The 144,179-nt window shown below is 38.8% G+C and overlaps 3 long non-coding RNA genes across 3 annotated transcripts; 2 read left to right on the forward strand and 1 right to left on the reverse strand.

Moving 5' to 3' along the window:
- Positions 1-38,259: 38,259 nt before the first annotated feature.
- On the reverse strand, positions 38,260-80,503 carry LOC107760787 (uncharacterized). Its single transcript, XR_012698888.1, has 5 exons — positions 80,232-80,503; positions 80,017-80,063; positions 79,060-79,141; positions 44,009-44,061; positions 38,260-38,509 (listed from the first exon to the last, which is right to left on the reverse strand). It is a non-coding gene; the product is annotated as an uncharacterized LOC107760787 (long non-coding RNA).
- A 25,089-nt stretch (positions 80,504-105,592) lies between these two features.
- On the forward strand, positions 105,593-111,524 carry LOC142169147 (uncharacterized). The gene is made up of 4 exons (XR_012698889.1): positions 105,593-105,923; positions 106,744-106,849; positions 111,007-111,097; positions 111,270-111,524. It is a non-coding gene; the product is annotated as an uncharacterized LOC142169147 (long non-coding RNA).
- A 68-nt stretch (positions 111,525-111,592) lies between these two features.
- LOC107760779 (uncharacterized) lies at positions 111,593-114,907 on the forward strand. Its single transcript, XR_012698890.1, has 5 exons — positions 111,593-111,641; positions 111,732-111,853; positions 111,940-112,224; positions 113,566-113,633; positions 114,681-114,907. It is a non-coding gene; the product is annotated as an uncharacterized LOC107760779 (long non-coding RNA).
- Positions 114,908-144,179: the final 29,272 nt, after the last annotated feature.

The following is a 144,179-nucleotide window of genomic DNA, read 5'->3' on the forward strand; positions in this document are numbered from 1 at the left end:
TGTTTCGTTTTCAGCATGATTTTGTTTAGCTATGTTCTAGCCTTTCTTCTTGATCTTTTAAGATTTGTTCAAGGAAAATTTCAGCATGTATTGTAGATTTGTATTGAATTCAATTCCATATGTGATGTATGCAAGAAACTAGTTTAGGTCAGAACTTCAAAATGCAACAAAAACAAAAAGGGTGAATCGCCCATTTGGCCTATGTCATCCGGACTTCCGTTTGTTTCGTTCCTTTGATGTTTTTATGTATACCTAGCCCCAAAATTATCCTAATATCTTCATTTATGATTATATAAGCTTATGTATCATGTGTTGATGCTTAGATTATTTCTAAATCATATTTACACTTTCATGTCACAAGTTAGCCACTATGAGCCGACATTACATTCATAATTTCATTTTGTCGATCGTTTGACACTATGGTATATAACTTGATATCATTTAGTTTGATTTTATAATGTTGTCCGGGTATCCATTCTCATTTATATTGTGGTGCTTGCCGTTTCTTTTTTGGGGATCATCCAGTTTTAGGGTTAACTCTGCCAAAATTTTTGGAAATTCGAAGAGTTGGACAAATTTTGAGTTCCTTGGTTCTAAATTTATTTTAGAGAGATAATAATGATTTAATTAGCCTTAGTATCTCATTTACATACTTAGTTTCTCCCTAAAATGGGGATAGGCTCCTCCGCCCAACTTATGGACGACGAGCGTCCGATTATGTTTGTGATTCCGTTTATGGTTTCCTTCATGATCTCTTGAGTCCCTATGACGTTTCCACATGTGTCATGCCTCATACATGCTTACATTGATTATGATGGGGGGATATAGCCCATAACACTAGCGAGGCCTATTGATTATATGCTGGGGGAAGATAGCTTATAACACTAGCCGGGCCCGTTGATTATATATTTACCTGCTGGGTTGATATAGCCCATAACGACAGTCAATCATGTTATATACACATATATACCTATAATTTGCATTGCATGGCTATAGATGAGGCTAGTTTATATATACAATTACGTAATTGGAGGGATATATCCCATAACGCCAGATAGGTACCAGTTTAGATAGTAGTTCAGTTTCAGCATAACTTCATCTTAAACTTCGGTTCAGTTCCAAATCTGTTGCTAGTTAAGAATCTTGTTTAGCTTTTAGCTTATATTCAGATTTCCAGCTTACAGTCATACTTTAGTATGCTTGACATATGCTTTCCACCCTACATACTTTGTACATATCGCACCGATGTCACTTTCGGGGCGCTGCATTTCGTGCTGCGCAAGTACATATAGATTAGTGCTTGAGTCACATTAGTAGACCATCCACCAGCTATTGGAGTCACTCAGTTTACTCCTAGAGTTATTTATCCTTTGGTATGTGTACAGTCAGCTAGTTTGGGTATAGCGGGGCCCTGTTCCGTCCAGTACTTGTTCAGTTCAGCACTCCTAGAGTCCTGTAGATATGCACTTGTGCAGTTAGTATAACTTTATATGTTAGCTTGTGTTAGCCTTGTTGGCTTTCCATATTGTACAGTTCTTAGCAGCTATGATTATGCTTGTTCAGTTTATTAGTTTATATTCATGATTAGTAGATTATCAGTAGGTTTAGTGATGATCGACACTTAGTGACAGCTATCCGTCGCTGCCCTAAGCTGGGTCGTGACAAACATGGTATCAGAGCAGTTCTCTAGGGTGTCTACAAGCCGTGTTTAGTAGAGCCTTTTTAGGAGTTTCTCGCGCAATGCTTATGAATAGGAGGCTACACAACATTATAGGATGGTTGTTCTTCCTTCTTCTCTAGATCGTGCGATAGAGCTATGTTATAAGAATTCACCCTTCTAACAAAATGTTTTATATGTAGTGATGCCGCCGAAGAGACTCCACAGCTTCCCAGAAGGGCAAAGTCGTTGCTTGCCAGGGTACTAGCAGAGTACCCCCTGAGTGAGATGAGCATGAGGAGTCCAGACATGATGTTCCGTCTGGAGCTTCACAGACTCCATTCAAAATAAGGGTTTCACTCGGTTGCTTAAAAGTGGAGTCGCTTCTTTGGGAATTTTGTGTGTTAATGGGGCACATGTTGTTCAGCTGGTTTGGGCGATACATTGGAGATCAGAGTAGAGTGAATGACTCTCAAGAAGATTCTAATGAGTTCATGAACTATATTTCAATTGGGAAACTTCTATATCATTAGTGAGATTTGCATTGGAGGGTGCTTAGACTTGCGATACTTCTATATCATTAGTGAATCTATATTTCAATATCAGAGGGGTTAAAGAAACAACTTTATATTTATATAAGGTCTCTTAAGAGTGGGCATTTCGGTTGCAGTGCTATTGGGTGCTTAACAAGGAATACAATGGTTTATGGGAATTAAGACGATGTGGTTTCATGCTAGGATCTCTTGTGATGAGCCTTGGTTAAGGATCATAGAGTACTGGTAAGGAGAAGTGTTAACTTGAAGGCAAGCCGAGTGGGACTCAAAGAAATGGGATATATTGTGATCTGAAGTAGCAATATTTGTGACGGAGGAGGAAGAAGTACATTGTTGGACATGTTTCATGGTGTTTGAATTGTCATCAGTTTAAGTATGAGCATCAGAGACCGGGTGGTTTGGTAATGTTTGGCTATAATTCTTTATTTTTAGTACATTACTTACCTTATATTTTGGTTCTTAACGATATAATGTGCGATGTTTGAGCTTTATTAAGTTGTGTTTATGTGTAGGATCATTGGAATGTGAAAAGAAATGATGATTGCACAAAGATATTTTGGTGTTGAATGATAAATTATGTGACATTTGAGCTTAATTAAGTTGTTTTTATGTATAAGGTCATTGGAATGTAAAACAGAATGAAGGTTTCATAAAGGGATGTTGAAGCCACAATAAACGAGCACGAGAAGATGAAAATCGGAACTAGGCTTGGAGCCTCACGGCAGACCAGGCGTCGCCTATCTCCTAGCGAGGAAGAGCTCGTGCTAGGCCTCACATCACGAGGTCCCAGGTGCGCTGTAACACTCCATAAATCTAAATTAGTTGTGGAGGCATTAAATGAGTATTAATGTGACCTTTTAACATGTGAAGTCCTATCGGGATGAGTATGGGTGGAAACAATTGTTTTGGAATCAAGATAGAGAGTGAGGTGCATAAAATTCGATAGAATTGACTAAGTTTATAGGAGGTTCTTCTTCTAGCCTTAGACAGTGCAAGGCCATGAAAATTCACATAGTACAAGGCCATGAAAACTCATGGACATAGACAGTGCAAGGCACTGTCCAGGGCATTAACCTTAGCGCCCCTAACAATGCAAGGCACTGTACTTTTGGCACCTCTGATGGCGCCTTGCATTGTTATTTTGGTGCCCCTGATGATGCCTAGCGCCAAAGATGTTTATCCGAGCTACTTTTATTTCCTCCACAATTTTGGGACATGTTCACATATTTAAAATCCCTACCTCGCCCCCCATACTCCAAACACAAAAACCTACTCTAGAAAGGGAAGCTCTCAAGAACCTAACTTCCCCAAGGTCCCTCCATTATCCAAGGTAAATTCTAACGATGATTTTAAGTTAATTTCAATTCTCCAACACCTTATTAACATGGGTAAATCCTTCCAATCATTAGATATTCGATCGAAACACAATTGTTTAGAAAAGAAACACTAGAACTCGAATCCAAGAGGTTTGAACTTCAAAAGGGTAATGCTTCTACTCCCTAATCATTTATAACTATGAATTGATGAGTTTTTGGGAGAATAGTAGATAGGTTTGATAAAGGGAATCAAATGAACTATGCTAGTAGAGAGAGAATTGGGTGAAAAAAACACTATTAATGAGGGCTGTGAGGCTTTACCCCCCAAAATATGTTTGATAAAATTCATAAGTTACCAAAACATGAGCCTTAGCGCTAATATTGATCCCTCTTGATATATATTGCCATATATTATTGTGAAAGAGATGACGAACGTCGTGATAATCTTAAAAAGGGCTAGAGTTAAGGTATGTGAGGCTAACTCTCTTTACGTTTGGGAATGTTTTTATGATTCTCCCTACGTCCCATTCATTATGACTATTACAAGTTTCCTCAGAAAGTAATTAACCTTGAATAGTCATAGAACTTAGATTCTCTAGATGGCATAATTTCATAATCATTCAATATCCTATGAGTTTCAGTTATGACAAATCAATTTATTATGAATGCATATCTTAGTCTAGTTCTATTCAGCATTCCAGTATCATGTAACTCAGTATGGTTCAATATTTCAATATAATGTATTGTAGTAAAATTCTCAGTTCCTGATTCTAAAATCCTGAATGTTGAATACTTGTATTTGGGCCTGAGGCCATAGTTTATACTTTATGCATTTTTGGGCCTGAGGCCATAGTTTATGCTTTATACATCGTTGGGCCTAAGGCCATAGTTATGTATACGTATACTTGGGCCCGAGGTTGTAGCTTGTGCACATATATATTGGGCCTGAGGCCGTAGTTTATTTATTCAAATAAATAGGTGGTTCATCATTCAGAAGAGGGAGTATTCATATCATTACTTCCTATGTATATTTCAGTTATCAGTTCAGTTTCAGTTTCAGTATTTACAGTTCTTTCTTTAAGTTGTTTTACATACCAGTGCAATTCAACTATACTGACGTAACTTTTTGCCCGGGGCCTGCATCTCGCGATGCAGGTAATGATTTACAGGTTGACGATTCTGCTTGCTAGGACATCTCATATCAGCTATTGGTGAGCCCTAGTCTTTCTGGGCATTATCCCTTTTTTCAGTCTTTATAGTATTTCAGTTAGTAAGGTATGCTGGGAACCTTGTCCTGGTAAACAACTAGCATTTCAGTATTATTATAGGCTTCGTAGACTATAGTCCAGTCAGTCAGATGTTAGCAGGCTTCTATGTGTTAGCCTTGTCGGCTACTCGTTTACACTTGCAAACTTTTCAGTAATTTCCGCATTTATGATATATCAGTTAGACTCTTTAGTAGATCACCATGTTGCATATTTATATCTAGCTTACAGTTATACCACATGTTGATCCAGCAATCAAGTTGGCTCGCTCAGTCACATGCAGTTAGGCACCGAGTGCCGTGTTACACCTAAGACATGGTTCGGGGCATGACAAAGCTTGGTATCAAAGCTTAGGTTCAAGAGTCCTAGGGATTCTATGAAGTCGTGTCCAGTGGGGTCACTTTTATGTGTGTGTACACGCCACACGTGTAAACAGTTGACCACCAAGACATTTTGTATTGTTTTATTTATTTCATACTTTAGATCGTGCAGTTAGAGCTATGCTTTCAGGAATCCTTCTAACTCGTCTGAATTACGTATTTCATAAAATGCCTGCAAAAAGAAAATACACCACGAGGGCCTCAGCTACTACCCAGGGGGATACGGTTAATGGTGCTCAGGAGGAGGTCACTCCGGCCCAGGGAGTTGCATCGGGCTCAGTGCCCAATGCTTCAGACATGGATGTTAGGGGAGCTATCCAGTTGCTCACACAAATTATTGCTACTGAGGCTCAAAGGTAGGGAACAAGTGTTGTTGATGAGACGGGTAGTTCCAGGTCCAGGGAATTCCTCAACAGAGTCCAAAAGGATGAGGATCTGCAAAACATCATTGATGATGTTCAGAAGTTATATCGAGTGATTCATGCTACAGACACTGAGATAGAAGATCTTGCTGCATACCAGCTGAAGGATATTGCTAACACTTGTTATGAAACATGGGAAGAGTCCCGAGGAGAGAATGCGGCTCCTACGACTTGGAAGGAGTTTGCAGATGCGTTTCTTGAGCATTTTCTACCCATTATGGTCTTCGAAGCTAAGGATTTAGAGTTTGAGAGACTCAAACATAATTGGATGAGTGTAAATGAGTACTACCTCAAGTTCGTCTCTCTGGCCAAGTATGCTCCGAAAATGGTGCGTGATATGAGGGCCAGAGTTAGGTGGTTTGTGTTGGGGCTTTCAGATGACTTGTTTGCTGATGCTAATATAGCTGCTCAGAACAATGACATGACCATTACTAAGATGATTGCCTTTGTTGAAGGGAACGAAGACAGGCTGAAGGAAGAAGAGCAGCTACAGAGAGAGAAGGACAGGGAATTCTGCAAGAGAGCTAAGTCTGCAGGAAATTTCAGCACTGGGTGATCTCAAGGAGGTGGTAATCGTTAGTTCTTCATGAAACCAAAATTAGGACGTGCTCCATCTTTAGCTAGTGCACTAGTTCAAAGGTCCAAGTATAATAAGAAATGTCAGAATTTTAGAGCAGCGAGCTCACAGTCATATACTAGTGTGTGCTATAGAGGCCTTCAGTACCCTACTTGCAACACGTGTGGTAAGAAGCACCTAGGGGCGTGTTCAACAGGGCCACTTCTTGAGGGATTGTCCATCAGCAAAGTAGAAAAATGGAGGCAATGTAGCTCAGTCCACTAATTCAGTAGCCCCTCATAACTCTCAGGCCCAACAAGGGCATGGTACAGCAAAGTCCGGTAATGCAGGCGGTGGTCGGAACCGCTTGTATGTGTTGGCAGGCCATCAGGATACAAAGGCTCATGGAGATGTTGTCATAGGTATGCTAACAGTACTGACCTTTGATGTTTACACTCTTATGAATCCGGGATCCACCCTATCTTTTTTAACCTCATATATTGCTAAGAAATTCGAGATAGAACCAAAAAAGTTGTGTGAACCCTTTGAAGTGTCCACTCTAGTTGGAGAATTAGTTATAGCTTGACATATCTATAGGGGGTGTCAAGTTAAAGTGTATCATCGCCTTATTGTAGAAGACTTAGTAGAATTGGAGATGGTAGACTTCGATGTAATCATGGGCATGGATTGGTTAGAGTCCTATTATGCCACAGTGGGTTGTAGAACCAAAATAGTAAGTTTCGAATTTCCTAGTGAACCAGTCTTAGAATGGAAGGGTGATTCAGTAGCACCTAGGGGTAGGTTTATTTTCTATCTTAAAACCAGAAAGATGATCTCTAAAGGGTATATCTATCACCTGGTTTGAGTTAGGGATGCAAATGCTCAGATTCCCACTCTCCAGCGAGTACCAATTGTAAACGAGTTCCCAGAAGTGTTTCCTGAAGAATTTCCCGGAGTCCCTCCCAATAGAGAGATTGACATTGGTATTGATCTATTCCCCGACACTAAGCCGACAGCTATTCCATCTTATAGAATGGCTCCAAAAGAATTGAAAGAGCTAAAAGTCCAGTTGAAAGATCTTCTAGATAAGGGATTTATAAGGCCAAGTGTCTCACCTTAGGGCGTACCGGTCTTGTTTATCTGAAAGAAGGATGTGTCTTTGCGCATGTGCATCGACTATCATAAGTTGAATAAAGTCACCATCAAGAACAAGTACCCTCTTCCTAGAATAGATGATTATAATTTGATCAACTTTAGGCTGCCCGGTGTTATTCCACGATTGACCTTAGATCGAGGTACTATCAGTTGAAAGTTAAGGAAGGTGATGTTCCTAAAACATCTTTCAGGACTCATTAAGGGCATTTTGAATTTTTGGTAATGTCGTTTGGTTTAACGAATGCACCAGGAACTTTCATGGACCTTATGAATATGGTCTTCAAGACTTATCTTTATTTGTTTGTTATTGTGTTCATTGATGGTATCTTGATTTATTCCCGTAGCGAGACGGACCATGCAAAACATCTAAGAATTGTGTTGCAGACACTACGGGATCATAAGTTATATGCAAAATTTTCTAAGTGTGAATTTTGGTTGAAATCAAAAGCATTTTTGGGCCATGTCATCTCAGGCGAAGGCGTGAAGGTGAATCTTCAGAAAATAGAGGCAGTGAAGAATTGGCCTAGACCCACCTCAGTATCTGATATAAGAATTTTCTTGGGTCTAGCAGGCTATTACAGGCGTTTCATAGAGGGATTTTCCTCTATCTCATCCCCTTTGACTAGACTGACTCAAAACAAGGTCAAGTTTCAGTGGTCAGATGCTTACATGAAAAGTTTTGAGGAGTTGAAGAAGAGGTTGACTTCAGCTCCAGTCTTGACACTACCGGAAGGAATAGAAGGGTTCGTTGTTTATTGTGATGCTTCAGGGGTTGGTCTTGGATGCATGTTAATGCAGCAAGGCAAAGTCATAGCCTACGCATCAAGACAACGCAGGGTTCATAGGAAGAATTATCTGACTCATGATCTTGAGTTAGCTGCGGTGATATTTGCGCTAAAGATTTGGCGCCATTATTTGTATGGAGTGAATGTTGATATTTTCACAGATCACAAGAGTATGCAGTACATCTTCAAGCAAAGAGAATTGAATCTTCATCGGAGAAGGTGGCTCAAATTGCTCAAGGATTATGATGTTGATATCCTCTATCATCCCGGAAAAGCAAATGTTATAGCCGATGCTCTCAGTCGGAGTTCTATGGGAAGCTTAGCTCATGTTGAAGCAGACAAGAGAACTATGACGAAGGAAGTCCACCACGACTTTTGGACTCCGAAGATGGTGGCGTTGTTCTTTAGAACAGGGCTGAATCCTCCTTAGTAGCCGAAGTGAAGGAAAAGCAGTTCAGTGATCCCTGCTTATTGCTGCTAAGGAATGGAATTCACACACACAAGACTACAGATTTTGAGAAAGGGGGAGATGATGGTCTTTTGAGATATAGAGGCAGACTATGCGTTCCAGACAGATGGGCTTAGAGAGCGGATTATGTCAGAAGCCCACCACTCCAGGTATTCTTTTCACCCAGGTTCCAAAAAGATGTATCATGATCTTAAGGCGATCTATTGGTGCAACGGCATGAAACAGAACGTAGCAGATTTTGTGGCTAAGTGTCCAAATTGTCAGCAGGTGAAAGTCGAACACCAGAGGCCTAGTGGTTTGGCTCAAAGCATAGAAATTCCCGTTTGGAAATGGGAGATGATAAACATGGACTTCATAATAGGCTTACCTCGCTTGTTTCGGAAGCATGATTTGATTTGGGTGATTATAGACCGACTTGCCAAGTCAGCTCACTTCTTGCCAGTGAAGACTACAGATGCAGTAGAGGATTATGCCAAGTTGTATATCCAGGAAATTGTTCGATTGCATGGGACTCCTTTGTCCATCATCTCAGATCATGGTGCTGAGTTCACAACAAACTTTTGGAAATCCTTTCAGAAAGGATTGGGCACAAGGGTCAACCTTTGCACAACTTTTCATCCTCAGACAGATGGCCAGGCAGAGCGCACCATTCAGACTCTTGAGGATATGTTGAGGGCGTGTGTTATCGCTTTTAAAGGTAATTGGGATGATCATCTACCCCTCATTGAGTTTGCTTATAATAACAGCTATCACTCTAGTATCAAGATGGCACCGTACGAAGCTCTGTATGGGCGAAGGTGTAGATCACCAATTGGTTGATTCAAAGTTGGTGAAGCGAATTTGTTAGGACCCTATTTGGTCTATTAGGCTATGGAGAAAGTCAAGTTAATTCAAGATCATTTGAAGATGGCTCATAGTCGCCAAAAGTCCTATTCGGACGTGTGGCGTAGAGACTTAAAGTTTCAAGTTGATTATTGGGTGTTTCTGAATGTTTCGCCTCTGAAAGGCGTTATATGATTTGGGAAGAAGGGGAAGCTTAGTCCCCGCTATATTGGGCCATATAGAATCCTATGAAGGATCGGGCAAGTGGCTTATGAGTTAGAATTGCCACAAGAATTAGCTGTTGTACACCTAGTGTTTCATGTGTCTGTGTTGAATAAATTCATGGGAGACCATTCTCTTGTGGTTCCTACAGAGATTATAGGGGTTAAGGATATTCTAACTTACGAAGAAATTCCAGTGGCTATCCTTGATCGTCAAATTCGCAAGCTCTAAACTAAGGAAATTGCTTCAGTGAAAGTGCATTGGATGAATAAAAAGGTTGAAGAGGCTACGTGGGAAGCTGAAGAGGACATGAAGTCTAGATATCCCCATCTCTTTGAAGAGCAAGCGGAAAATGTAAAAGGTAACTAACCTTCTCATTCAGACCGTATATTATAATCTCCATGTCTTTCAGTATTCAGTCAGTTTAGTAGCCATTTAGTTTAGTAGCCATTCATTTTAGTACCCATTTAGTTCAGTATCTCAACAGTTCAGTAATCGTGTATTCATTCAGTTTAGTATGACGTGTTCATGATATTTTAGCGTTCACATGTTTCCATCAGTCTTTTTTAAGGTCAAGAGTTTGTCATAGTTACAATCAGGACAATCATTTGAGGACGAATGATCCCAAGGGGGAGAAAATGTAACACTCCGTAAATCTAAATTAGATATGGAGGCATTAAATGAGTATTAATATGACCTTTTAACATGTGAAGTCCTATCGGGATGAATATGGGTGGAAAAAATTATTTTGGAATCAAGACTGAGAGTGAGGTACATAAAATTCGATAGAATCGACTAATTTTGTGGGAGGTCCATCTTATAGCCTTCGACAGTGCAAGGCCATGAAAATTCACAGCTAGGGCATTAACCTTAGAACCCCTGACAATGCAAGGCATTGTAGTTTTGGCGCCTCTGATGGCGCCTTGCACAGTTATTTTGGCGCCCCTGATGATGCCGCGCGCCGACGATGTTTATCCGAGCTACTTTTCTTTCCTCCTCAATTTTTGGACCTGTTCACTTATTTAAAAGTCCTACCTCGTCCCCTACACCCCAAACACGAAAACCTACTCTAGAAAGGGAAGCTCTCAATAACCTAACTTCCCTAAGGTCCCTCTATCATCCAATGTAAGTTCTAATGATGATTCTAAGTTAATTTCAATTCTCCAACACCTAATTTGTAAGGCCCCATAAAATTTCACCTAAAACCCGAGGTTCTGTTGTGGCAAGGTAGGCTAATATGTTTGGTGATGGTAGAAATTCTTTGCGGCGAGCTTGCAAGTCGCGGTGCGGACATGTTGGGTCGAACAAGGCGCTGGAGAGTAAAGAAAAATATTTGGCAGAAGAAGACATTTTTGCTACCCACTATGCGGCTGTAGAATCACTCTGCGGGCCGCTGAATGGTTGCAGAGTAAAGCAGGAAACTGGGCAAGTTTGGATGGAATTGTGCGATCAATTATGCGGTCGCAAAACCCTTTCATGGGCATGAGGCTATAGTTTATGCTTTATGCATATTTGGGGTTGAGGCCGTAGTTTATGCTTTATGCATCTTTGGGCCTGAGGCCATAGTTATGTATACGTATACTTGGGCCCGAAGCCGTAGCTTGTGCACATATATATTGGGACTGAGGCCGTAGTTTATTTATTTAGATAAACAGGTGGTTCATCATTTAGAATAGGGAGTATTCATATCCTTACTTCCTATGTTTAGTTCATTTATCAATTATCAGTTATCAGTTCAGTTTTAGTTTCAGTATTTACAGTTCTTTCTTTCAATTGTTTTACATACCAGTGTAATTCAAATATACCGACGTCCCTTTTTGCCCGGGGACTGCATCTCGTGATACATGTTATGATTTACGGGTTGACGATTCTGCTTGCTAGGACATCTCGTATCAGCTATTGGTGAGCCCCAGTCTTTCGGGGCATTATCCCTTTTTTCAGTCTTTATAGTATTTTAGTTAGTAAGGTATGTCGGGGACCTTGTCCCAATAACAACTAGCATTTCAGTATTTTTAGAGGCTTCGTAGACTATAGTGCAGTCAGTCAAATGTTAGCAAGATTTTATGTGTTAGCCTTGTCAGCTACTCATTTTACACTTGCAGACTTTTCAGTACTTTCCGCATTTATGATATTTTAGTCAGATTCTTTAGTAGATCATCATGTTGTATATTTATATATAGCTTACAATTATACCACATTTTGATCCAGCAATCTAGTTGGTTTACTTGGTCATATGCAGTCAGGCACTGAGTGTCGTGTTACGCCCAGGCCATGGTTCGGGGCGTGACACGCGCTCAAGACCTGGCCTCGCAAAGTGAAGCACCTTGAACCCACCAGTCCGAAAATAATTTGTTTCCCGCTAATATTGTGACTTGGAGACTTCGACCCTAGCCTTTAAATACTTCCTAAACATGTTTAAGGAAGGGTTGGACATATTTTGAAGGCAGAAAGGGCTTAGGAACACTAACGGAGCATGGATTTCATTGATTCTTCCATCCTTGATCTCGTATTTGTAGCTTTTATGATTCAAAATAATATTTTGATTGTTGTCATGAACATAAGTGGCTACAACCCTTTTTGTTCTAGGGTTATGGGTTTTTATTGAATATTGTTGTTTGATGGTAGACGATATTACTTGATTTTATCATATTGATTTGATTATTCAATCTTGTGCTCTATTATTTTACTGTGTAGCTAACAGTACAATAATATCTATGAATTTATAGTTGAACTCAAAAGTGGAAACTATATATTGTATATAAGATTGAATAGATTAATCTCTTGAATCCGAGCATCGGAGAACAGATTCGCGATTAGGATAGGCATATTGTCTTACTTGGTTATTTTTGCAGGATATATACATGTGTTCTTGCTAACTCTGATTCTATAGATGTACAGTACTAGGTTGTCTTGAATAGGCGAGCGAAGTATCAAAAGAACTTCACGAGCATAATAAACCCTGTTAATCAGCAAATAAGATAAATCGAGTAGTTGAAACAACCAAAAAACACAATAGAAGAGAACTTAATCCCATAACCCTGGAATATCTCCATCCTTATTGAATTTGCTCCTAAGTGTTTGTTTGCTCTATTTACATTCTTGTTCTTGTGAATGTTTATTAGTTTCAGTAGTAATTTTAGATAATAAAAATCACATTTATCTTCTTCAAAACCGCTTGAACACTTAACTCAAAAATAGTTTATCTTAGGCAATTGTTGATCATAAATCCTCGCGGGGATGATACTTTTCATCACTTTATTACTTGTCGGTCATGCATTATTGCGTGTGCTTTTAGCCCTAACAATATTTTTGCGTCGTTCCTGATGATTTAGGAATTAGCTACTTGTCTTATATAAGCTTTTATTTGATATCTGTTCGAGGTTTAATGTTTTTGCCGTTTCTGCTTCTATGGGTGTTCACACTGAATTATATGAAGAAGTACCAGCTTGAACGATCTTCCTCCTTATGAACCTGAACCTGAAAGACTCTTTCATAAGTTAAGGAGGGAGGCCAAAGAAAGAACTAGAATTGTAGAGTTGGGCATCGTAGTCCAACCGTAGCCAATAGAGATGGCAGGAAATGATGAGATACCAGTGATTGAGACTGCAAGGCCTAATCTCACGAACATGACTCAAGCGACGTGAAACCTGACATAACTTATCACTTCGAGCTGAAGCAGTACACGGTATAGCTAATTTAGTCCACAAGGCACTTTTGTGGGTCTATCTAATGAAGATCCACAGAGGCACATACAAACGTTTTTGGAGATTACAGATATTTACAACTATCCGAACGTTTCCAAGGATTATGGTAGACTAACTTTGTTTCCCTTTCCCCTATTGGGGGAAGCAAAGGAATGGTTGCAAAAAGAGATGGCGAGAATCTTCGTCAAGCTTGGAAAATATACAAGAAACTACTCTGAGATTGCCCGCATCATTGTCAGACTGATGAGGTGTTAGGTCATACTTTTGTGGATGGGTTAGATGAGGCCTCCAAATTGAATATAGACTCATCTTGTGGAGGAAGTTTCATGCATAAACCGTATAGTGAAATTCAGATCTTTAACGCGGGCAGACATAGCGAAATTGACGAATCAGAAGACTAAGATGGAAATGAGTCAGGCACATCGGATGCATCATGTTCAACAGATGGCTACATGTTGTGAAATTTGTAGAGATGGACACACGAGTTGCCAATGCCCAGTGAATCCCGAATCTATATACTATGTGGGCCAACATTGTTGAGGTCCAATGAACCAGAATGTGCAATATGGGAACACTTATAATCTTAATTAGAGGAATCACCAGAACATCTTATAGGGTGGAAATCAAGGGAATCAAAATCAATACAAACCCTAAGGAAGCTACAATCAACACCATAAACCACCACAATAAGCAAAAGAAAGCACCAACAAATTGTTGAAAAAGTTGTTACATGATAACCAACAGCTTAGGACTGATTTTCAAAGTTTAGAGAGACAGATTGGATAGTTGGCGGAAAATCAAAATATCCAACCCGTGGGAGCTCTTCCAAGTGATACAAAAAATAATCCTCAAGTAAATTCTCTAACTTTGAGAAACGGCAGAGAATTGGAAAAATTCCAAAAACGAAGAAAGAAAAAATCACTCCTGAAGGTGAATTAATGCCTAAGCCTATGCTGGAAGGTGAGAAAAAAATATTGATGATGAGAAGGCACTAGCTGCAAGGTTTCTAACCCCCTTCCCGCAAAGATTGAAGAAAAAGAATGATGATCGAATGTGTAACAAATTTCTTGACATGTTATGCCAAGTCCAATTTAACCAACCCTTGGTTGATGTGCTACGTGAAATTCCAAAATATGCTAAGTATATCAAGTACATCGTGGCAAATAAAAGAAGGTTCATTGATTTTGAAACAATGGCATTTACTTAAGAGTGCACCTCAAGAATTCAAAGGAAGTTGACATAAAAATTGAAGGATCCTGGTAGCTTCACTATTCTTGTGAGAATTGGTGAAGGTGATGTGAGACGAGTATTACGTGATTTGGGGGCAAGCATAAATTTGATGCCTTTATCAGTCTTTAGTCAATTGGGGTTAGGATATCCAAGACCCACTATAGTCATGTTGCAATTAGCTGATATGTCCATTGTCCATCACGAGGGGGGTGATAGATGCTTGAAGGCTTTTGAGGAACTGAAAAAGAGATTGGTGACTACACCCATTATCATAGCCCTAGATTAGAGAGACCCATTTGAGCTAATGTGTGATGCTAATGGCATGGCAATTGGGTTCATTTTGGGCCAAAAGGAAAACTAAAGTGTTCCATTCCATTTACTATGCTAGCAAAACTGTGAACCCAACACAAATAAATTACACAGTTACATAGAAGGAGTTGCCAGCGGTAGTATGGGCATTTGAAAATCTTAGAGCCTACTTGGTAGAAACTAAAGTGAGCGTCTACACGGACCATGACGCCTTCTATAACTTGTTTGAGAAACGGGATGCTAAGCCTATACTAATTTGATGGGCTCTTCTTTTGTAGGAATTTGATGTGGAAATTTGAGATTGAAAGGGGACCAAAACTTAGGTGGCTGATAACTTATCGCACTTGGAAAGTCGCGCTCATGCTGTTGAAAAATGCGAGATTATGAAGAGTTTCCCCGATGAGCAGTTGCCCGCCATAATGGCCGGTGCAGCCCCATGATACGCCGACTAGGTAAACTTCATTGGAAGTGTAGTGACGCCTCCAAAGTTATCACTAGATGGTAAGAGAAGGTTCGTTCATGATGTTAGATTTTATCTATGGGATGAGATGTTTTTGTGTAAGCATTATGCAGATCAGTTGGTGCTTTGATGTGTCCCTGAGGAGGAGATGGAAGACATGTTACCTGACTGTCATGCATCACCATATGGAGGGCACCATAGTGGTTACAAAATGACTGCAAAGATTTTGCATTTAGGATTCTATTGGCCTCCACTTTCAGAGATGCACATGCCTTTGTGAAATGTGTGATAGGTGATAAAGAGCAGGTACAATTTCAAGGAGGCATGAGATGCCTTTGAAGAGCATACTTGAGATTAAGATCTTCGATGTATGGGGAATAGACATCATGGGCCCGCTTTCATCTTCCAATGGTCACAGGTACAACTTGGTAGCAGTTGAATATGTATCCAAGTGGGTAGAGGCTGTGGCTTTGCCTACAAATGATGCTAAAGTTTTGGTGAATTTTATGAAAAAGAAAATCTTCACAAGATTTGGGACTCCACCTAATTTGATTAGTGATGGGGGTACTCACTAAATTGTTGGGAAACCTCTTAGCTAAGTATGGGGTAAAATACTAAGTCTCAACAACTTATCATCCGCAAACTAGTGGCCAAATTGAGGTTTATAATAGAGAGGTGAAGCAAATTCTTAAGAAGACCATGAGTAAAATTAGGAAGGATTGGGCTACCAAACTAGATGACACTCTATGGACGTATTAGACTATATATAAGACTCTAATTGGCTCTTTACCGTATAAGTTGGTTTATGAGAAGGCTTGTAACTTTCCTGCTGAGCTTGCGCACAATTCGTATTGGGCAATCAAGAAGCTCAACTTTGATATGGATCTAGCTGGGGAAAAATAGATGTTCCAAATCAATGAGCTTGGGGAGTTTTTGTTGCACGCATATCAGAATGCAAAGTTGTATAAAAAGAAGACAAAGAGATGGCATGATAGGCCACATTATTCATCTTGAGTTTGAGCCGAGTCAAGTTGTTCTTTTGTTTAATTCGAGGTTGAAGCACTTCCCTGGAAAGCTCAAGTCTAGATGGTCGGGTCCATTTGAAGTATTACGGACTACGAAGCATGGAGATGTAGAACTTTGGGATCCCAAAAACGGTGGCACCTTCTTGGTCAACGGACAAATAGTTAAACATTATTGGGATGGTGACATTCATCATCACAAAACCTCGATAGAATTGGCGGATGCTTGAAGGATCACTTTGCATCGGGCCATGATGTTAAATCAAGTGCTTCATGTGAGGCAACCCATGGTGATGTTTTATCCGTCATGCCATGACGTTAACTAAGGCGATCGTCGGGAGGTAACCCAATTTGTAGAGTTTTTTAGCTTGGTTTGATTTTTGTTTTTGTTTTTTATTTTTGTGCATTGATGAGTTAATCATATGTGAAGTTTGGTTTTTTGAATAGGTACGGGCGCGATAAAATGAAAAGATGTTATCAGGAGAAAAATCGGGAGCTAAGAACACAAAAGGAAGTCAAAACCGGATAAAAACTCACATGTACATGCATTGTACCTCGCCTAACAAGGTCACTGCCTCGACTCAAGCCTGGCATTACCCGGCCAAGCGCGAGCTCAATCTTGGTGAGACCCTCGCGTCGCACCCCTTCCCCCTCCCGTGGAGCCTGGCATCGCCCATCCAAGCGGGCGTTCCTGCACGCATTTCCCTTCGCCTCGTGACTCTTCCTCTTCGCCCCAGCCCTCACATCGCTGGGCCAGGCGCACGATCAGCCTCGCATCCCAGCTTGCGAGGCCAGGTAGGTATTTTTTTCCTTTTTCTTTTAATTCTGACCTAACAAAAATTAAAAAATCCTACCTTCTGCCTAAAACAAAAATCAAAATTCCCTAACCTTTCTGCCACTCAAACAAATGCCCAACTCCTCCACTCTTCACTACAAAACACACACACACACGCATAAAAACTTAAACACAAAAATTCCCTTCACAATCACAAACACCTGTACTACTTCCGTCATCACTCACTCACCAAAAGCAAAGGTATAATCTTCTTCTCTCTCTCTCTCTCTCTCTCTCTCTCTCTCTCTCTCTTTCTCCTCTTGGGTCTATTGAATGTTGAGTTGATTATGCAAGTTTGGTAAAGTTGTTAATGGTGAATTATGCTATAATTGTCCCAACCCCATAAACCCCATAGGAATGTTATTGTTATTGATTAGAGGAGTGTCTACACTCAATTCCCAAGCCTATTTGGGAGGGTGAGGAAACTTCTCACCTACACAAGAGCTCACACATAACTAGTGCGCACCAAGTGTTCACTAAAATTCCTCAAAGGCAAACATTGTCCCAATTGGATCCCGAATCTTGGGGATTTATATACTACTATTATATGATCTTACTTATCATAAAATTATTTTATGTATGGGGTGTCTCACCGGAGCCGGGGTCTAGTGTTAAAGTGGGGTACATACAATGTAGCTATGCGTCAAACTAGTTGACTTGAGGATATGATCATGCTTAATTGCGCAAGGTGAAGTCTGAGTAACCTTGATTTTATTGAAACACCATGTGCTAAAATCTTAAGTGTGGGGTTGTTACGACCACTTTTTGCTATGATTCATCATTCTATAAGTTGACTAATAGTGATGTTTGTAGGTACAAATGGTGCGTATGACTCTAAATGCAAAACCTCCAACCAACACCAAGGGAAAGGCCAAGGCCCCAGCTAAAGGAAAGCAATCTTCTTCCGCACCGCCACTAAAGAAGTGAAATAGAGGTGATGCTACATATAGTATACAAAATATAGGGAGGCAAGTGGTTGAAGCTATGGCATCATTACAAGCAAGGGCTCGAGATGAGCGAGAATATGGGATGAAAAGTGTACCTCCATTAGCAAGAAAGTGATATAAAATATGTTTTCCTAAGAACATGCATCTTGACTTGGCGGTGGAGGAGCACCAGTTGAAATCCAAGAACCCAGAGATTTGGTAGTATATACATGACTTGGTATTGAGCTTTGTGTCAAAATATCCAGGAGATACAATGTAACGATCCGGTCGGTCGTTTTGTGTATTTGAGCCATGTTACCTTATTTGATGCTTTTTGTATGCTTCTTTGTTGTTTTGTGACTTGAGAGGATGGTTGGTTTGGTTTCAGGGAAGTTTTGGAGTGAATTGGAATATTTATTTCCAAGGTTGAAAGCTTAAGTTATAAGAATTGACCGAGGTGTGTCTTTTGTGCAAACGGATCCGGAATGGTGTTTTGATGGTTCCAATAGGTTTGTATGCTAATTTTGGTCTTAGGAATATATCTGGATATAGATTCAGTGGTTCATAGGTTTTTTTGGCTCTAATTAGCAAAAACTGGAAAGTTAAAGGTTTCGAAGGTCCATAGGTTTGACCGAGAGTTGACTTTGAGGCTAACAAGGTCAGATTGTGATTCCGTGACTTAGAACCAGTGTGATTTGTAGTTTTAATGTTAGTTTGTGTTATTTGAGACCTCGAGTAGGTTTGTGTTATATTTTGGGACTGGTGGTGTGGTTGGACAAGGTCCTAGGGTCTTGGGTGATTTTTAGATGGGCTTCGGGTCATTTAAGTTTTAATTGGATGATCAGGTATGGTGTTTTCGCACTTACGAGATTTGGCCCACAAGTTTGGCTTTGGAGAGGCGGACATGTGAGTCACAGATACGAATTTTACTAGGATCAAGGATTTTTGCAGATGCGGCAGTGCTTGCACAAGTGCGCACGCGAAGATGTGCTACAAGAAGCGCAGAAGCGGCTCCACAGAAGCGAAGGGGCAAAGGCTTGAGTTGATTCTGCATTTGAGAGGTATTTTCCATAGATGCGGTGTCATAGAAGCGACATTTGGATTGCAAGAGCGCTAATCTATGGGCAAAACTAATTTAAATGATGGTTTGGCTTATTTATCATATTCTGAGATTGGGAGCTCAGATTGGGGCAAATGTTTAGGCAATTTTCACCGCTTGGATTGGGATAAGTGTACTTGACTCAGATTTGATTCTTATTCATGATTCCATATTTAATTTTGGCATTTGATTGGTGAATCTAAGAGAGAAAAATTGGGGATTTTGATAAAACCCTTCTAAAGTGAAAAATATAGATTTGAACCCCGATTTGAAGTCGGATTTTGATGAAACTTGTATTCGAATGGGTGATCGGGATTTTTGATTGTTGTTGTGTTTTGGGGTGGGTTCCTAGGTTGCGATTTTGGTTGACCTTTTGCAATTTGATAAAGATTGGAGTTTTATTACTTGGAATTGATTTCTATAGCCATGTTTGATGATATTCAGTTGTTTTTTACTAGATTCGAGCCGTTAGGAGGTCGATTCGCATGGGAAGGGATTTTTAGAGTATTGATTCACGTGCTTTGAGGTAAGTAACATGTATAAACTTGGGTTGAGAGTAGTTCCCCCATTGTCTATGATATTTAGGATGTATTGGGGGTGACACACATGCTAGGCGATGTACGTATGTGCGTACACCAAGAGTATTCATGGTCCGCGTAAATCTAAGGCTATTATGTGCGTTGTTTGCTATCATTCCTCGTTTTATTCGTGTTTTCTATTTGTTTATGACTACTTGAGCTATTATTCAAGCTAGAAATCATATCTAGCCCATGTGCTTGTTTGTTTGAGATATGATAGGGCTAACTTTGCTATTTGCCTTAATCGTAGTCATACTCTCTGTCATGATACTATATACGTGTATATATATCACTGTCTTTGTGCCTTCTTTATATGCTATCTCACATGCTATTGATGCCTTTATATGTGTGACATAGTTTGAGTTGAGTACTGTGATATGTGAATATTTGAGACTTGAGTGGTTTATGACTGAGCTTGGTGCCATAGAGCCGATTTGGTATTGACTATGAGGTGACGCATACGCCATGCTCCACATTAGGCTAAATGTATTGATTATAAGGTGACGCATCTTCCAAGCCCCATGTTGGGCTACATGATATTGATCGTTGACTTATATCCGATTAGCCCTTGGGGAAGTACCCGCCTCTCTGGAGTTAGGTAATAACCGTGGGCGTAGGAAGAGGGTCACATAGGTGCTTGGGTGAAGGACTTGTGTCAGGAACCCGTGCAGTGCTAAGTGTTGTTGTTGTTGAGTGCGAGGCCTAAGGGCAATTGTGCCAGGCACGGTATATATGCTGAGATATGTTATACTTGATGTTTTAACTGTGATATTGTTTATTTTAGCATACATACTTGTCATGCAGGCACCACTATGTATCCCTTCTCTAACGGTTATTGGTACTTGATGTCCTTATTTAATGTATTGGACTTGGAGTCATTGTTAAGTTGATGAAACCATGTTTGGATGACTTATGTTAAAGAGTTTATGCCTTAATTGCTATTCTTGAAAAGTATGTCTATATTCCTTCTAATAGTAAAAATATCTAATTTAATATTGCTTGACCTACTTGTCTTTACATTTATTATTCTGCTAATGTTGTAATTGGTTATTGGAGATGAGTATTTGACCTTGCTGAGCTCGTCTCTTCTTTCAGGCCGAGGTTAGACTTGTTACTTATTGAGTCGATTGTACTCATATTACATTCTGTACTTTTACGCTGAGAGAGGTGATCACTAGCAGGTTGCACCTGTACCAGTTCCTTAGAGATTTCGAGGTAGTTGCTGATTTCGTTCGCAGGACTTGAAGTCCTTTCTCCCTTTGTTTATGCTATTACTGTTCTATCTTACAAACAGTTATGTATTTTGGATCAGACTATGCATTTAAAGATTCCGTAGTGCTTATGTACCCAATGACACCAAATCGTAGGATGGTTTTACTTGTATTATTTCTATTGGTTTCCATTATTTGTCACGACCCAAAATCCCCTCTTAGGAGTCGTGATAACATCTAGTCTCTCAACAAGGTAAGCTGATCACTCAACATTATTTTAAATGATGAAACCATGAATTAACAAAAATGAAGTTTAACATAAATGCGAAAATAAGAGTAGTATAGGCCAAAGCGGCAAATACTCAACATAATATCCTAGAACTAGGTGGTACAAAGTCACAAGCTCTAACTGAATACACGAGATCAATATCAAATACAGTATTGTCTAAAATACATAAATAGTAGAAATGAAACAAGAGGGTGACTTCGAGGCCTATGGTCGGATCATGCATGGATACCTTGAAGTCTCTGGTATGTGCAATGCCTCACTACCGATCAGTCAAGTCCGAAGTACCTGGATCTGCACAAAAATATGCAAAAGCATAGTATGAGTACATCACAATCAGTACCCAGTAAGTATCAAGACTAACCTCTGCGGAGTAGTGACGAGGTTCGAGTCATTTGATACTCACTAGACAAATAACCTGTGCAATGAATATATCAAAGAAAATTGATAATTGAACTATAATTGAAAAGAATAATCATAACCCATTTAGAACATGTAATAACAACTCATTGTAGTAAAACCATGTTGATCGCGGACATCAAATAGAGGTATGGCATGTGATGAAATGTCAAATACAACCATAAACACAAGTGCCAAACATAAGCTTTCAAAAACAATTATGAAATAAGAATAAGAACCCCGTCACAACACGAATACAACAACAATGACGACACCCCGAAATATCATATAACATCATCATAATGCCACCTTTATTACGCTGCATGTGCACATGAAAATTATATGACAACCTTCTTTTGCCACATGCGCATATAGCCACCCTTATTTTGCCGGGGGCACCCCGAGATAATGCCAACCTTATTTCTCCCCATGCGCACAGCCATATACAAAGTAATCGCACGGAAAAACCTCATGCTGACACCCCCAATCAATCCTCTCAACATGTCGACAAGTGCCATGATACCATAGAACAACAATGCCAAGTGCCACGATATCAGAACAATAGTACCAAAGTGTCATCAAAGTATAAGTTCACAACTTTCAACAACCGTGCACGAGGACATAACAAATAATCATAGAATCGGAGGAATGTTCAATAGATAAAGCATGTCTATGGCTAAGTCAATGAAATGAACATGATCAAATAGTATTAAGGCATATCAAATAAGCATGATCAAATAGTATGAAATGAGCTAAGTGATTTCACAATTTTCATATAAAGCTCATTATACTATTAAGGCATATTAATAGCCTGCAGTATATTTTGTTCAAATCCACACATAGCGTCCGTATACATGCTCGTCACATCATGTACACGCCACTTAACACATCATAGAAATCAACAATTAGGTCTAGCACCTAAGGGGTATTTTCTTCACACGAGGTTAGCCAAGATACTTATCTCAAACAAGCTTAATCAGTCTACTAATAAGCCCTTCCCATGCAAATCAACCTCCAAACGGCTCGAATCTAGCCAAATTAACTTAATATTACTAATAAAAACATAAGAAACAGTTCCAAATGATAAATCTAAGATCTTTAATCAAACACAAAAAAGTCAACCCCGGGCCTGCACCCTGAAATTCAACCAAACTCATAAATTCTGAACATCCATTCAATTATGAGTCCAACTATACGAATTTCATCCAATTTGAACCTCACATCAAGCTTCAAATCACTAAATCTCACTCTCTAATCACATAGTCTAAAATCCCCAAATTTTACCTTAAATTCACATAAACTATGTGTGCTAATCAATGGGTAATCAATATCTATCATCAAAATTGAATAAACTTCACTTACCTCTTCAATTGCAGCAAAATGTCTCCCAAAAATCGCCATTAGGCGAGCTCCAAAACTTCAAAAAAGCGAAAACAATCAAACCCTTCGAACATATGAAATCTGTCAGTGATTCCGCATCTGCGGTTCCGCATTTGCGGTCTCATGCTTACATATGTGAGTCCCCCCAGCCTCTGACCTTCCGTATTTGTGGGCAGTTGAGCGCATCTGTGCATCCGCATCTGCGGCTCCACCTGGGCATCTGCGGCTCCCTCTCCGCATCTGTGGACCCAGCCTAGCCCACCCTCAATTCGCTTCTGTGATCAATAGGCCACTTCTGCGACCTCGCACCTCTGGCCCATCCCTCATAGGTGTGAATGCATTAGAACTCCAAAACTTCAACAATTCATTAAAGTCTAAAATTGATCCGCCAACAATCCAAAACACACCTGAGGCCCCCGGAACCCTATCCAAACATAGCAACAAGTTTTAAAATATAATACGAACCAACTAGAAGCCTCAAAGCACATAAAACAACACCAAAACCCCGAATTACACACGAATTCATGCCAAATGAACTAATAAACAACCAACTTCCAAAACTCATGCCGAACCATGTCAAATCAACTCCGAATGACCTCAAATTTTGCATGTAAGTTCGAAATTACACAACAGACCTATTCCAACTCTCAGAACCAAAATCCAAACCCGATATTCACAAAGTCAACTCTCGGTCAAACCTATCAACCCTCCAAACCTTTAACATTCTAACTTTTGCCGAGAAGCACCAAACCAACCTACAGACCTCCAAATCCACATACGAACATACACCTAAGTCCAAAATCAACATACGAAACTATTACAATCAAAACACTATTCTAAAATCGTTTACACAAAAGTCAAACTCCGGTCAACTCTTACAACTAAAGCTTCCAACCTTGGGACTAAGTATCCTAATTCACTCCACAACCTGCCCGAAACCAAACCAACCGCCCTCGTAATATCACGTAACCATAAATATACATATGTGAAGCATCAAATAGGGGAACCTGGGCTAAAATACTCAAAACAGCTGGCCGGGTTATTACATTCTTCTCTTCTTAAAATATGTTCGTCCTCAAAGGGATGTAGAATCATACATGGGGTCTCAAAAAGGTGAGGATATCTTCTTCGTATCTTCCACTCGGTCTCCCTAGTAGTGTCACGCCCCAAACCGAGGAACGCGACCGAGCCTCAACCGAGTGAACCCGATCGAGCAATTCTGTTAGATTTCAATCTACCGAAACTCATCCATGAATGGAGATAATACATATTTTCATTAATTAGACAATAAGGTGTTCATGTCTACAATACCAATTCATTTCCAATAGTCTCCCCATTTTAAAACTCTCAAATGGACAAATAATACAACCACAACATAACATATTCTGTCTTTCCCAGCACCAATACACAACCCACACTACGTATACGGAGCCTCTATAGATAAAGAAGAGTACAATGATAATGTCGGCAATAAGGCTCCGGCTATACCTCAAACAGAATACATAAAGTACAAAAGATTCATGACCCCAGGATGAAGTGGGGATCACCAAGACAGCTGGGAAGAAGGTGTACTGCTATCACTGATCAATATCTCATACTGTGGAACCACCTGCATCTATTTAAAGATGCAGCGCCCCAGCAAAAGGGACGTTAGTACTGTCGAATAGCACTAGTATGTATAACTGAACACCCTCTCAATAGAATGACAAATAATACAAACAAGATTATCATAATGTTAATGGAAGCCTTAATCAATCATCAAACCTCAATTTAGGATCAAGATAGTGTTTCAATTAATATCCATATCTCCCATTGGGAGATTTTTAGTATCGATATACCATTGTCCACAATACCATTATTCACAATACCAGTACCATCGTACTCTCAACACAGAGTCCGATCACGACCCGATCGGCTAGGCTATCTCATTAGAGATATTAACTACAATTTCTCTCAATGTCAATACCACCGTCTTTAACACGGAGTCCGATCACGACCCGACCGGCTAGGATATCCATTAAGGACATCAACCACAATTACCATTTCAATTACAATTTCCAGCATAATCACCACCATGTGTGCGGCATGGTGTCCGATCACGACCCGATCGTCTAGGCTGTCTTATTCGAGACATCAACCCTTTTATTTCAATCATCGCATTTCATATTACTTTCACATCTTTTTATCTCATTGGCACTAATGGACATAATTATAAGATAATTCTTGGCACGTTGCCCATATTTAGTATCTCATGCTCACCTTTTTACATTCAAACAACAACATCATCATCACCAACAACAACAGTTCAAATCAAGGTGTGTAATACACATGCGAGCAATTAAAAGTCTAAGGCACATAGAGATATTTCATAAAATTTGGCATAATAGCCTTCGTTTAAACTCGACTTGAAGTCGACACTTTAGTAATGCACAACCCATACTTGAACACATCCTCAATTGGCAACATAACATGAATAAAGCATTTAAGGTACTTATTGAACATATATCTTTCAACACGAACTTACTTGGAACATATATCTTTCAACACAAACCACTCGGGTCTTACACAAATTACATGAATATAGTGGGATTCAATTCTAGGAGAAGAGTTTAGCCAACATACTTAAATTGAGCTTCCTTAAACTCTAGAAGGTTCCAGAATTCTTAGCAACTTCAATCTATTTTAGAAATATAACAAATTGAACCAAAATTAGGAAGATGATCATGGTTCTAGCTAACTTGAGCGTTTTATCAAACACTAGGTGTGCATAACATTCAACTACATCCAGTAATGGTGTTTCTTCCTCCAACAATACCTCCTTACCACCAACAAGAGATACTATAACATCCTTTGTCCACTAACTACCTTCTTAGCAACATTATAATTATCAATGAACTGACATCTACCAAATTTTACTAATTAACTCATTACAAAATCTTTACTACACCCAATAATCTAGTTTAAGTATTTATGGCTTTCAATCACCATCTCATAAGTGCTAGTACTTATTCCTTGCTCATTTATTCACTAACAATCCATGAATGTAGGTTTAAGGGTGAAAGATTACCTCTTGTAGACCAAATCTTGAAAGTCAACTTTGGGGGGTTCTTGAGATTTTGAATAAATCCTATGGAATCCAATACAAAACCTTGTTGTAACTAGTGATTCAGAAGTAAAATCATCATAAAAACACACTTAAAAACTCACCTTAGATGTGTATTTGGAGCCTTGGCCGGATGGGTGGTGGGGAGAAAGTCCAAATCTTGAAGAAATGACTTATCCCTTCTCTATACCCGTCCTTGGGGGTGTTTAATGGGTTCCTACATGCGTGGCTGCGCATTGGCCACGCACATGAGGCAGAAACTCTCAAATATGCGCGGCCGCGCATCTGGGTGCGCATATGACACAGGTCCAGTCAAAATGGCCATAACTTTCTGTATACATATCCAAATGAAAAACGGTTTGATGCGTTGGAAACCATATTCAAAGGGCTTTAATTTGATAGGTAGATCACCACCTAAGACATTATATGTAGGGAGTTCCATTTATTTGAAGTTGGGTCTTGTGTCAATTAAAACACCCTTTCCACTTAATGTATCCAACTTGTTCCACACAAGTTCTTGCCATTCCCAAAACTCCTTAGTATGTTCCAACACACCTTAAACATACATTATCAATTCAACATAATGTGGCTCTACCCATAGGTCTCCTTTAATACTCAAATACGTTATTCCTAGATACCGTTGGCACACTTTAAAAACTTAAATCAATAGGAAATATTTTTACGGGGCCTTACATTCTCCCCAACTTAGGATCATTCATCCTTGAATGAGGAGTAGATTCCGTCCCAAAACACTTAACATAACTCGACTCTTCTTTAAAACATTTCAATCCCCCAAATTTGACTAACTCCAAAACCTTTCAGAAATTTCGCCAGAGTCTCCCTTGTAACTAGGCCTATCCACTTGACAGAGGGCCCCAGAAACACATCCTAACAGCATATACATAATCCAACGACGTAACATAATACAAAATAACACCAACTATGGTCTCACAAGCAGTATACTACCAAAAAGGAACACCTTTAACATAAGTTGTACAAATAATACGCAATTCATAGGGAACTATTTCATAGAACAATTACATAGCTAACACCAAGTCTTGCCACAAAGTCCGCCACATTCCTCTTCATATTATTCCACCAATAGACTTACTTAAGATCATGATACATTTTCGTAGAACCTGGGTGCACGGAATACCTAGAAGTGTGAGCTTCAGTCATAATTCTTTCTCGAAGACCATCCACATTTGGAACACATAATCGCCCTTGGTACCTTAGTGTACCATCAACCATGCCAAGAGAAAAGGCCATGGTCTTATGTTTATGAATCCCCTCTTTCAATTGCACCAACAATGGATCGTTGTATTGCTTCTCTTTGACTTCCACAACAAGCGATGATTCGGCCCTATTTTGCACAATTACCCCTCCTTCACTAGAGTCCGCTAGACGAACTCCCAAACTAGCCAATCGGTGAACTTCTTTTGCCAATGGACTTTTATATGCCTCCCAGTGAGACAAACTACCCATGGATTTACGGCTAAGAGTATTTCCACAACATTGGCCTTTTTCGGATGATATAGAATATCAATGTCGTAGTCCTTCAGTAACTCAAGCCATCTTCTATGCCTCAGATTCAATTCTTTCTGTTTGAAAATATATTGAAGGCTTTTATGGTCCGTGAATATGTCCACATGGACCCCATATAAATAATAACGCCAAATTTTCAATGCAAACACCACCGCCGCAAGTTCTAAATCGTGTGTTGGATATTTTTTTTTCATGATTTTTGAGTTGCCTAGAGGCATAAATGATCATCTTGCCACATTGCATTATTAGTGGAACATCTATATCAGATTTCTCTTTCATATGACCTCCTAGGAATTGATTTCTATAAAACTTTCCTTGATACAATTACAATCTTATTAGTACTTGCAACTTGTTTTTTCCAAATTTCTCAACAAAAGACATTACTAGGTCAGTTTTCTTATGGGACCATCTGTTTCAAATGAATAACATCTACTAGCTTGCGTGCACACCCTGATAATATCAACCTGCATGGCATTGCCTCAATATGTGAAGTAACATCGTGCTCAGATCTTTCTTAGCCACCCTCTTTCCTCATTATAAGTCTTATAGGATTTTAAGAAACCACTCACCCTTGTGAACATTCTCACGATTCCTCTTTACTGCTAAACACTTCCCAAAACACATATCGACACCCTTCATATATATTCAATAAAAAAAATCATTCGCTCGAACATGCCCTTTTTTTGAAACTTGTGATCCTCCTAAATTCTTCAACGACGACTTCTTGTTTTCCTTATAAGTGTAGGATTTAGTCCACCAGATTCTATCCTCGATGAGTAACTCACCTTATTCCCAGTATTGTAGTCACCAATAGTGTTTCCTGGTATTGCAGCCTAAGAGCTATCATGTTAAACATGTTTGGTTTGTAACAAGTGTTCATTCTCTCTCAATCTGTTTCAAACATTTCCCTTTTGGTTTAGAAAATATGTTGGTACTATATTTCCTTTGTGACTGGAGCATTCACTCCCATCCCATTTTTCCCTCAATTCATAGTTGACAACCTTATTGTGCCACACACTTGTTTGCCTCCCATGAACTCGTAGTATCATTGTGCCTGGTTTGTTGAGTTTATCACACCACCACTTTATCACCAGTAGTCTCACTTTTCAATGTAATATGTAGACATGAACTCCCTCTAAATCGTTTAGTTGATATTCAGTGTCACTCAAGTCGGTTGCATTACAGTTGATCCTTTATATCTTCTATTAACACTTGTGCTCTAGGCGAGTCCACAATTTTGATACGAACTATTTTGAGATAACCATGGCCATCTAAATTTTTAGACTTTTCTTCCAATTCTTCTTGCCTCATTCTTCCTAGTTAGTGAATATCCATGCATTCTTCCATACGTTACGTGGTCTTTTCCCTTAGTTGGGAATTCATCCTGCTCGCCTCTCGACACTTGTTGGGATATCCATGGGAAAGTGTGTTCATCCGTGTATCACTTAACACTTCCTTGCTTGTAAGATTCTTAAGAGACTCTCCATAAAGTCCCGATGCACTCTTGGGTTATTATAACATCACATTTATCTCTCCCACTCGTTCTGTCTTTCTTAAAGCCTTGTAACTTTAGCTAAATCGCAAATCTGTGATTAACTCATTCTAAGAACTCGCAAGCCTTTCACAACTGATCTGTAGCACTTCCGTGGGTTCCATTGTCCTTGACTCTCTAACAAGTACAAAACCCTTTTACAAACCCTACTCTTAGTTTCTAGTATCGTTGACCTTGTCATGTATATTGTGACGTACGAAGAATTTATATTTTTTAACCTTCCACATTATTTTTGTACTAGTGGTTTATCATTTACATATCCTCTCAGAGAATCACGTTACCCCTTACCACTTTTATAGACTACACATGTCTTCAACAAAATATCCAACCATCATAGCTACACGGCCCTACTCTCATTTTATTGAACTTAAGTAGCCTCATCATGGCCCTTCCCTCCCCACTTGGGGTGAATGTTTCACATTTCGACACAAGTCTTGACTTTAGCAATTTGAGGGTCACATGTTTCATATCTCTAGTCCTCCTACATATGATTGACTATTAGGGAGATTTAAGTCCCCATGGTATTAACCTCAGAAGTCCTCTACTCTTATTCAGCCACATAGACTTGGGATCCAAATCCCTCGTGTCAATATCCTTTTTGGAGTATAACACCACTTCGCACATTCCTGGGATTTTTATAATATTCATAGTGCTAGGGTCTTCTCATTTTGGGTTCACTTAACTCTCCTTTCATAACTTCTTGTCTCCCGTGAGAGACCTACACATTTATCATTACTCACCAGGCCATGCCTTTCATATATCAGGTGCCTATGTAACAAATTTATATCTTAAAATCATACACATGGTTCCCACACTATCCACATGTACTAGTTAAGCTTAGGTATCATTTATAACGTTGATGCCTCTTTGGAGGAGGTTAATCACTTCTAGCACTCTCCTCATATAAAGTATGCTCATGGTACTATATACTTGTCTCATATGGCCATACCATTCATTCAACATAATATATATGCCATATGTTTAATATTCAGACCTTTACCCATTCGTTATGTCACATGACAACATTACTTGGAATAAATCAAAAGAGCATTTAAATTTACCTTGAACCTCAACGCACGAGTTAGAGGAAGAACAGTTCCATAATGAGTTTCATCGCACGATTCAGAATATCAAAGAAGGGTATTATTCCTAAATGTCCAAGTAGCCTCCAACTTATAGATGTGGTCAACAATACACCGATAAGAAGGACTTTACTAGATACGGCTCCGAGACATCCTAGGACACTTTAAAACCTTAGGCTCTGATACCAAGTTTGTCACGCCCCAAAACCGAGGAGCGCGACCGCCGCTCAACCGAGTGAACCCGACCGAGCAAGCTTGTTAGATTTTATTCTACCCAAACTCATCCACGAATGGAGATAATACATATTTTCATTAATTAGACAAAAAGGTGTTCATGTCTACAATACCAATTTATTTCCAATAGTCTCATCATTTTAAAAGTCTCAAATGGACAAATAATACAACCACAACATAACATATTTTATTTTTTCCAGCACCAATACACAACCCACACTATATCTACGGAGCCTCTATAGATAAAGAAGAGTACAATGATAATGCCGGCAATAAGGCCCCGGCTATACCTCAAACAGAATACACAAAGTACAAAAGATTCATGACCCCGGGATGAAGTGGGGATCACCAAGTCAGCTGGGAAGAAGGTGTACTGCTATCACTGATCAATATCTCATGCTGTGGAACCAGCTGCATCCATTTAAAGATGCAGCGCCCCCGGTAAAAGGGACGTTAGTACTGTCGAATAGCACTAGTATGTATAACTGAACACCCTCTCAATAGAATGACAAATAATACAAACAAGATTATCATAATGTTAATGGAAGCCTTAATCAATCATCAAACCTTAATTTAAGATCAAGAGAGTATTTCAATTAATTTCCGTATCTCACATTGGGAGATTTTTAGTATCGATATACCATTGTCCACAATACCATTATTCACAATACCATTATTCACAATACCAGTACCACCGTACTCTCAGCATGGAGTCTGATCACGACCCGATCGGCTAGGCTATCTCATTAGAGACATCAACCACAATTTCTCTCAATGTCAATACCACTGTCTTTAACACGGAGTCCGATCACGACCCAACCGGCTAGGCTATCCATTAAGGACATAAACCACAATTACCATTTCAATTACAATTTCCAGCACAATTACCACCATGTGTGCGGCATGGTGTCTGATCACGACGCGATCGGCTAGGCTGTCTTATTCGAGAAATCAACCTTTTTATATCAATCATCGCATTTCATATTACTTTCACATCTTTTTATCTCATTGGCACTAATGGCCATAATTATAAGATCATTCTTGGCATGTTGCCCATATTTAGTATCTCATGCCCACCTTTTTACTTTCAAACAACAACATCATCATCACCAACAACACTAGTTCAAATCAAGGTGTGTAGTACACATGTGAGAAATTAAAAGTCTAAGGCACATAGAGATATTTCATAAACTTTTGCATAATAGCCTTCGTTTAAACTCGACTTGAAGTTGACACTTTAGTAATGCACAGCCCATACCTGAACACATCCTCAATTGGCAACATTACATGAATAAAGCATTTAAGGTACTTATTGAACATATATCTTTCAACACGAACTTACTTGTAACATATATCTTTCAACACGAACTTACTTGGAACATATATCTTTCAACACAAACTACTCGGGTCTTACACAAATTACATGAATATCATGGGATTCAATTCTAGGAGAAGAGTTTAGCCAACATACCTCAATTGAGCTTCCTTAAACTCTAGAAGGTTCCGGAATTCTTAGCAACTTCAATCTATTTTAGAAATATAACAAATTGAACCAAAATTTGGAAGATGATCATGGTTCTAGCTAACTTGAGCATTTTATCAAATACTAGGTGTGCATAACATTCAACTACATCCAGTAATGGTGTTTCTTCCTCCAATAATACCTCCTTACCACCAACAAGAGATACTATAACATCCTTTGTCCACTAACTACCTTCTTAGCACCATTATAATTATCAATGAACTCACATCTACCAAATTTTACTAATTAACTCATTACAAAATCTTTACTACACCCAATAATCTAGTTTAAGTATCGATGGCCTCCAATCACCATCTCATAAGTTCTAGTACTTATTCCTTGCTCATTTATTCATTAAGAATCCATGCACGTAGGTTTAAGGGTGAAAGATTACCTCTTGTAGACCAAATCTTGAAAGTCAACTTTTAGGGTGTTCTTGAGATTTTTAATAAATCCTATGGAATCCAATACAAAACCTTGTTGTAACTAGTGATTTAGAAGTGAAACAAGCATAAAAACACACTTAAAAACTCACCTTAGATGTGTATTTGGAGCCTTGGCCAGATGGGTGGTGGAGAGAAAGCCCTAGTCTTGAATAAATGACTTATCCCCTCTCTATACCCGTCCTTGGGGGTATTTAATGGGTTCTTACATGCGCGGCCGTGCATTGGCCGCGCACACGAGGTAGAAACTCTCAAATATGCGCGGCCGCACATCTGGGTGTGCATATGACACAAGTCCAGTCAAAATAGCCATAACCTTCTGTATACATATCCAAATGAAAAACGGTTTGATACGTTGGAAACCATATTCAAAGGTCTTTAATTTGATAGGTAGAAAACCACATAAGACATTATAATGAGGGAGTTCCATTCATTTGAAGTTGGGTCTTGTGTCAATTAAAACATCCTTTCCACTTAATGTATCCAACTTGTTCCACACAAGTTCTTGCCATTCCCAAAACTCCTAAGTATGTTCCAACACACCTTAAACATAAATTATCAATTCAACATGATGTGGCTCTATCCCATAGGTCTCCTTTAATACTCAAATACGTTATTCCCAGATACCGTTGGCTCATTTTAAAAACATAAATCATTAGGAAATATTTTTACGGGGCCTTACAAGTAGACTCCTCGATTAGCTGGCCTCTCCAATGAACCTTCACCGAAGCTATATTCTTCGACATCAACTTTCGAACCTGCCGATCCAAAATGGCCACCGGCTTCACATTATAAGTCAGTTCTCCATCTAACTGTACCGTTGTGAAGTCCAAAATATGTGATGGATCACCATAATACTTCCAAAGTATAGATACATGAAACTCTGGGTGAACTCTTAATAGACTAGGTTGCAAGGCAAGTTTGTAGGCCACCTCTCCAACTCTCTCAAGCACCTCAAAAGGGCCAATATACGGAGGGCTCAACTTGACCTTCCTCCTGAACCTCAGCAAACCCTTCATGGGTAAAACTCTGAGAAGAACCTTCTCACCCACCATATATGCAACATCAAGAACCTTCCTGTTAGCATAACTCTTCTGCCTGGACTCCGTTGTATGTACATTCTCCTAAATCCGCTTCAGTTTCTCCAAATCATCGCGGACCAAATCAGTGCCCAACAACCTAGCCTCCCCAGGCCCAAACCAACCAACCGGAGAACGACAATGCCTCCCATATAAGGCATAATAAGGAGCCATCTAAATGCTCGACTGAAATCTATTATTGTAGCCGAACTCTGCTAACGGATGAAACTGATCCCATGAACCTCCAAAATCAATGACATAGGCACGTTACATGTCCTCCAATATCTAAATAGTGCTCTCAGACTGTCCGTCTGTCTGGGGATAAAATTATATACTTAACTCGACCTGTGTGCCTATTTCTCGCTGGACTGCTCTCAATAAATGTGATGTGAATTAAGTGCCTCGATCCGAAATAATAGACACGGACACACCATGAAAGGGAACAATCTCACGAATGTAAATCCGAGCTAGCTATTCTGAAAAGTAGCTAGTCGCAACTAGAATGAAGTCTACAAACTTTGTTAGTCTGTCCACAATAACACATACTGCATCAAATTTCCTTAAGGTCCTTGGAAGTCCAACTACAAAATCCATCGTGATACACTCCCACTTCCATTCTAGAATATCAAGTCTCTAAAGAAAACCACCAGGTCTCTGATGCTCGTACTTCACCTGCTGACAGTTCTAACACTGAGCCACATACTCAACAATATCTTTCTTCATCCTCCGCTACCAATAGTGCGGCCTCAAATCCTGTTACATCTTTGCGACACCCATATGAATGGAATACCGCGAACTATGGGCCTCCTCAAGTATAAACTCTCGCAACCCATCCATATTTGGAACACAGATCCGACCCTATATCCTCAATACCCCATCATCACCAATAGATACTTCCTTAACATCACCATGTTGCACCATTTTCTTCAGGACAAGCAAGTGGGGATCATCATACAGATGCACCTTGATGCGCTCAAATAAAGAAGATAGTGAAACCACGCAAGTAAGAACTCTACTGGCCTTTGAAATATCCAACCTCATGAACCTATTGGCTAAAGTCTGAACATCCAATGCTAATGGTATCTTTCCAGCTGAAATATAAGCAAGACTCCCCAAGCTCTCCGCCTTCCTACTCAAGGCATAGGCCACCACATTGGCCTTCCCTGGGTGATAAAGAATGGTAATATCATAGTCCTTTAGTAGCTTTAACCACATTCATTGCCTCAGGTTCAGATCCTTTTGCTTAAACAAGTATTGTAGACTCATATGATATGTGAATACCTCACAAGACACGTCGTAGAGATACTGCCTCAAAATTTTCAATGCATGAACAATGGCTGCCAACTCTAAATCATGTACTGGGTAATTTCTCTCATGGGGCTTCAACTGAAGTAAAGCATAAGCAATCACTCTACCCTCCTGCATCAATACACATCCAATGCCAATCCACAAAACATTATAATAAACTATATAAAAACCCAATGCTGAAGGCAAAACCAGAACTGGTGCTCTGGTCAAAGCCGTCTTGACCTTCTGAAAGCTCTCCTCACACTCGTCAGACTACCTGAACGGGGCACCCTTCTGGGTTAATATATTCAAAGGAGATGCAATTGATGACAACCCCTCCACAAAACGGAGATAATACCCAACCAAGCCTAGAATACTCCGAATCTTAGTTGTAGAAGATGGTCTGGGCCAACTCTGAACTGCCTCCACCTTCTTCGGATCCACCTTAATCCCCACACTAGACAACCACATTGCCTAATAATCTTACTAAATCAAACCAAAACTCACACTTGGAGAATTTAGCATATAGTTTCTTCTCCCTCAAGGTCTAGAGCACGATCTTTAAATGATGCTCATGATCATCCCAGTTGTGAGAATACACCAATATGCCGTCAATGAATACAATGACAAATGAATCAAGATACGGCTGGAATCAACCCAAATGACATCACCAAAAACACATAGTGACCATAGCGAGTCCTGAAAGTCGTCTTCTAAATATCTAAATCCTGAATCTTCAACTAATGGTACCTCGATGAGAAATCAATCTTTGAGAATACCCGAGCACCCTAGAGCCGATAAAACAAATCATCAATACACAGTAGTGGGTACTTGTTCTTGACTGTAAGCTTGTTTAGCTGCCTGTAATCAATATACATTCTCATAGAGCCGTCCTTCTTCTACACAAATAAAAATGGAGCACCCCAAGGTGAAACACTCGATCTGATGAAACCCTTATCAAGTAACTCCAGCAATTGTAACTTTAATTCCTTCAACTCCATTGGTGCCATATGATATGGTGGAATAGAAATGGGCTGAGTGTCCGACACCAAGTCAACACCAAACTTTATATCCCTATCGGACATCATGCTCGGTAGGTGTGCTTGAAATAATTCTGGTAAATCTCTCACTACCAAAATTGACTCAACGGTAGTACTATCAACATCGACATCCCTCACAAAGGCTAGATATACTAAACACCTCTTCTCAACCATTGCCCTCGGGAAAGTCACCACCCTGCTATGAACATAGTCCAATGTACCTCTCTACTCCAATCTCAGAAACCCTGGCATAGCTAGTGGCACGGACTTAGCGTGACAATCCGGAATAGCATGATAGAGCGACAACCAATCCATGACCAAAATCACATCAAAGTCCACCATATTGAGTAATAGAAGGTCAACCCTGGTCTTATAATTCTCAATAGTGACCAAACATGATCGATAGACATAGTCTACCATAATAGAATCTCCCACAGGCATAGACACATAAACTGGGGTACTCAAGGAATCATGAGATATATCTAAATATGAAGCAATATAATATGAAACATACGAATACGTGGAACCCAGATTAAATAAAATTGATGCATCCCTATGACAGATAAGAACAATAGTTGTGATGACATCATCTGATGCAACAACCTCAGTCCTACCTGGAAAAGTGTAACAACATTCCTCACCTCCCTCTCTAGGACGACCTCTACCCGCCTATCCTCCACCTTTGCTGGTTGTGCATGTGGAGTAGCTACTAGAGTAGCAACCATAGCCTGTGTACCCTATGGAAGTCCACCCCTCCTGAGTCTTAGACAATCCATCATAATGTGCCTAGTATCACCACACTCGAAGAACCCTCTCAGCGGGCATGGCTGCTGGGACTGAGCCTAGCCCGGACGGCTAGAATTACCACTTTAAGCACCCTGTGCAGGAGGTGCACTGGATGATGGTTGTGCAAAATGAGTACTCTGAGGTCCCTGAATATTAGGGCACTATGAGTAGCCTGAAGTGCAAAATAAACTGGTCGACTGATAAAATCTCTACCATGATGGATCTTGCCCCCAGAATATGAGCCCCCAAATCCTCTAGAACCACGAGGGATCTTGGCCTCCCTATCCTCTCTCTCCTTACCATGAATATGTTCTAACCTCCTAGCAATCTCCACAACCTGTTGGAATGGAGTATCATTCTCCAGCTCTCGTGTCATATTGAATTTAATATCGTAATTGAGCCCCTCGATAAATCTGCAGACTTGCTCTCTAACTGCAGAAACAAAAGTAGGTGCATGGCGGGATAACTCACTAAGCATCATAGCATATTCTGACACCATCATAGTCCCCTCAAGAAACTTCTCAAACTCTGTGGGATAAACTCCCTCAAAAATAGATTAGAAATCTGAGCCTAAGTGAGTGGCATTGTACCAAAAGGCCTACCCTCATCATAAGCCTGCCACCACCTATATGCCAACCTCGTAATCTAAAATATAGTAAAGGCAATCCTGCTCACCTCCATGATTCCCATGGCACGCAAAATATGGTGGCACTGGTCTAGAAAACCTTATGCATCCTCAGAAACCGTGCCACTGAAAGTAGGAGGATCATACTTCTTGAACCTCTCAAGCCTTCTCTGCTCCTCCTCTGATGCCACTGTCCTGACCTCAGGCTGAACTACGATAATAGGGTGTGATGGCATAACATCTGGAACCTAATCAGCATGGACCCGCTGCTCTAGAGTATGGGCAGCGGGAGTCTATGCTCCTACCCCAACCTCAGAAGTAGCTGGTGCAACAAGGATCAATTTCGCATGAGACAAGGTACCAAACATGCTCAGGAACTGAGCCAAAGTATCTTGGAGTCCAGGGCTAGTAGTAGGTGTTTGCTTCCCAATCGGAGTTGTTGGTGGCTCCTCGGTCATTGCTCTGGCAGGTGCTCTAGCGATAGCACTTGCCCATCCTCGACGTCTACATCGGCCCAAGCCTCTCGCGGCTCTAGCAGGGGGCACAAGTTTAGCTCATTTCATCCGATAGTGCATGTATTCACCATATGTGAGAGAATAGAAAGACAAAAGCTCAAGCTCGAAAATCAACAAATCCGCACGAAAAGGAATAAAAGAAGTGAAATTTTCTAATAGTTCTATTGCCTCTCAAAGATAAGTACAGACGTCTCCGTACCGATTCGCTAGACTTTACCAAATCTGCTCGTGACACATAGAACCTATGAACCTAAAGCTCTGATACCAACTTGTCATGACCCAAAATCCCTCCTTATGAGTCATGATAGCACCTAGTCTCCCAACTTGGTAAGCCGGTCACTCAACATTATTTTAAACAATGAAAACATGTATTAACGAAAATGGAGTTTAACATAAATGCGGAAATAAGAGTATTACAGGCCAAAGCAGAAAATATTCAACATAATATCACAGAACTAGGTGGTAAAGAGTCACAAGCTCTAACTAAATATACGAGATCAATCCCAAATACAGTATTGTCTAAAATAAATAAATAGTAGAAATGAAACAAGAATGTGATTCTAAGGCTTGCGGTCGGATCATGGAGGAATATCTTGAAGTCTTCGATGTGTACAATGCTTTACTTTTGATAAGTCCGGTCCAAAGTACCTGGATCTGCACAAAAATATGCAGAAGCGTAGTATGAGTACACCACAATCGGTACCCAGTAAGTATAAAGACTAACCTCCGTAGAGTAGTGATGAGGTTCGAGTCGTTTGATACTTACTAGACAAATAACCTGTGCAATGAATATATCGAAGAAAATTGATAGTTGAAATATAACTGAAAACAACAATCATAACCCCTTTAGAATATGTAATAACAACTCATTGTAGTAAAATCCATTTTGATCACGAATACCAAATAGAGGTAAGCCATGTGATGAAATTCTAAACGTAAGCTTTCAAAAATAATTATGAAATAAGAATAACAGCCCCGTCTCAACACAAACACAACAACAATGAAGACACCCCAAAATATCACATAACATCATCAAAATGCCACCCTTATTTCGTCACATTCGCATATAGCCACCCTAATATTTCCACGTGGGCAGCTCGAGATAATGCCACCATTATTTCGCCCCACGCGCACAATCATAGACAAAGGAATCGCATGGAAAAACCTCATGCTAACACCCCCAATCAATCCACTCAATATGTCCACAAGTGCCAACATGCCACATAACAATAATGCCAAGTGCCACGATATTACAACAATAGTGCCTAAATGTCATCAAACTATAAGTTTACAACTTTCAACAATCATGCACGAGGACATAACAAATAATCATAGAAGCGGATGGATGTTCAATAGATAAAGCATCTATATGGATAAGTCAATGAAATGAGAATGATCAAATAGTCATAAAGTGATTCACAAATTTCATATAAAAGCTCATTATTACATTAAGGCATATTAATAGCCTACGGTCTATTCAAGTCAAAACCACACATAGTGTTCGTATACATGCTCGTCACATCATGTACATGCCACTTAACACATTATATAATTCAACAATTAGGAATAGCACCTAAGGGGTATTTCCCTCACACAAGGTTAGGCAAGATACTTACCTCAAACAAGCTAAATCAGTCCACTAATAACCCTTCCCACACAAATCAACCTCCAAACGGCTCGAATCTAGCCAAAATAACTTAATATTAATAATAATTCATAGCAAAGGGCTTCAAATGATAAAGCTAAGATCTTTAATCAAAATATATTAAAAAAAGTCAACCCCGAACCCGTACTCCATAACTCGACCAAACTCACAAATTCCGAACAAACATTCAATTACGAGTCCAACCACACTAATTTCATCCAATTTCGATCTCCAAATCGACCTTCAAATCACCAAATCTCACTCCCCAATAATATAGTCTAAAATCCCCAAATTCACCTTAAATTCACATAAACTAGGTGTAATAATCAATGGGTAATCAATATCTATCATCAAAATTGAATAAACATCAGTTACTTCTTCAATTGCAGCAAAAAGTCTCCCAAATATCGCCCTTAGTCGAGCTCCAAAACTTCCAAAATGAGAAAACAATAAAACAAATTCAAATATATAAAGTCTGCCAGTGATTTTGCATCTGCGGTCACTTAACCACATATGTGGCTCCGTATTTGCCGTTTCAAGCTCGCATCTGCGAGTCCCTCCCAGCCTCTGACCTTCTGTATTTGCGGACAATTACATGCATTTGTGCATCCGCATATGCGGCTCCCCGTCTGAATCTGCAGACCCAGCCTCAATCCGCTTATGCGATCAACAAGCCGCTTCTGTGACCTCGCACCTGCGGCCAATCCCTCGTAGGTGTGAATGCATCAGAACTCCAAACTTCAGCAATTCATCAAAGTCTAAAAATGATCTACCAAGAATCCGAAACACACCCAAGGCCCCCGGGACACCATCCAAACTTACCAACAACTCTTAAAACACAATACGAACCTACTCGAAGCCTCAAATAACATAAAACAACACCAAAACTCTGAATCTCACCCCAATTCAAGCCTAGTGAACTAAGGAACTTCCAATTTTCAAAACTCATGTCGAACTATTTCAAATCCACTCCGAATGACCTCAAATGTTGCATGCAAGTTCTAAATTACACAACAACCCTATTCCAACTCCCGGAACTGAAATTTGATATCCACATAATCAACTCTCAGTCAAATCTATCAACTCTCCAAACCTTCAACTTTCTATCTTTCGCCGAGAAACACCAAACCATCCTACGAAAATCCATATTTGGATATATGCTTAAGTGCAAAATCACCATAAGAAGCTATTGGAACCATCAAAACTCTATTCCGGAGTCACCTACATAAAAGTCAATCTTCGGTTAACTCTTACAACTTAAGCTTCTAACATTGGGACTAAGCGTCACAATTCACTCCACAACCTCCCTAAAACCAAACCAACCACCTTGGCATGTCATGTAACCACAAATACACATATATAAAGCATCAAATGGGGGAAATGGGGCTAAAATACTCAAAACGACGGGCTAAGTCATTACATTATTTATGATTATTCAGCTATTGAGACAATTTAATTATGTAATTTGAGTTCATTGTTGTTATTTGAATGTTAGATTGCCTAAGAAGTAGTGCTATGCGCGGTCATGGCTTTGGTAGGTTTTGGGGTCGTGATAAGTTGGTTTCAGAGCACTAGGTTGCTTAGTTCTAACGAGTCATGACCAAATCTAGTAGAGTCTTATAGATTGGTAGGGAGACGTCTGTACTTATCTTTGAGAGACTACTTGGCTACTAGGAAACTTCATTTTCTTTTGTTCTCTATAGTGTGGATTTGCCTATCCCTGAGTCTAATTACTTTAATTTTTATTCTCTCACAGATGGTGAGGACAAGATCATCGGGCGCAACTGAGCAGGCACTGGTACCCCAAGCTAGGGTAGTGAGAAGCCGGGGTCGAGGCTGAGGTAGGGGTGGAGCACGCGCCACATCTAGAGCCCCCGCTCGTGCAACTGCTGTTGAGCCAACAGTAGATCCTATTGAGGAGTAGGTGCATGATTATGTGGAGCGGAGGTACTAGCTCAGGTTCCTCATGTCTTATTTGTTTCGCCAGCTATTCCTAATGCCTTGATTTGCATGGTTGGTTTGTTCGAGAGTTTGGCTCAGGCAAGGGCCTTTCCTACTATTCCAACTACTTCCCAGGCATGGGAAGGAGCGCAGACTCCAGCTACCCATACCCAAGAATAGGTGGCCCATGGTTATTAGACTCCTGCAGTGTTGCTAATTGGGGGAGTCCAATGGAGTTGACTTCACCGCCTTTCAGTTGCAGGATTCGGCCAAAAGGTGGTGGGAGGTATATGAGATGGGTCGACCAGAAAGATCACCTTCTATTACGTGGGCTTAGTTCTCCATAGTCTTCTTAGAGCAATTTGGGCCACGCTGAGAAGGCAATTCGAGTACCTACAACTAGGCCAGATGTCAGTTACTGAGTATGAGATGAGGTTTATAGAGATGTCTCGCCAAGCTTCTACTTTGATTCCCCCAGATGAGGAGAGAGTGAGGATATTTTTTTAGGGTCTTTACTATAGTATTTACCTTGCTATGGCTAGAGAGATCGAGACCGTGACTGCATTTCACCAGGTTGTGGAGATAGCGCGTCGTGTTGAGCGCATCCACAGTGAGGCTAGGGAGATCATACAGGGCAGGGACAAGAGGTCCCGATATTCAGGTAGCTTCAGTGATGACTCGTTTGGAGGCCAAGGTCGATTCAAGAGAGGCCATTCTAGTAGACCGGTTTATCATTCACCACCACCCAGCCGAGGAGCTTTACTTTAGTTTTCATTCAGTACACTTCTAGCTCAGAGCTCTTACCGCGCTCCATCTGTTTAGGGTTCATCAATACCGAGTTCTTCTAGTTGTTACTCTGGTTCACAGGGTCCGACTTAGACCCCACAGTCATTTCCAGTAAGAGGTTTCTATGAGTGTGGAGTGTTGGGGCATGTCAAGAAGTAATGTCCCTATCTTCGCAGAGGTCCAGTCAGCAGGGAGGCCAGACTATGATTCTCACACCAGTTGCTACCCCACCGGCTCAGCCAGCTCGAGGTAGAGGTCATTTAAACCATAGTCGTCTTAGAGGGGGAGATCTGTCTATTGGAGGTCAAGCCAGATGCTATGCTTTCCTAGGGAGGACCTAGCATGTTGCTTTAAATGAAGTGATTACAGGTATTGTTTCTGTGTTCCGCAAGGATGCTTTGGTATTGTTTAATCCTTTTTCCATCTATTCATATGTCTTATCATAGTTTGCTTCTTGTCTAGATATGCCTCATGGTTTTCTTGATGTTCCTATGCATGTGTCTACACCTGTTTGTGATTTTATTGTGGTGGATGGTGTTTAACGGTCATGTGTTGTCACTATTTTTGGTTTTGAGACAAGGGCAGACTTTCTATTATTAGATATATTGGATTTTGATTTGATCTTGGGTATGGATTGGTGTCACGGCCCAAACCGCAAGGCCGCAATGGGCACCCGGTACCTTACTCAACCGAGTACCAAAGTAACATGTCTTTCTTATCATTCCATCATGGGTAAGTGGGCCAGAAGGGTCGTCATGAGATAACAAGAATAAAGCATAAGGGAATACTCGACATAGGACCACCCAACATGATATACAAACTTATACATGTGACATACGTGCCTATAGGATCAAAATGATCACTCGTACACTGAACATAAGCCGACAAGTCCATACAATATTTCATATACATGACATATGTCAACAAGCCTCTAAGAGTACATAAACGTCATAAAGTCCGAGACAGGGCCCCGCCATACTAATAAATACATGTCCAAAGCATACTGACCAAATAGGCAACTCTAGAGGAAGTGGGGTGCCACAACACCTTCTGCTAAGACGATAGCCTACTAGAAGGACTGTCAACCTATCTATCGGGACCTGCGGGCATGAAACACAGTGTCCCTAGGCAAAAGGGACGTCAGTACAAATAAAGTACCAAGTATGTAAGGCATGAAAGCAGTATATAAAAGACATGAAAGAAACATGGAGTAAAGAACTCAACTTGTAAGTATGAATAACTTTGTGAATCATGAAACATTTACAATTTCATGCATATGCATATAAATGTCATATCATGCATAGGTATATGCGCACATAACATCATCAAGCCTCTGAGGGCATCCCATCATATCATCTCAGCCTCTGTGGGCAAAATCATCAACGTATACCAGATGATCAGGTGGTGGTGCATATATAATGCCATAACATTTCCCCATACCCTATATACATATAATATACGCGTATATAATGACATCTGGTCATGGGTCAATGTACATATATAAATGAATGCAATGCAATAGAAGTAAGTCAATAAGATGTCTCGGGATGTCATAAGATCAATATGCCTTCGATTAGTATCATGAAATAAACTTTATCAACTTACGTATTTTCTGAGACCCATGAATTGACGATATAATAATAGGACACATGGGGAATCAAGAACATAGGCACCCTTAGTATTTCTAAGAATAGAGTCATTTGTGAAGGTTTCGCGTTTGCTCATTTCATTTGTATCATATGTATCATGCCAAAAGGAAAGAAGGGATAGCCTTAACATACCTTTGCAATCTTCTCTCCAATCGTCAACCATGCTCAATATGATCTTCTTATGTCTACAATGAGTAAACCGACTTCGTCATCATCATATAAGCGTTGTAACTCTCATATTTCAAAACCAATAATTCTTTCAAAAAAATGGACAGCACCGCACGTGTTTTTACTACATCCCATAAATTACTAAAAGTCACCAAACAACCCAAAAAACAACAATATTATTCACAATAAGCTCTCTGATTACTTCAACAACCATTTTGAGCGGCAAGCTCGATTTACAATTAACAAAATATAATTTAATCTAATTCTTTTTCGATGAATCTTTCTACAACATCTATAACATCATACGTATTCTTACTGTATCATTTTCATCCCAAAATAGCATAAGAATAATCTTCAAAAATAGTCCACACGCCTAGAACCTTAACCTTTATCGTCAACCTCTTGTTTTTCATGTTATCTTCTTCAATCAACTGAATTAGCACATGGATAAGCTTAATTATAGCATCCACAACATAATAAAACTATTTATAATAATTTCCAGCCACAACAAACTATTTATATATCCTCAACACAAGCTTAACCACACGCCTGGCAAAGATCATCACAAGTTACATTCATAATGAGCTGAAAATTAGGTCAAGTGTAGTTGAGATTTTCTCCCAATATACTTGGAATTAAGGGATTATTCACATATAATATTTAAGGTCTACAAGTCTAGTTTCTAATGCATTAAACTTTTTTTTTGATACTACGTAGGAGTAGAGGTATATTCGAATTTTTGTAAGATTGCGCAAGCAGATCCCATGGGACCCACTTAGGCGGTGGCTGATTCTCCAACCTTCAAAGATCGGGGAAAAGCTCATTTGGGATCATATTTCGACCCAAATAGACCCTATATGCTCCCAAAACACTCTCAAATCAGTCTCCATGATTTTAGAGTGAAAACCAAAGATAAAAACATGAATACAGCGCTAGAAATCCCCCGGTACTTCCTAGATCGTAGTTCTTCATCTTGTGGCTGCTTTGGAGGATCCTTCAAAGTGATGTAACCTCATATTTAGTGTTGTTCTTGTTGATTAAGGTAATAACCAGTCCCTCCCTCATATATATATTAGAGTTTCAAGGAGAAATACAAGTGTTTACACACCAACTTGAACACAAAAGTTGATTCAAGAACAGAATACAACTCCTATAGTGTTGTGGTGTGATTGAGGGTTGTTGTGAGCTAAACCAGCGGGGTATTACAAGTTTCATCTACTTCATAAGATAAGTAAATCATGTTATTGGTTGTGCTTAAGGTTAATCATGTGTTGGTTGAGTTGTTTGAGTGAAAATCTATAAGATAGTGATTGACATGGAATAAGGAATCGTTATCTTTTTTTTTTGTGGTCTGTGTTGAGTCTATATAAATAGTTTGTTGTGGCTAGAAATTGTTATAAATAGTTTGCTTATGTTTTGGATTCTGTGGTTAAGCTTATCCATGTGCTAATTCAGTTGATTGAAGAAGAAAACATGAAAAACAAGAGGTTGACGATAAAGGTTAAGGTGCTAGTTGTGTGGACTATTTTTGAAGATTATTCTTATGATGTTTTGGGCTGAAAATGATACATTAAGCATACATATGATGTTATAGATGTTGTATGAAGATTCATGGAAAAGGAATTAGATTAAATTATATTTTGTTAATTGTAAATCGAGCTTGCCGCTCAAAATGATTGTTAAAGTAATCAAAGAGCATATTGTGAATTATATTGTTGTTGTTTGGGCTGTTTGGTGACTTTTAGTAAATTATGGGATGTAGTAAAAATAGGGGAGGTGCTGTCCGTTTTCTTGTAAGAATATTAGTTTTGAAATATGAGAGTTACAACGCTGATATGATGACGACGAAGTCGGTTTACTCATTGTAGACATAAGAAGATCATATCGAGCTTGGTTGACAATTGGAGGGAAGATTGCAAAGGTATGTTAAGGCTATACCTTCTTTCCTTTTGGCATGATACATATGATACAAATGAAGCGAGCAAACACGAAACCTTCACAAATGACTCTATTCTTAGAAGTACTAGGGATGCCTATGTTCTTGATTCCCCATGCGTCCTATTATTATATCGTCTATTCATGGGTCTCAGAAAATACGTAAGTTGATAAAGTTTATTTCATGATACTAACCGAAGGCATATTGATCTTATGACATCCCGAGACATCTTATTGACTTACTTCTATTGCATTGCATTCATTTATACATGTACATTGACCCATGACCAGATGGCGTTATATGCGTGTATATTATATGTATATGGGATATGGAGAAATGTTATGGAATTATATATGCACCACCACTTAATCAGCTGGTATACGTTGATGATTTCGCCCACAGAGGCCGAAATGATATGATGGGATGCCCTCAGAGGCTTAATGATGTTATGTAAGAATGTACCTATGCATGATATGACATTTATATGCATATGCATGACACTATAAATGTTTCATGATTCACAAAGCTATTCATACTTACAGTTTGAGTTCTTTACTCCATGTTTCTTTCATGTCTTATATACTGCTTTCATGCCTTACATACTCGGTACTTTATTTGTACTAACGTCCCTCTTGCTTGGGGATGTTGCGCTTCATGCCCGCAGGTCCCGATAGACAGGTTGACAGTCCTCCTAGTAGGCTATCGTCTTAGCAGAAGGTGTTGGGGCACCCCACTTGCTCCAGAGTTGCCTATTTGGTCAGTATGCTTTGGACACATATTGATTGGTATGGAGGGGCCCTCTCCAGGCCTTTATGACATTTATGTACTCTTAGAGTTTTGTTGACATATATCATGTATATGGATGATTGAATGGCCTTGTCGGCCTATGTTTTGAGTATACAAATGATCATTTCGATCCTATAGGCTCGTATGTCACATGTATAAGATTGTATATCATGTTGGGTCGTCCTATATCGAGTATTCCCTTATGTTTTATTATGGTTATCTCATGACGGCCCTTCTGGCCCACTTACCCATGATGGAATGATAAGAAAGATATATTACTTTGGTACTCTGTTGAGTAAGGCACTGAGTGCCCGTCGCGGCCCTGCGATTTGGGTCATGACAAACTTAGAATCAGAGCAGTTCTGTCCTAGGGAGTCTACAAGTCGTGTCTAGTAGAGTCTTGTTTATGGGTATGTTGTGCACCACACTTATAAGCTGGAGGCTACAAGACATTTAGTATTGTCACTCTTTCTTCTTACTCTAGATCGTGTGGTAGATCTCAGCTGTAAGAATTCAAACTCTTAAATTGTATTTTATTCATAATACAATGATACCTACATCCAGAAAAACAATTGGTAAGAGATTGAATGTGGCTGTGGAAGAGTTGAGTTAGAGGAACTCGATTTTGCATCATGCTTATGATGAATAAATGTAAGGTCTTTTGTATATTATATGTGTACTAAGACGTGTAGGCTTCTGGATAAAGAGCCCTAAGACATTAATATCTATCCACCCATATGATTTAAAAAGCAACAAAAGAATTAGAAGGTAGATACAAGTTTCAACATGTAAAATAAGCAAGGTGAAGAAGGGTACGAGGTACCCAGTTAGTGAAGATTATCAGTTTTTACAAATCAGGTAGAGAAATATAAGTATTCTAAGTTACCTTCAACAGTAACAGAGGTATGTATAATTGGCCACACCCATCTCAGTTATGCCCTATGGGAGCTAACAGATATAGTTTAAGAGAAGGATGGGATATCAGGATCCAGCTAGGGTTAGAGTAACCCAAAATGGTGGATGGATTGTTAGCATTAGCTGATATTTTCGAAGGATATTGCAAATGTGGTAATAGTTCTCCTTGTGAGACCCACAGATGGTGCACTCTATAATAGTACAGTTAGATATGAATACTAGAAGTTCAAAAAATTTAGAAGATAGGCATTGGAATCCTAGATGGGATAAATATTTACCTTAGTATGGCTCATATCCCTAGTAAAGAGAGAATGTTAGGCGACCCATATAGCCAGTGGATGGAGCAAGGGGAGCTAAAAGCGAAAGAATATTTTGTTAATGTTTTCAAAATAAGGTAATAGACGAAAATATTAGAAGGATAATAAGAAGAGAGTAAATGAAGTATTATGAGTAAGATGTGATAAATGGGTGATAACAGTAAATCAAAATATGATAGGATGGCAGAGTCTATAGTCAAGTGAAGGAAAATCTAGAACCCCCAGAGTAATAGAAATTAGTATGGGCTAGTAAGCAAGATAAATATCGAACATGAATTAGGGACCGGAGGATTTGATAATAGTCGACATCGTGACAATTTCAGAGATCGCGTTTCGAAAATAATAGAATGGACAACAAAAGAATAACCTTTAAAGGTCATTCAGGAAAACGCTTCCCTAAAGCATGCACTGTGAGTAGTGTTATGCTTAAGGGACTAAGTGTGTCAGTTACACTCGGTGTCACCTTCGTGCGTAAAAAATTCAGTTATCCCTGGTAAAGAAGGGTTACCGCAAGGCGAGTAAGAGTACGTGAAGATGTAAAAAGACGCCAAAGATGAAGAGGTAAAACATTAATAGGTAAAGCTTCATAGAATTAAATGTTAGTACTCTCCTAAAGGGGGAAGATGGTGTGATATGGTATTAAGTCAGAGTTATGTGGTTCAGGTAACTATAGAATAGTAAAGGAAGAATGTGGTAGAAAGGCGAAAGGAATGAGATTGCATTTATTCAAATCCTACAGATATGTTATGACTTCAAAACATTATGCAAGCACGATGCCGGGGAGAGGCGGTAAGGGTTCCAACACTAGATGTTATTGATTAATAAGTGCAAATAAACACTTGATACATAAGGAGCCAGTGCGAGGGTAAGTTAAGACAAAGGACATAACCCAAGAGGGATTACCTAGAATATAGATATGAGAATGGACCAACGAATAGTTAGTAGTTAATTCAGGAAGAGCCTAGTTATGGCTAGACAAGCGGATACAAACAAATCAGCAGATTGTGCAAAATAAACGTAGTGAACCCCAACATAGTGAATTCAGTCTCGCAGATATGACGTCATAATCCTTGAGAAATATTCATATAGGAGTTGAGGTAATTAAAGGAATAGTATAAGTGTTACAGAAATAAAAGAGAGTGCTGCTAGGAAGACAGTCAAAAATTTCAGTTCAGAAGCAACCCTACGAGCACAAAGGCGCGGGGGTAAGTAACTAGGGATAATTATAGACGAGCAAGAACATCAAAAAATTTGTCGGGTATATGATGTAATAAGCTTGCAGCTTTACAAGAGTCAGAGGGTCTCCCTTAAGTACTACAACGAAAGACTAGCTGAGTAAATAAGGAAGAAGGCTTCAACCTAAGCATAGTGACCTAAAGAGGAAATGATCTTGTAACAACAATCTCCCTACAATATCGTATGAATTCTATAAGAAAGTAAAATCTATTGTGACCAATGAACGGGAAGTAAAATCAAAAGTAATATTTGAGATCACATGAGTTGCATGGAATACTAGTATTTGTGGGCACTAAGAAAAGCCAAGTATCTAAGCAGGAAGTGGCAGAACGGCCAGGAAAAATAATTGCTCACATTTAAAGACAACTGAGAAGGCACAGAAGGAAATCTATTGTGCTAGCAAATTAAAGGAAGGTTGCGAGTAGTATAAATAGATATGTGTAGGTCGCAAGATAAAGTATCATAGAATGACAAGGTTTTAGGTAGCTAGGGATGGGGATAAGAAAAAGTGAGTGAGAAGGTGACGAGAATAGGTAAGTCCTAGGGATCAAACCCATCAAAATAAGAGAGTTGATGGTTTCCGTAAGTTATAGAAAGCTCAGTATAGCCTTAATGAATGCAAAGGAGTCTAAGACTAGTAGCATTTAGAAGAGATGGAATGCTGCCCCGGTAGTAGAATAAGGGTGTAATTGTGATAGATAAGAGGATGATGTTTGGGCCTTTGATTGAGTAATGATTCAAAGAAAATTCCATGAATTGCATAGGATTAGAATACCCCCCCCCCCATAAGATGAATCGCGTTTGGATACTATGAAATATGGGTATTGAAGTATAGTATCATCCCTAGGTGGATCAGGAAAATAACTTCAGATGTTCCCCAATGAGACGTAGCCCTAGTGACAGTGTATTACGTAAGAAATTTCAAGTTATCAGTGGTAGATTACAGATCAATATTAAGGTGAATCAACAATGGATTGATAAAAGTTACAAAGTATGAGATGAGATTATCCCATCATTCTTAAGATGAACAGTAATAAGGAAGCATTAAAGAACTTAGATTTATACATATAGGGTAAGTAGTGAGAGAGTAACCTGGAGTTGGGTAGCAGACCTTGGTAGTAATAAATCGAAGTAAGAGTTAGAGGCTTGTAGACAGATGTCATGTATATGGATACTTGTATGGCCTTGTAGGCCTATATTTTGAGAATACAAATGATCATTTCAGCCTTATAGGAACATATGTCACATGTATAAATTTGTATATCATGTTAGGTCGTCCTATGTCGAGTATTCTCTTATATTTTATTCTGGTTATCTCATGACGACCCTTCTAGACCATTTACCCATGATGGTATGATACGAAAGATATGTTATGTTGGTACTCGATTGAGTAAGGCACTGGGTGCCCGTTGCGTCCCTTCAGTTTGGGTTGTGACAATTGGTTATCCCCGTACCATGTTATTCTTGACTGTCACGCTAAGACCGTGACATTAGCAATGCTGGGATTGCCGAAGTTGGAGTTGAAGGGTTCTCTTGGTTGCACTCTTAGTAGAGTGATTTCATTCATTAAGGCTCAACGAATGGTTAAGAAGGGATGTTTGGTGTGTCTAGATTTTGTTAGAGATGTTAATGTTTATACTCCTACTATTGAGTCAGTTCCAGTAGTGAGGGAGTTTCAGGATGTGTTGCCAGTAGACCTACCAGGTAAGCCACCCGATGGGGATATTGATTTTGGCATTGATTTGGCACCGGGCATGTAGCCTATCTCTATTCGTCAGTATCGTATGGCTCCAATGAAGTTGAAAGAATTGAAGGAACAATTGCAAGAGGTGTTAGATAAGGGGTTCATTAAGCCTAGTGTATCACATTGGGGTGCACCGATGTTGTTTGTTAAGAAGAAGGATGGTTCTATGAGAATGTGTGTTGACCATCAACAGTTGAACAAGGTGACCATCAAGAACAAGTATCCACTACTGCATATTGATGATTTGTTTGATCAGTTTCAGGGTGTTAGGGTATTCTCGAAGATTTACTTGAGATCAGGGTACCATCAGTTGAAGATTAGGGCTTATGATATTCTTAAGATGACTTTCAAGACACGTTATGGGCATTATGAGTTTTTGATGATGACTTTTGGGCTATCCAATGTCCCAATATCCTTTATGCACTTGATTAACAGTGTGTTCTGGCCTTATTTGGATTTGTTTGTTATTGTGTTCATTGATGATATATTGGTGTATTCACATAGCAGGGAGGAGTATGAGCACCATTTCAGGATCGTGCTCCAGACATCAAGGAAGAAGAAGCTATATGCTTTATTTGGAGGTATTACTTCAAATTTCCAACTTTGGTCAAATAGAGCTAAGTCATCCCAGGAAACTCCAAATCAAAATCTGGTCATACACCTAAGTCTGAAATCACCATACATATCTATTGGAACCATCAAAATACCATTCAGAGGTCGTTTACATAAAAGTCAAACCTCGATCACTCTTACAACTTAAACTTCCATAACTGACACTAAGTGTTCCAAATCACTCCTGAACCTTACCGAAGCCAAACCAGCCAACCTCTCAAGTCACAAGACAACTAACACACACACATAGAGAAAGCATCAAATAGGGAAACATGGCTCAAATACATAAAATGGTCTGCCGGGTTATTATACGAATCTGACCTTTAACTAGCCGACCATGTGCCAAAAGTATATATTGGCATTTTAATAGGTTAAGCAAGTTCGTTGTTTACACGACTTCAGGCAGATAAAGCAGCTATAAAAGCTATGCTTGTCAATCAAGTAGGTATGTCTGTACAAATTATCTAGGCCTGTATTCGGAGTTTTCCTGGAGTTGGTAAGGCAAAATGAGGATACCCTAGCCCATTGAGTTCTCTACCTCGGGACATCGACATCATACACTCTATTGAAATAGATTTCGTGGAAAACCAGCTATATCTAATCTTGGTTGTCCTTTCACCCTAGCCATAAGTCATTCCCGTATTTTGCCACATACGTGGGTTCTGTCCTCCAAGGCCTGTTAGAGCTCTTTTCAACCTGCTCATGGCTAGATCGAGTAGTTATAAGAGTTGACCGGGGTTTAGATTTTTTGTAAACGACCTTGGAATGATATTATGATAGTTCCAATAGGTTTGTATGGTGATTTTACACCTAGGCATATGTCCGAATTTGGATTTGGAGGTCCCTATGTAGATTTGGCTCTAAAGGGAGAAAGTTTAAAATTTGAAGCTTCGAAAGATTCATGGGTTTGACTGGGAGTTGAATTTGATGTTATCAGGTTTGGATTGTTGTTCTGGAAGTTGAAATAGATTCATTCTGTCATTTGAAACTTGTGTGAAAAAATGGAGTTATTCCACGTTGGCTAGACATGGTTCGGCAAGAGTTTTAGAAGTTTGAATGTAGATTGGTTAAATAAGCATGAATTGAGGTGAGATTTATAGTTTTGATGCTATTTTGTGTGATTTGAGGCCTTGAGTAGGTCCGTTTTATATTTTGGGAATGATTGGTAAGTTTTGACAGGGTCCCAAGGGGCTCGGGTGTGATTCAAAATGATTTTGGATTGTTTGGTGTCTTATAGCACTTATGATTTTGGTTTTTTCGCACCTGCGAGTTTTGATCCACAGGTGCGAGTCCACAGATGTGGACAGTGGGTCGTAGATGCAGAGGAATATTGGGGCAGTGTGGTCAGCAAATGCGGATTCTTATGCGGAGAAGTGCGAGTGCATATGCGCATCTTTGTCCGCAGAAGTGGTTGGTCGGCTTTTTAGTCATGCTCGCAAAAGGGACGTCGCAGAAGCGGCAGTTTTTATTGCATATGCGAAAAAGACTGGGCAATATAATAAATTCGAGGGTTTGGCTTATTTTATCATATTTTGAGATAGGGAGCTCGGATTGGGGCATTGTTTATGTGATTTTCACCATTTGGATTGGGATAAGTGTTCTTGACTCAAATTTGATTATTATTCATGACTCCATCCTTAAATTTGGCATTTGATTGGTGTTCTAAGTGAAATTGGGTATTTTGGCAAAACTTTTCTAAATCAAAAAATATAAATTTAAACCCCAATTCAGAGTCGAATTTGTTTGAAACATGTATTCCAATGGGTAGTCGGGATTTGTGACTTTTGTCGGGTTCTGGGAGGTAGGACCGAGTTAACCTTTTGATATTTAATAAAGATTGGAGCTTTATTACTTGGAATCGATTTCTATAGCCATGTTTGATGTTATTGAGTTATTTTTTACTAGATTTGACCCGTTCAGAGGCTGATTCGGGAGGCAAGAACTTTATAAAGTATTGATTTGGCTTGTTTGAGGTAAGTATCTTTCCTAAAATTGTGTGAGGGAATACCCCTTAGGATTTGTCCTACTTAACTGCCTATTTGTGTTACGTGAAAAGTGACGTGTGCATGAGGGGACGAGCGTGTGCATGAGTGTTATGTGTAGCTTGTGATCGTATTAGACCTTAGGCTATTCATATGCCTTAAGTAGAAAATTTGCTTTATATGAAACATTCTCGATCACTATGTGACTAAATGAACATGATTTTTAATTAATTTAGTCGTACTCATGCCTTATATGTTGAACACCCATCCATATTTTTATCGTTGTCATGTCCTTGTGCACCTTGTTGAGCTTATATTATTTATGAGATTTGATATTATTGTTTTGTGATAATTGTGGCACATGTGGACATGTTGGACGGATTGTTTGGATGTTGTCACGAGGTTTCTACCGTGCGATTGTGATTGATATTGTTGCTGTAACGATCTGACCGGTTGTTTTGTATATTTGAGCCTTGTTTCCCCTTTTGAAGCTTTCTGTATGTCTATTTGTGGTTTTATGACTTGAGGGGGTGGTTGGTTTCGTTTCGGTGATATTTTGGAATGATTTGGATCATTTGGTTCTTGGTTAAGAAGCTTAAGTTGGAAATATTGGACGAGATTGACTTTTGTGAAAATGACCCCAGATCGGTATTTTGATAGCTTCAATGGGTTCTTATAGTGATATTGGACTTGGTCTTATGCCTAGAATTGAATTCAGAGAATCCTAGGTTGATTTGGCTTGCTTTGTCGAAAGTTGAAAATTTTAAGGTTTAGAAATATCCTAAGTTCGACCGTTAGTTGACTTTACGGCTATCGGGTTAAGATTTTGGTTTCGGGAGTGGGAATAGGTCTAATTTTTCATTTGGAACTTGTCTGCAAAAATTTGTGTCATTCCGAGTTAGTTTGATAGGAATCGGATGCTTGGTTGTGATACTAGCGATTCTTGAGTTCATTATGAAATTTCATGTGTTTTAATGTCTGATTCGTGGTTCAGTATGTTATTTTTGTGTTTTGATCGCGCGAGACTTCATATGGCTTTTTTAGACTTGTGTGGATGTTTGGTGTGGAGCCCCGAGGGCTCGGGTGAGTTTCTGATGTGTTTTGGATTGGTTTGAACTTGTTCGAGGTTGCTGGTGTGCTGGTGCTACAGTTATCGCAATTACGAGCACCAACATCGCAATTTCAAAATTATCAGGGGAATCTTAAGTATCGCAATTGCGGCACCTTGATTGCAATTGCGAAGGTTGGCCTTTGGCTTGGTAGCTCGCATTTGCGACCAGCTGGCCGTATTTTCGAAAGAGACTGACATCGCAAATGCGAAGTCAGTGTCGAATTTGCGACATTCCTTGGGCTTGTCAGGTGCTGAATTTGTGATGGAATATCCACCTTATCGAGGGTTCCCAAGATCACTTCTGCAACTTCTGCACCTAAATAAAAAGGTTGAATTATGGGACTTAGCTTCATTTATCGCATTTTAGAACCATAGACTCGGTAGGAGGTAATTTGGAGGAGGGATTTTCACGTACAACCATTGGGTAAATGATTTTGATCAAATTTCAATTATATTACATGATTATTTATGAGCTTTAACATCTAATCCGTGAAATTTGAAGATAATATTTGGGGGATTTTGTTTATGTTTTAAAAAATGAATATTTTAGATTTAAGAGTTGAATTGGACATGTATTTAATAACAAAACACATATATGACCTCATTGGGTTATGGGTGGTCGAGATCTACCTTTGGACTCGAATTTTGACCAGGCGGCCCTCGGGGTTGACGTTTGTTGACTTATAGGAAATTGTGTAAAGATCTTAACTTTAATTATCAGAATTGGTTTCTCTTGCATTGTTTGATAATATTACATCATTTTTATTAGATTTGAGTCGTGTGGGGGTGAATCTGAAAGGATAAGGCATTTTAGAGTTTTGATTTGGCCTAATTGAGCTAAGTATCTTGCCTAACATTGTGTGGGGGAACCACCCCATAGGATTTGATCTAATGTCATTATTTGAATTATGTGAAAGACATATACATGAGGTGACGAGTTTGTACACGTGCTTATATATGGAAATTGACCGGTTAGACTCTTAATTTACTTATATGCATTTAATTGGAGTTGTTATTACATGTTATATCTCTCATTGTTGAGTTTATTTTATGCATTTTATTGAAGTTGTTATTATATGGATTATCGTTCATTGTAGAGTTTATTCTTTTGTTTCATTAGGTTGTTGTTGAGACCCTTGTATACATTGTTGTGGAGCCGTGGGTTATGTATCGCTGTGATTTGGTATTATTGTTTTGACAAATGTTGTGGCATATGGGCACGTGTGGTGCAAGGTGATTATTATGTTGTGATGAGATGTGCATGCGGCAGCATAAGGGTGGTATTATTGATGCGCATGCGGCGAGATAAGGGGGATTTATTCGCGTGTTGTTAGTAAGGGAAATTACTTCATTTGAGGCATATGCGATGAGATAAGGGGGCTAAAGCACGTGAAGCTATTTCGGAAAAAAATATTTTTTAATTAAATATAAATCTCACACGGCGTTATAAGGAAGATTTGTGATTTGTGACTTGTGATTTGTGATTATGAGGTATGGTATCTCGGGTTGATTCTTGCTGAAAACCTTGTGTTTGAACGGTTTGATTATTTTGACTGTCATTTATTTCCCTTAATTGATTTCACTTGCATTTTTAACTATGTTATGATTATCTAGCTGCTTTATCACATGTTTACTCTTTGTTGTCATTTATTGCCTTTACTTTTCATTGTTAACTTTATACTAATTTTCTTTCCAATGCTAGATTTACACTAATATTCTTTCCATTGTCACATTTATATTGATATTCTTTCCATTATTAGCTTTATATTAATATCTTGCACAGGTTTTCATGTCTAGTGAGTGTCTTGACTTGTACCTCATCACTACTCCACTGAGGTTAGTCTTTATACTTACTGGGTACCGTTGTGGTGTACTCATACTACACTTCTGCATATTTTTACCTCAGAGCGTGGCGGACGTTAGCTATATGTTTGAGATTTACTGCGGAGACTTCAAAGTATACCTGCCATTATGCTCGCAGGCCTCAGGGTCACCTTCGGGAGCTTTACTTTACTAATGTTTACTTTCATTCTAAAAATATGATGTAATTGTTATTCCTAGTTACTCTCAGTAGAGCTTATGACTCTGTACTACCGGTTTTGAGGTGTATTACTGTTAGGTCATTTTGACGATGTTATGTCACTTATCTATTTTTGTTTTGAAATTTAATTGGTCTCATCATGCGTTAGGCTTACCTAATATTCGAGACTAGGTGTCATCATGATTCCTAAGGTGGGATTTTGTGGTCGTGACAAGTTGGTATCAGAGCTCTAGGTTCATAGGTGCTACGTGTCATAAGCAAATTTGGTAGAGTCTTGCAGATCGGTACGGAGACATCTGTACTTATCTTCGAGAGGCTGTGGAACTATTAGGAAATTCCATTTCTTTCATTCATTATCATTCGAATTTGTTGATTTTGGAATTTGAGCCTTTGTCTTTTTATTCTCTTACAAATGGTGAGGACACTCACTACAAGATCAGCTGAGTAGACACTCGCGCCCCATGCTAGAGCCGCGAGAGGCCGGGACTGAGGTAGAGGCCGATGAGGGGCACGTGACACAGCTAGAGCACCTGCCAGAGCAGCAATGGAGGAGCCACCAGTAGCTCCGGTTGAGGGATAGGAACCTAAGGCACCTGCTGCCACCCCTGGACACTAGGAGACTTTGGCACATTTTCTGAGCAAGTTCGGCACTTTAGCTCAGACGGAATTGATCCCAATTGCACCAGCTACTTCTCAGGCTGGGGGAGGAGCTCAGACTCCCATTGCCTGTACTCCAGAGCAATGGGTTCATGTTGATCAAGTTCCAAGTGTTATGCCAGTATAGCCCATTATCGCGGTTCAGCCTGAGGTCAGGTCAGTGGCTTCAGAGGAGTAGTAGAGGAGGCTTCAGAGGTTCAAGAAGTATGATCCTCCTACTTTCAGTGGTGAAGTGTTTGAGGACGCACAGGGTTTTCTAAACCAGTGTCACTGTATTCTCCACACTATGGGTATTGTGGAGGAGAGCGGAGTCGCCTTTACAACATTTCAGCAGACGGGGTCGGCATATAGGTGGTGGCGGGATTATGAGGAGGGTAGACTAGTTGATGCAGTGCCACTCACTTGGGCTCGGTTTTCAAATCTATTTTTGAGGGAGTTTGTTCCCCAAACCCTCTGGGATGCGTGGCACACAGAGTTCAAACAGTTGCCCCAGGGGACTATGTTGGTGTCAGAATATGCCATGAGGTTTAGTGAGTTATCCTCCCATGCACCTACTCTGGGTTGTACAGTCAGAGAGCGAGTCCGCAGATTTATCGAATGGGTCATTTATGGTCTTCAATTCTGTATGGAATGGGAGTTGGAGACTGATACGCTATTTCAGCAGGACGTGGAAATCGCTCGGAGGATGGAGTGTATGGGTGGCCATCAAAGGGAGGATAGGGAGGCCAAGAGGCCTCGAGCCTTTGGAGGATTTAGTGGTTCCCGCGCTGCAGTTTTAGCTCGTCATGGTAGAGGTTATGTCAATTGACCAGTTCATTCGGCGCTTCAGGCTACTCGCACTGCGCCAGCTATTTCGAGGTCTCAAATTGCCCGTCGATCATAGCCGCTTTCTAGTGTACCTCCTGCACGGGGTGTCACAATGATCATTCTAGCCGACCGGGTCAACCTCGGTTCTAGTAGCCACGCCCGCAGAAAGGTTATTTCAAGTGTGGTGATACTAGGCATATGGTGAGGGATTATCCCGGACTTTGGAGGGGTACACCTCCACAGGGTCTACGAGGTTCACAGGCTATGATTGCTTCTCCAGTTACTACTCCACCTGTATAACTAGCTAAGGGTGGAGGTCAGAAGGGTGGAGGTCGTCCTAGAGGGGGAGGCCAGACCCGTTGTTATGCTTTTTCAGGTAGGACTGAGGTTGTTCCATCATATGTTATCATCACAGGTATTATTCTGGTATGTCAAAGAGATACATCAGTTTTATTTGACCTAGATTCCACTCATTTGTATGTGTCATCCTACTTTGCTTCATATTTGGGTATATCTCGTGATTCTTAGAGTGCCCATGTTTATGTGTCTACGTCTGTTGGGGATTCTATTATGGTAGACCACATCTATCGATCATGTTTGGTCACCATAGGGGGTTAGAAGACCAGGGTTGACCTTCTTCTACTCTGTATGGTGGACTTTGGTGTGATATTGGGTATGGATTGGTTGTCGTCCTATCATGCTAGTCTGGATTGTCACACTAAGACTGTGACATTGGCTATTCCAGGTTTGCCACAGTTGGAGTCGAAATGTACATTGAATTATATTCCTAGTGGAGTGATGTCCTTTATTATGGAACAACAGATGGTTGAGATGGGGTTCTTAGCATACCTAGCCTTTATGAGGGATGTCAGTGCTGATACTCTTACCGTTGAGTCAGTTCTGGTAGTGAGAGATTTTCCAGATGTATTTCTAGTAGACCTACCGGGCATGCCTATCGATAATGATATCGATTTTAGTATTGACCTAGTGCTAGGCACTCAGCCCATTTCTATTCCACCATAGTTTATGTCACCATTGGAGTTGAAGGAATTAAAGGAACAACTTCAGGAGTTGCTTGATAAGGGTTTCATCTGACCAAATATCTCATTTTGAGGTACTCCAGTTCTATTTGTGAAGAAGAAAGACAGCTCTATGAGTATGTGTATTAATAATAGGCAGCTGAACAAGGTCATTGTCAAGAACAAGTACCCACTACCACGTATTGATGATTTATTTGATCAGCTTCAGGTTTCTTGGGTATTCTCGAAGATGGATTTGAGATCGGGATACCATCAATTGAAGATTCGGGATTCATATATTCCGAAGACGTCTTTCACGACTCTCTATGGTCACTACGAGTTTTTGGTGATGTCATTTGGGATGACCAATGCCCCAATGATATTTATGCACTTGATGTATAATGTATTCTAGCCGTATCTTGATTAATTCATTATTATTTTCATTGACGATATATTGGTGTACTCTCGCTTCTGGGAGTATCACGAGCAGCACTTGACGATCGTACTCCAGACCTTGAGGGAGACGAAGCTATATGCTAAATTCTTCAAATGTGAGTCTTGGGTTGATTCAGTGCCATTTGTGGGCCATGTGATGCCTAGTGAGGGGATTATGGTGGATCCGAAGAAGGTGGAGGCAGTTCAAAGTTGGCCCAGGCTGTCTTCTGCTAATGAGATCTGGCGCTTTCTAGGCTTGGCCGTGTATTATCGCCATTTTGTGGAGGGGTTTTCATCCATCACAACTCTTTTGACCAGATTGACTTGGAAGGGTGCCCCATTCAGGTGGTCTGATGAGTGTGAGGCGTACTTTCACAAGACTTCCTTGACCACAACTCCAGTTCTGGTTTTACCTTCAACATCGGGTTCTTATACAGTTTATTGTGATACTTCGCGTATTGGCATTAGGTGTGTATTGATGTAGGAGGGTAGAGTGATTGCTTATGCTTTACGTCAGTTGAAGCCCCATGAGAAGAACTATCAGTACATGATTTAGAGTTGGTAGACATTGTTCACGCGCTGAAGATGTGGAGGCACTATCTATACGGCGTGTCCTATGAGGTATTCTTAGATCACATGAGTCTACAACACTTGTTTAAGTAAAAGGACCTGAACTTGAGGCAACGGAGGTGGTTAGAGCTACTAAAGGACTATGATATCACCATTATTTATCATTTCAGGAAGGCTAATGCAGTGACCGATGTTTTGAGTAGGAAGGCCGAGAGCATGGGTAGTCTTGCTTATATTCAAGTTGGGGAGAGGCCATTAGCATTGGATGTTCAGGCTTTGGCCAACATGTTTGTAAGGCTAGATGTTTCGGAGCCTAGACGAGTTCTTGCTGCGTGATTTTGCGGTCTTCTTTGTTTGAGCGCATCAAGGAGCATCAATATGATGATCCCTACTTGCTTGTCCTTAAGGACATGGTGCAACACGGTGATGCCAATGAGGTTTCTGTCATAGATGATGGGGTGTTGCGGATGCAGGATCGGATATGTGTGCCCAATATGGATGGGTTGCGTAAGTTGATTCTAGAGGAGGCCCACAATTCGTGGTATTCCATTTATTCGGGTTCTGCGAAGATGTACAAGGACTTGAGGTAGCACTACTGGTGGAGAAGAATGAACAAAGACATTGTGGAGTATGTAGCTCAGTGTTTGAACTGTCAGCAGGTGAAGTACGAGCATCAGAGACCGGGCAGTTTGATATTCCACAGTGAAAGTGGGAGTGTATCACCATGGATTTTGTAGTTGGACTTCCACGGACCTTGAGAACATTCGATGCAGCGTGGATCATTGTGAACAAACTGACCAAGTCTGCACACTTCATTCCGGTAGTGACTATCTACTCTTCAGAGCAGTTGGCTCGGATTTAAATTTGGGAGATTGTTTGTCTTCATTGTGTGCCGGTGTCTATAATCTCCGATCAAGGCACGCAATTTACATCGCATTTTTGGAGATCTGTGCAGCGTGAGTTAGGCACACAGGTCGAGCTGAGCACGATATTTCATCCCTAGACGGATGGGCAGTAGGAGCGCACTATTCAGATCTTGGAGGACATGCTACATGCCTGTGTTATAGATTTTGGGGGTTCATGGGATCAGTTTCTACAACTCACAGAGTTCGCCTACAACAACAGCTATCAGTCGAGCATCCAGATGGCTCCTTACGAGGCCTTATATAGGAGACGATTTTGTTCTCTGATTGAATGGTTTGATCCCGAGGAGTCTAGGTTATTGGGCACAGATTTGGTTCGAGATGCTTTGGAGATGGTGAAGTTGATTCAGGATCGACTTCATACAACGTAGTCCAGGCAGAAGAGTTATGCTGATTGGAGGGCTTGTGATGTAGAATTCATGGTGGGCAATCAGGTTTTGCTCAGAGTTTTGCCCATGAAGGGCGTGATGAGGTTCGTGAAGAAGAGCAAGTTGAGCCCTCGGTATGTTGGTCCTTTTGAGATACTTGAGAGAGTGGGTGAGGCGACCTACAGACTTGCATTGCCACCCAGCTTATCGGGAGTTCACCCGGTGTTTCATGTTTCCATGCTCCGGATGTATTATGGTGATCTGTCACATGTATTAGATTTCAGCTCAGTCCATTTAGACAAGGATTTGACTTATGTTGAGGAGTCGGTGGCTATCTCTAAAATGCAAGTTCGGAAGTGAAGTCAGAGAACATTGCTTCGGTGAAGGTATAATGGAGGGGTCAACCGGTCGAGGAGGCAACTTGGGAAACCGAGCATGATATACGCAGCTGTTATCCTCATCTTTTTGGCACATCAAGTATGTCTCTATACTCATTTGAGGAAGAACTCTTGTTTTAAAAGAGAATGTAACGACCCGATAGGTTATTTTGTGTATTTGAGCCCCGTTTCCCCTTTTGAAACTTCCTATGTGTGTATTTGTAATTTTACGACTTGCGGGAATCGTTGGTTTCGACTCGGGGAAGTTTCAAAATGATTTGGATCCTTTACTTCTTGGTTTAGAAGCTTAAGTTGGAAATATTTACGACGTTTGACTTTTTGTGCAAACAACCCCGGAATAGTGCTTTGATGGCTCCGATGAGTACGTATAGTGATTTTGGACTTCGACATATGTCCAAAATTAAATTCGGAGGTTCCCAGGTTGATTTGGCTTGCTTTGGTGAAAGTTAGCATTTTGAAAGTTTAGAAATATCCTAAGTTTGACTGTAGGTTGACTTTATGAATATTGGGTTCGGATTTTGGTTTCATGACATATAATAGGTCCGTTTTATCATTTGGAAGTTATCTATGAAATTTGGTGTCATTCTGAGTTCGTTTGATAGGAATCAGACGCTTGGTTGTGATTCTTGAGTTTATTGTGAACTTTCATGTGTTTTGATGTTCGATTCATGATTTTGGATATTATTTTGGCATTTTAATTGCACAAGCAAGTTCATATGATATTTTTAGACTTGAGTGGATGTTTGTTGTGGAGCCCCGAGGACTCGTGTGAGTTTCGGACGTGTTTCAGATTGGTTTGAACTTGTTCCAGGTTGCTGGTGTGCGGGTGCTGCAGTTATCGCAATTGCGAGCAACAACATCACAATTGCTAAGTTGGCAGGGGAATCTCAGGTATCGCAATTGCGGAATCTTGATCGCAACTGCGAAGGTTGGCCTTTGACTGGGTAGCTCGCATTTGCGACCAATTGGCCACATTTGCGAAAGGGACTAACATCGCAAATGCGAAGTCAATGTCATATTTGCGACTTTCCTTGGACTTGTCAGGTGCCGCATTTGCGATGGAATAGTCGCATTTGCAATGATTCCCAATTGCGAACTCCAGGTCGCTTTTGCGACGTTTGCACTTGTACAAAAGGGTTGAATTATAGGACATAGCTTCATTTATCACATTTTAAAACCCTAGACTCGGTAGGAGGCGATTTGGAGGAGGAATTTTCACATACGACCATTGGGTAAATGATTTTTATCCAATTTCAATTATATTACATGATTATTTATGAGATTTAACCTCTAATCCCATGGAATTTGAAGAGCATTTGTGGGGGATTTTGTCTATGTTTTGAAAAATAAAAATTTGAGATTTGATAATTGAATTGGGCTCGGATCTGAAAACAATACACATATATGAACTCGTGGGGTTATCGGTAGTCTAGATCTACCATTTGACTCAGGTTTAGACCGGACGAGCCCAGGGTTGATTTTTGTTGACTTTTGAGGAATTGTATAAAGATCTTAACCTTAATTATCAGAATTGGTTTCTCTTGCATTGCTTTATGATATTAAGTCATTTTTGGTTAGATTTGAGTCGTGCGGAGGCGAATTTTAAAGGAAAAGCCATTTTTGAGTGTTGATTTGGCCTAATTGAGGTAAGTATCTTTCCTAACCTTGTGTGGGGGGAACCACCTTGTAGGATTTGATCTAATTGAATTATTTGAATTATGTGAAAGACGTGTACATGAGGTGACGAGTGTGTACACGGGCTTATTTGTGGAAATTGACCGGTTTAGACTCTTAAGTTACTTATATGCATTTAATTGAAGTTGTTATTACATGTTATATCTTTCATTGTTGAGTTTATTTTTTGTATTTTATTGAAGTTGTTATTACATGGATTATCTTTTATTGTAGAGTTTATTCTTTCGTTTCATGAGACCCTTGTATACATTATTGTGGAGCCGTGGGTTATGTATCGTTGGGATATTGGTATTATTGTTTTGGAAAATGTTGTGCCATATGGGCACATATGGTGCGAGATGATTATTGTGTTATGATGAGATGCGTATGCGGCGGCATAAGGGTGGTGTTATTGATATGCATGCGGTGAGATAAGGGGAATTTATTCGCGTGTTGCTAGTAAGGGAAATTACTTCATTTGAGGCACATGCGATGAGATAAGGTGGCTAAAGCACGTGAAGCTATTTTGGAAAAAATATTTTTTAATTAAATATGAATCTCACACGGCGTTATAAGGAAGATTTGTAATTTGTGACTTGTGATTTGTGATTATGAGATGTGGTACCTCGGGATTTTGTTGAAAACCTTGTGTTGGAATGGTTTGACTATTTGGACTGTTATTTGTTTTCATTAATTGATTTCACTTGCATTTTTTAACTATGTTCTGATTATCTAGTTGCTTTATCACATGTTTACTCTTTGTCGTTATTTATTGCTTTTACTTTTCATTATTAACTTTATATTAATATTATTTCCAATGCTAGCTTTACAATAATATTTTTTCCATTGTTAGCTTTATATTGATATTCTTTCCATTGTTAGCTTTATATTAATATCTTGCATAGGTTTTCATGTCTAGTGAGTGTCTTAACTTCTACCTCGTCACTACTCTACCGAGGTTAGTCTTGATACTTACTGGGTACCGTTGTGGTATACTCATACTACACTTCTGCATATTTTTGTGCAGATCTAGGTAGCTCGGAGCGTGCCGGACGTTAGCTAGCTATTTGAGATTTATTGTGGAAACTCCAAGGTCTACCTACCATTACGCTCACAGTCCTCGAAGTCACCTTCTGGAGAGTTACCTTACTAATGTTTACTTTCATTCTAAAATAGTGTTGTAATTGATATTCTTAGTTACTCTTAGTAGAGCTTATGACTCTGTACTACCGGTTTTGGAGTGTATTACGGTTTGGTCATTTTGATGATGCTATGTCACTTATCCATTTTTGTTTTATAATCTAATTGGATTTAATCTGTTATTCTCATCATGTTTTAGGCTTACCTAGTCTTATAGACTAGGTGTCATCACGATTCCTAAGGTGGGATTTTGGGGTTGTGACAGTTGTTATTGCCGGGAGCGATACAGATAGATCGAATATTGTTATTGTGTCAGGGCTGAGCCATACAAATGGATATTGTTATTATGTAACTGGCAGAGCAATACGAGTTGATATTATTGTATCAGGGTAGAGCAATATGGATGGATATTGTTATTGTGTCAGGGCGGAGCGACACAGATGGATATTGTTATTGTGTCAGGGTGGACTGATACGAATGGATATTGTTATTGTGATACGAGCTGTCATATGGTTGTGTTTTTATTTGATGACTTGGTGTCAAGATGAACCTTTACTTCCATTAAGTTGTTATCACATGTTCTAGATAAAGATTGTTGATATTGTTTTCCGTTATACATTTTGTTGCCAGTCTTTGATATATTGCACAGGTTATTTGGCTAGTGAGTATAACATGACTTTAACCTCATCACTACTTCACCAAGGTTAGTTGTGATACTTACTGGGTACCGATCGTGGTGTACTTATACTATGCTTCTGTATATTTTTGTGCAGATCCAGGTGTTGGAGGCAGCAGACCTAGGCAATAAAGGCTCACATTAACCGCGAGGATTCATGGTAGAGTTGCATGACCGTCGCAGTCCCTTGAAGTCCCATCCCTACATTTATACTGTCATTTTCATATCCGAACAGTATTGTATTTTGAGACATCCTTATGTATTCAGTTAGAGCTCATGACTTTGTACTACCTAGTTCTGGGAAGATGTTTGAGTATTGTAATTTTGGCTGGTGCTAGATCTATTTTTGTTTTATTATTAAATTCTATCTTATTATATCATGTTTTGTTAATTTAATATTGTTAAGTGATCGGCCTACCTACTTTTAGAGACTATGTGTCATCAAGACCAAATGGTGGGATTTGGGTCATGACGTGGGATCTAACAAGGAAAACTCTACGACTGTCTGTGCCACCTTGTCTATGAACAATGTTCCCCATATCAGCCGAAAATAACCATCCATAACAGGCTGGGAAGGATTCGAGCCTAATACATAGCAGACAATAGTTGATGTCCAATGCTCCATCTGTCGAAACTAGTAAAAACAACAATACTATATCCACGAAATAAAACAAAATTACTACCATGACATCATAAGAAAGAAACATTACATGTCTGTTTTCCCGAAAAATGGATAGAGTTGAATTTATACGCAGTTCCGAAGATATGTGGTACAACTTAACACAGAATGCTAGGATAAATAAAAGTGATGAATATAGGTTGGAGAAAACGTAATCCAGGCGAATCAATTATGAACAGTGAATTTAGGATTTTACGAAATAGAATCAATCTCAGAAACTAGAGAGATCACTCTTTTTCTTATAGAGGAAATAATACAGTTTGTGATAGTCTATGGCCCCTGAAAAGGATGCCCTACAAGAATGATAAACAAGCCCTTTTATAGTGAAGGGGTTTGGCTATAAGTATAATAAAATAAACATTCAGTGGGAGACCCATGATAAATCAGCTTTTTCATAATTTCTACCAAGATTCCCTCTAGTGGGATTACAACGGCTTTTGCCTGCGAGCTCGATCTTGCTTAGAATCCTCGATTTTGGTTCAAGCTTGATTTCGGCTCAAACTCGTGATCTTGGTTCGAGACCGATCCTGGTTCGAGCCCTCGGATGGATTCCAGGTCGATGTAGGTTGGTTTTTGGATTATCAGCACGATAGATCTACCCGCGCCATGGTTCGATTCTTGTTCGAGTTTGATTATGATATCGATCTCAACACGGATCGGCCTCCCCGGACTCTAGGTTAGTTCGTTCCCCCTTCGGGATCTTACTTCGATATACCACCCTTCGAACCGTACCGGACATGCCAAGGCTGAAATCCATTTCAGCCGTATACAGATAGTCCCCTCTTTTCTCAGAAAGAAATATGACGAGAAACGATATGATTTTCAAGGGCTCGATCGGATTATATCTTGTCGATTCCATCAAGTTCGACCATGATGCATATGATAGCTGTCCTGTCGGTTTAGTCTTTCAAGGCATTTAATGCATGTCAGGCGGTGGTCGGCCATTGCTGGTAATGAACCGCCGTCGCTTTGAACCTATAAATAATTCTCACCTTTATCTTTTACCATTTTGCATCTTCTATCTTCTAAAATTTCTCAATTTCTTCTTTATACTCTCCAGCCTACCAAAAAAGCTGTGATTTCTTTCCGAAAAGACCCCTCAATTCTACCAAATATCTATCACTTTCTTCTACTCCTTATTTTTGAATTCAAAAATGGCGAAAACATCGCAAACCGTTCCTCAGAAAGAGAAAGCTTCATCTTCACATTGTGTTGCCGATGAGACACCGACGGAGCCACAGCCAGAGGAGTGTGTCCCCGAGGCATGCATCCTTACTTCAGATTTTAAAGTTGATAAAGGTTCATCGGTCCTTGGCCGGTGTTAGCCGGTATCGAGGTACATGTGTTCGATTACTGAGAAGCACCTCGATCTGTTAAAGTAGGACTGCAATTGGGGAAAAAAAGAAGTGATAATACCTACCCCTGACGAAGACATCACTTCTCACGTGAAAGGGTTTTTGAACGTATATACTTACCTTTTCACTTTGGGTCCCCTCGATCCCGTCGTTATCGATTTCTGTCGACAGTATCAGGTAACCTTAGGCCAGGTCCATCCTTCTTTGTGGCGGATCGTTATTCTGATACGATATTTCGTGAGCAAAATCAAGGGGATGTCGTTCACCCCTTCTTTGTACCGTCCCCGACTTTTTCGGGGAGGGTTAATAAAACTCCAGCGTCGGGCTACCAAGGCTTTGTTCTCGAGTATTGACGAGGACAGGGACCGGGGGTTGGATGAGTAAGTTCGTTCTAGTAAGGACTTCGGACCTGATCCCGACTGAAAAGATGTCCTTTCTCGAGGAGTGGAATTTGAAACGTAAGTGTGATTTTGCTGTTGCTTCTATTTTGTTCTTTCATTTGTTCTCTTATTGACACTCCTCTTTTCGTGATATAGCGATTCCCTGGATGCCCGGAGCGGTTCCCGACCTCAAGAATTGGGTACGGGATCTCGTTTCGACTTCCACATATGCAGAACGCTCATGGCGTGATTTATCTAAGGGTCGGTGGGAGGCCAAAAATCACGGTAAGCTCATTTTTCGGACTCTGACGAGGCATTTCTCAATATTTTTTATAAGGTTTCCCATATGCAGGTTTGGGTAAGGACGTGGTCTTGAGACCTCTGTCTAATGAGGAGGATGTCTCGACCTTCGTTCCAAAGCCGGTGAAGGAAAATAAAAGGAAGAGAGCCTTGTTGCCCGACTATCCAAAACCGAAGAAGAGGACGGCTCGTAAGCCGAACAAGAATTTTATTCCTTTGACCGTAGAATCCGTTTTGCACCTAAGGGATGAAGAAGAAGAAGAGGAAGAGGATAATGAGTCCACGCTAGCGGTCCGGACGAAGAGAGCCACCGATGCTTTAACGCCGGCTGGATCGATGATGCCCTATGGGTCTCCGTCTTGAACTGAAAATATACCGGAGAGAGGTTCTGGTAGAGTCCCCAAACTATCGGATGTCGAAGATGCCTCTCATCGAAATCAACCGGCAGGGGTTACACTCGAAGAGCCCTTCGAACCCCTCCAAGCCGAGGGGAATGCTCTGAGCGAGTCGCTTGGGGCAGCAGCAATCGAGGACTCGCCTACCTTTCCCTCTTTTTCTGCAGGGGTGATTCGGGAAGCTCAAGCTCTGGGGGGCCTTGATCTAGGTAGGCCTCACGATGAAGAGGATCCATTTCGTGACCTGTTTACTGGTATCGAGGATGTTGCCGGCACCGGTGATGAATCAGATCTTTTTCACGGTTTGTGGAAGGCTTTGAACCAGGTGAGTCTTTTTAAAAATCTTTTTGTTGGTATTGCCTTTATGTTCGTCTTTCGTTAACTTCACTTCTTGTTCCTTCGTAGGTTGTGGCGGTCCATCGAGAATAATGTTCTCGTTCCCAGAATGAGCTGCATCGATACGCGGCTGACCTGAAACGTGCTACCGATGAGAGGAACACTCTCAAACTTTCCTTAGGGCAGAGAGAGGAGGAAATAAAAGATCTCCGAGCCGAGCTGGCCAAGGCTTATCGAGACCAGGATGATTTGTCTGAGCAGGTAATGATGCTTTTGAAAACCTATGGGTTCGATACCAGAACGGTAGCTAACATTTCGGTCTCACAGCTGCAGCAAAAAATCGAGATTATAGGGAAGCTGCGTGAGGAGGTCAATGTGATAAGGATGGAATCCTTGCGGTGGAAAGAAGGTATGGACCGCTTTGCTGCAGAAAAAGAGACTGCTCGAGCCCAGTTATCATCATCTGAAACCCAACTTCAGAAAATGAAGGAAAAAGGCCTGGTTCAAGCAAGAAAAATTGAGGAGCTCGAGGCTCGGTTGGCCTCAGTACTCGCCAAGGCCGAATCCGATGCTGAAACAGCAAAGACTTATGCGGATGTGCTCGTGGCCGTCTATCGGGCAGATGCTGAAACTGCCCAAGTTCAGGCAAGAGAGGTAGCCGAATCTGCCAATGGTCGGGCGCATTGGGTCGCCGAACTTACTAAGTACCGATCCAGGAGAGAAACTCTCTAGGAGATTCATGCTCGTGGCTTCGATCTCACGGAAGAGATAAAAAAGGCAAAAGAACTCAAAGCTGATGCTAAAGCTCTGGTTTCCGATGATGATGATGACGACTATGGGAGCAAAAGCGGATCCGAGAACGGGGGGGACCTGGTAAAGAAGAGACTGCTCCCGTTTGAATTTTTTTTTTTTTTTTTTTTTGCTGTAGCCACCTATGTAGATAAGTTTTGTGTATAGGCATATCTCTATGTATTAAACCACTTATTCAAACTTGAAACTCGTGGTCTCTGCAACCGAGCGAGCGTTTATTCAAACTTGGGGCAATGTAGCCCTTTAGACTTATTAATTGTCAACGATTTGATTTTGAAGAGAATATAGCCCATGGGTGTGACGGTCGAACGAGTGTTTGCTTGTGCTCGAATTGATGTAGCCCGTAGGCTATTTGGTCGAAATGAGAGTTTGCTCGAACTCGAAATAAAAAATAGACCGTAGGCTTGATCGAGTGAATGATTCGAACTCAAATTAATGCAGCCCGTATGCTATTTGGTCGAGTGAGTGTTTGCTCGAACTCGAAATGAAAAATAGCCCGTAGGTCTAGTCGAGTGAATGATTCAAACTCGAATTGATGCAGCCCGTAGGCTATTTGGTCGAGTGAGTGTTTGCTCGAACTCGAAATGAGAAATAGCCTGTAGGCCTGGTTGAGTGAATGATTCGAACTCGAATTAATGCAGCCCGTAGGCTATTTGGTCAAGTGAGTGTTTGCTCAAACTCGAAATGAAAAATAGCCCGTAGGTCTTGTCGAGTGAATGATTCGAACTCGAATTGATGCAGCCCGTAGGCTATTTGGTCGAGTGAGTGTTTGCTCGAACTCGAAATGAGAAATAGCCCGTAGGCCTGGTCGAGTGAATGATTCGAACTCGAATTGATGCAGCCCATAGGCTTAATTGGACGAGTGAGTGTTTTCTCGAACTCGAAATGAGAAAATAGCCTGTAAGCTTAATGGTCGCTTTATATCTTAATTCTTCGCATGTTATTACACGCCCTTGTTCGGGCCAATTTATACTAGCATGGCTAGCTTCGGCCATTTGGCTCTTTACAGTTTTCCTATCGGGACCCTGTTGCTGTGAAGTAACTCTCTTACGGGGCCTCGGATATCATTATAAATGTTGTATGACCAGTGGTTGCCTCATTAAAAACCTTGCCGAAAAACCCATTTAGGATAAAACCGGTATAAGGAAAAAAGAGTGCAACGCGTGCTTTCTGATGAGAGATCTGTCCCTTGTTCGGACTTCTGTGGGGGTCAGTTTTGAGATATAAACAAATATGGAAAGGTTGTACCTTAACAGTAGTATCGTTTTAGATGTGATACATTCCAGTTGCTTGATAACTGTTTGCCGTTTATAACGTCGATCCTGTACGACCCCTTTCCGATGTCCTCGAGTACCTGATATGGTCCTTCCCAATTTGGTCCTAGCTTCCCTTCATTCGGATTCCGGGTATTGATGGTAATTTTTCTCAACATTAAGTCCCCAGGCTTGAAATGGCGGAGCTTGGTTCTTCGATTATAATACCTTTCGATTCGCTGCTTTTGGGCGGCCATTCGGACGAGGGCAGTTTCTCGCCTTTCGTCCGATAGTTCGAGGCTTGTGTTCATAGCCTCGTTATTTGATTCTTCATCGAGAATTGAAATCTGGCACTGGGTTCACCAACCTCGACTGGTATCAATGCTTCGGATCCATATACTAAGGAGAACGGGGTTGCCCCCGTACTAGATTTTGATGTTGTCCGATATGCCCAAAGAACTTCGGGTAGGATTTCTCTCCATCTCCCTTTAGCATCGTTCAATCTCTTCTTTAAGTTTTGAATGACGGTTTTGTTCATTGATTCGGCCCACCCGTTCCCACTGGGGTGGTACGGCATTGACAGTATCCTTCTTATCTTGTGGTCTTCGAGGAATCTTGTTACTTTGCCGCCAATGAATTGCTTTCCATTGTCACATACTATTTCGGCGGGTATCCCGAACCGGCATATGATATGATCCCAAATAATGTTTATAACTTCTTTCTCTCTTATTTTCTCGAACGCCTGTGCTTCAACCCATTTAGAAAAATAGTCAGTCATAAACAAAATGAATTTGGCTTTACCTGGGGTCAATGATAGAGGGCCGACGATATCCATTCCCCATTTCATGAAAGGCCACGGGGATAGGACCGAGTGGAGTTGTTCTCCGGGTTGGTGGATCATTGGTGCGAACCTTTGACATTTATCACATTTACGAATGAATTCCTTCGTATCTTTGCCCATATCAATCCAATAATACCCTGCTCTGATTATTTTTTGGGCTAATGTGTCGGCTCCAGAGTGATTCCCGCAAGTACCCTCATGCACTTCCCGTAGGACATAATCGACATCCCCCGGACCCAAGCATACCGCCAATGGTCTGTCAAATATTCTTCGGTACAGTGTTCCATCTAAAGCCAGAGTGAATCGAGCAGCCTTGGTCCGTAGGGTTCTGGAGTCTTTAAGGTCCAATGGGAGTTTTTCATTTTTCAAATATTTGATATACTTGTTTCTCCAATCCCAGGTTAAGCTTGTAGAATTTATTTCGGCGTGTCCTTATTCGATTACCGATCTCAAAAGTTGAATCAAATTTCGGCGTGTCCTTATTTCGGCATGTCCTTATTCGAGCCCGTATCATCTACCTCGACCGATGACCCCAAATTCGCCAGTGCGTCGGCCTCATTATTCTGTTCCTGTGGCACATGTCGTAAAGTCCATTGTTTGAAATGGCGCAAAATGATAAGCAGTTTATCTAAATACCTCTGCATTCTACCTTCTCGAACTTCGAAAGTTTTGTTTACTTGACTTACCACCACCAAGAGTCGCAGTTGGCTTCAATGATTTCTGCACCCAAATTTCTAGCTATCTCGAGACCTGCAATCATGGCTTCGTACTCGGCCTCGTTGTTAGTCAACCTGATAGTTTTAATAGATTGTCTAATAATGCCACCCGTGGGTGGTTTCAAAACTATACCCAGCCCGGACCCCTTTACGTTTGAAGCCCCATCAGTAAAAAGGATCCATACCCCCGATGATGTACCTGATTTCAGCAGTTCTTTTTCGTCTTCGGGTACGAGGGCAGGTGTAAAATCGGCCATGAAGTCTGCTAGGACTTGAGACTTGATGGCCGTGCGGGGTCGATATTCTATATCGTACCCACTGAGTTCGACGGCCCATTTGTCCAGTAGGCCTGATAACTCAGGTTTGTGCAAAATATTATGAAGCGGGTAAGTAGACAATACGCATATGGGGTGACATTGGAAGTATGGCCTTAACTTCCTTGAGGCGCTTATCAGTGCAAGCGCCAACCTTTCTAGGAGCGGATATCTAGTTTTCGCCTCTCCTAAGGTTCAACTTGTATAATAAACTGGGAATTGCGTACCTTGCTCTTCTCGAACTAGGACACCGCTTACGGCGACTTTCGATACTGCCAAGTACAAACAAAGTTTCTCATCGGTTTTTGGAGTGTGAAGCAGTGGTGTGCTCGATAGATATCGTTTTAGTCCTTCCAATGCTTGTTGGCACTCCGGGGTCCAAGAAAAATCGTTCTTCTTTTTTAGTAGAGAAAAAAAATGACTTCGATCGAACGATCTCGATATGAATCGGATTAGGGCGGCGATCCGACCCGTTAGTCTTTGCACGGCCTTCACATTGTCTATGAAGGTGATATCTTTGACAGCCCTGATTTTATCGGGGTTAATCTCTATTCCCCGATGTGATACTATGAAGCCGAGGAACTTGCCCGAACCGACCCCGAAGGCACATTTTTCGGGGTTGAGCTTCATTTTGTATTTTCTCAGAATCTCGAACGTTTCCTGCAAATGAATTAAATGGTCCTCTACGCGCAGGGATTTGACTAACATGTCATCAATATAAACCTCCATTGATTTTCTTATTTGTTCTTTGAACATTTTATTCACTAGGCGTTGGTAAGTGACCCCTGCGTTTTTTTAGCCCGAAGGGCATCACATTATAACAATACGTTCCATACTTGGTGACAAATGAGGTTTTTTCCTGGTCCTCCGGGTTCATTTGTATTTGATTATACCCGGAATAGGCATCGAGAAAAGTGAGGATCTCGTGGCCGGCCGTGACATCGATCATGCGATCGATGTTGGGCAACGGAAAAGAATCTTTGGGGCATGCTTTGTTCAAATCCTTATAGTCCACGCACATTCTAAGTTTGTCCCTTTTTTTAGGGACTACCACTACGTTGGCTAACCATTCGGGATATTTTACCTCCCGAATGGACCCTATTTTGAGAAGTTTGGTTACCTCGTCCTTTATGAAGGCGTTCTTTCTATCGGACTAGGGTCTTCTTTTTTGCTTCACCGATCTGAACCTATGGTCCAAACTTAGCTGATGCGTCGTTATGTCCGGCGGGATCCCTGTTATATCTAAATGGGACCAGGCGAAACAATCGATGTTATTGATAAGAAATTGAATGAGTTTCTTCCTGAGTTCAGGGCTCAACCCCGTTCCCAAGTATACCTTTTGCTCGGGCCGGTGCTCGATTAATATGACTTGATCTAGCTCCTCGATCGTCGATTTTATGGCATCGTAGTCATCGGGAATTACGAAAGATCGAGGGACCCTTTGGTCCCCCTCCTCTTCGACTTTCTGATTGCCTGGCTGGGTTGAAGTCGCTGTCTGTGATTGCTATTTGGTGTCTCGTTCTCCTTCCGGGCCCGATCCTTTTATCGGCGAAAGTGAGGATATTGGTTTGGCTTTGTCGACGGCAAACATTTCTTTTGCCGCTGGTTGCTCTCCGTATACCATTTTGACATCTCCCGATGCCGGAAATTTGAGGACCTGGTGTAGGGTCGAAGGCACGGCTCTCATGTTGTGGATCCATGGCCTTCCGAAAAGGGCATTATACCTCATATCGCCTTCGATCACGTGAAACTTTATTTCTTGGACAGTTCCGGCCACGTTTATTGGTAAGGCTATCTCCCCTTTGATGGTTTCGCATGCCATATTGAACCCGTTCAGGACCAGAGTTGCAGGTACGATCCGATCCTGCAGGCCGAGCTGCTCTACTACCTTCAATCGGATGATATTGGCCGAGCTACCTGGATCGATCAACACACGCTTAATTTTAGTTTTATTTACGACTACGGATATTACCAGTGCGTCGTTGTGAGGTTGGATGACCCCCTCTGCATCTTCATCACCGAAGGACAAAGTCCCCATAGGTGCGTAATCTTGAGTCCGAGATCGCGTTTCCCTCACCATTGATGTTTTTGTGCGCTTAAGCATCGGTCCCCGGGGGGTATCGGTGCCGCCGATGATCATGTGGATAACGTGCTGTGGTTCTTCTTGCTCGTTCTGCTTGCTGAAATCCCTACTTCTAAAATGGCTCTTTGCCCTATCACTCAGAAACTCCCGAAGATGCCCTTTGTTAAATAGGCGAGCTATTTCCTCTCTTAGTTGCTTGCAATCTTCTGTTATGTGGCCATGGGTACCATGATATTCGCACGTTTGATTGGGATTTCTCCGGGCAGGATTGGTTTGCATTGGTCGAGGCCATTTAGTGTCTTCGATGCGTCCGATGGCCGACACGAGAGCGGATGTACCAACGCTGAAGTTATATTCTGATAATCGAGGTGCTTCTATAGGCTCGGCATATTTGTCGAAGCCGCTCTTACTCATAAGCCCCCGAGAATTTTGTCCCCGATCAATTCTTTGACTGTTCCGAACTGCGCTGCATGTTTAACCATTGTTTACTCGATCGGTGAAGTACGGTCGATATCGGTCTCTGTTTGACCTTTGCTCTCTGTCGATCTGATTTTGATTAATAACTGCCCTCTTCTGATGAACAGGTCCGTACGGGGTCCCCGACTGATCATCCTCGACCCTAACTTTCGATTGATATCGGTTGTGTACATCTGCCCAAGTTACCGTCGGATACTCGATCAAATTTTGCTTCAGCCGATGTGATGCTGTCGAACTTAGCTCGTTCAACCCTTGGGTGAAAGCTTGTACGGCCCAATCGTCGGTGACCAGGGGTAATTCCATGCGTTCCATTTGAAATCGGGATACGAATTCCCTCAGCATCTCTCCCTGCCTTTGCTTTACTTTGAAGATGTCTGATTTTCTCGTTGCAACCTTTATGGCTCCAGCATGCGCTTTTACGAACGAATCTGCTAACATGGCAAAAGAATCGATGGAATATTATGGTAAATTGTGGTACCAAATCATAGCTCCTTTCGAGAGGGTTTCCCCGAACTTTTTCAATAGCACGGATTCGATCTCATCATCTTCCAAATCGTTGCCTTTTATGGCACACGTGTAAGAGGTGACATGTTCGTTAGGATCGGTCGTACCATTAAATTTGGGAATTTCGGGCATACGGAACTTGTTGGGGATTAGCTTCGGTGCCGCACTCGATGGAAAAGGCTTTTGTATGAATTTTTTTGAATCAATCCCTTTTACCATTGGTGGAGCCCCCGGGATTTGATCGACCCTGGCATTATACGTTTTTACCCTCTTGTCGTTGGCTTCGACTCGTTTTGTGAGTTCCTCGAGCAATTTAGTAATTCCGGGAGTAGTCCCCGATTCCTGCTCCTTAGATTTTACTATGGCAGGCTCTGTTCTGGGGGTGACCTCTCGAAGTAACCCCTGCCGGACCTCTCGAAGTGGATTGGAAACCGGCCTGCTTTGTGCTTGAGTTTGGCTCTGTAGCCGAGCTATCGCTAATTGCTGGGCTTGCAACATCTCGAAGATCATGCGTAAGCTGGCCCCGATCTCCTCTGGGTTTTGGGTGTCTTGGGCTACGGATCGAGCACCGCCCTGAATGCTTCTTTCCGGTTCGGAACGCTGGTTTGCTTCCAAAGCAATTTGTGAATTGACATCTAGCGGTATTTCGGCTCGAATCTCGGGTAGTGCCAAGTTGTTGGTTTCATCTTGAAGGCCAGCTTCGTAATCGGTCGGTGAAGCCATTCGGTCGGTGGCTATTCATAGCCGAACCTGAATTGAAGGTGTTTTCGGAAATAAGTGACCACTGTTATCCTCAGCCCCACGGTGGGCACCAAACTGTTTTTCCGAAAAATGGATAGAGTTGAATTTATACGCAGTTCCGAAGATATGTGGTACAACTTAACACAGAATGCTAGGATAAATAAAAGGGATGAATATAGGTTGGAAAAAACGTAATCCAGGCGAATCAATTATGAACAGTGAATTTAAGATTTTACGAAATAGAATCAATCTCAGAAACTAGAAAGATCACTCTTTTTCTTATAGAGAAAATAATACATTTTGTGATAGTCTATGGCCCCTGAAAAGGATGCCCTACAAGAATGATAAACAAGCCCTTTTATAGTGAAGGGGTTTGGCTACAAGTATAATAAAATAAACATTCAGTGGGAGACCCATGATAAATTAGGTTTTTCATAATTTCTGCCAAGATTCCCTCTAGTGGGATTACAACGGCTTTTGCCTGCGAGTTCGATCTTGCTTAGAATCCTCGATTTTGATTCGAGCTTGATTTCGGCTCGAACTCGTGATCTTGGTTCGAGCTCGATCCTGGTTCGAGCCCTCGGATGGATTCCAGGTGGATGTAGGTTGGTTTTTGGATTATCAGCACGATAGATCTACCCGCGCCATGGTTCGATTCTTGTTCGAGTTTGAATATGATATCGATCTCAACACGGACCGACCTCCCCGGACTCTAGGTTAGTTCGTGCCCCCCCTCGGAATCTTACTTCGATATACCACCATTCGAACCGTACCGGACATGCCAAGGCTGAAATCCATTCTGGCCCTATACAATGGCAAAATAATTTTTGTTAACCATTGTAGCTATTACGTGTCTTCCAGCCGCAAAATGTTGTCGTTATCATTCTCCTCCTTGGATTCTCTTCTTCATTCACGCCCTTCCTTGCTAGTCAACCTCTTACTAATCCTCACTCTTTTGTGTCAGTTTTCTGCTAATTTCTTGCATTGTAACTATTTCTGTAGAGTTCTCGTGATTGATTGATATTTAATCTTTTGGCCCGAAAAGTCTCAGTGCTGTACAAGTTGATCTTCATTCTCTAATGGGTTGTGCTAGAATATAGCAACGAAGTCAGTTCTTGCAGAGTTATACTGTACGTACACTTTTCTCCCCTTGATCCTCACTCGACTGTATCAGTTTTATATGGAAAGACTCTATGCGTCAACCCAAAAGGCACTTAAGCAATTGTAATGACCCACTATTTCAATTCAAACATTGCATCTCTAATGAACCAATGCAATTCAATCGTTGAAACGTTATCGTTCATTAGTTAAATTGTTACAACAGTTACATTTTCTATATTAGAAGAAAGGAAAATAGATGTTCAGTTGAAACATGAGGAAAAAGGCAAAAACATGACAAAAAAATAAATACATTTCCAAGCCTAGGAGAGGTGTCAGCACTCATTGGCCCTCTTTTATATATAAATATAAATTATTTCTAGATAACATATATTTTTAGTTGTTTCAAAAAATAATAGCTGAAGAAATTTTGGGAAACTGCGGACCCCCCTCCCACCTCCTTGTTTTGTATAGGTGCATAAATTAACAATTTGTGTTAGAGCACGTTGTCATAACCTAAAGCTAACACTTTAAATAGATCCTGAGTGCACCACATGGTATATATATGGCATGCACGCCGTAACGGTATAGTTATAAATGTGTGGATCGGGTTGAGTATTGCAACAGAGAAGATATATATAACATGATTATTCTTGGTTGTTTGTTCCGTATTCATGTTAGTATTGTGAATTTGAGCATAAATATTGTTCTGGAACCCTCTTATGTATGTTCTACTCCGGTTTTCATGTTGATCATTGATTCTCTATTCTGTTATTGTTTTTACTTATATTCATACATGTTTATAGTGAGCGCCTTGTTATAGCCTCGTCACTACTTTGTCGAGGTTAGACTCGGCACTTACAGCGTACATAGGGTCGATTGTACTCATACTACACTTCTACACTTCTTGTACAGATTCTGGTGTTGGTCCTGACGGTGTTTAGTGCAGGTTTGCTCGGGCTATAATTATCCAGAGACTTGAGGTAGAACTGCACGGTGTTCGCAGACCCTAAAGTCCCCTTCTTATCTTTATACTATTTATTTTATTCAGACAGTTGTATATTATTACGGACCTTGCTTATAGCACTTTTAGCAACTCATGTACTTGTGACACCAGATACTGAGATTAGACTAGATAGCGTGTTCGTAGTTTGTTATATATTTTGTAGTTCTACAGCTTTACCTTCTTATTTATTTGCTTTTAAAATTTGTTAAAATAAATAAATGTGTAGCTAATATTGGCTTTCCTAGCAAGTGGACCTTAGACGCCATCACGGGTCGTAGTTGAAATTTCGGGTCATGACAAAACCAAGTAAATATTTTGTTGTATTTCTAAGCATGCATTCTAATCCTAGATTTATCTATTGGAAGGTACTGATATATAACCTTTCAGAAGTGAAACTGATGATCCACAATCAGATTAGTGCCACCGATAAGGATTTCTCCAAGCAGGAGTGTTGATTATAACCTACAATATTTCCGTGAGAAAGGACGATTTAGCAAGCTATCAACGCGATAATATTATAAGATTTTGTAAGATAATAAAAAGTGAAGTTAAAGTTTTAATAATTATCTAGGACGATAGTATACTGCTATTTTATAGTTTAGTTAAGAGAATTATGGATGTCTAGTATATGCAACAAAATATATGCAATAATAAGAACGACAAAAATATTATCTGCTTTACTTTAATATTGGAATCAAAACAGTGTTTAACAGAAAGGGATAACACAAAAATTCCTAAAGAAGATAATACAAGCAAGCAAGCATTTCGTAATAAATCCTTTGTTAAAATAAATAATGCTTCTACTTTAGCGTCGAAATCATTCGACTATTAAGTTCACTAAGACAATTAAAGATACTTTAAAAAGATACATTTGCATGTATCAGCACTTGACAAATAAAAGAAAAAATTTGTTATTGATCCATTAGCCTTTTTTGAGAAAAACAGAATTGATGTTCAGGCAGCCTAAATATATTGTCTGCACATTTTGTATTACAAACCCAAACAGAGGAAAAACTAATATTCAACACTACGAAAAAAACTAAAAATCTGACTGGTTTTACTTTAGTTGTGCTTTTTGAACCGTCCTAATGTAGTACATTGAGATTGATGCAAACACATCACACGGCAGAAAGAGGAATAAAAAACTAATAAATCCTTGCAGCTAAATCTTTCAATTGCTTCTTCTCTAAGGTCCGCAGGAATTCTAAAATATACATGCGAGAGGAAATATTTCAATTAAGAAGACACAAATAACATAAATTAACCTACAAAAATATCCAAAAAAGCAAAATTTGACAACATAAAATACGTAATGCAAAAGGATAAAGAGTACTTACATTTCGTTGTCAAAGAGTGTTATATCCTTCTTCAAAATACATTGATTCTACCAAAATTTTGATTACTTTTAGTAGAGAATCGAAAAATATCAAGATGAAAGAAAGAGAAAAAATCAATAAAGGGAAAACACATATTAACAGAGAAAAAAAATTCTCACATGCAAGAAGAAAGAAAGACAGAAAAGCAAAATCAAAGAATGGGGAAGAGGAATTACCATAGATCAGAAGTTTGATGATAGAAAAATGCTTTTGGTCGTATCTGAAATTATTTCGCATCTTCTCCTTTGCGAATCTTTTTCATTGCGTTCATTTTTTTTAAATCTTAGTGGGTTTTAACTGAAGTGTTAATTTTTTCAAGTGAAGGAAATGGACATGGGAGAGCAGACTTCTCTTTCGTGAATGTGAGTGAGTAAGGAAAGAGAGAAGGATAGTTGAAAATGAGAAAGGAGTTTGGGAAAACTTGGAGTTAATAAGCGATTTTTTAAGGGTGGCGGAGGTTACTAAGCCTCGCAAATCTAATATATTGGCAGGGAATATATTAACCTCCACAAATTGACATAGATTGCGGAGGTTACAATAACTGTCAAAATTAAACCTCTGCAAAATTACCTTTATTTGTAGTGATGTTAGTCTTTCTCGTTTGTGAGATAAATAGAAGCCCTCACACAACTAGTGTAAGTTGTGTGAGGTACAAAATATTTAAAAAAAAAAAAATCTGTTCTTTTTCTTGAATTTTTGCTTTCCGCTCTCATTTGGGCCTGAATTTTATTCCAAAAATGAACTTTTCAGTCGTTGACCCACAAATTGCAATTTGCTAAATATCCACTATAAATGTTAACAAATCAACTTGAGTTTAGCTAGTTGAGTAGACCCTCTAAAGGCATGGAAAGCAACATCTGCGATTTTAACGTCGCCATGACACCATCTACGTCGTCGCTGGCAATATATTCTAATATTGTTAATTGGGTCGGGCCAGCCCAATCACAGTCCGATTCGATCCGGTTCAGCCCGGTACGCTAGGGGGTGGGACGGGTTGGTAAAAATGGCGTGTGGTAGCCACTAAATAAGGTGGTATTTACTTTTTATCCACCAATTCTAATGTTGAGCAAAAATAGCCACTACTCTATTAAAATTAATATGAAAAGATATTTTTACCCTTTCTTTTATTTCTTTTATTCCCAAACCTTTCCTTTATACACTTCTCTCATTTAAGTTCAGAGCCAAAATTTCATAGGCAAAATTTCGCTCCCTCAATATCGTTCCTGCATGCAACTCTCTTCTCTCGATTGAAGTTCAGAGCCAAAATTTCATAAGCAAAATTCTGCTTTCTCAATATCGTTCATGCCCAGCCCACAACAATTCTCTGCGTATACTTTGTCCAACTTAATCTCTTCTTCTTTGTCATCTTCTCTGCATCGAACCAACGTACTAGTATGTTTTCGATTTTGCTTTTATGCATTTTTGTTTTTGTATATCTCTAATCGTGATCAATGCTGTGTTTGTCATCAAGTATGTGTGAAATGTTCAAAAAAAATGATTATACATTGATTCGCTGAGGAATAAGGTGCGGATTTTTGTGAGAAAATTATTGAGAACCTTTTGGTATTGAAATGTGTTTGTGGTTCAATCAATATATTGATTATGTAAGGACATTTCAGAAAAATAGTCCTAAGAATTTGTAAGCTAACTGTATTTAGGAATTTTAGTTAACTGTGCTTCTATTAAAGATGCATCTAATTAGGTCCTGAATTTTAGTTTTTTAGTTTAAATATTAAGGACATTTCAGAAAAATAGTCCTACAAATTTGTAAGCTAATTTTAGCTAATTGTGCTTCTATTAAAAATGCATCTAATTAGGTCCTGGATTTTAGTATTTTAGTTTAAATATTAAGGACATTTTAGAAAAATAGTCCTAAGAATTTGTAAGCTAATTTTAGTTAATTGTGCTTCTATTAAAGATGCATCTAATTAGGTCCTAGATTTTAATTTTTTAGTTTAAATATTAAGGACATTTCAGAAAAATAGTCTTAAGAATTTGTAAGCTAATTTTAGTTTATTATTCTTCTATTAAAGATGCATCTACTTAGGTCCTGGATTTTAGTTTTGTAGTTTAAATATTAAGGACATTTCAGAAAAATAGTCTTAAGAATTTGTAAGCTAATTTTAGTTTACTGGTCTTCTATTAAAGATGCATCTACTTAGGTCCTGAATTTTAGTTTGTAGTTTAAATATTAAGGACATTTCAGAAAAATAGTCCTAATGTTTACGTTCTATTTCCTTCTTTGTAGTGTGCTAATGGAAGGAGATCGTGTTTTCGAGTTTGATGATTGGCATTATTCGATGAGCTATTGGAAAGGAGATTTTTAGTATAAGAAAACAATAAAAAGTTTCTTGTCGAACACACAATGGAAGAAGTTGAGGGATGTTGTTTTCGGAAACTTTTTCCGATTACAAAGTGTGAAGTTCTATGGTAGACTTATTCATTGGGTGTTGCTTTCAGAAATTGTAAGCAATGACTCGCATTCAATGACATTCACGTGAAGCGTTCCAGATAATTACTGGGTTGAAATGTTCTTCTTCAGTGGACTTCGAAGTTTTACATGAAAGAGAGAATAGGCTTTCGAAAGTCTACTTCCCTGGAAAGGATAGAATCGAGTTAGGCGATTTGTGACATTTTATTACTAGTCACCCATATGGTACAACTGCATCATTTGTAGGCAGCCATGACGATGCGGTGAAGTTGGCAACAATTTATTTTGTTGAATCTGTATTGATGGGGAAGCGTAAGAATTGGAATATGTCTGAGCGGGTAAAATAAATCGTAGATGACGATGAACTCTGCTCTTCTTTCAATTAGGGCTCTCTTTGTTATGAAAAGTTACTAAAATCATTGAAGAGTTGCTTGAAGCCCAAACACAATGAGAATGAGAATGAGAAAGAGAAAGAGAAAGATAAAGATAAAGAGAAGGACAGTTATACTATACTTGGCTTCCCTTTCGCCTTCTGTGTTTGGATTATGGAAGTATTCCCAATTTTTCAGGAAAAATAATTTGTGAACTTCAGAGAATGTGGGTTCCCCCGGATGCTATGTTATTCAGATATGAAATCTCCACATTATGACACCATATGTAAAAAGTACTTCCATAATGAAAAAGTAAGTTAATAGGATTACTAGCTATTTTTTTATTTATGTGTTTTAGTTCTGAATACTTAAATTTTTTTCTTATATAATAGTTGTATCAGTTGCTCGAGATGGTACCATTTCTTTCTTCTGAAGTAGATGCGGAGCCCGCTAGTATGCATGTGCCATTGTCTCAAGATCAAAGTTCAATGCCTTCAACACAATTTAATGAAGTTCTGCTTAAGAAAATTGTTAACGTAGGTTTTCTGTCTTTGAATATCATTAGTTTTTTATTTGCTTATTATTGCTTAAGAGACTTTTTTGTTTTTATGGTTTTTGATTCAGAGATTATCGGAGAAGTTGAAAAAGGATATGGAGGCAAAATGTACTAGAATACATCAAAAAATAGCTTTATCAGAAAAAAGGATTCAAAATGACATCAAGGTAATATCCTTAATTTCTTTGCTTGTAACACTAAGTTAATAATATCCTTAATTTCTTTGCTTGTAACACTAAGTTAAGGACACCATGTCCTTAATTTTTGAGCTTGTAACTCTAAGTTTAGGACTTCCTATCCTTAACTTTTGAACTTGTAACTTTAAGTTCAGGACTACATGTCCTTAACTTTTTAACTTGTAACTCTACGTTCAGGACTACATGTGTAACACCCCAGAAAATTTCGAACTACTTAAGTGTAAAGCCTGGTAAAATTTGCAGAGAAAATATTATTTCATGGTGGCGGACTATGCTTACTTGTAACTCGCAAGCTCGCCGTGGCTCGAACCTTTTGGGCCGAACAATGCACAGGAAAGTAAAGAATTTTTTTGCCGGAAAAGTGCATTTATGCGGTCCATTATGCGACCGCATAATCACTCTATGGGCCGCATAATGGCCACATAAGTGAGCAGGTGAGGGCTATTCTGGAAGAAGCTATGCGGTCAACTATGCGATCGCATAACTGTTATGCGGTGCATTATGCATTATGCGAGATGTCCCAATTGTCAGCAGGCGAAGGCCGAACCCCAGAAGCCCGGTGGGTTGGCACAGAATATAGAAATTCCAATATGGAAGTGAAAAATGATTAATATGGACTTTGTGGTAGGATTGCCTCGTACTCCTCTTAAGTTTGACTCGATTTGAGTGATTGTGGATCGACTCACGAAATGAGCACACTTTTTGCCGGTTAAGTCTACCGACATAGTGGAGCAATATGATCAATTGTATATCAAAGAAATAGTCAGGTTGCATAGCACCCCAGTTTCCATCATTTCTGATCGGGAAGCACAATTCACTGCTAATTTTTGGAAGAGATTTCAGCAAGGTTTGGGTACTCAGGTGAATCTTAGTACAACCTTTCACCCGCAAACTGACGGGCAGGCAGAGCGGACTATTCAAACGCTTGAGGATATATTGCGTGCTTGTGTGCTAGACTTCAAAGGTAGCTGGGATGATTATTTACCACTTATAGAATTTGCGTATAATAATAGCTATCATGCTAGCATTCAGATGGCACCGTTCGAGGCATTATATGGTAGGAGATGTAGATCTTCCATTGGGTGGTTCGAAATTGGGGAAGCAGGAAGCAGATTTGATAGGGCCAGACTTTGTGCATCAGGCTATGAAAAAGTTAAAATCATTAAGGAGCGGTTGAAGACTGCTCAGAGTCGTTAGAAATCCTATTTGGATGTTCGTCATAGGGATTTGGAGTTCAAAGAAGATGACTGGGTATTCTTGAAAGTTTCCCCCATGAAGGGTGTAATGCGATTTGGTAAGAAAGGGAAATTGGGTCCGAGGTATGTCGGACCGTACAAAATCCTTCAGAGGATCGGTGAGGTGGCGTACAAGCTTGAGCTACCACCTGAGATGTCATTAGTACACCCAGTGTTTCATGTGTCTATGTTAAAGAAAGTAGTTGGAGACCCGACAGCCATTGTTCCGGTCGATACTATTGAGGTAAATGAAGAATTGACTTATGAAGAGATTCCAGTTTCTATTATTGATCGGCAAATCCGAAAGTTGAGAAATAAAGAAATTGCATCCGTGAAAGTGCTATGGCGAAACTAACAGGTTGAAGAGGCTACTTGGGAGGCCGAAGAAGAAATGAAGAAAGAGTATCCTTATATATTTTATGAGTTGTGCCTTATAAAAAAATGCTAAGAGATATCCCTATGAAATATGTATGACTTGTACATTTGGTGTTAAGGGTGTTCCTTTCTGAAAATATATTGCTTATGTGGCCACAGTTGTTGTTGTTTTGTATTATGTTACGTCTTTGGAATATGTATATATTGTTCGGATATGTTTCTGGGGCTCTCTGACAGGTGGATAGGCCTAATTACAAAGGAAACTCTGGAGAAAGTTTTGGAAATTTAGGGAGTTAGTCAAATTTGGGGCTACTGGTGCGTGGTATGAAAGACTGAGTTTCATAAGATACTAATAATAGAATTCGACCCTCATTCGAGGACGAATGATCCTAAGCGGGGGAGAATGTAACACCACAGAAAATTTCAAAGTACTTAAGTGTAAGGCCTGGTAAAATTTACAAAGAAAATAATGTTTCATGGTGCCGGACTATGCTTACGTGTTTGAGGATTATAGGCGGCTTGGACCTTTTGGGTTGAACAATATACAGGAAAGTAAAGGAAAATTTTTGCCGGAAAAGTGCGTTTATGCGGTCCATTATGCGACCGCAGAATCACTCTGCGGGCCGTATAATGGCCACAGAAGTGAGCAGGTGAGGGCTATTCTGGAAGTGATTATCTTCCTAATTTTGGGTTAATTTGTTATATTTCTAAAATAGATTGAAGTTGCTAAGAATTTCGGAATATTTAGAGTGTAAGAAAGCTCAAGTGAGGTATGTTGGCTAAACTCTTCTTTGAGAATTGGAATTCCCATTATCCTTGTAAGTTTCGAGATGTTGATTATAAATCGAGTATCCTGGTAAGTTCTGTGATGAAGATATATGTTCAATCCGTGTTTCAAATGCTCTTATCATTTTGCATTATAAATTGAGGATGTGTCCCAAACTATGGATTATGTATCCACATGTTATAATTTCTAGTCGTGATTTATGTGAAAGTTATTATGCCAAGTTATGTAGAGATTGTGATTGTGATACACCTCCACCTGCAAATATTGGGGTGAGGCGGCATGACCGCTTTGTGTGGGAATTGTGGTATAGAGATTGTGATTGTGATACACCTCCACCCGCATATATACTGGGGTGAGGCGGCATGACCGCTTTGTGTAGGAATTATGGTATTGTGGGACTGCACCTCCACCCGCTTACATTGGGGTGAGGCGGTACGACCGCTTTATGTATGGTTTTGGTATTGTTGTGGCACCATCACTCGCATACATTGGGGTGAGCCGGCATAGCCGCTTTGTGTAAGTTCTTAGTACTGTGGTTATATATCCACCCGCATATATTGTAGTGAGGCGGCAGGGCCACTTGATTAAAGTTGTGGTATTGTACGTACACCTCCACCTGCATACATCGGGTGAGGCGGCGGGGCCGCTTTATGTGAAGATGGTTACATAGGATCTCATCTTAAATCCTATAAATGTTGTTGATAGCTTTTAATAAGCTTGCTATGATTGAGACAGTCATCTATATTATTCTAATGCCACACTAGTTCATCATAATTATCTTGTATTTCTAAATTCTTAAATTGGTGTTTAGTTTTCATACTAGTACTATTCGACGGTACTAACGTCCCTTTTGCCGGGGGCGCTGCATCTTTAAATGGATGCAGGTGGTTCCACAGCAGGAGACATTGATCAGTGATAGCAGTACACCTTCTTCCCAGCTGACTTGGTGAGCCCCACTTCATTCCGGGGTCATGTATCTTTTGTACTTTGTGTATTCGGTTTGAGGTATAGCCGGGGCCTTGTTGCCGGTATTATCATTGTACTCTTCTTTATCTATAGAGGCTTCGTAGACATAGTATGGGTTGTGTATTGGTGCTGGGGAAAGAATAACTATGTTATGGTTGTATTACTTGTCCATTTGAGACTTTAAAAATGATAAAACTATTGGAAATGAATTGGTATTGTAGACATGAACACATTTTCGTTTAATTAATGATAATATGTATTATCTCTATTCGTGGATGAGTTTGGGTAGAATGAAATCTAACATGCTTGCTCAGTCGGGTTCATTCGGTTGAGTGCCGGTCGCGCTCCTCATTTTTGGGGCGTGACAACATGTCCTTATTTTTTGAACTTGGAACTCTAAGTTAAGGACTACATGTGCTTAATTTCTCTGCTTGTAACTCTAAGTTAAGGACCAAGTGTCCTTAATTTGTTAGCTTGTAACTTGAAGTTTAGGACTACCTGTCCTTAACTTTTTAACTTGTAACTCTAAGTTCAAGACTACATGTCCTTAACTTTTTAACTTGTAACTCTAAGTTCAGGACTACATCTCCTTAATTTTTGAACTTGGAACTCTAAGTTCAGGACTACATGTCCTTAATTTCTGTGCATGTAACTCTAAGTTAAAGACCAAGTGTCCTTAATTTGTGAGATTGTAACTTGAAGTTTAGGACTTCATGTCCTTAACTTTTTAACTTGTAACTCTAAGTTTAGGACTACATGTCCTTAACTTTTTAACTTGTAACTCTAAGTTCAAGACTACATGTCCTTAATTTCTGTGCTTGTAACTCTAAGTTAAGGACCAAGTATCCTTAATTTGTGAGCTTGTAACTTGAAGTTTAGGACTACCTGTCCTTAACTTTTTAACTTGTAACGCTAAGTTCGGGACTACATGTCCTTAACTTTTTAACTTGTAACTCTAAGTTCAGGACTACATGTCCTTGTATTTTGAACTTGGAACTCTAAGTTCAGGACTACCTGTCCTTAATTTCTGTGCTTGTAACCCTAAGTTAAAGACCAAGTGTCCTTAATTTGTGAGCTTGTAACTTGAAGTTTAGGACTACCTGTCTTTAATTTTTTAACTTGTAACTCTAAGTTCAGGACTACATATCCTTAACTTTTTAACTTATAACTATAAGTTCAGGACTACATGTCCTTATTTTTTGAACTTGGAACTCTAAGTTCAGGACTACCTGTCCTTAATTTCTGTGCTCGTAACTCTAAGTTAAAGACCAAGTGTCCTTAATTTGTGAGCTTGTAACTTGAAGTTTAGGAATACCCATCCTTAACTTTTTAACTTGTAACTCTAAGTTCAGGATTACATGTCCTTAACTTTATAACTTGTAACTCTATGTTCAGGACTACATGTCCCTATTTTTTGAACTTGGAACTCTAAATTCAGGACTACCTATCCTTAATTTCTGTGCTTGTAACTTGAAGTTTAGGACTACATGTCCTTAGCTTTTTGACTTGTAACTCTAAGTTCAGGACTACATGTCCTTAACTTTTTAACTTGTAACTCTAAGTTCAGGACTACATGTCCTTATTTTTTGAACTTGGAACTCTAAGTTCGGGATTACCTGTCCTTAATTTCTGTGCTTGTAACTCTAAGTTAAAGACCAAGTATCCTTAATTTGTGAGCTTGTAACTTGAAGTTTAGGACTATCTGTCCTTAACTTTTTAACTTGTAACTCTAAGTTCAGGACTACATGTCCTTAATTTCTGTTCTTGTAACTCTAAGTTAAGGAACACTTGTCCTTAATTTGTGAGCTTGTACCTCTATGTTAAGGACCAAGTGTCCGTAACTTATAAGCAGCTAACATTCTGATTCTTGTTTTAAATACTATTTCATAGGCTTTAAAGAAAAGCCTAGGATCAAAGATTGATACTTTATTAAAGCTTTTTGACAAACCTCATGAAAGGACCATAGAGAGAGAACCTAGTGTTCCAATTAGCAAAGATGCAGTTGATGATCAATGTGATGATATAGATGTGCATGTAGAAGATCATTATGAAAGCGATTATAGAGATGCGCATCTAGAAGATGAAACTGATATTGGCATCGAAATTGGGAAAGGTTAGATACAGTTTTTGAATTTGTTATCATTGAAATTTATATTCAATAGCGTAATACATATAAACTTTTTTGTGATTACAAATGTGTGTAGAATCGTTTGATGGAGTGCAAGTTCAAGATGGAATGGAATGTCAAGACCAGAAAAATACAAAAGAGACAAGTGTAACATAAATAATTTGTAAATCTGGAGTGCAATCTCAGGATTTAGAAAATCCATTGGGAACAAGTATAAGTGAGATTGTATGCTAATATGTTAAAGAAATATATGATCTATCTACACCTCTCTCACTTAAAGAGAAATTTGGAAATCAAAATGATGCCAATCAAGGTTAGATGGAATTTTCATGATATGTTGAATGCTAGTTTTAGTAAACTATTAGTAACAAGTATTAATTGTAAATGTTATAGAATCTTTTGAAGCTGAGAGGAAAGAAGATAGAGTGGACTATCAAGATGATGAAATTTCAAAAGAGAGAAGTGGAGAACAATCTCAAGACATAGAAAATACCCACGGAACAAGCATAAGTGAGATTGTTTGCAAAGGTATAGAAGGAACGTATGATATCTCTACACCTCTCTCTCTTACAGACAATATTGGAAGCCAAATAAATGCTAGTCAAGATAATGATTTAACTGGCATGATCTTGACAGTTGCAAAAGGTTAGACGGAGTTTTTTTTTTTGTCTTATACATGTTTGTTTTAATCAAAGATTAGTAACAAGTACTAATTGTGTTAGCTCCTGTAAATATTTTGCAGAATCTTGTGAACTTGCAATCGAAGAACATGGAGAACAGTTGCAAGATAAAGAAAATGCAATCAATATGTCAGCTCCATTGTCTGTTAAAGAAATACAAGAAGGCAGCATGGCCAACACAGGTATTAATTGTGTCCTTAATATTGTATTCATAATTCAAATTGTCAGGACATTTCAAAAATTATGTCCTTAGTTTTTGTCTCTTCATTTGACAATTTATTATAGAATTGACGACTTACAGCAAACTAATGTATATGTAGTGTTGCTTGCAGAGAAAAACAAAAATGAAGCAGTTAACCAATATACTAGGAAAAAGTAAGAGAGATAGTATCGGTTTTGATGGTCCATCATTTGTTATTCTTACTCCTACTCCTCCGACTACACAAGATGGAGTGGGCTATCAAGATGATGAAATTTTAAAAGAGAGAAGTGGAGGACCATCTCAGGACATAGAAAATACCCAAGGAACAAGCATAAGTGAGATTGTTTGCAAATATATAGAAGGAACGTATGATATCTCTACACCTCTTTCTCTTACAGACAATATTGGAAGCCAAAAAAATGCTAGTCAAGATAATGATTTAACTGGCATGATCTTGACAGTTGCAAAAGGTTAGACGGAGTTTTTTTCGTCTTATACATGTTTATTTTAATCAAAGATTAGTAACAAGTACTAATTGTGTTAGCTCCTGTAAATATTTTGCAGAATCTTGTGAACTTGCAATCGAAGAACATGGAGAACAGTTGCAAGATAAAGAAAATGCAATCAATATGCCAGCACCATTGTCTGTTAAAGAAATACAAGAAGGCACCATGGCCAACACAGGTATTGATTGTGTCCTTAATATTGTATTCATAATTCAAATTGTCAGGACATTTCAAAAATTATGTCCTTAGTTTTTATCTCTATATTTGACAATTCATAGAATTGACGACTTGCAGCAAACTAATGTATATGTAGTGTTGCTTGTAGAGCAAAACAAAAATGAAGCCGTTAACCAATATACTAGAAAAAGGAAGAGAGGTAGTATTGGTTTTGATGGTCCTTCATTTTCTATTCTTACTCCTACTCCTCCGACTACACAAATGAGCATTGATGAGGGTTTGTCTATGGAGGTTGAAGGAAATGTTGAAGAAGAGATTGGTCGAGGGAAAAGGAATAAGAAGCTTAGTTGGCAATTGAAATCTCCTTTTGAACAGAAAAGAAAAAGAGGAACATCGATGGCACACAATGAAAATACTCCCAAGTATACAGGCTGGATAAAATCAAAATATACTCGTACATATATTTTTCATTATGCCAAAGATGATGAAATCTTATTGAAGAAATTCATTGGGTGGTTGGGCAAGGATAAAAGGAAAGGTCACAAAAATGGGTAAGTCCCTAAATGTATTCATTATTTCTTAATTGCTTACATTTGTGTCTTGAACTTGTAATTTTAAATTCAGGACTAAGTGTATTGAGCTTCCAACTCTAACTTCATGACTAAATGTCCTAAATTTTTGAGCTTGTAACTCTAAGTTAAGGATTAAGTGTCCTTAACTTTTGAGATTGTAAGTCTAAGTTCAGGACTAAGTGTCCTTAACTTTTTAACTTGTAACTGTAAGTTAAGGACTACCTGTCCTTAATTTTTGAATTTGTAACTCTAACTTCAGGACCAAGTGTCCTTAATTTTTGAACCTCCACTCTATGTTCAGGACCAATTGTCCTTAACTTATGAGCTTGTTACTCTAAGTTCAGGACTTTAATTTATGAGCTTGTAAGTATAAGTTCAGGACCAAGTGTACTTAACTTTTGAACTTGTAACTGTAAGTTAAGGACTACCTGTCCTTTATTTTTGAATTTGCAACTCTAACTTCAGGATCAAGTGTCCTTAATTTTTAAACTTTCACTCTAAGTTCAGGACCAATTATCCTTAACTTATGAGCTTGTTACTCTAAGTTCAGGACTTTAATTTATGAGCTTGTAAGTATAAGTTCAGGACCAAGTGTACTTAACTTTTGAACTTGTAACTGTAAGTTAAGGACTACCTGTCCTTAATTTTTGAATTTACAACTCTAACTTCAGGACCAAGTGTCCTAAACTTATGACCTTGTTACTGTAAGTTTAGGACCAAGTGTCCTTAATTAGGAATTGAGGACTAACTTATAAACTTTCTAACTTTGAAATTTTCAAAATTTTCAGGGGACAAACTGATATATATGCTAAGGATAATGGTATGAAAAAGAATCTATATAAATTGTACCATCAAAAAATCAGTAGCGAAATGTTTTTCCTTGAGCTTGCAGATAGAAGCTTTGTACTTGATGATAAGGTTTGATAATTCACAAGGCATTTGTTTTCTGTCTTCTTAATTTATTATTTTTTAATTATTAATGACTGATAGATTTTTTTTCTTTTTTTGCCTTTTTATGAAGCATATTGACATTGCCCTGTATTATTTGAGAAAGAAGAAATGCTACCACCCTTGCACCCATCCTTTTCATTGCACAACTACAAATATACTTTTTGATAACTATATGCTAATTGTGTATAAGAATTTCAATGAAGATGCTTCAGATTTATTTTGGTGTGATGATAATCAGTTGGTTCTCACACCATATGTGTGGGGTGACAATCGTAGATGTGGAATTGCTTGGACAGAGGTTGACAAAATCTTTTTTCCATGTCGACTTCCTTCAGAAGATAATGATTTTGTGACACATTTTCTTTTAGGGGTAATTGACTTGAATGAGAGAAAGATTGATGTGTACGATTCCATATATAGTGAGCCATATGAGTAAGGAATGAAACACATTGAAATGTATGCACGCATGATCCCCCATTTGCTAAAGTTCTCACAGTTTGAGAAAAATCACAAGTCTTTTGGAAATGCATTCAACAAATTTGATATTCAGTGGCAAGGATCACCACAGCAAATTGGATCGTACGTGTTGTCATTTGCTATATAATTTATATATACTTTCGATTTATTTTATTAAATATATTGTTTAATTGACTCCATATCTTACATTTTTCTTAGGACTAATTGTGGTGCATTCCTAATCAAGTATGTGGAGTTGTTGATAATGGGAAAGGATGTGGAGAAATTCCAACCTGAGGACATATCAAACTTCAGAAAAGAACTTGCAGCAAATCTTTGGGCACATGGAGAGTGGAAAAGAAATTCTGGTTATGATACACCACCAGAAAATGTCGGTGATGACTATGATAGTGAAAATGAAATTCCTTGCCCAAAGGAGCTGTAGTGTAGTTGTAAAGAAAGTCAGCTGTAGTGGAATTGGTATAAAATTGCTGTAAAGAATCCATATGAATTCTGAAATATCCTGTAAATTGTCATAAGGCACTTTATTTTGTTTGCATAGCATAATTTTTTGGTCACAACTATGCTAAATTACAGTTTTAACAGTAATATGAAGGCATCGTGTTATTAATTTCTTTCTTTCTGTTAACTATTGATTTATCCATTTTTTCACAGTTTTACAGGGCCAATCTTTGATTAAATTGTCTTGAAGTTTTTAGTAATTCAAAGCAACACACATTGATTGTTGTTGAACTTCAGAATCTGTTAACTGCATCCTTATTTGTTGAAGGATGAAAATAATATTCAGGACATATTTTTTAAAATGTGCTAAACTTCTGGAATATAGACAATAAACTGAGATTTCCAGAAGTTAAGGAAATTTTAGAAATTTATGTCCTATATATTAGATTCATACTTCAAATGTTCAGGACGTTTCAAAAAATTATGTCTTGAAGTCTACTTGTGCCAATCTCATTTTAAAAATAAGATGTAGCAAGCTGTGTTTAGCAAGCTGCAGATGTCAAGTTTTATAACTACTGATTTGTCCATTTAAAATTGCCAGTCTTTTATTAAATCTGTAGAGATATAGCAAAAGATACATTGATTGTTGTAGAACTTCAGGACATAATGTTCATAAACGTCCTGATTTGTTGAAGGATGAAAATAATATTCAGGACATATTTTTCTGAAATATCCTGAACTTGTGGAAATCTAGACAATAATCTGAGATTTCCAGAAATTAAGGACATTTTAGAAATTTATGTCCTTAATATTAGATTCATACTTGAAATTTTCAGGACTTTTAAAAGATTATGTCCTTAAGTTTTACTTGTACCAATCTGATTTTAAAAATAAAGATGTAGCAAGCTGCAGGCGTCAAATTATATAAAGAAAAGGACTTTCTTGTTTACTTACGGCAAGAATAAAATTCCATAAATAATAATTGGTCCGACAAAGGTAAATTGAACTCCCAAAAAAAGAAAAAGAAACAAAGAGCATGTAAGCGCAAAGAAACTTTGAAAATTCAGGACATCTTTTATATAACCATCTGCTAATGTTTACTTGCTCAAATAAAAACAATCTAAATGAATCCAATTTATAGCAAAAACTTAAAAGAGTAGATAAACATAAGTGGATATATCTATTATTCTTTATGCTTCCTTGAAAATGGATGGACTACCGGAGAATATATACAAGATGTTCTATTATGACCAATTCTTCTGCAACGACCACATTTGAATGTTATTTTTGATGATTCGGTAGCTGGAATATGCCTTTTCTTCTGCCTTCTACCTGGCGGGACTTTGAAATCTTGAGGTTTAATAATTTATGACTTAACACTCTCTGTACAATCCAAGAATCCATATGTCCTACAGGATGTATTTGTCTTTCATATGTTTTCAGCCAAGATTCCTTTAAGTACCAGTCCGAGCAAAAATTGGACATATTGATGTTTCTCTTCTCGATAGCTGCAATTGCATGTATACATGGTAATTCATCAAATTGAAACTGAAAACAATCACATGTTCTTTTGTTTAAGTCCACCAAGAAAGTAATTCCTTCTTCCTCAACTCTAGAACGCCATGAATCAACAGGGAAGACCTTCAAAGTTGAAAAACTATAAGTTAGAACATTATGCTAAATTATCATTAAAATAATAAGCTAAAGTAAGAACATAATACTTACATTTAAAGTAAAAAGTAAATCTATCTTTTTCTTCAATTCCTCTTCTACCCAACAAGAAACGTCATAAAAAGTTCCTTCTGCTTCATTTCTTCTTTCATAAAACCAACGTTGTAGATTCACTTGGATGAAATCCATCATTCTTAATATAGGCAACTCCCGTGCTTCTAATAGCAAAAAATCATTGACTCAACTATGTTTGTTGTGAGCATGTCATATCTTCGTTGTGGACTACAAGAACGTGCCCACCTTTCCGGTGGTTCTTCCATCAAGCAGTCAAAAGTCTTCTTATAAACTTTTGCTATATCTGACATGTATAGATCAAATTCTTTGCGCCTATATACTCTTGCAGCACTTTGGAAAAGTTTTATGACCTCACTTTTCACTTTCCTTCGCTTTAGGTTCTGCTCCAAATGATAGATACAAATCCCATGGTGGCTTTCAGGATGTACCTTTGCAATGCCATGTGCAATAGATTGATGCTTGTCCGATAAAAAAATTAAATTGTCACGGCTCCCAATTGCATTGCGAAGCTCACTAAAGTACCACTCATAGGAATTGTTATTTTCAGATTCTGCAATTCCAAAGGCTAGTGGGAATATTTGGTTATTTGCATCCTTTGAAACTGAAACCATTAAAACACCACGATATTTTGACTTCAAAAAGTTGCATCAATAGCAATCATTGGTCTACAATGATTCCAACCAGCTATTGATGATCCATATGCATAAAACATATAAAGAAACCTAAAAATACAGTTTAACAGAAGGTTAAAAATACAGGACACCAAATCCTTAACTTTTACACTGTACACATCAAAGTTAAGGACATATTGTCCTTAATATTTTCACTGCACACATCAAAGTTAAGGACAGCTTGTCCTTAACTTTTACAATGCACACATCAAAGTTAAAGACACCATGTCCTTAACATTTTCATTGCACACATCAAAGTTAAGGACACAATGTCCTTAACATTTTCAGTACACACATCAAAGTTAAGGACAACTTGTCCTTAACTTTTAGAATCCACACATCAAAGTTAAGGACACCATGTCCTTAACTTTTACAATGGACGCATCAAAGTTAAGGACACCATGTCCTCAACATTGTCACTGCACACATCAAAGTTAAGGACACCATGTTCTTAACATTTTCACTGCACACATCAAAGTTAAGGACACCATGTCCTTAACATTTTGTCACAACCCAAAATCTCACCCGTCGTGATGGTGCCTATCTCGATACTAGGCAAGCCGTTAATGTTACTAAACCACAATTTCTTTTAAGTTTGAAAATATAATATTTAATTATAATACAAAATCTCCCAAACACAAAAACGAACACTCCCCAAAATTTGGTGTCACTGAGTACATGAGCATCTAATATGAATACAAGTCTGGAAAATATGGTCTATAATAGTTTGAGACCAAATACAGTATACAAGGATATAGAGAAGGAGAGACAAGGTCTGCGGAACACGGCATCTACCTAAAAATCTCCCGAAAATCGACTGCGCAAAATGATCAACACCCGCTATGTCCGGGAACACCTGGATCTTCACACGAAATGCAAGGTATAGTATGAGTATAACCAACTTAGCAAGTAAGAAAAATAACTAAGGAACTGAAGATAATGACGAGCTACACAGTTATAGTTCACTTTCAGTAATTCCAGCAAAGAATAGACATGCTTTCAAATCCGACAGTTTAAGTCAAATCAATTTTATACAATTCAATTTCATGTAATCCGGATATAAAATCTTTCAGAGATTTCACAACATTGACAGATAGCAACCAAGTGCAACAACAAATGCAAAGCAAGTACAGCCTCTCAGGCAACAGTCACTCAACTCATCGCTCGGCTCTCAGCCCTCGGCACTCACACTCAATGGGTACCCACGCTCACTGGGGATATGTACAGACTCCGGAGGGGCTCCTACAGCCCAAGCGCCATAATCTGCACGGACAACTCACGTGCTATAATATCCTGCACGGACAACTCACGTGCCACAATATCCTTACTTCACCGATAGGCCCTCGGCCTTACTCAGTCCTCAACCTCTCAAGTCTCTCGGGCTCTCAGAAATCACAAAGATCATCCCAAACAAAGATAACATAATATATCAACAAATATCTATAAAGAAGGAGGTATAATATGCAAGAAAAATCATGACTGAGTACAAGACAACAATTAGCAATTAATTCAATAAGTACGCGACCTCTACGGGTCTCAACAGTACTATAACATAGCCTAAGCATGATTTCTAACATGATTTATAGTCAAATTTCTTCAACACATAGAGATCATATAGCTAACAATAAATTATTCAACTTTACATTTTCCCGAGATGGACCAAGTCACAATCCCCTCGGTGCACGCCCACATGCCCGTCACCTAGCATGTGCGCCACCTCTAAAATAATCACATGATACCAAAATTCGGGGTTTCATACCCTCAGGACCAGATTTATAATTGTTACTTACCTCAACCCGTGTAATTCTTTATTCCACTATGCCCTTTCCATGAGAATTGGTCTCCAAAAGCCTCGTATCTAGCCACAATTAATTCGATTCAGTCAATACTAATTATTGTAATTAATTCCGTAAGGAGATACTAATTTTTCCAATAAAATCCGAAATTAACTCAAAATTCGCTCGTGGGGGCACGTATCGGAACCCGACAAAAGTTACAGAATATGAACGCTCCTCCAACCACGAGTCCAACCATATAAATTTCACCAAAATCCAACACCAACTCGACCCTCAAATCTTCAATTAAAACCTATGAAGATTTCTACCATTTTCAACCCAATCCTTACCCATTTGAACTTAACAATCTTTCCACAACCTTATTGGTATGTATACATAATACTCTTACACCCAAGAATCATACTATAAATCACCCATTTTTACTCCACAACCTTCTCTCTCTAAAATGCTCTCACCTCTCTCTAAAATATCAGATTTTGGCTCAAAAATGAGCTTCAAGGGCTATAAATCGAAGTTGGGTCGGGTCAAAAATTAGAAAGAATGGAAGCTCTGACGCAGTTATGCGATCGCATAACAGGTATACGGTCCGCATATCCGCCGCATAAATTGGCCTCCAAAGCTGGGGTTTACTGACTCGGTCTGCGGTCATTATGCGGCCCGCATACTTATTCTACGGTCGCATAATGCACCGCAAAACAGGTATGCGGTCGCATAGTGCACCGCAGATTTTCCTCAAATCTTGCCCCTCTCCTGATCCACTTTGCGACCATTATGCGGTCCGCAGAGTGATTCTGCGACCGCATAGTGGTTGCAGAAATGAACTTTTTCCGACAAAATTTTCCTTTACACATCGGTGCATTATTCAACCCAAAACCTTAATTTACTTAGCAAAATTTCTCCAGGGTCGTTAGACATAAGTTAACATCCGGTCAACCTTTTCAACTTAAATTTTAAACCTTGGAACTAAGCGCTCCAAATCATTTCAAAACCTCACCGAACCCAAAATAATTACCCCGGCAAGCCAAATAACAATTATAATTCACAATTTGAGCAGTAAATGGGAGAACGAGATTGCAATAGTCAAAATGACCGGCTGAGTCGTTACATTCTCCCCCCTCTTAAACAAACGTTCGTCCTCAAATGACATAGAATCATACCTTAAAGTCTCAAATAGATGTGGATAATTTCTCAGCATCTCCTGCTCAATCTCCCAAGTAGCTTTTCTGACTGGCTGGCCTCTCCACTGCACCTTCACCGAAGCTATGTTCTTTGATCTCAACTTTCGAACCTGCCGGTCTAAAATGGCCACCGGCTCCACATCATAAGTCAAATAACCGTCCAGCTACACTCTACTGAAATCCAAAATATGAGACGGATCCCCGACATACTTTCGGAGCATGGATACATGGAACACTGGATGAACACCTGATAGACTGGGTGGCAAGGCAAGTTCATAAGTCACTTCTCCAATTTTCTTAAGTATCTCAAAAGGCCCAATACACCGAGGGCTCAACTTGCCCTTCTTCCCGAACCTCAACACACCTTTCATGGGTGAAATCTTGAGCAGAACCTTCTCCCCAACCATGTGAACAACATCAGGAACCTTCCTTTGGCATAACTCTTCTGTCTAGACTGTGCCGTGCGAAGCCGTTCCTGAATTACTTTAACCTTCTCTAAAGCATCCTGAACCAAGTCAGTACCCAATAGTCTAACCTCACCTGGCTCAAACCAACCCACTGGAGACCGACACCGTCTCCCATATAAAGCTTCATACGGAGCCATCTGAATACGTGACTGATAGCTATTAGTGTAAGCAAACTCCAGGAGTGGCAGAAATTGATCCCGCGGACCCCCAAATTCAATGACACAAGCGCGTAGCATATCCTCCAATATCTAAATATTGTGCTCGGACTGTCCATCGATCTGAGGGTGAAATGTTGTACTCAACTGAATCTGTGTGCCCAATTCTCGTTTCACTGCCCTCTAAAACTGTGAGGTAAACTGCGTACCCCGATCTGAAATAATGGACACCGGCATGCCGTGTAGGCGAACAATCTTGTGAATATAAATCCAAGCCAACCACTCCGAAGAATAATTAGTACCAACTGGAATAAAATGCATAGATTTTGTTAGCCGATCTACAATCACCCACATAACATCAAACTTTCTCAAGGTCCGTGGGAGCCCAACTACGAAGTCCATGGTAATACGCTCCCATTTCCACTCCGAAATTTCAAGTCTGTGAAGTAATCCTCCTGGTCTCTGATGCTCGTACTTTACCTGTTGACAATTTAAACACCGAGCTACAAACCCAACTATATCTTTCTTCATTCACCTACACCAATAGTGCTGCCTCAAATCCTGATGCATCTTAGCGAGGCCTGGATGAATAGAGTACCGCGAACCGTGAGCTTCCTGGAGAATTAGCTCGCGCAAAGCATCTAAATTAGGCACACATAGCCTGCCCTGCATCCGTAATACATCGTCATCTCCAATAGTGACTTCCTTGGCATCACCGTGCTGAACCGTGTCCTTAAGGACAAGCAGATGGGGATCATCATACTGGCGCTCTTTGATGGGGATCCTTAACTTTTTCACTACACACATCAAAGTTAAGGACACCATGTCCTTAACATTTTCACTGCACACATCAAAGTTAAGAACACCATGTCCTTAACTTTTACAATGCACACATAAAAGTTAAGGACACCATGTCCTTAAGTTTTTCACTATACACATCCAAGTTAAGGACACCATGTCCTTAACATTTTCACTACACACATCAAAGTTAAGGATAACTTGTCCTTAACTTTTACAATGCACACATCAAAGTTAAGGACAACTTGTCCTTAACCTTTACAATGCACACATCCAAGTTAAGGGCAGCTTGTCCTTAACTTTTACAATGTACACATCAAAGTTAAGGACAATATGTCATTAACTTTTATAATGCACACATCAAAGTTAAGGACGCCATGTCCTTAACTTTTTCACTGCACACATCCAAGTTAAGGACACCTTGTCCTTAACATTTTCACTGCACACATCAATGTTAAGGACAGCTTGTCCTTAACATTTTCATTGCACACATCAAAGTTAAGGACACCATGTCCTTAACATTTTCACTGCACACATCAAAGTTAAGGACACCATGTCCTTAACCTTTTCACTGCACACATCCAAGTTAAGGACACCATGTGCTTAGATTTTTCACTGCACACATCAAAGTTAAGGACACCATGTCCTTAACATTTTCATTGCACACATACAAGTTAGGGACACCATGTCCTAAAGTTTATAAAATAGACTAATAAACTCTTTTTGATTGTTTACCTGTTGTTGTCGTCTATCTTTATGTTAATGTATGTTCCCGGGTTTTTACTTTTCATCATATACATGTATGAAGACAATAATTCATAATTCTCTTCAGGAGTTCCTCTTATTAAAGCTGAAGCACATTGAATAGCACGCCACGCCTTGTGATAACCAATGTCTAGTCCATGCAAATTTTTACATTTCTTCCATGACAAAGGCTGGTGTAACTTCAAACCTTGGGTCTCGAAGATTGTCGATAATGTAACCACTAATCAACTTTGAAGTTGCATGCCCTTGATCAGCTTTCATAGTGTTAACTGAGCAGTCATGATTTTTCTCAATCTTTACTATCTTGAATAGTGTTGAATCTTTAATTCTTCAAGCACGCACACACCACCCACACCTAACATCATTGCATTTCAACGAATATCTTGTTAAGCTTGATCTAACAACCTTGAATTCAAACTGTCCTTTAATTGCTATACTGGAAAAACAGTTAATTATACTCTTCTTTTTGTCAAATATTGATCCCACTTTTATTTCATCCAACGAAGCATTTTCTCTTAATATCGTAGTTGGGGATTCTTTTTGTTTCGAATTTGAGATTCGTCTAGTTAGTTGAGTAAAGGGTTTTTCAGCAACTTCTTCTATTATCGGTGCACTCTCTAAGACTTGAATACCCAAAGCTTGTTCGTTGTCAATCTTTATAATGCTTTGTCCTTCCACTTGAATAGAATCAAATGTTTGAAGCACCTCTTCAGTTATTTGTTGAGCTTCAACCACATCTATTTCCATTATCTGTTGGCATTTATCTTGATTGTCTTGTTGAGTATCTGTATTGACATGTTCAAAGGTACTTGTAGAACCAAAAACTCTTTCCGAAACATCAACAATGAAACGACAACCCTTGAAGAGTGAATGACTTTTTAGTAACTCTATACATGTGTCAAGATCTAAATCTTTGGATACAAGCATTCCCTTGCTTGTTCCCAGATTGATATCAAACCATATCATTGCTTCAAACATGTCTCTATCCAATTCAATAACTTCAAAGACCTGGTTAATGAAATTTTCAAATCGAATTGCCTCAGGTACTAGAACAAGCTTTGTTTGATGATCAAGATACTGTACCATTAAAAGAAACTATAATACATCTTGTGTCCATCTTGTAAGTCAAGAAAATGGGAAATTCAGGACATATTTATACATCAATCGTGAAGTTAAGGACACAATGTCCTAAACTTTATCAATACAAGTTGCAAAACACAAGACACTATGTCCTTAATATTTAGAACAACAATCATGAAGTTAAGGACATCATGTCCTAAACTTTATCAATACAAGTTACAAATACAGGACACTATGTCCTTAATATTTACACAGTAGTCATGAAGTTAAGGACATCATGTCCTAAACTTTATTAGTACAAGTTGCAAAAACAGGACACTATGTCCTTAATTTTTACACAGTAGTCATGAAGTTAAGGACATCATGTCCTAAACTTTATCAGTACAAGTTGCAAAAACAGGACACTATGTCCTTAACTTTGATGTGTGCAGTCAAAATGTTAAGGACATGGTGTCCTTAACTTGGATGTGTGCATTGTAAAAGTTAAGGACATGGTGTCCTTAACTTTGATGTGTGCATTGTAAAAGTTAAGGACAAGTTGTCCTTAACTTTGATGTGTGCAGTAAAAATTTTAAGGACAAGCTATCCTTAACTTTGATGTGTGCAGTGTAAATGTTAAGGACATGGTGTCCTTCACTTTGATGTGTGCAGTGAAAATGTTAAGGACATGGTTTCCTTCACTTTGATGTGTGCAGTGAAAATGTTAAGGACATGGTTTCCTTAATATTTAGAACAACAGTCATGATGTTAAGGACATCGTGTCCTTAACTTGATTAATACAATTTGCAAATACAGGACACTATGTCCTTAATATTTAGAACAACAGTCATGAAGTTAAGGACATAGTGTCCTTAACTTTATTAATACAAGTTGCAAAACACAGGACACTTTGTCCTTAATAATTTTTAAAACAACAGTCATGTTAAGTACACAAAATCCTTAACATTATGTCCTCAATATTTACAGAGCAATCACAGAGTTAAGGACCCGATGTCCTTAACGTTATCAATACAGAAAAGAAAAAAAATCAAATTCCTAGCATCTTATTTTTCAGTAACGAAATAAAAATCCACACAAACACACAAAAGCATATAGAGATATCTGAAACTTTAGAACTTACTGTAATTTTATGGTGAATTTCGGACGAAAAAGTTAAATTCTGAACTTAGACTGAAAGTTTGAAATCGGAAGAGAAGCTTCTGCAATTTTGGACGATCACAACATAAGTTTGCACGTAAGTTTGAGCTGCTACTGATCGTAAATAAGAAGCGTATGTATCAGCGAAATCCTATATAGCAGAAGGGTATTTTTGTCCGGGCGGGTAAACGTTTATTAAAGCAGTGGCTAAAGACTAAATACATTTAAAATAATGGCTTAAAAGTAAATACATGTGTTATTACTGGCTATCTGTGCACATCGCCCGACGGGTTGGGGAGGGTTTAGGGAGGGAGCCGGGCGGAAACGAACATATTTTGGTAACTGGTGCCCTGGTTAGCCCGATTACCCTTTACCGGGTTTTTACCAGGCTACAATCCAGTCCAGCCCGATTATCGTTGTAATTTTTTAAAAAAATATTTTTGACAGTTTCCAACTGTCAAATTCAAAAATGACCGTTGGACAACGGCCATTGTTTGCAAAAATGGCCATTTCGGCCTACCCCTTGAGAAAATAGCTCCCTCCCCCCTCCCCCTAATAATTTATAAATTATAATTTTAACCTTTTAAAAACTATAAATAGCTCCCCTTCTTCTTCATTTTTCCTCACAATTTGCTCTCTTACTACTCTAATTTTCTCTCAATTCTCTCTTGATAATATTGCTTATTGCTCTTAAATTCTCAATTACTTATTATTTCAAGTTTCATCAAATATTTGCTTTAGTTACTACAAAATTATAATTATCAAATATCAAGTATTCAAGTGAAGTGTGGTATCAATATTCAATATCATCAAATATCAAGTATTAGTCTATCAACTGAAGTTTGATATCAAATTTAGTATGGCATCCAGAATCCTGGTACACTCTTTCCATCTCTTTCTCTTCTTTGGTGTATATTTTTATTTTATTATTTAGAATTTATTAATTTAATTTACATAATGAATATATTTATAATAGCCAAAAAAGCGTGTACTAGTAGGGGTGGTAGTAGTAAGAGTAAAACTTCTAAAAAATCAAGAGTTGGTGTTGGTTCTTCTAGTAGCTTTACACATATTTTTGAAAGTTCACCTGAAAATTTAAATGTAGATTATGTGCAACTTCAAGAAAATTATGGTATAGATGATAATTTTGATGATATTCAATCACCTGATAATCTTGAAACACCACCAGCTACACCTGCTAATGCTAGTCAAACTCAAAATACTAGGGGTGGAGGTTGTGGTAATACATGTAGGCCTTCCCTCCCTATTAAGAGGAATCGAAGATTAAGAAGTAAGTGTTGGAATATTTTTGAAAGACTAGATGAAGATAAAAATTATGTAAGATGTCAAATTTGTAGGAAAATTTATAAATATGAGACAAGAGGTAAGGCAGGGGAAACGGGTCAACTTCGTAGGCACATGGTAGATAATCACCTTATTGCATGGGGTGATAATGAGGAAGGTGGGCAACAAAAATTTAACCCGAGTACTGGCGGTTTAATGGGTAAATACGATATAGTGAAAGATCGGGAAGAATTAGCTAAAATGATTATTTTAGGTTGTTTACCTTTTAGTTTTACTGTTTCACCATATCTTGTTACTTATATTCAAAGAATTATAACCCTTTTTTAAAGGTATTCCTAGAAGTACTTGTAGAGCTGATATCTTTAGGCTTTTTGGACAATATCAGACATATATCCGTTATTTATTCGCCAGTCTTTCTTGTAGAGTTTCTCTTACTTCTGATATTGGTCGTGCTGTTAATGAAAATGATTATTTGACTGTTACATGCCATTGGATAGATGATAATTTTTGTATACAAAAATATATTATTACTTTTAAATATGATGAAGATCAAAGTCATACTGTTATATTTATAAGTAATACTATCCATGAAGTTGTTATATTTTATAATCTTTCAGAAAAAGTTTTGTGTATGTCATTTGATAATGCTTCTAACAACAATGCTGCTATTACAATATTAAAATTGCATCTACACCCACCACTTCCTGAAATATTTCATGTTAGGTGTGCATGGCATATTTATAATTTAATTGTGAAGAGTGGCCTTGAATTATTTAGAGATGAGATCACTTTAGTTAGACGTGTTGTTGGTGTAATTCAAAGAAATAATAGAAGTGTTAGATTAAATGCATTTAAGAAAAAATGTGTACAATATGGACTAAAACCAAGACTCATGTCTGAAGAAATACACTACAAAAAAATAGCGTTTAGCGACGTAATTTAGCGACAAGCGATATTCCGTAACTAAATAACGACGGATTAGCGACGAAGTTTATAGTTTGTCACCAAATAAGCTACAAAAGAATTCGTATCAAATATAGCGACGAATTAGTGACAAAAACCTATATTCGTCGCTAAAAATTGGCGCTAAATATTAACGCCTTTATTTTACCTACAAAATTAGCGACGAAAGTGGGGCGACAAAAATTATAAAAACTTAGCGACGGATTTAACGTCAAAAAAACTGTCGCTGCCTTCATTTTACTTATCAAGACATTCCAAAGTTAGTTGCGACGAAACTTTCCGTCGCTAGTTTCCTAAAAATAAAATTTTCATAGTTATTATTAGCGACAGAAATTATGTCCGTTGCTATTGCCGTTGCTAAAATTTTCGTCCTAAAAATAAAATTTCCCTAGTTAAATGACATTCCAAAAATCTAGGGCACAAACACGCCCACTTTTTGTCCTCTCTATCAGACTCCCACTTGCACTCCTCTTCAAAAATGTGAATTTTTTTTTCAAATACAAAAATTTGGGCGTGAATCTAAGGCTCATATGCAATGGAAAACAAAAATATCAAATGGTGAATAGAAGAAAACTTTTGAAATTGCAAAATTTTTGCTGCAGAATTCTGAAATTGCCAAATAATTCGAAGTAGTGTGCGTTCCTGATCCTTGTTCTTCCCTTTATGTTTGCCGCTCCTCAAGATTCTCAGACAAAAGCCCTCATTTTTACTATTTTTTTTATTTTGCCTACACCATTATTCTTATCTTTGGTCAGGTAAAGTTTCTTTTTTTTTTCTTTCTCTTTATATAATTATGTTGAGCAATTTTTGATATATAATTTTGTTTCCCTTTAGGGATTGTATGTCCTTGTAGCAATAAGAGTTAGATTAAAATATTTTTAGTTATAGAGATTTCCTACTTTGTCTTCAAAAGATGAATCATCATTTTGTAGTGATGAATGAGTCTCAATAGAGCAGAATTATATGAATGATTCATATAGGTCCCTTACTAATTTGGAATGGAGGAATAGTTAATTTCCTGTATGAAGTTTTTCTAGTTCTAATTTCTGTCAGCAAGTACTTCCAAGCTATTTCGGAAAGCATTATGTGAATTAAGAAGGATTAAGCTTTTCATATAACTCTATTTAAAATAGGGTCTTTTCCATAGAGGGGTTCATGGTTGATGAGAAGACTTGAGGAAACTTTGCCTTAATCAGTTTTGAGGGATAAACATGTGTTGTATATCAGGAGATATAAAAGTTTGTATACATAAATGTCTAATAAGCGCTGAGCATTTTGATAATAATTCTGCTCCATTAAGTAGTAAAAATGTTAGATAATTAATCAACAGTCAGAAGAATGTCATCAGTAGTCAGTTGCGGAGTTAACCATTCAGATATGTTTTGATGTGTTGCTGTGGCATATTTGGTTGCTGTTGACAGGGGTGCAGATCTTAGTTTGAGATTTTTTATTAGGGATTTACCCATTCATGCTTCAATGGCTTGCTGATACACATTTACTCAAGTCTCTTTCAAGTTTGATTTTATACCTAAATTAATATACTTTATCTCATAAACATGATGAGATTGAATGCAGTTTTTTTGGATCTTCCTTCAAAATTTTCAAGTGGATGTGACGGATTCGCACTTTGAAGTTCTTTGCTGGCTATCTTGACGATATTTCTACAACGAGTACTAGCTATGTGAGTTGCTTTCTTTCTAAAGTTCACTGAAAATAAATTAGAACTTGTGAAGAACTTATGATAATGTGGAAGGATGAATACCTAACTAATATAGATCTAAATAGAAATATGAAGAGTTACTGTAATTTGCTTATTTTTTTGGTGAATGAAAGGTGTATTCGTTACTCTAAGAATATTGAGCAATATTTTGAGTTTGTAAATCTATAGTCTTAGTTTGCCTTTTAAATTTCTTCCATTCTCGTTTGTATCTAATCTAAATGATAGAGTTTCCAGTTAAGAACTATGTGATTTAAAACTTTAAAGTCTACTTTTTTTAACTCAACCTGTTCTTCCTTTTAGAAGGCATATTGATTGTTTTTAACTCTTTGAATTTTTTTCCCTCATTTTTCTTGGTTTTTGGTTATTTTTCCATTGTAACTTTCCATTGTTAATTTTCTAACCTAAACTTTGTTTGTAGCCATATTTTAGAGGTTCTGCTATGTTAAAAGTCATTTGATGACAAACTGAATGTGGCTTTATTTCAAAACTAATACACATGTGTATGTTAAGGCTCTTCAAAGTTAGTTCCTAGACAATATTCATTTTGCTGGTAAGACTATTCACCAATATTATTTCTTTTTCTAACAGAATGTCCAGTTAGATTATGATTTGCTTTCTAATTTAAGCAATACTTATTTGACTTCTTTTAAAGTGATCACTTGATGCTATGATGTGGAGTGAACTTGTAAGAATTTATTCTTATATAGTATTAATCTGTCACTTCTAAACTTTAATATAGTATTATACATTGTTATACTATAATAATTTATTCTCATAGTATTGATCTCATATAGTAATAATATATGCAGTGACTTCTTATACAATATTGATCTTAAAGTTAGTTCTGGTAGTATCTTTTGGAAGGAAAGATAGGCAAGGAATAAAACTATCTGTCAGTTTTTTTTTAACAAGTTTTTTGCTTGGTAAACAGAAAAGAAGGCATTCTGATGTCAACTTGTTATTCCCTTTAGAAAGCATTCTGATGTCTTATTAAATAAAGAACTCTAATGTCTTATTTATTTTAATATTAAATAGGAACATGGATAATCTAGAGCGTAATTGGATGTACAAAAGGTTGGATGGCCGAGGGGGTATTAATTCATATTTCATAACTGGTGTGAACAAGTTTCTCCATTTTGCTTGTTCTCAGCGCAATCACATGAATGATGACGATGTTAGATGTCCATGTAAAAAATATCACAACATTAAATACATGGATGTTGAAACTGTTAAATTGCATCTTTATCAGTATGGATTTGTTGAGAACTATTTTCTTTGGAAGTATCAAGGAGAAACAAATATGATCGGTGAGATGTCTTCTAGTGGTGATTTGTATGGTGGCTCTCAACCTGAATCGGGATATGAGAATCCATATCGACAAATGGTCTTGGATGCAATTGGACCCAATTTTGTCCACGGTTTGAGTTGGCAGTCTTATAATAATACTGAACCCGAGTCATCTCATTCTTATGAACCTTCAATGGAGGAGGAGCATAATCCTTCAATGGAGGAGGAGCCTAATCCTTCAATGGAGGAGGAGCTAAATCTTGAGTGCTAAAGGTTTTATGATTTGCTACAGGCCGCTGATGTAAAATTATACCCTGGTTCTTCCCTCTCTCAACTCGCAGTAGTTTTCAGGATGCTAAATATTAAAATGGAGAATACTTTATTACAAAGAGGTTATAACCAAATGATGCAATTGTTGAAAGAGGCTTTACCAGAAGATAACATAATATTTGATAACTATTATAAGACCAAGAAGCTAGTGCGTAACTTGGGTTTTCCAGTTGAAAAAATTGATTGTTGTAATTCTGGATGTATGTTGTATTGGGGTGAAGATGACGACCTCACATATTGCAAGTTTTGTGACCACCAGAGGTACAAATTCCGTGTCGGTTATCGTAAGAGGACCTTAATCCCTTACAAAAAAATGCATTATTTTCCTTTGATTCGTAGATTGCGGAGATTATATGCATCTCATACTACTGCCGTTGATATAAGATGGCATCATCAGCACATACAAGAGGAGGGCGTAATGCGTCATCCATCAGACTCTAAGGCTTGGAAGCACTTTAATGAAACTCATCCCTTTTTTGCTGCTGAACCAAGATATGTGAGGTTGGGATTATATACTGATGGTTTTCATCCCTTTGGTTATTCAGGGAGGAAATACTCTTCATGGCCAGTGATTGTCACTCCATACAACTTTCCTCCAGGGATGTGTATGAAAGAGGCGTACATGTTCTTAACTGTCATTGTTCAAAGGCCAAACAACCCTAAACAAAAAAATTAATGTTTATCTACAACCTTTAAATAAAGGAATTTAACTTGTTATGGGAGACGGGTGTAGAAGCATTTGACATCTCAAAAAAGTAAAATTTTCAATTAAGGGCCGCTTTGATGTGGACAATCAATGACTTTCCAGCATATTCTATGTTATCTGGATGGAGTATTGCCGGTAACTTAGCATGTCCTTATTGTATGGAGGAAGCACAATCCTTTAGATTGCGTCATGGTGGGAAAACAACTTGGTTTGACAGTCATAGAATATTTCTTGACCAAAATCATCAATTTAGGAGAGATCGTAAAAACTTTCGTAAAGGTCAGACTGTCAGAAGGCTACCCCCCCCCAGAACACGAGAGGAAATCTTGAACTAAAGTTGTGAGTTGAGACTGAGGAAAGTAACTGAGCTAGATGAACAAGAAGTTAACGGGAGAATTTCTAGGTCTTGTGGATGTAAAAAGAGAAACATCTTTTGGGATTTGCCTTATTGGAGCTCTAACATGATCTGACATAATCTCGATGTCATGCATATTGAGAAGAATATATTTGATAATGTATTTAACACAGTTCTTAATGTTGATGGCAAAACAAAAGACAATCCAAAGGCACGTGAAGATATGGTAGAGTCGATGCCTAGACACAGACAAGTATAAATTATTTGGTATGAAAAGTCATGATTGCCATGTGTTCATCCAACAATTAATGCCTATTGGCTTTTGTGAGCTACTTCCTAGTAACGTGTGGCAAGCACTTACGGAATTGAGCTTACTTTTTAAGGATCTCACCTCGATTGTTCTTTGAGTGATGGACATGGAGAGATTAGAGGAAGACATCCCACAGATCTTGTGTAAGTTAGAGCGTATATTTCCTCCTGGATTGTTTAACTCAATGGAACATGTGCATGTACACCTGTCATATGAAGCAAGGATTGCTGGACCTGTACAATATAGATGGATGTATCCTTTTGAGAGGTTATGAACTTTTTATGCTCTTATTATGACAAGTATGCTACACATGACTTTGTGAATTTAATGGTCTATCCATTTACTTGTATAGGTACCTTCGAACTCTTAAAAAAATAATAGGGAATAAAGCTAGTATCGAGGGTTCAATTTGTGAAGCATACTTGATGATGGAATCAACACAATTATTTTTTCATTATTTTGAACCCCATGTCATGACATGTAATCATAATATGGCTTGTTGTGCCTTATCCTAGCACGAAAAAGGGCTGATGATTGGGTAGCTGTTTTGAAAGTTAAACCTCGGGATGTTATTGAACTTCCTGATGAGGCAATAACATCAACTCCAGAACCGAATCTTCCATTCCAAGTTGAAGAAAATGAAGTCCATTTGATAGATATAAATTTCACCACTGATGAGAATATAATCTTACATGATCCAAATGGGGATGTAATTAAAATGGTTGAACCCATTGATGATGGATTATTGATAGAGCATCAAGAATTCAAAGAAGAATCTTCAAAAGATGAGTATGAAACCGAGGATAAAAATGAGGAGGATGATGAGGAAGAGTTTGAAGAAGAAACAGATGATGACTAGTGTGTTGATAAAAATGCACTACTATATTTTTATTGAGTTTTATTTTTCTAGTAATCTGTGTGGTATGTTATAAGTTATGTATCTATTTTGTTGTATAATCTATAGATAATCAAATTGAATATCACGTTTGTAGTAATCTAAATGGTATAGTACTCTTCTAGCTTAAGTTGTGTTGTGCCTCGTTTTCTTTAGTCTGACTCTTTTTTGTAGCAGTAGAATAATATTTATTATCAACTTAATAGTATTACCTGATTAATCTGTCTAAATTCAGAATTAATTGGAGCCAAGATCGTTGTATTTTGGTCTAAAGAAGTTATCAAATTCAATAATTCAGTGGGTAGTTCAAGCGTTGGATAGTGCAGGTATTTGTTTTTATTGTGCTATGTCTCTTTATATCAATTTAATAGTGTCTTTCTGATATTGTCTTTAGCAAAACATTTTATTTTGAAGCTTCATAAGCCATATGTTATTTAGATATGCATTGTTTCATTTTCTTCTTTTATTTATTTATTTATTTATTTATTTATTTTATAGATATGCCTCGAGGTAGAGGTCGAGGTAGCGCAGGCCGTGTAGGTAAATCTTCAGTTAGGGGTAATTTTGCTACTCGTGAAAATATGCCTACTGTTACCATTCCCACAGTTAGTCCTCAACAAGATGGTACGACTTCCTCAGGTGGACCAGATCACATCAATCAAGTTCAAACATTAGGTCCTAGTAGTACACCACCTATTCAAACATCAAGGCCATGATAGTACCCCAACTATTAATTTGGAACCATCTCCAAATACCCCTAATCAAAGCAACACAATAGGCGAGGGTACATCTTCTCAAAGTAACAGAATAGGCGAAACTGAGTGGCAGTACTCGCGGGCCGCGGGCGCTTCTTACTATTTCTCCTACAGGGTTAGTCCATACTTGTACTATTACTTTTGGTATATTTTTATTGATATATGGTATGCCTTTAAATAATGTCTTCTAATTTGTTTATGTTAGAGCCTTCACGAGAATGCTCTGAGTGTATAACTAATTCTTTCAAGCATGAACTTGATCCTAATGGAGTCAACTGGAAAAGCGTCTCAGATGAGATAAAAAAGTTTTATTTTGGAAAATTCAAGGTATAATCCATCACAATTAAATTTAGAAAGTATATTAACTTTTATATGTAACTTATTAATGTTATTACTTTATAAAATTATTTCAGAAGGCATTCTACTGGGATTCTTCAATTGAGAGTGCTGTGCAGAACCAATGAGAGCGTAGGGCAGCAAAGAGATACATTGATATCATTAGCAAACTAAAATCAAATGGGGTGCAACAAGACTCTATTCCAAATAATGTGTGGCTAAGTTGGATGAGACTTTGGAAAAATCTTAAGTGTGTTGAAAAGTCAGAAATAAATACAAAAAATAGTTGTGCTGGGAGCGGAGTTGCCACTGGGACTCACACATGTGGCTCTATCAGTGTTGGGGAGCATCGCAAGAGACTTGTAAGTGTATATAAAATATTTTAAAATCTCATTTAAGTTTGCTCTAATTCGAGTCTGAATCTCATTTAAGTGGGTTACCTGGAGTTGTGAGTTGCGGATTGTCTCTTGTTCTATTTTTAATATTTTGTGCTTGAAACTATGGTTTGAGAATTTATTTTTGAAAAATATGGGTTGTCTAAGTGTGCCGAGATTGAACATAGCAGCAGTAGTAACTCGATCACCTGTTAATTGTTGTACATTCATCTTCCCTTGCACTTTATTAATTTGCCCAATACCATTAGTGTGTTGCCCAGCTTTTATAGAAATATCATTAGTAACTTTAAATCCTTACAAACCTGATTCAGAAGCATCAGTTATTTCTGTTGGAACTGCACCAGATTTGCCAGAGAAGTCAAGCACCTGCCCAGTTCCTTTCTCCTTCCCCTCTGTTAACTTATGTACACTAGTTTTCCCTTGTCCATTAGATGCTTGATTCCTAGCTTCATTAGCTTTTTGCGCAGCAACTGGACACTTAGAAACACCAGCTAAACCTCGATCTAACACAACAACTGTAGCAGCCTTCAAGTCCTTAGCAACCCTATTAAGAGATGCTGTAACTGGAACTGTTACAACAGCATTAACAGATGTTCTATGTTGGGATTTAACAACATCGGATCCTTGACCAACATCAGAAGCAAATCAATTTTTTGATGCGTTGCGGCAGATTTGTTTGGCAGAACTTGTGCAGCATATGATTGTTAAAGCTTTAGGTTTTGGCTTGGCTTATTACTGGCATTATTTCCAGTAATAAAACTTTATCTTCTATGGATCTATATAATTGAAAATTTCTAGATGCTACATGAATTAATTGGCAGTACATAGAAGCGGCTTAGTTGCCGTAGGTTTGGAAAGCCTGGGCAGAACCTATATAGACGAAGGTTCCGAGATTTTCGCCATTTCTAACATTTAGAGCTCGGATTTTAAAGGTTTTTGAGAGGGTTTTTGAAGAGATTCTCGAGGTAAGCTCCTTGTGTTTATTTTTCTTCAATAATTATGTTTTTTCACTGATTTGCTACCTAGTTGGTGTGTTTTTGAGGTGTAATTTGGGGGTTTGAGCCTAGGGATTTTGGAGTGTTGATTTTGGGGATTTGAATGATCAATTGGTGTCGAATTTTGATGAATTTGGTATGACTAGACTCATGGTTGGGTGGGCTTTCAGATTTTGTGAGTTATCTTGGATTTCGAGATGTGGTCCCTGTAGGCGGTTTGAAACCAATTTCGGATTTTGAGTTATAACTTAGTAATTCTTGTAGAATTGATTCCTTTAGCCCGTATTGATTGTATTGTACTGTTTGTGGCTAGATTTGGGTCATTTGGAGGCCGATTTGCGAGGCAAAGGCACATTGGAGTAGGGATTTGCTCGTATTGAGGTAAGTAACACTTTTAAACTTGGTTCTGAGGGTTCGAAACTCCGAATTTATGTGTTATGTGATTGGTATTGGGGTGACGCACACGCCAAGTGACGGGCGTACGGGCGTGCACTGTGAGAATTGTGACCTGGTCGATTCCATGGTACTGTCTAGTAGTTATATCTTGTTGATATCTGTGTTTTCATAATGTGATAAAATAATTGAGCTATCACTCATGCTAGATATCATGCTTAGGCTTTATGCCGGTACTATTGGGGCCCATATTGGTCGTTTCTTGCTGTTGTCTTACTGATTTCATTAATATTGTGTACTCAGTCATATTCATATCATATCTCAGTCTCTGTTATTATTTATTGATACATCATATCATTATTTTCGGGCTAGTATCATGACACTATGAGCCCGTGAGAGAGAGACTGGAGAGATTGATGACTGAGTGAGGCCGAGGACCTGATTATGAGTGACGTTTATGGGATCGGGCTGCATGCCGTAGCGGTTATACTGATTTAAGATAGCTCTTGGGCTGAAGGAGCCCCTCCAGAGTCTGCACACACCCCTAATGAGCGCGGTTGATATTATTAAGGTATGGATCTTCCCTGGACATTGATTTTGTCCGAAGCATTATATACCTGGAGATAGATCTTCTCCACGTGCTGGAATGGCCCTACTCGGTATTGGGTGACTGATGGTCAGTGATGTATATATTCCGGGATGGATCTTCCCTGGGCCGTAGGGGCCATATACAGTACCGAGTGATTGAGCTTTTGAGAGTGTGAGCACATGAAGCTGTAAGCGTGGTGCCTCACATACAGCATGTGCATTGGCATTGTTGAAGTAGAGGAGTTATATTCTTCATATCATTCAGATTTAATCCATTTTACTGTTTTGAGATACCTATCGAACCTGAAAGCATGTCTACATTTCCGCACTGTTATTTTCTATATTGAACAGTGCTGGTTGAGTTCGTCACTACTTTCAGTCCACAGTTTGAATTTGTTACTTATTGAGTTGGTTGTACTCACGCTATACCCTGCACCTCGTGTGCAGATCCAGGTGCTTCCGGTTACAGCGCCTGCTGAGTGAGGAGTCGAGACCTCGGAGACTATCAAGGTAGCTGCATGGCATTCGCAGGCCTTGACTCTCCTTCATTATCTTTATTTGTATTTCAATTCTTATTCCTCAGACATTGTAGTAGGCTGTATCCTGGTATAAATGCTCATGTACTCGGTGACACCCCGATTTTGGGAGAGATTTGTATTGCGTTGTGATTTTATTTCGGGTTTTAAATGATTTTTCTTAAATATTAACTGCTTCCGTTTTATTTTCAAAGTTTTTACTTAGTTGAACAGGTTGAGTAATTGGCTTGCCTAATTCAACGATAGGCGCCATCACGGCCGTTGGTTTTGGGTCGTGACAAAATATATGAAAGTAAAGTCAATAAAATTATTTAAATAGTTATTTTACATGTACGATTCGGGATTTCTCACCAACAAAAGATTTTTTATCATTACCATGTGTATGGACGTGCAAATGCAACTCACTTGGTATTGGATCTCGACCCTTTTTAACAGCCTATACAAAAGTTATTCAATTCAGAAGATTGGCAAAAAAATGTTTGTGTAAAAATGAGATTGGAAATAACATAAAGAGAATACTAGTCTTTATTTATCCATAATAACAACTATAGCCAACTGTTTTTGCCTTATATTTCATTCTGAAGAAACGGAGTATCTGGAAATTTTCAATTATATATGTGGGCAGGAGCGACAAAATGCCTGCTTCTGCGGTGACCTCCTGTCACGACCCCAAATTCCCTCCGTAGGATGTCGTGATGGCACCTAGTCTCTAAGACTAGGTAAGCTTATCAATGCGGAATAATAATAAATATCTGAAATAAATAAACTACAATTCAAACAATTTCAACTCCCAAAACCCGGTAGAAATAAGTCACAAGCTTCTAAGAATTTATTCTCAATGTCTCTATATGTCAAGGTCTAAATAAAATATAAGGAAGCAACATAAAATGATAGAAGGGGACTCCGGAGTCTGCGGACGCTGGCAGATATACCTCGAAGTCTCCGTGCGCAAGTAACTCACTGACGTCTAGGCTGGTAAAATGTACCTGGATCTGCACAAAAGATGTGCAGAAGCGTAGTATGAGTACACCACAGCGGTACCCAGTAAGTGCCAAGCCTAACCTCGGTAGAGTAGTGACGAGGTCAGGTGAGGCCCTACTGGAATATAATAATGGCATGGTAAAATGTTTATCAATGTAGTAAAATAAAATGACATTGAAAATGAATCAAATAGTATGTCACATTTAATGACACCAAATAATTGCAAATAATATCTCGTGTAAATCAAAACAGAATTTCCTTCAACTTTATGAAAATCACAATAATAATCAAAGGCAACTACGGCCATAAATCAATATCAACAAGGGCACTCCCGAGGTACCGCCTCGTAGTCCTAAATCATAAATAAATTCACAATATCTCATTTTCTTATATCACCGCGGGAGCCTTCACAATTTATTTAAAGAAAATATTTTTCCCGAAATAGCATCCCGCGTTTTAGCCACCCACATCACACCGCATGACTTCTAGTAGTTCCCCTACTAGCCACGCATATCAAGCCACCCTTATCTCACCGCATGTGTTTCAACACCCAGACCTTATACCACCGCATGCGTATCAATATCACAATATATCACAATTTGCACCTCAAGTGCTCAAATAATTTAACTTGCCAAAATAAATCATCAATAATAGTTTGCCACAATAAAGAGCTCACGGCTCATGCCAAAATAAATCATCAATAATAGTTTTTCACAATAAAGAGCTCACAGCTCATGTCAAAGTAATTCATCAATAATATTTTTCCACAATAAATAGCTCACGGCTCATGTCAAAATAATTCAACAATAATATTCTTCCACAATAAAGAGCTCACGGCTCCCTCACAATGAGTATAAAAATATTCAGGAGTAAATAATTTAGGAAAATAATATTTCAAAATCTTTACTACGTTGCTTCAATATCAAGTTTAAAAATGTCAAATATTTCATATTAATAATATTTAATTTAAAGAAAATCAACCTTCAAATAATGCACAGAATAAAAGAAATCAAGTTTCAACTAAACAGGTAAAACAATTAGTAAGAAAAGATCAAACAAATCTGAAGTATATATCTCACATCAATGATGAAGATTATAACAAAATAAAATAATTTAATAAATGCGCAACAATGATCTACACAATTTAAAAATATAATCTTTCGCAAATTAACCCGTGTACACACTCGTCACCTCGTGCACACGACTTTCAACATATTTCAATAATCACATCAATACCAATTCTAGGGGAAATTTTCCCCACACAAGGTTAGACAAGTCACTTACCTCGATTTGCTCCAATTTAATCAAGTATTATGCTTTTTCCTCGATTTTCTGACTCCGATCGACTCGTATCTAGTCATAATTAATTCGATACAGTCAACAAAAATTATAGTAATCAATTTCATAAGAAAATATTATATTTTCATTAAAAATCCGAAATTAGCTCAAAATTTGCCCGTGGGGCCCACATCTCGGAATCCGGCGAAACTTATAAAATCCGACAACCCATTCAATTACGAGTCCACCCATACCAATTTTACCAAAATCCGATAACAACTCGACCTCCAAATCTTAAATTTTCGTTTTTGGAAGATTTTGCAAAAATCTTGATTTTTCATCCATAAATTCACGGATTCATGATGTAAATGAGTATAGAATCATGAAATATAATCAATATAGGATAAGGAACACTTACCCCAATGCTTTTCCGTAAAAATCGCCCAAAAATCGCCCAAGAACCGTGCTCAAAAAATCCAAAACGAAATGAATGAAATGACCATTTTTGGTCCTTAAGTTTCTGCCAATCCGTCACTAAAAGTCCATTTTTCGTCACTAAAAGTCCACCAGAAAGAGCTCTACCAGTCTTACTTCAATTGATCATAACTTTATGTCCAAATGTCCAAATGATAAATGGTTTACCTTTCAGGAAACTAGAATCCACCGACTACAACTTTCATGTTTTGCAATTATTCTGATTCCTTATACATTGCAAGATATAGGCTCCCAAGATCGGCTGCATGCATCAGAATTTCTGGCGAAACTGCTCTACCAGCCTTTATTCAATCCATCATAACTTTCTGTACAAATGTCCAAATAATGCATAGTTTAACTTTCTGGAACCTATAATCCAACGACTACAACCTTCAAGTTTTGCACATTTTCTGATTCCTTATGCATTGCGAGATATAATCTTTCAAACTTGGCTCCACGCACGGAATTTCTGCAACAGATTTCTGCTGCAAACAGAAATTTCCAGCACTTTGTCCGAAATTCATTCCGTTTACCTTCCGAAATCCACCCGAGACCCTCAGGACCTTAACCAATTATTCCAACATGTCCCAAAATACCATACGAACTTAGTCGAGCCTTCAAACTACATCAAACAACATCAAAACGACGAATCACACCTCAAATCAAAATCAATGAACTTTGAACTTTCAAATTCTATATCTTGTGTCGAAACACATCAAATCAATTCGGAATGACTTTAAATTTTGCACACAAGTCATAAATGATATAACTGAGCTATGAAAATTTTTAGAATCGGATTTTGACCCCGATATCAAAAAGTCAACCTCTCGGTCAAACTTCCCAAAAATTCAACTTTCGGCATTTCAAGCCTAATTCCACTACGGACTTCCAAATAAAATTCAGATCACTCTCCTAAGTCCAAAATTACCATACGGAACTGTTGGAATCATCAAAATTCTATTCCGTGGCCGTTTGCACATAATTTGACATCCGGTCACTATTTGAACTTAAACTTTTAATTTTTCATCAAAATTCCATATCTCTGGCTAGGGACCTCGGAATTTGATTCCGGGCATACGCCTAAGTCCCAAATCACGATACACACCTACCAAAATTGTCAAAACACTAATCCAAGTCTGTTTGCTCAAACTGTTGACCAAAGTCAACTCAATTGAGTTTTAAAGCTCTAATTCATATTTAAATTCATTTTTCACCTAAAAACTTTCCGAAAATTTTTTACGGACTGCACACGCAAGTCGAGTAATGATAAATAGTGCTTTTCGAGGTCTTAGAACATAGAATTAATTATTAAATTTAAAGATGACATTTTGGGTCATCACATTCTCCACCTCTAAAACAAACGTTCGTACTCGAACGGAGTTAGAAAAAGTACCTGAGCTTGTGAATAAGTGTGGATAACGGCTACGTATATCATGCTCGGTCTCCCAAGTTGCCTCCTCGACCGGATGACCCCTCCACTGAACCTTCACGGAAGCAATGTTCTTTGACCTCAGCTTTCGAACCTGCCTATCTAAAATAGCCACTGGTTCCTCAATATAAGATAGATCCTTGTCCAACTGAACCGAACTGAAGTCTAACACATGAGACGGATCCCCGTGATATTTTCGAAGCATAGAAACATGGAATACCGGATGAACTGCAGAGAGACTAGGTGGTAGCGCAAGTCTGTAAGCCACCTCTCCAACTCTTTCAAGAATCTCTAAAGGCCCAATATACCTAGGGCTCAAATTGCCCTTCTTCCCGAACCTCATCACACCCTTCATAGGCGAAACCCGGAGCAATACCCTCTCATCAACCATGAATGCAGCATCACGAACCTTCCGATTCGCATAACTCTTCTGTCTAGATTGGGATGTACGAAGTCGATCCTGAATCAACTTAACCTTTTCCAAGGCATCCTGAACCAATTCTGTACCCAAAAGTCTAGCCTCGCCTGGTTCGAACCAACCCACTAGAGACCGGCACCGCCTACCATACAAGGCCTCATACGGAGCCATCTGAATGCTTGACTGGTAACTGTTGTTGTAAGCAAACTCCGCAAGTGGTAAGAACTAATCCCAAGCACCCCCAAAATCTATCACACACGCACGAAGCATATCCCCCATTATCTGAATAGTGCGTTCGGACTGCCCGTCCGTCTGAGGGTGAAATGCTGTACTCATCTCTACCCGAGTACCCAACTCACGTTGAACTGCCCTCCAAAACCGTGAGGTAAACTGTGTACCCCGGTCAGAGATGATAGATACTGGTACACCGTGAAGTCTGACAATCTCGCGAATATATACTTGAGCCAGCTGCTCTGAGGAGTAAGTAGTAATCACAGGAATGAAATGAGCTGATTTGGTCAGCCTATCCACAATCACCCAAATTGCGTCCAACTTCCGCTGAGTCCGTGGGAGCCCAACAACGAAATCCATAGTGATCCGCTCCCATTTCCATTCTAGAATCTCTAACTTCTGAAGTAATCCACCCGGTCGTTGATGCTCATATTTTACCTGTTGACAATTTAAACACCGAGATACATACCCCACTATGTCCTTCTTCATCCGCCTCCACCAATAGTGCTGTCTCAAGTCCTGATACATCTTCGCAGCACCTGGATGAATCGAGTACCGTGAACTGTGAGCCTTCTGGAGAATCAACTCACGCAAACCATCCACATTAGGTACACATAGCCTGCCCTGCATCCGTAGTACATCGTCTTATCCAATAGTGACTTCCTTGGCATCACCATGTTGAACTGTATCCTTAAGGACAAGCAGATGGGGGTTATCATACTGACGTTCCCTGATATGATCATAAAGTGAAGACTGGGAAACCACGCAAGCCAAAATTCGACTCCGCTCGGAAATATCCAATCTAACAAACTGGTTGGCCAAGGCCTGAACATCTATGGCTAAAGGCCTCTCTACTACCGGTAAATATGCTAAGCTGCCCAAACTCTCCGCCTTATGACTCAAGGCATCATCCACTACATTGGCCTTCCCAAGATGATAAAGAATGGTGATATAATAATCCTTAAGTAACTCCAACTATCTCCGCTGCCGCAAATTAAGATCCTTCTGTTTAAACAAGTATTGTAGACTTCGGTGATCGATGTAGACCTCACAATGGACACCGTACAAATAATGCCGCCAAATTCTTCAAGGCACGAACAATAGCTGCTAACTCAAGGTCGTGGACCAAATTTTTTTTTTCTCATGTACCTTTAACTGTCTGGACGTGTAGGCAATCACCCTACCGTCTTACATCAACATCGCACCGAGACCAATACGCGACGCGTCACAATACACAGAATAAGACCTTGAATATGTAAGTAATACCAACGCTTGTGTCGGAGTCAAAGTGATCTTGAGCTTCTGAAAGCTTAACTCACACTCGTCTGACCCTGTAAATGGGGCACCCTCTTGGATCAATTTAGTCTTAATAGTTGTTCATAATCAATTACAGAATCGTCATTTAACCTCATGTTAACAAAAATCTCGTTGCAAACCTTCACAATACTGATAACTAGATGCGAGGCATGAAGACTTCATAATTATTTACCCGAATTAACGAGTCACATTTAACGCCACCTAGGCGGGCACCTACCTCGTAGGTTAAAAATTAATAATTACCATACGAATTTGACAACTATGCACAGAGAATTTCATATAAGAATTTTCAAATAAGCTTAACAGGCATGACTCCCTATTAGTACTATAGTACAAATTTAATTTCACAAGGGAGAACTTAAACACAAGAATTTTCCTCACAAGGATCTCGTCCTTTTATAACTTCCACCGCAGCTCGTAGCCCGGTTTAAACATATCAGTTTATATTAAAATGCGAGGATCTCATCCTCGGTTCTGAATCACAAGTAATATACACATCGTACCAATTGATTTCCATTTTCTCCTTTTAAATAATTTCGGTTACACCAAATTACAACACATAATGAACCTCACACCGGTAGGGCATATAATTTACAATTTGCAATTATATATTCGGAATTTGCATCAAAATTTACCGAAATGAGTAACAGAAAGCCACATTTAGCCTCGCAGCTCTTATTAGTGACCAACACGAAATGATAGGCATAGTTATCTCCATAAAATCTCCCAACAGGGGTAAACACATATGTAGATTATAGAATTATGAAGCTTACTCATAAGTGGAGCACAATAGGAAGACTCGTTTCGATATTGAGAACCAAATCAACTTAAGAAAATTATTCCTTTATATTAAATCGAGGTCGTACCTGTAACGACACCATCTGATGTAGCGACCTTCGCCATACCGTAAAACAAATATAACAACGGCTGGGTCTCCACCTCTACGACGCTTTTTACCCGTCTGTCCTTCACCCCTAACTGGTCGTATGGGTGGTGTAGTAACTGCAATGGGGCACGTAGCCTGAGTGCTTTGATGAAATAAGTCTCTCCCAAGTTTTTGACAATTTTTCTCATGATGTGCCTAGTATCACTGTATTCATAACAACTCCTTTGCGGGTTAGGCTGCTCATATTGAGTCTGTGCCAGATAACTGGAATAACCATTGTAGGAACTCATGTCGGTGGTGCATTAAAAGAACTTACTGGAGCACCCCGAGTAATCCAATGTGCAGATTGGGCTGGATGACTACCTGAGCCCCCGCCATAATGATTTATACTTGTAAAGTAGAATCTACTGAATCCCCTAGAACCTCGAGACGTCTTGGTCTCCTCAGTTTCCTTTTTCCTTACCCCGAACACGTTCTAATATCTTGGCAATTTGTACAACTAGCAGAAATGAAGTATTAACTTGTAGCTCCCGAGTCGTACAAAATTTTACGATCATAATTGAGTTCTTTAATGAGTCTGTGGACTCGCCCTCTGGCTGTAGGAAGCGAAGTAAGAGTATGACAGGCTAACTTATTAAACTTGATGGCATATTCTAACATCGTCAATGGTGACATGACGCAACTGTTCAAACCTTATGCGCCACGCATTACGGAGAGTCCGGAAAACAAACTCTTTCAAAAGCATTTCTGAGAACTAATCCAAGTGGGCGGTGTTGCATTCGCTGGTCTGCCCTCTTCATAGGCTTACCACGAACACCGGTGGTGAATTATCTCTCCCAAGGCAAATCTCTTCTTTTGTTATGCTGACTCAACACTGTTGAGCTGACCCATTTCTTAACACACTCTTCGACTCTTCTTTGGGGTAACCCTTACCCCTATTTATACACAACGATAATAAAAGTAGAGCTCCATACAGACAAATCCTGTCATGAACCACATAGTCCAGACTCTCGTCAACAAGTGTACTTACTCCGAAGCACCCCAAAATTCGCAACAGTGACGTCCACGCTGAGTAGACCTTCTACAAATTTAGAGTTGTTTCTATAACTCCTTTTATATTGAAGTATATGATTATTAAGGAGGCGTACATACCGCAAGTCCTAACCTTATCCTTCACAAAATCTCAGGTCTTAAACATGTGTAAATTTTAGGGAATCTTTCAGTACCACATATATACATTTCAGGCCAAAACTGATATAATACATGACCCCGCAATCCACCCATTGGTAGTGGACTCCCCCCACTCGGCACGAAGTCATAGGTCACAACGTCCAATGATCCTCAATAATAACCTTCACAGCTTGTATAAATCAACCAGATGCCAACGTCCGTTGCACCCCCACATGATTCACTAGGTGATCTCTCAATACGTCTGCATCTTCAGTCGGAACCACACGTTGAGGCAATGTTTGAGCATCTCTGGCTCCCTCATAGTCCATATACGACATTACAACCGTTGACGCACAACTGATACCGAGTGCGCAATGTCATACACGAGTGGATACAAAGGAATATAAGATATATGTTTCAAGCTAAATCAATGCTGCACGATAAGGAGTCAAAGAAGTGAATATTTCCTAACAGTTCCATAGCCTCTCGAAGATAAGTACAGACGTCTCCATACCGATCCGCAAGACTCTACTAAACCTGCTTGTGACTCATAACACCTATGAACCTAGTGCTCTGATACCAACTTGTCACGACCCCAAATTCCCTCCGTAGGATGTCGTGATGGCACCTACTCTCTAAGACTAGGTAAGCTTATCAATGCGGAATAATAATAAATATCTGAAATAAATAAACTACAATTCAAACAATTTCAACTCCCAAAACCCGGTAGAAATAAGTCACAAGCTTCTAAGAATTTATTCTCAATGTCTCTATATGTCAAGGTCTAAATAAAATATAAGGAAGCAACATAAAATGATAGAAGGTGACTTCGGAGTCTGCGGACGCTGGCAGATATACCTCGAAGTCTCCGTGCGCAAGTAACTCACTGACGTCTAGGCTGGTAAAATATACCTGGATCTGCACAAAAAGATGTGCAGAAGTGTAGTATGAGTACACCACAGCGGTACCCAGTAAGTGCCAAGCCTAACCTCGGTAGAGTAGTGACGAGGTCAGGTGAGGCCCTACTGGAATATAATAATGGCATGGTAAAATGTTTATCAATGTAGTAAAATAAAATGATATTGAAAATGAATCAAATAGTATGTCACATTTAATGACACCAAATAATTGCAAATAATATCTCGTGGAAATCAAAACAGAATTTCCTTCAACTTTATGAAAATCACAATAATAATCAAAGGCAACTACGGCCATAAATCAATATCAACAAGGGCACTCCCGAGGTACCGCCTCGTAGTCCTAAATCATAAATAAATTCACAATATCTTATTTTCTTATATCACCGCGGGAGCCTTCATAATTTATTTAAAGAAAATATTTTTCCCGAAATAGCATCCCGCGTTTTAGCCACCCTTATCACACCGCATGACTTCTAGTAGTTCCCCTACTAGCCACGCATATCAAGCCACCCTTATCTCACCGCATGCGTTTCAACACCCAGACCTTATACCACCGCATGCGTATCAATATCACAATATATCACAATTTGCACCTCAAGTGCTCAAATAATTTAACTTGCCAAAATAATTCAACAACAATATTTTTCCACAATAAAGAGCTCACGGCTCATGCCAAAATAAATTATCAATAATAGTTTGCCACAATAAAGAGCTCACGGCTCATGTCAAAATAATTCATCAATAATATTTTTCCACAATAAAGAGCTCATGGCTCATGTCAAAATAATTCAACAATAATATTCTTCCACAATAAAGAGCTCACGGCTCCCTCACAATGAGTATAAAAATATTCAGGAGTAAATAATTTAGGAAAATAATATTTCAAAATCTTTACTACGTTGCTTCAATATCAAGTTTAAAAATGTCAAATATTTCATATTAATAATATTTAATTTAAAGAAAATCAACCTTCAAATAATGCACAGAATAAAAGAAATCAAGTTTCAACTAAACAGGTAAAATAATTAGTAAGAAAAGATCAAACAAATCTGAAGTATATATCTCACATCAATGATGAAGATTATAACAAAATAAAATAATTTAATAAATGTGCAACAATGATCTACACAATTTAAAAATATAATCTTTCGCAAATTAACCCGTGTACACACTCGTCACCTCGTGCACACGACTTTCAACACATTTCAATAATCACATCAATACCAATTCTAGGGGAAATTTCCCCCACACAAGGTTAGACAAGTCACTTACCTCGACTTGCTCCAATTTAATCAAGTATTATGCTTTTTCCTCGATTTTCTGACTCCGATCGACTCGTATCTAGTCATAATTAATTCGATACAGTCAACAAAAATTATAGTAATCAATTTCATAAGAAAATATTACATTTTCATTAAAAATCCGAAATTAGCTCAAAATTTGCCCGTGGGGCCCACATCTCGGAATCCGGCGAAACTTATAAAATCCGATAACCCATTCAATTACGAGTCCACCCATACCAATTTTACCAAAATCCGATAACAACTCGACCTCCAAATCTTAAATTTTCATTTTTGGAAGATTTTGCAAAAATCTTGATTTTTCATCCATAAATTCACGGATTCATGATGTAAATGAGTATGGAATCATGAAATATAATCAATATAGGATAAGGAACACTTACCCCAATATTTTTCCGTGAAAATCGCCCAAAAATCGCCCAAGAACCGTGCTCCAAAAATCCAAAACGAAATGAATGAAATGACCATTTTTGGTTCTTAAATTTCTGCCAATCCATCACTAAAAGTCCATTTTTCGTCACTAAAAGTCCACCAGAAATAGCTCTACCAGTCTTACTTCAATTGATCATAACTTTATGTACAAATGTCCAAATGATAAATGGTTTACCATCCACCGACTACAACTTTCATGTTTTGCAATTATTCTGATTCCTTATACATTGCAAGATATAGGCTCCCAAGGTCGGCTGCATGCATCAGAATTTCTGGCGAAATTTCTGGCGAAACTGCTCTACCAGCCTTCATTCAATCCATCATAACATTCTGTGCAAATGTCCAAATAATGCATAGTTTAACTTTCTGGAACCTATAATCCAACGACTACAACCTTCATGTTTTGCACATTTTCTGATTCCTTATGCATTGCGAGATATAAGCTTTCAAACTTGGCTCCACGCACGGAATTTCTGCAACAGATTTCTGCTGCAAAAAGAAATTTCCAGCACTTTGTCCGAAATCCATTCCGTTTACCTTCCGAAATCCACCCAAGACCCTCAGGACCTTAACCAATTATTCCAACATGTCCCAAAATACCATACGAACTTAGTCGAGCCTTCAAACTACATCAAACAACATCAAAACGACGAATCACACCTCAAATCAAAATCAATGAACTCTGAACTTTCAAATTCTATATCTTGTGTCGAAACACATCAAATTAATTCGGAATGACTTTAAATTTTGCACACAAGTCATAAATGATATAACTGAGCTATGAAAATTTTCAAAATCGGATTTTGACCCCGATATCAAAAAGTCAACCTCTCGGTCAAACTTCCCAAAAATTCAACTTTCGGCATTTCAAGCCTAATTCCACTACGGACTTCCAAATAAAATTCCGATCACTCTCCTAAATCCAAAATCACCATACGGAACTGTTGGAATCATCAAAATTCTATTCCGTGGCCGTTTGCACATAATTTGACATCCGGTCACTATTTGAACTTAAACTTTTAATTTTTCATCAAAATTCCATATCTCTGGCTAGGGACCTCGGAATTTGATTCCGGGCATACGCCTAAGTCCCAAATCACGATACAGACCTACCAAAATTGTCAAAACACTAATCTGAGTCTGTTTGCTCAAACTGTTGACCAAAGTCAACTCAATTGAGTTTTAAAGCTCTAATTCATATTTAAATTCATTTTTCACCTAAAAACTTTCCGAAAAATTTTTACGGACTGCACACGCAAGTCGAGTAATGATAAATAGTGCTTTTCGAGGTCTTAGAACATAGAATTAATTATTAAATTTAAAGATGACATTTTGGGTCATCACATTCTCCACCTCTGCAGCTCCCTCATCCGCTCCTACGGACATGCCCCTGCGTGATATCCTCTGCTTCTGCGGAGCCTAGCTCCCCTTCCTTCCTTCGCTTCTGCGGCCTTCACCCCGCAGCTGCGGTCTCGCAGGTGCGGGAAAACCTTCGTACCTGTGTCCCTCTGCCTTCTATCCTCCATATCCGTATCTGCGGACCTTTACCCGCATATGCAGGCTCGCATCTGCGGTTCCCACTCTGCAGGTGCGATTACACCAGTAGCACACAGGCTTCAACAACTTCTCAAATCAAATTCCAAGTCCGTTAACCACCCGAAATCAACCCGAGGCCCCCGGGACCTCAACCAAACATACCAACACATCCTAAAACACGATACAAATTTAGTCGAGCCTTCAAATCACCTCGAACAGCATCAAAAACAGGAATCGCACCCCAATCCAAGCCTAATGAACTTTGAATTTTCTAAATTCTACTATCGACGCTGAAACCTATCAAACCACGTCCGATTGACCTCAAATTTTGCATACAAGTCACAAATGACATCACGAACCTACTCCAGCTATCCAATCCGACTCCAATATCAAAAAGTCCACTCCCGGTCAAACTTTTCAAAATTTCAATTTTTGCCATTTCAAATCTAATTCTACTACGAACCTCCAAATCACAATCCGGACGTGTTTCTAAGTCCAAAATCACCTAACGGAGCTAACGGAACCATCAAAATTCAAATTTGAGGTCGTTTACACATAAGTCAATATTCGGTTAACTTTTCCAACTTAAGCTTTCCATTATGCGACTAAGTGTCTCAATTCATTCTGAAATCTCTCCGGACCCGAACCAACTAACCCGATAAGTCATATAACATCTATAAAGCACAAATTGAGCAGTAAATGGGAGAACGGGGCTACAACTCCCGAAACGATCGGCCGGGTCGTTACATATTTTTTCATTTTATAAATTGAATGCTCAATATTCTTTAGTCTTTCTATTTTACTAATTAGTAACTCTTCTACGGGAAAAATATCAAGAGATATTACAACAACAAACACAGACTCAATTTGATATTGATCAGTGTAAAGCATATTATCAAGCCGCGGGAGGAGAAAAGAAAAGAAAAGAAGAGTATATGACCTTAGATCTCAAGCAAAATGCTACTACAGGACAAATCTTTGTGACTCTTTTGGATATGATACTACATCGTTAGCAATACCTCCAAATGCCCAATCAACACCGATAGGGAATCTGGATGAGTTAGTGATGCGATTGATTCTTGCACTGACAGATCATATAGTTCATGTAATCGTAGAGCAGGTACGCGAATTAGTTTCCTTACCCTTGCATCAGCCAAATACTGATCTTACCAACCACCCATTAGATATGGCACCTACAGTTACTACATCTTCTACTGCTGCTAACATTGATGAGGTTCATACATTGTGTTCTGATGATAACCGTAACTCTCCAGCCTCGCATAGTTAGCCTATTTTCTTTGGACTTTATTGCTGGTCCTTGTGGAGTTTTTGTACTTAACGATACCGTTATATGCATTATGCTATATATTTTGGACCTTGTTGAATATATTGTTAATTTATATTAATATCAGTGACTTTTTATTAAGTGTATTTAATAGCTTTTATGTAATATGCTTGAACATAGTACATTTAAAATAATAAATAAAAAGAATTTTAAAAAATCAGCAATATATTAAAATAAATTAGCGACAGATACTTTCCGTAACTAATTGGCGACAAAAGGTTTGTGTTGCAAAAAGCAGGGAGAATTAGCAATAACACGACTAGCGACGGACGCTTTCGTCGCTAGTAAGAACAAACGACGAATTTTGTTATGTATTGTAGCGACAAAATTCGTCAAAATAGCGACATAAACAAGCAATATAGCGGCGGTTATTTCCATCGCTAAACTGTGCTACAGATATATTCTGTCGCTAATCCTTTGACAGTTTGGTATTTTTCGTCGCTTTGAGCCTAGCTACAAGCATTTTAGAGACAAACTTGACTCCGTCGCTAAACAACTGTAGCGACGGAATACGTCCGTCGCTAAGTACTATTTTTTTTGTAGTGATAGTTACTAGGTAGAATTATACTTATTTATTCTTAAGATGTTGTTATAATTATATAATGCCTATAACTGAAGTTGCTAATTCTCATTGTATCGATCCTAACCGTTTGTTAACATCAAGAGTTTGGGATGTCATTGAAGATGTTGTAAAACTTTTACGAAATATTTATGTGGCTATACTTGAGTTTTCTCGAGCTTATTATCCTACTATTGCAAATGGTGTAGTTCATATTGCTGAAATTTCTCTTTTACTCCATAATTTGAAGAAGAAAGAAGGATATACTTTTGTTGTTGAATCTATGCTAGATAAATTTAAGAAATATTTCTACCCAATTCCCCCTATTTACCTAATTGGTGCTATTTTAAACCCTTCTATAAAAATGGCCACTTGTCGTCAATTAATCACTTCTTTATATGTTTATATGGATATTGGGCCAACTGGAACCCCCGATATTGAAACTTGTATTTCTGATCTACACAAACATTTATAAATTTTATATAATTATTATGCTAACATTGTTGATACTTCTTCTGCTGTAGATGCAAATATTCCTTCAAGTTCAGTTTCTACATCTGCATCCGGTGCTTTGGAGGATAATGATGGTGTTGAAGATTATTTAATTTGGTCTATACTAGGAGAGCATCAACAAACCAGTAGCAGGAATATTGATGAACTCCAATTCTACTTGCAAAAAGTAACAGCAGACCCGCACAAAGGAATTTCTACCATTGGGTTGGTGGAGGAGCAACTCAAATCAATTTTCTGTTCTTTCGGCCAAGGCTCGAGACGTGCTAAATGTGCCGATTTCAACAGTCGCATCAGAGAGCATATTTAGCAAAGCAAGGCAGCAACTAGGAGATGCTCGTCATTCATTGGGCAGCAACACTTTGAAAATTCTAGTGTGTTTCAGATATTGGATAAGATTAGAACGGCGAAATCAAGGGCATGAAGAGGTAGATGAAACAAAGGACCAAGAAATTGGAGATATAATGGTTTATGGTTCCGATTCAATCAATGCCGGAAATCAAAAACCTCATATTGACATGGATGTACTTAAATGATGCAAAGCATGTGATGTACTCTTTCTTATTTTTTATAATTGTTGTAAACTATTAATTTGCAAGTTCAAAAATAAAAAATCAAAATAGAACTTGTTAATTAATTTGAAGTATTATTTATTATTCAATGAAAATATAAAACGAAAGCCTTGTAGCCACTTACTTTCAAATTTCAATTATAAAATTTTAAAATTCAAATTTTAAATTTTAAACTTTAAAATTTAAAGTTTAAAGTTTAATTCTAAGCCTTAAAAGTTTGCAAACACTTAAGTATCAATAACATTGAATAAGAAATATAAAATATACTAAAAATAAAAATAAAAATAAGTAACCCGGCCCGGTTCGGACCCGTTAAGCCGAACCCGGACAGGCCCTAATTAGACCGAATTTCCCAACGTATAATTATATATTCCCTCCGTTTTAGTTTATGTGAACCTATTTACTTTTTGGTCCGTTCCAAAAAGAATGACCCCTTTCTAAATTTGAAAACAATTTAGCTTAAACTTCCAATTCTACCCTTAATGAGAAACTTTTATAACCACACAAATACTCTGGACCCCTTTTTGACTTGTTTAGGACCATAAATTTTAAAAGTCTTTATTTTTTCTTAAACTCCGTGCCTAGTCAAACAGGTTTACATAAATTGGAATTAAGGGAGTAAAATAATTGGAACTTCAACTGCTTTCCGTCAATTCATTACCCTTGGTAAACAACACGCTTTTCCCACCTAAGCAATATTGTCAACGGTCAAAATAGCTGGCTAAAATAATTTAAAATTACTAGTTTCACTTTCATCCATTATACTAGCAAAAAGTCTCACCTAAAAAATCTCTATCTATATGTAATCCTTCTCTCCGTCACCAATTTAATCAAACTATCCTTTTCCTTTTCTTTAGCTTGTTTCTGTAGATTAATTATAAATCTAGTGAAGTGGTAAAACCATGAACCAGGAAAAGTTTGATGGAACTAGGAGGATAATAAATGGTCCACGTCCTTGTCCATTGAAGATAAAGGAATCGCATGCCATACGGAAACCTTCGAATTCTTCAACAGTTCAAGTCATGGCTCGGCCGCTAAAGAAACAAAATGGTCCGGTGATAATATACACTGAATCGCCCAAGATTATTCACACGGAGGCTCGGGATTTCATGGCTCTGGTGCAGAAACTCACGGGTCATTCAAGATCGGAAAATGAGAATGATGAGTCATTTTCAGTTGAAATTGATAAGAATAAATCATCCTCATCAAGTTCTCCAATTTATAAATTATCTAATCCGTACTTGGCTGACTTTCCTTTGTTCACGCAAAATTCTACCAATTTGTTCTGCGCATTATCTCTTACTCTCATGGATTTCTGAATACTAAGTCTCATGCAATTTGGGGAGTTTGAATCATGGAGAATTGTCTTTGCCAATCAGGTTTCATTTACATGTATATGCTGACCACTTGCTTGTTCATACGTGTACTTTCAGTATATTTGAATATTTTATGTTGATTAATTGATCAGGTAGGAATAAATATGAATCAGGGTAAATTTGATTTATTCTTTGGCCGTGTGAGGGAAAGATTAATCTCTCTGGGTTGAGCTGTGTCACGACCCAATTTTCCTATAGGTCGTGATGACGCCCAACGTCGCCGCTAGGCAAGCCAACGGTGAACTAGCCATTGTGTTTATTCTTTTAACCATTTAGCAATAGTTGATTTTTAATTATTAAATAAGTAAGAGGTGAGAAACTTAGTAAAATAAAATGTAAACAATTATAAGAGCAAATGTGGTGAAGTAAATATTTAAAATCATCAAGTGTTTACTAGCGAAATTTCAAGACCTGGTATCACAAGTGTATGAGCTACTAGTAGAATATACAAAACACTAAGCTACTGTCTGAAATAAAGTAGACAGAAAACAAAACACATAGAAAGACTTCGGGTGCTGCAGAACGGGCTCGGGAAACAGCTCACCGCTAAGTCTCAGAGTATCAGGAGTGCGCGCCAGGATAACCACCAGATGCACCTGCCTCAGAACCTGCACAGTTAGTGCAGAAGTGTAGCATGAGTACATAGCCAATATGTACCCAGTAAGTATCTAGTCTAATCTCGAATAAGTAGTGATGAGGGGTCGGCATCTACACTTACTATGGGCTAACAATAAAATGTAGGAATTATAAATAAGCATGGATCATGTAAATAATTAATACAACTCAGTAACAAGTAGTGAATAATAATTTCTTCACTAATAATAAATTTCAAGTCAATTCCTATCATTTAAATAGTTATAACCGCTCAAGCCAAGAATTAATATCAAGTATAATTAGGCTCCGAGTATCATCACGCACTATTTATGCCGAGGTCGTACGGTCAGATCTAGAAATATACTGTGTGCAATACCGAGAGTCGAACGACACAAACCATAGATGCATCTATTAACTTGTCGATGCGAACAACCCGCTCCCATGAGAGTAGAGGAATTTACCTCGCTTGCGAAAATACTTGCAACGCGAGTGAACATAGTTTTCTCAAAGTTATTATAAAATTTGTTCAATTCTTCCCAAACATAAGAAATCCAAACTGTGGACTTTAAATCTAAAAATCCTTAATCTCGGTTCTATGTAAGAAAATTAACAAGCGTAACCAACATAACAGTGCAAACAAGGCATGATGTGAACCTAAGACTACCCAGACATCACATGGAATATAGCTACGCACGGACTCTCGTCAACTAGTACGTATACATAGCTGCCCAATTAATTTGCCACAAAAATACACCTAAGGGGATGAGTTCCCCCTTACAAGGTTAGGCAAGAGACTTATCTCGTTCTCAAGCTCACTTCCGGTCCTCAAATTCGTTCTAAAGCCTCAACTCGGTGCCAAACGACTCGGAACTAGCCATATGTTGAATAATTTAGTCAATACATGTTCAAAAGTTCATAATTTAACTATTAGAGTAATTACCAAATCCAAATTGGAAGATTTCTAAAATTTACCTCCGGGCTTACTTGCCCGGATTCCAGAAATTTTCGAAGAAAATCGTTACCCATAACCTTGTGAACTCAAATATATGATTTTCATCCCATTACATAATCATTTTCGTGGTTAAATTCCATTTTTAATCAAAACTTAGGTTTTTCATCTAAACCCATGATTTTCACAATTTTTTCATGTTATAATCTACCCATAATTTATGTTTTAAACTTATATTGTATAGAAATCACTTACCTCAAAGTGCTAGGTGAAAACCCCTCTCCAAAAGCACCAAAATCGCCCAATGAGTGAAAGAAATGAGTCAAAAATGGTTTTACTCCCGATTGAAATGAACCTTATTGCCTAGCGATTTTTCGCACCTGCGATGACACTGCCGCACCTGCGGTTCCGCTTCTGCGGACAAAACCACGCAGGTGCGGACAAAGCTTCATACCTGTGACCCCATTTCGCTTCTGCGATCGCCTGCTCCGCACCTGCACCTCTGCAGGTGCGGTCCCTGCCTTGCTTCTGCGATCATTGGGCAGCCTACGCTGGGCCACTTCTGCGGCTGCTAGCTCGCTTCTGCGAGCTGGAACCTGCGGCTGGCCCTCCGCAGGAGCGATTGCACCAGAAGCTGGGTGCTTCAGCTATCCAACTAAGGCCAAATGACTTCCGCGCATCGTCTGAATGGCATCCGGGGCCCCGAGGCCCCGCCCAAATATACCAACAAGTTTGAAATCATAAAACGAATTCGCTCGCACCCTCGTAACACAGATAACAACATTAAAACTAAGAATCATACGCCAACACCAATAGAATCATCTTATGAACTTCAAGTTCTTCCAACTTACTCCGAATGCGCCGAATCATACTTAAACTACTCGGAATGACTCCAAATTTTGCGTGCAAGTCTTAAATCACCATACAAAACTATTTTCAGGCTCGTAATCCCAATTGGACCTCGATAACACCAAATCCTACTTCGAACTAAATTTAAAGAATTTTAAAACCTTCAATGTGCCAACTTCTAATATTAAGCGCCAGACGCTCACGGGTCATCTAAAACCCGATCCGAACATACACCCAAGTCCAAAATTATCATACGAATATATTGGAACCATCAAATCTTGATTCCTAGGTCGTCTACTCAAAAAGTTGACTCAAGTCAAACTTAGCCCTATTTAGCCAACCTTAAGGAACCAAGTGTTCCGATTTCAACCCGAACACTTCTAAATCCCGAACTAACCATCCCCACAATTCATAAAATAGTAAAAGTATATACGAGGAGTCTTATTCAGGGTAACAGGGATCTAGAAAGCAAAACGATCGGTCGGGGCGTTAGAAGCTAGTTTTATGTACTACTTTCTTGAATAAGATGGCTAAAATCCATGCTTCTGTTAATACTGTTCATTCTTGTATAGAAAAAGGGCAGCCCGGTACACTAAGCTCTCGCTATGAGCGAGCTCCGAGGAATAACCGGACCATAAGGGTTTATTGTACATAGTCTTACTCCGCGGGAGGCACTGTTCATTCTTGTATAGTAGATTATATATGCATATAAAAAACGGTCGGGGGTTAATGTATGGAAGGGGGTGTTGGCATAAGGAAAATAAATATTTGATAGTTAATTTGATCCTCGAGGTAGTTGTACCAACTCAATAGGGTTTTAAGAGCTGGAGTGGAGTATATATGAGGGTAAGATAATTTTATAAATGAATTAAAATATATTTGGAGATATATTATAATAACTACTTTCCTTTAGCTTAGAATCTACATTAATTGTAAAATATTTACTTTCATTTTAGTTTAAAAATATTCAATGACAATTGTAAAATTGTTTACCTACTTTCAAGTTTAAGATCTACACTAATTAGAAAAACTTTACTTTCCTTTTAATTTGGGATCGATAAGGAAAATTGCATATTCTCTTTATTTAATTCCCTTTAGTTATCTATAAATAGCGTCGGAACATAGGCATATATAGCAAGTCCCTAAAATTCTACCTTTATCCATGTAAGGACTCGATCGGTCATTTTTTGTCACAACTCCAAAATTCCATCGGAGGTGGTTGTTATGGCTCCTAGTCTCTAAGACTAGGTAAGCCTAACATACAAGAGAATTTGACAGAAATAACGACTAAAAATATTAAATAAAGCTGATAAGTCTCATAATAACTTCAATACTCAATCACAATTACAATATTTTTAAAACCCGATGGATCTGAGTCATGAGCTCTAAAATGTACACTAGAAGTCTCCAAATACAAATTTGTTTGATGTGGAAATAAACAGTAGGAAAGATAGTAATGGAAGGTGACTCCGAGGCATGTGGACATCAAGCAGGTATACCTTGAAGTCTCCAGAATATGTGGTTCGTTCACTGGCGTTCGGCACGAGCAGATATACCTGGATCTGCACAAAAGTATGCAGAAGCATAGCATGAGTACACCACAACGGTACCCGGTAAGTATCAAGTCTAACCTCGGTAGAGTAGTGACGAGGCTAGGTCAAGACACCTACTAGGACAAGAAAACTCATCAGAGTGTAGTGTAGTCTAATAATGGAAAGCGAGGAAATGAATGATAATAAAGCAGTACAATAATATAAGCTAACAACAGAAATATAAGGCGATTAAGCCAATAAGGAGTGAACACATGATAAGAAAAATAAGTAATCAAATAAGACAAATGAAGAAACAACAAGAATTGTCCAACCAACAAGCCTTTTAAACATAGAATGTACAATAAGAATCACAACCGAGGTACGACACCTCATAATCTCATTTCACAAGTAACAATCATAATCTTCCTTATATCACCGCGTGAGCCTTGCATTTAATTTGAAAAAACTATTTTTTCGAAATAGCTACACGCGTTTTAGCCCCTTATCTCAATGTGTAGTTTCAAGTAATTCCCTTACTAGCAACACGCTTATAGATTCCACCTTACGTCATCGCAACATATCAACCCCGATCCTTATACCACCGCATGCGTATCAATATCACAACACAATAATCAACTTACACCACATGTGCCCATATACCACAACACTTGCCTTAATCAATAATACTAATGTTACCACAACATATAGCCATGACTCAATCGCAATGTGAACAAGAATCTTAATAACAACAAAATGAGTGAGAAATACTTATCGAGGAAAGATATCTTAATAATCAACAACTTCAAACTCAATGTGTTAATAGCTTTCCCAACTCGAACTTCAATAACTCAAAATAAAGGTATTCCCACGAAATGCAACTTCAAATAAGAGTAATTCAATAATAAAAGAGGTATCAAGACAATAAGAGAGGTAATAACTTCAACTAAAGCATATAAGAGCAAATTTAGTAATAAAAGATAGAACATGTACTAACAACGTTAAATAGAGTAAATTTAACAATGAAAGATATAACATGTTATGACAAATTCAATTGAATGCATGGAAGAAGTCTAAAAGTCTAAACTGGTCAAAATACCATATATAAGCATGTGTATACACTCGTCACCTCGTGTAAACGTCTTTCACATAATACTAATAACACAATCAACCCAAATCCTAAGGGGTAGTTTTCCCATACAAAGTTAGGCAAGATACTTACCTCAACTAGGTCAAATCAACCCTAAAAAATAGACTTTTCCCTAAAATTCGCCTCAACGCCGCTCAAATCTAACCAAAAATGACTTAATAACATCAAACAATGCAAGAAAAACCAATTTTGATTGATAAAGCTACGATCTTTACACAATTTCCCAAAAGTCAACAAAAGTCAAACCCGGGCTCGCCCAGTCAAAACTTGGGTCCAAGGGTAGATTCCGACTACCCATAACACCACGAGTCCATATATGTATTTTGTTTTCAAATCCGAGTCCAAATCGACTCTCAAAACCCAAATTTTTATTTTTCAAAACTTAGACAAAAATCCCCAAAATTTCTCTTTGATTCTCATAAATTTGATGTTAAATCTCCTATATAATCATGAAATATAGTTGGAAATTAATTAGAATCACTTACCTAATGATTGTAGGTGAAAATCTCCTTTCCAAATCGCCTCCTACAGTGTCTAGGGTTCTAAAATGAGTGAAAATGAGATGAAATCCTGACTCCCAGCCCTTTTGTTCAGTTGCAGATGTCGCAATTGTGAACCCAGTGTTGCAATTGCGAAGAATGCATCACAAATGTGGCACTGGCATCCTATGTGGGAAGTGTAAATGCAACATAGGCTTTGCAATTTGCGGAGCCTACTTCCTTCACAAATGCGACTAATGTGTCGCAAATGCGAACCTATCTAGTATAGCCTACATTTCGCAATTGTGCTACATGACCCTCACTTGTTCACTTTGCAATTGCAAGGTTGGTGCTTACAATTGCGACATCAGAGACACCAGCACACCAGCAACCCGATTCAGCTCAAAACTATTCCGAAACACGTCCGAAACTCACCCGAGCCCTCGGAGCTCCAAACCAAACATTCACACAAGTCTAAAAATATCATACAAACTTGCTCACATAATTAAAACATAAAATATAACATATAGAACTACGAATCGGATATCAAACTGCATGAATTTCAAAAGAAAACTCAAGAACCACTAGAATTGCAACCAAGCACCCGAATCCTATCAAACCAATTCCAAATGATACCAAATTTTGCAAAAAAGTTCCAAATAGCAAAATAGACATATTACAAGTCCCAAAACTAAATTTCAAACCCTATAGCTAAAAAGCCAACCTACGGTCAAACTTGAGAAAACTTCTAAATCTCAAATTGCCAACTTTCGGCGAAATAAGTCAAATCAACCTAGGGACCTCCGAGTGCGATTCCAGGCATACGCCCAAGTCCAAAATCATTATACAAACCTATCAGAGCCATCAAAATATCGTTCCGGGTTATTTTCACAAAAGTTAAATTTCGATTAACATTTCCAACTTAGGCTTCTAAACCAAGAACTAAAGTGTCTATATCAATCCAAAACCTTCCCGGAATGAAACTAACTAACCTCGCAAGTCATAAATCTACAAATGCACATATGTGAAGCATCAAAAGGTGAAACAGAGCTCAAATACACAAAATGACCGGTCGGGTCGTTATAATTTTGAGCATTTATATTCAGTTCGGTGATTTGAAGTCATGCGTAGCTTCATATGGTGTATTATGAGTTGCGTGTATCTTCAGTTTTGGTTTTCGAGTGGTTCGGGATTGATTTGGAAGAATGACTCTCAACTAGGAAGCTATAAGTTGGAAGAGTTGACCAAGTTTAACTTTTATGTATTTTACCTCGGATAAGAGTTTTTATGATTCTGTTAGGTCCGGATGGTGATTTTGGACTTGGGAGTATGTCCAAATTTTGATTTGAAGGTTCCTATGATGATTTGGTTCTTTTAGTCGAAAGCTCGCAATTTGAAGGGTTGGAAATTTCCTAAGTTTGATTGGGAGTTAATTTTGTGGCTATCAATTTTCATGACTTATAATAGGTTCGTTTTGTCATTTAGAACTTGTATGTAAAGTTTGATGTCATTCCGATTTGATTTGGTAGGAATCGGACGCTTAGTTGTAATTTTTAAAGTTCTGGAGTTTCATTATGATTTTTATGCGTTTTGGTGTTCGATTCATAATTTTACATGTTATTTTGATGATCCGAGCATGCGCGCGAGTTTGTATGAGGTTCATGAACTTGTTGGTATGATTGAACGGGGTCATGAGGGGCTCGGTGAGTTTAAAAGTTATTTTGGAGAGTTTTGATCGTTGCTTTAGATTGTTGGTATTGTTGTTCCCGTATTTGCGAGATACTGGTCGCATTCGCGAAGTTTCTTTCGCTTTTGCGAATCTGGGTGTGATTGGAAATTTCTCATTTATGAGATCTGGAACCGCATTTGCAAATTCTGGAGGTCCTCATTTACGAGCATAGTGTCCTGATTGCGACATGGGGCTGCTGAGGAAGATTTTGCATTTGCAAAGAACCTGACCGCTTTTGCAACAGACGACTAGGGGGCTTATCGCATTGGCGAGTTTTGTATAGCATTTGCGAATTTGCTGGGACTGTTAGGGGTCACTTATACAAGCTTTTGCTCGCTTTTACGAAGGGCGCATTTACGAACCGCTGGTCGCAAATGCGACATCTGCAGCCTAACTTATAACTGGAATTTCGAGACTTAGGCTTATTTTATCATATTTAGAGCCATAGACTCCGTGGGAGGCAATGTTTTGAAGGGATTTTCACACATAACTATTGGGTAAGTGATTTTGACTCAAATTTGATATTATAACTTCATTACTTATGGATTTTAGTATCACAATCATGAAATTTGAAGAGAATTTTTGGGAATTTTTTTACCATATTTTGAAAAATAAAAATTTAAAATTTGAGAGTCGATTTGAACTCGTATTTGAAAATCAAGCACATATTTGGACTCGTGGGATTATGGTTAGTCGAGATCTACCACTCGACTCAGGTTTTGACCGGGCGAGCTTGGGGTTGACTTTTGTTGACTTTTCAGGGATTTGGTAAAGATTACAGCTTTATTAATTGAAATAGATTTCTTTTGCATTGTTTGATGTAATAAGTCATTTTTGGCTAGATTTGAGCTGGGCGGAGGTGATTTCTAAGGGAAATGCTACTTTTGAGTATTGAATTGGCTTTGAGGTAAGTGCCTTTGTGATGACCCAAAAGGTCATCTTATGTTTTAGAACTCGAATCTGCACTCTTAAGCCTTAAAAATCTCATTTTTACCCTCCTCGATTTTCATGCACAGTCCGATTAGGTTTCCGGAAAGCTTTTATGTTGAAAATTGATGAAAATAAGAATTTATGCCTTAAAAGTTAATTTTAGTTGACTTCGGTCAACATTTTTCGTAAATGGGCCCGGATCCGTGCTTTGACGGTCCCGGTATGTCCGTATCGAATTATGGGACCTAGGCGTATGCCCGTAATCGAATTCGGAGGTACCTAACTTGAGTTATGAATTTTTGATGAAAATTAAAAGTTTGGAAATTATTTGTTTTTAAGAATTGATTGATATTTGGCATTGTTAGTATCGGGTCCATATTTTGGTTCCGAAGCCCGATACATGTTCATTGTGATATTTAAGACCTGTCTGTGAATTTTGGTGAGAAACGGAGTTGATTTGACGTGATTCGGACGTCCAGTTGAGAAGATATGAATTTTAATGTGTTTTTGATAATTTCATTTGATTTGGTACTAAATTCATAGTTCTAGGTGTTATTTTGGCAAATTAATAGCGCGAGCAAGTCCGTATGATGTTTTTAGGCTTGTGGACATGTTCGGTTTGGAGACCCGAGGGCTCGGGTGAGTTTCGGGTAGGCTACAGAGTGATTTTGGAACTTAGAAATGTGCTGGTGTAACTGGTGTCTGTAGCAGGCCTCTGATCTCACAATTGCGAGATCAGGCTTCGCAAATGTGAACCAAGTAGGTGTGGCAATTGCGAGGTTTTTATCGCAATTGCGAAGAAAGCCTAGGCCAGCAGTTCTCGCAATTGCGAAGGGGGTCTGGGGAAGGGCATGTTCGCAAATGTGAACTTCTACCCACAATTGTGATGGGCCAATTGTCGCAAATGCGACATACTCTTCGCATTTGCGAAGGCAGCGAAAATGTGAAGGTTCTCGCATTTGTGATGACTCCTTCGCATTTGCGAGCTTCGCAATTGCGAAGCTCAGGTCACAAATGCGACATCTGCAGCTGATAATTTTAGACTTAGACGGGATTTTTCATTCATTTCCCAAATTTTCAAGACCTAAAACACAAGAGGCGATTTTTCCAAAGACCATTTCCTCCCCAAATCATAGGTAAGTGATTCTAAACTGGTTTCTTTCAATCTTTCACTACATTTTACAAGATTTCAACCTAAAATCTAAGGTTTTCATGGTAGAATTAGGGGTTATGGGTAGAAACTGTGGATTTCAGAAATTTGGGGATTTAGACCTCAATTTGAGGTAGAATTCCAAAACCAATTATATATTCGTGCTCGGGGGTGAATGGGTAAATGGATTTTGGTCCAAACCTCAGGTTTTGACCAAGCGGGCCCAAGGTCGGTTTTTGACTTTTGTTGGAAAAACTTAGGAAAACTGTAATTATGCATTAAAGTTGATTCTTTTAGCGATAATTGATGATATTAAACTAATTATGATTAGATACGAGTGGGTTGGAGGTGAATTCTAAAGGGAAAGCGATACTTGAGCAGTGAGTGGCTTGCGAAATTGAGGTAAGTGTTGTGTCTAACTTTGGCTTGAGGAATAGGTATTGTGTGAGTAATTGCTACGTGTTTTGTTGTTGAATACGATGCATAGTTGAGGTGACGAGTATCTATGCATTGTGGTCGAGTCATAGCATGCGAGTGAAATTCTATTCTTGCAAATTTGTAATCTTAAATCTTGTTATTCGTGCTTATTGTTGTTGTTGAAATGTTGCGAGACTTGTATCCCGTTCCACCAAGGTTGATAAAATTGTGAATATTGATTCGAGGTTGAGATGTTAAATTGTGAAAGTAATCATTGATGAAATATTGATTTCTTTGTGGAACTTCTCTCTATCCGTTGTTATTGATTCTGTGAATTGTGAGGAAGAGTGTAAAGCACGAAGGGTGATGATGTGCGTGATTTATTTATATGGTGAGGAAGAGTGTAAAGCACGAAGGGTGATTCCGTGCATGCATTATTTATAGTGAGGAAGATTGTAAAACACGAAGGGTGATGCCGTGTATATTATAAGAGGTTTAAAGCACGAAGGGTGATGTCGTGTATATTATGAGAGGTTTAAAGCACGGAGGGTGATGCCGTGTATATTATGAGAGGTTTAAAGCACGAAGGGTGATGCCGTGTATATTATGAGAGGTTTAATGCATGAAGGTTGATGTCGTGCCATTCTATTTATTTATTTGGTGAGGTTGAGAGTAAAAGCACGAAGGGTGATGCCGTGCAGTTTTCCTTGCTGTTTTAATTGCTCAATTCGTTTAAGGATTTTTGATTTAATTCTGTCTTTTCATTATTCTCACTCTTTATGTTGTATTCCCCCATTGTATGTTCCCTTTCCATTATTTCTGCCTTATTTCTTTATTTACTGTTATTGCCACTAGCATGATTATACTGTTCAAGTTATATGTGGGTGTCTTGTCATAGCCTCGTCACTACTTCGCCGAGGTTAGGCTCGACACTTACCAGTACATGGGGTCGGTTGTACTGATGCTGCACTCTGCACTTTCTGTGCAAACTTTGATACCGGCTCAGGTTGATCGAGAATTTGCTATTGGTCTGTTGTCCGGAGACTCAAGGTAGATCTGTCGGCGTTCACAGAGCTTGAAGTCTCCATCTACTTTTTATGTCACTATTATTTTCTTTCATTCAGACAGTTGTATTCCTTCCAGACTATTACTTGTAGTAAATTCTAGAATGCTCGTGAATTGTGAGTCCAGATCCGGGTGGTAGTAATTAATACAGTTTTATGATATTCCGCACTTATTATATTTCATCTTAGTTAATTATTGTTATCTACTGAATGGAAATAAGGAATTGGTTTAACAATTTTTCTAACGTTGGCTAACCTAGCAAGTGAAATATTAGGCGCCATCACGGTCCCGTCGGTGGGAAATTTTGGGTCATGACCATTGGTATCAGAGCACTAGGTTACATAGATCTCACGAGTCATGAGCAAGTTTAGTAGAGTTTGAAGGATCGGTACGGAGACGTCTATACTTATCAATCAGAGGCTATGAAGTTTAGGAATAATATCAGCTCTTTCATTCCTTATCGTGTGACATTGATTTTGCCTGAAACCTATATCTCACATTCCTTTGTATCTACTCGTGTATGACATTGTGCACTGGGTATCAGTTGTGCGTCGACTGTTTGTGATGCTGCAGATGAGCTACGAGGGAGCCAGAGATGCTCAAACATTGCCTCAACGTGTGATTCCGACTGAAGATGCGGACGTATAAAGAGATTAACCAATGAATAATGTGGGGGTGCAACGTACCTTGGCATCTGGTTGATTTATACGAGTTGTGAAGGTTAATATTGTGGACCATCGGACGTGGTGAACTATGACTTCGCGTCGAGTGGGGGAGTCCACTATCAATAAATGGATTGCAAGTCTTGTGTTATATCATTTTTGGCCTGAAATGTATATATGTGGTACTGAAAGGTTCTCCTTTACATGTGTTTAAGGCCTGAGATTTTGTAGAGGATAAGGTTGGGACTTGCAGTATGTCCGCCTCCGTAATAATCTTATACTTCAGTACCAAAGGAGTTAGAGAAACAACATTAAATTTACAGAAGGTCTACTCAGCGTGGACGTCATGGTTGTGTATTTTGGGGTGCTTCAGAGGAAGTACAGTGGTTGACAAGATTCTGGACTAAGAATTGTTTGTATGGAGCTCTACTTTTGTGATCATTGTATATAAATAGGGGTAAGGGTTACCTCTGAGAAGAGTCGAAGAGTATGTTAAGAAATGGGTCAGCTCAACAGTGTTGAGTCAGCATAACAAAAGAAGAAATTGGCCTTGGGAGAGATAATTCTCCACAGGTGTCGGTGGCAAGCCTATGAAGAGGGCAGACCAGCCAATACAACACCGCCCACTTGGCTCGGTTCTTAGAAATACTTTTAAAAGAGTTTGTTTCCCGGACTCTCCATAATGCATGGCGCATAGGGTTTTAACGATTACGTTAGGTCACTATGATGGTGTCATAATATGCCATCAGGTTCAATAAGTTAGCCCGTCATATTCCTACTTTGCTTCCTACAGCCAGAGAGCGAGTCCACAGACTCATTAAAAGACTTAATTATGATCGTAAAATTTTGTATGACTCGGGAGCTACAGACTGATACTTCATTTCCACTAGTGGTAGAAATTGCCAAGATATTAGAACGTGTTCGGGGTGACCAAGATGAAGAGACCAAGGAAACTAAGGAGACCAAGACGTCTCGAGGTTCTAGGGGATTCAGTGGATTCTATTCTGCGAGTATAAATCATTATGGCGGGGGCTTGGGTAGTCGGCTAGCCTAGTTTGCACATCAGATTAATCGAGGTGCTCCTGTAAGTTCTTTTAATGCATCACTGACATGAGTTTCCTACAATGGTTATTCCAGTTATCTGGCACAGACTCAATATGAGCAGCCAAACC

Source organism: Nicotiana tabacum, chromosome 14 (assembly GCF_000715075.1).
Source record: "Nicotiana tabacum cultivar K326 chromosome 14, ASM71507v2, whole genome shotgun sequence".
In the NCBI taxonomy this organism is placed as follows: Eukaryota; Viridiplantae; Streptophyta; class Magnoliopsida; order Solanales; family Solanaceae; genus Nicotiana; species Nicotiana tabacum.